The 144,179-nt window shown below is 41.4% G+C and overlaps 1 protein-coding gene across 3 annotated transcripts; it reads left to right on the forward strand.

Moving 5' to 3' along the window:
• The first annotated feature begins 10,107 nt into the window (after nucleotides 1–10,107).
• cyld (cylindromatosis (turban tumor syndrome)) lies at nucleotides 10,108–84,349 on the forward strand. 3 transcript variants are annotated; one of them, XM_068049440.1, is made up of 18 exons: nucleotides 10,108–10,267; nucleotides 14,847–14,906; nucleotides 18,389–19,059; nucleotides 23,650–23,949; nucleotides 29,157–29,259; nucleotides 33,000–33,095; nucleotides 35,700–35,825; nucleotides 40,288–40,661; nucleotides 43,163–43,328; nucleotides 50,336–50,477; nucleotides 54,767–54,889; nucleotides 55,328–55,419; nucleotides 60,256–60,322; nucleotides 63,775–63,907; nucleotides 64,761–64,869; nucleotides 70,258–70,376; nucleotides 75,230–75,446; nucleotides 79,679–84,349. In XM_068049440.1, the coding sequence occupies exons 3-18, from the start codon at nucleotides 18,556–18,558 to the stop codon at nucleotides 79,861–79,863; spliced, it is 2,856 nt and encodes a 951-aa protein (XP_067905541.1). In that variant the 5' UTR covers nucleotides 10,108–10,267; nucleotides 14,847–14,906; nucleotides 18,389–18,555; the 3' UTR covers nucleotides 79,864–84,349. The 3 variants fall into 3 exon arrangements, with proteins under 3 accessions (XP_067905541.1, XP_067905540.1, XP_067905542.1); XM_068049439.1 differs by lacking the exon at nucleotides 14,847–14,906; XM_068049441.1 differs by lacking the exons at nucleotides 10,108–10,267; nucleotides 14,847–14,906 and adding an exon at nucleotides 14,935–15,048.
• Nucleotides 84,350–144,179: the final 59,830 nt, after the last annotated feature.

Consider the following 144,179-nt stretch of genomic DNA (forward strand, 5'->3'; position numbering starts at 1 on the left):
GCCACGTGTTCAACTCCTCTCTCTCTCTATTCCTCGCTTCGCTAGCACGTGGCACGGGCAACAACCCAGAGATAACAACTCTGTTTGTTCTCGCTCTAAGCTTCCACCCTAGCTCCCTGAATTTCTGCCTTAAATCCCCATCTCTCTTCCTACCTATGTCGTTGGTGCCTATGTGGACCACGACTTGGGGCTGCTCCCCCTCCCCCTTAAGGATCCCAAAAACACGATCCGAGACATCACGAACCCTGGCACCTGGGAGGCAACACACCAACCGTGAGTCTCTCTCGTTCCCACAGAACATCCTATCTGTTCCCCTAACTATGGAGTCCCCAATGACTAATGCTCTGCTCCTCTTCCCCCTTCCCTTCTGAGCAACAGGGACAGACTCTGTGCCAGAGACCTGTACCCCATTGCTTACCCCTGGTAAGTCGTCCCCCCCAACAGTATCCAAAACGGTATACTTGTTGTTGAGGGAAACGGCCACAGGGGATCCCTGCACTGCCTGCTGGTTCCCTCTCCTTCCCCTGACGGTAACCCATCTACCTACTTCTTTTACCTGAGGTGTGACTACCTCCCTATAACTCCTCTCAATAACCCCCTCCGCCTCCCGAATGATCCGAAGTTCATCCAGCTCCAGCTCCAGTTCCCTAACGCGGTTCTCGAGGAGCTGGAGTTGGGTGCACTTCCTGCAGATGTGGTCCCTGCCGTTCACAATGGGATCAGCCAGCTCCCACATCATACAGCTACAGCACATCACCTGCCCAGCCATCTCTACTTAGTTAATTACTTTATTAATTTATATAAATTTATGAGCTAAATACTTTGATTCTTCTCTGCTGTGGTCTTTTTCAAATAACCAATTAATAGATAAGTCAAAAAAGTAAAAGAAGAAAGTAAATTTTTACCAATCACACGATACAGAAGAAATAAAATAAAAAGCTTACCTTATCAACACACCATAGTCCTTTTTTTTTTGGTTAGAGGAGGAGGGTTAGAGAGAGAAGTGGAAAAGTTTAGGGAGGGAATGCCAGAGCTTAGTACCTCGGCAGTTGAAGGCAGAGCCGCCAATAGTGGAGCGAATAAATTTGGTGATGAGGTTCTGTAACGCTAGAGTAATATCTCATTACTACAGAATCGCCATAAGAAGCTCTGATGAAGGTATTATTTTTTATGGGGTTATTTCGACTCATTAATGGTGCTTCTATCAGAATCAGGGACAAAATTCTAAAAAGGAGTTGGACGTGAGAAGTTGTTTCATTCCCTAACATTTAGAACAAATGTAATTGTGCTATTTCTGGGAAAACTATTTCTGGAGAATTATTCACAGCTTCATTATAGTTGACTGTTCAGGCTAATCGCATATTGTAACTCCTTAAAATCTCATTTCCACACTTATTTTCATTTCTGCTTGTTTTGCACAACAGCATAGGGGCCATTTCCAAGTAGAGGTGCAAATTCTTGACAAAACTAAAACTGAACAGAGTGTGGAATAGGGGTAGTGCTGAATATAGGTTCATGGGTTGAATTCTGATGTCTTATTTGATGAAAGTTCATTGATGATCTTAATAGTAGGTAAGTCTGCATTGTAATAGAATAATTGGAAATAAAACTAATTTCCATGTTAGAAACCAAAATTCTTCTAAATTCTTGCCCAAAAAAGGGGAAGAATGGGGGCAGAGAATTGAGACCAACCTAAAATTAGCCAGTCACATTTTTATTTCTTCCCCTCCGTGCCGACAATGTCATTTATATCAGCCACACACCCATTGCTCACCCACTGCATTTAAGTGAGAGTAAGTGGGTAGGGATTCAGATTCTGTCCAATATCCCTCCGTTCCTGCTTTTACATAGTCAATGGAAGAGATGGCCACAAGAATAGAAGTGATATGGGGTCTGTGGCATTGGGAGTCAGGAGGACTGGCTGCAAGTTACGATTATTGGCTACCTCGCCATCTCCCAACCCTTCCAAATGCCAGTTCTTATCTGCTGGACTCATTCAGAGGCAATTCAAAATTTAGTGCTGGCACATTAAATGCCTCCTGTCTTTTAACATACTCAACACCAATTTCAGGTGCTGCAGTGAGTGCCTCCCAGTGGCACTCCTTCACTTCCCTCTCCCTTAGTGGTAGACTCCCACTACATAATTAATTGATCCCAAACTGGAAAATGAGGTACTTGGACTGGTAGGCAGAATTCCCCACCCCGGCCCGCCTTACACTTTATAAATCTCCAGGAAATCCGATCAGAGGGAAAAAAGAGGTACAAACTAGATGTGTAGTACCTTTAATTACAAGTGTATTCCTATTAGCTAACTGTTACTTACTCTGTCTATATTGCAGTGGTTTACACACGAACAGACTTACCTATAATGAACAGTCCATTCGTTCCCATGCATGTGGTGCCCTCAGTCACCTGCTCATTTATACAGGTGTGATCTCAGCAATCTGTTCTGCCAGGAGGACTTGTGTATTAAAATAGACCATTCTCACAAGGAATACTTGCAATGTAAATCACTGAGCCACTTAACTGTTCACAGCCTTGGATGGAAAACAAACATCGCCTGACTAGAATGCTCTTCTGAAAGTTTTCTGTCTGATCTTTTATTGAAACAAACTGCAAATGGACATGATACACTGGTGTCAGGCATTGGGATCCTAACTGAGAACATCCGTTGATTGTCATGGAGTAATTCGACCGTGGATGTAGATCAAGAACTTTTTTTTAGTTTGGAAAAATAGCATTGCCAATGTTTGCTGTTGATTAAATGGAAACACATCAAAATGTGACAGGGAAAAGATTAATCCAGTCAAATGGCAGTGTTTCACAGTGAAGTGTTTTAGAAACTTATTCCTGGGCAAGTGAAATGTGTAAACTGAAGCTTATGTCATAGAAGATAGAATGGATAATGTTGAAAGTATTTCTTAATATAGTGCCTTCTCCTTTAAAACTGCCCTTGTCATCAATGGCTTTGGTTAGTGTGTCAGCCATGGCTCAGTTGGGAGCACGCTTGCCTCTGAATCGCATGGTTCTCTATTTAAGATCCACTCCAGAACTTGAGCACAAAAATCAAGCCTTACTCTCCAGTGCAGTACTGAGGGAGTGCTGCACTTTTGGAGGTGCTGTCTTTCGGATGAGACATTAAACCAAAGTCCCGTCCACCCTCTGAGGTGGATGTAAAAAATCCCATGGCATATTTTGAAGAAGAGTAGTAGAGTTATCACCGGTGTCCTGGTCAATATTTATCCCTCAGTCAACATCACAAAACAGATTATCTGGTCATTATGACATTGCTGTTTGTGGGACTTGCTGTGTGCAAATTGGCTGTTGCATTTCCTGCATTACATCAGTGACTACACTTCAAAAAAGTACTTCATTGGCTGTAAAGTACTTTGAGATGTCCAGTGGTTGTGAAAGGCACTATACAAATGCAAGTTTTTTTTTAGTGAGAATAGAAATTCTTGACAATAAACAAGTACTATTTCTGTGTTAGTAGCATGTGCTCTTCAAATTTAGCACTACTAAAAACATTGTGAACCCACCATCACATGTACACTTCTTTGTGCATATCCAGGTAGTTTCTTTTCTTCCTCACTTCCTAAAATATAGATGATAATGCACTTATTTTATACTGGAACTGAAACTTCCCAGACTGCCGCAAACAAAACCATAGGTATATTTATGGATAAGGTATACCTCATTTCCTCCAGAACATCCTCTTTCAGACATGACCACTGGGACTTTTTTTTCCACAAACTAACTTTCTTTTAGTGACCAATAGTTTGTAGTTATAATTTGTAAGTATGAATCAACTCATTTTACATAATCACATAGCTGAAGCTGTTGTGTAGGTAAGCTATTGACAACCACCAGGAACCCATCACAGAAACAGCTGTCATAACAAGAAAAGTACAAACAAAATTGTTTAATCACTTTCTGATACTGCTGAGTATGAGTGAATCTCCTGTGACATTGCTCATAAATTGGCATAAATTTCCCTCTCTTATCTGTCTTTGTCATCTTTGTCTTGTTAGCTCTGCCTTTCTATTCTGCTTTTTTCTCCCTTTTCTTTACTAGTTATTTCTGAGTTGCCTACTTATTCTTCACACGTGTGATGGTAGGTGAATGGTAGGGGATAATAAAGTCACAGAGCCATTTGTGCAATTCCTGTGCTGGGGAGTTGTAAAACATAGTAGAACCCACATCTACAGGCTTTCCACCATTTTTCAACTGCACTGCAATTTGTGACCCTCCATTTTGTTCTCTTGTTTTGCTTTTCCCAGGACATTACATGGCTGGGGGAAGGTGGTAGGGGGGTGGGGGGGGGGTGGGTGGAAAGTGTATGTAGTTATGATGTTACAGCCATCATGGTGTGCGGCAGGCTTGATGGACCAATTAGTCTTTTCCTGCCCATCAGTTTTGTATGTTCATAATCCTGCCAGGTATTCAACTAATTTGGTCCATTGATATTTGCAGAGAAGCAGCTTAAGATCTGTTCTGGTCTAATGTGGGCCTCAAAATTCAAAAATAAAATGGCAGCCAATTCTTGCATTGGAACAGTTTCTTTTGATCGTGGGAGTTCATCTGGATTAAAATTTTGGCATTTTCAAAGGTTGGGTGGATCGGCCTCTGACCCTTTCTCAGGGCAGTAGGGTGCTGATATGAGGTGATGCTGCTTTTGCAGAGTGGTGCTTACCCTTCTTATTTAAATATACCAATTATCTGGCATTTGGGACAGGATCACAGCAGGAACATGACAGCAAGTGAACATTCTGCCAAGTTTCACTTCAATTGTGTGGCGCAGTGGTTAGCACCACAGCTCCAGCGACCCGGGTTCAGTTCTGGGTACTGCCTGTGCGGAGTTTGCAAATTCTCCCTGTGACCGTGTGGGTTTCCGCCGGGTGCTCTGGTTTCCTCCCACAGCCAATGACTTGCAAGTTGATAGGTAAATTGGCCATTGTAAAATTGTCCCTAGTGTAGGTAGGTGGTAGGAGAATGGTGGGGATGTGGTAGGGAATATGGGATTAATGTAGGATTAGTATAAATGGGTGGTTGTTGGTCAGCACAGACTCAGTGGGTCGAAGGGCCTGTTTCAGTGCTGTATCTCTCTATGACTCTAATTGTGACATTTCACCAGAATTTCTAAACCAGGGTGTATTTGTTGGCATTAAACAGTTATTCATAAATCATGGCAAAATAAAATAAGATTTGTGGTCAGGAATACCATGCCATAATCAAGACTTTTAATAATATACTAGCAGAGACACATAAAACATTTGCAGTCAAATTAATATCTTTATTGCAACAGTACTTCTTTAAATATAGGATTTCTAGTCATTCTTTCACCAAAGACTTTAACGGAATTAAAATTTTTAACTTTGGAAAAAGCTACATAAAGCTGTCCATGTGTAAAAACAGGCCTAGGAATATAAATACAAATTTTAGCTAGAGTCTGGCTATGTGACTTGTTTATGGTCATAGAATATGAAAGTCTAATTGAGAACTGTTTTCTCCTGAGTTGAAAAGGCAGATTTACATCTGATGGACTCAATATTATTTGAGGAATAAACACACTATTTCCTTGAAATCTGCCTGATATAATTTCAGCATCTCTCATCGAAGAAAACAGCTTCCTAACTACCAATCTTGTTCCATGACAAAGTCCTTGTCTAGGATTCAAGTTTCATAGCAACTTTATAACAGCTCCTTCCTTGAGTCTAAGTTTGTGCCGTGGCATGCCTATTGGAGTTAGACTATGTAGAATCACTGGAGGGTATAGAGTGTTATCTTCACCTTCGTCTATAGAATCAATACTGAAGTATTCTTTTAGTTCATCCGACAGCTTTTCTAAAACATTTTCATTCAAATCTAGTGATTCTTCATTTTAGCACAAACAGTGGCTTTTGAATAATAAGTTATATCAAATAACTGTCCCTGCCATTTTGCCACATTTAACCAATTCCATCATCTCATCCACCCCACCCATGCCATTGCCATCTCGCTCTTGCCATCCACATCCCACTCTTCTCATCTCCATCCCTCCCATTAATCCCATCCCTCATGGAAACAATGGCCATGATTTTGTTGAGCTCCCGACGTCAGACTCTGGCGGAGGGTGCTGGAAGATCATACCAGCAGCAGCCCACTCTGGAGCCCGACGCTGGGATTGCCGAGCTTGATCTACACGGCAATGATGAGGCTCTGTGGAAGCCCCTCTCCCCGTTGCTTGGCGACGGGACCCAACTTTAAATATTGAAGTAAAGGACATGAATAAATTAATAGACCATTCCCCACGATCTTACTGGCTGTCCGAGATCTTTCATGCGACGGCCAGCACTCACGTGCCTTCACTTTCGCGTGCAGAAAATAAAAGCTCATGGTGTAGGGGGTAACATATTGGCATGGATAGATGATTGGCTAGCTAACAGGAAACAGAGAGTAGGCATAAATGGGTCATTTTCTGGTTGGCAAGATGTAATGAGTGGTGTGCCACAGGGATCAGTGCTGGGGTCTCAACTTTTTACAATTTATGTAAATGACTTAGGGGAAGGGACCAAAGGTATGGTTGCTAAATTTGCTGATGAGACAAAAGATAGGTAGGAAAGTAAGTTAAGAGGATATGAGGGGGCTACAAAGAGATATAGATAGGTTAAGTGAGTGGGCAAAGACCTGGCAAATGGAGTATAATGTGGGAAAGTGGGAAATTGTCCACTTTGGCAGGAAGAATAAAAAAGAAGCATATTATCTAAATGGTGAGAGATTACAGAGCTCTGAGATGCAGAGGGATCTGGGTGTCCTAGTGCATGAATCGCAAAAGGTTAGTATGCAGGTACAGCAGGTAATTAGGAAAGCTAATAGAATGTTATCATTTATTGCGAGGGGAATTGAATACAAAAGTAGGGAGGTTATGCTTCAGCTATACAGGTCATTGGTGAAACCATATCTGGAGTACTGTGTACAGTACTGGTCTCCTTATTTCAGGAAGGATGTAAATGCTTTGGAGGCAGTACAGAAAAAGGTTTACTAGACTAATACCTGGAATGGGTGGGATGTCTTACGAGGAAAGTTTGGACAGGCTAGGCTTGTATCCACTGGAATTTAGAAGAGTAAGGGGCAACTTGATTGAAACGTGTAAGATCCTGAGGGGCCTTGATAGGGTGGATGTGGAAAGGATGTATCCCCTTGTGGGGTCACTTTTTAAAAATAAAGGGTCTTGAGATGAGGAGAAATTTTTTCTCTCAGAGGGCCGTCTTTGGAATTCTCTTCCTCAAAAGGTGGCGGAAGCAGAGTCTTTGAATTTTTTTAAGGCGGAGGTAGATAGATTCTTGATAAGCACGGGGGTGAATGGTTATCGGGGGTAGGTGGAAAGGTGGAGTAATCAGTTCAGCCATGAACTTATTGAATGGCGGAGCAGGCTCGAGGGGTCGAGTGGCCTACTTCTGCTCCTAATTTGTATGTTTGTATGTTCAGGGAAAGCTGGCGCCACCGAGGTGAGGAAAGGGGGTACTTAGGATTTTTAGTGTAGTTGGGGCGGGGCGGGGCGGGGTGGGGATGGAGAGCGGAGTCAACTCTACATTTCTAGTGTGGGGGGGAGGGGTAACCTCTGCATTTTGTGCAGTTGTGGGGTGAGAGCTCAACTATTCAAGTGTTTTGGGGGTGGGGTGAACAGGGTTATCATTTATTTTCTGTGTATTGCGGGGGTGGGGAACGGGGGGGTTACACATTTATGTGCAGTGTAGTTGTTGGGGGTGGGGGTGTTTCGAGGGTTGAACTTTGTTCTCTCTGTGCAGATTTGGCAGCCCTTTAAAAATGGCATCAGCATGTGCGCAGAGGCAGCTGACGCCATTGCCGGCGTTGCAGAGCCCATCCCTGCCACATGATTGGGGGCTGGGGACCACCCTGTGTATGGAAATGAGCCGCCGCGCACTAGATCACGGCAACAGGATGGCACGAGCCACCATTTTTTTCGCCTGCCACCACTCCCAGGACGGAGAATAAAATTCAATCCAATCTCTCCAGCCAGGGTAACTTTGGGCTCCCTTTACCTTCTGCTGTTCTTGTTCTCCACATGTGCTGGGCACAACTCACCAACAGTCTTAAACTGACCAATCAAAAACTGACTATTAAAGTAACTATCAATATATTATAGCCATTTTTGTATCAAATGTTCTATATTTTTAGACATTCTACTTTGATCAAAATTATACTTTATCTGTGGCTGTGGTGGGGAAGAGATGGTTGCCGATCTCCTTCTGGAGTGTGTCTTTGCAAAGCAGGTGTGTAAAGAGATGCAGTGGTTTTTGTCGAGGTTCATCCCAAGCAGCTCTGTAACACAGGAGACTGTGCTCTACGGGCTGTTCCCAGGGACACACACCGAGATAAACATCAGCTGCTGCTGGAGGACTATCAACTCGGTGAAAGACGCCCTTTGGTCTGCCTGAAACTTGCTGGTCTTGCAGCGCAAAGAGTTGTCCATGACCGAATGTTGCAGACTGGCACATTCCAAGGTCCAGGACTACATGCTGAGGGATGCACTAAAGCTTGGGGCAGCCGCGGCAAAGGCTCAATGGGGAAAGACCACTGTGTAAGGTCCCCCCACCAAGCTGAACGGAGGGTCTGGATGCATGGAAAACCCCTCGAACTGTATCCAGAAAATATTTGTTTGCTGCAAAAAGTACATGGTATGTAAAATGAAATGGAAGGGTTGTGAGGCAACTCACTCCTGTATTGAAGGAAACTGATTCTCCTTTACACTCTTTGTATTGTCGACTTGGTGCTGTTTGGAACTGTTTTGTAATGTATTTTTACAGATTTTTACGAATAATGTATATTTTGGGAATAAAAAAACTTTATCCCTTTCGTATAGTTTTCTTTCAATTTCCGTTTATATTTTTGATCAAATGAGAAGGAAAGCAGAGAGGGAATATTTCTTGCAAAGTACTTCTCCATTTCATGCAGAAAAATAATATTCATAATCTTATTGTAAAAATTTCAGTTTTATTGGCAGGATGATGAAGCCCTTTAACAGGAAATAGTTAGGTGTTTTAGAATTCTAAAGTAAGCACATTTATAGCATTAAATCAATCGCTTTTTCTATGTTATGACATGGACAACTAATGAATTTAACATAATAAATAAAAACAAGAAATGCTGGAACCACTCAGCAGGTCTGGCAGCATCTGTGGAAAGAGAAGCAGAGTTAACGTTTCGGGTCAGTGACCCTTCTTCGGAACTGGCCCGAAATGTTATCTCTCCTCTTTCCACAGATGCTGCCAGACCTGCTGAGTGGTTCCAGCATTTCTTGTTTTTATTTCAGATTTCCAGCATCCGCAGTATTTTGCTTTTCTTTTAATGAATTTGACAGCAGTGCTTCCAAATGTAAAAACTTGGTTCACTTCAATTGTCATCTTTAAAACTTCCTCAAGAGTGGTATGAATCCTACAACCTGCCAGCAAATTGCTGTTGCAAAATATTGAAAATTACACTGGCGAAACATATTTTGAAATCTGAATTCACATCTTCAATTTTATATTCAAATTAGCGTGCTACTTTTGTCTCAAGGACACAGGCCTCTTCTACTTTACATTTATGGAATTTGTGATGCATATTTTGCATGGAAAGAATGATCCTGTGGAAATATTAGCACGAAAGAGGCGGTGTAATATTATTTTGACAATAACCTTTAAAGTTCAGATGCAGGATGAATCAAACAGAGGCTTCAATAAGATAGTCATTTAAACGGAGAATTTGGTTTCATTTCCAGACAAACATACAGCGTGCAAAATAAGTATGTGCATTATCAATTGCTGCATGAAGAGAAAAAGCTACTGCATGGTTCCGGAGCTGGCTCTGCACTAGGAAATTCCAGCAGCTCACTGCGCACGAGATACGCGCTTTCACTCAGGCTCCGCCTGGCAGCCGCAGCACACTGTGCGCATGCCCAGTCAGCGCCCACTCCACCAAACGTGAAAGAGGAAGCGGTTTGACGTCAGTGATTGACAACACCGCTGACCATTCACAAAGTTGACAGTTGTTCAGTGCCGTTTCGCATTGGACGATCTTCTGGGGCGCTGCCAATCAAGACCAGTGCCGTGCCGGGGTAGAGGCGGGTCTTGGCACTGGTGTGGATTAGGTTGTCGCGCGCGTTTATATCCGCCCGGGAATATTCCTTTATTTACAGTGGCTTTGGGCTTTCGTACGGTTTGTTTCTAAATCTGCCAGCTGGGATCCCGTCGGTTCCCGAGAGACAGACCAGAGACGCCCCGGCTCTGTGAGTGGAACCTGGGAATTAGAGTGAAAGGCGATGTGTGTGTGCGCCGGCGGGTGGGGGGAGGGGCGCCGGTTCGGTCCGGTCCGGTCCCGTCCCGTCCCCAGGGCCCCCCTCAGTCCCCCGCTCCTTATATCTGTAGTGCCAGTCAATGCAGCAGCGTACAGCCCGAGAGCTGGGGATGGTGCTCCTGCTGATGGTCAGGCAGACCCAGATTGTGTCCTGTATTGCTTGGTAGGATTGCACCTAACTTTTGGGCCGATTTCTCCTTTCCAATTCCTGTTGCTCCTCACCTGGAGGTGCTGGTTACCTTTGCGTTATGTCTAGACCGTCTACGGCTGTTGGGCATTTAACAGCTGAGGTTAACACTATCCTTATCATTAACACCAAACAGAAGTCAGGCGTGGGAAAACCTGCCTGTTCGTTTCTTATCTTCAGCCTGGTGATACTGAAGCCATTTTTGTGTATCCTTGCCCACAGCCCCTGGCTGAGTTAGGTTCGCTGCATAGACCAGACCTGGGCTTGCAGCTGCGTCCTTACTGGTTTGGATAGCAAAGCAGTGCAACACGTGGTTCGTTTACCGACTGAGCCACTTTCCAAAAAAATGGCTTTAATTTGGAGGGATTTTTTTTTTTGCAAAGTACAGCCACGACAATCCATCATACTATATTAACTTTTAATCTAAGTTGAATGTAAAGTAACGCAAAAGCATATGCTAACCACTCTATTACACGTTAAACTTTTTATGTTTGTGAACCAGCTCCATGTATCTTGACCTGCTTCAGAAATGCATGATGGATTTACAAGCTGATGTATAATGTTGCATTGCCTTTTGAACAAAGTAGAATACTGCTGATTAGTTTTGATGCTTTACAGCTGTTGTCTTTTTTCCTTTTGGAGTGAGTTATTTTCTTTACTTTGAATCATCTCAATTATGGTCCTACATTGGAAAATGGGTTGAGCAAAGAAAATTACAGCACAGGAACAGGCCCTTCGGCCCTCCAAGCCTGCGCCGATCCAGATCCTCTATCTAAACATGTCGCCTATTTTCTAAGGGTCTGTATCTCTTTGCTTCCTGCCCATTCATGTATCTGTCTAGATACATCTTAAAAGACGCTATTGTGCCCGCGTCTACCACCTCTGCTGGCAACCCGCTCCAGGCACCCACCACCCTCTGCGTAAAGAACTTTCCACACATATCCCCCCTAAACTTTTCCCCTCTCACTTTGAACTTGTGACCCCCAGTAATTGAATCCCCCACTCTGGGGAAAAAGCTTCTTGCTATCCACCCTGTCTATACCTGTCATGATTTTGTACACCTCAATCAGGTCCCCCCTCATGTCCATGTATATGACATCTACAGCCCTTCCCTCATCAATCAACTTTGTCACTTCCTCAAAGAATTCTATTAAGTTGGTAAGACATGACCTTCCCTGCACAAAACCATGTTGCCTATCACTGATAAGCCCATTTTCTTCCAAATGGGAATAGATCCTATCCCTCAGTATCTTCTCCAGCAGCTTCCCTACCACTGACGTCAGGCTCACCGGTCTATAATTACCTGGATTTTCCCTGCTACCCTTCTTAAACAAGGGGACAACATTAGCAATTCTCCAGTCCTCCGGGACCTCACCCGTATTTAAGGATGCTGCAAAGATATCTGTTAAGGCCCCAGCTATTTCCTCTCTCGCTTCCCTCAGTAACCTGGGATAGATCCCATCCGGACCTGGGGACTTGTCCACCTTAATGCCTTTTAGAATACCCAACACTTCCTCCCTCCTTATGCCGACTTGACCTAGAGTAATCAAACATCTGTCCCTAACCTCAACATCCGTCATGTCCCTCTCCTCGGTGAATACCGATGCAAAGTACTCGTTTAGAATCTCACCCATTTTCTCTGACTCCACGCATAACTTTCCTGCTTTGTCCTTGAGTGGGCCAATCCTTTCTCTAGTTACCCTCTTGCTCCTTATATATGAATAAAAGGCTTTGGGATTTTCCTTAACCCTGTTTGCTAAAGATATTTCATGACCCCTTTTAGCCCTCTTAATTCCTCGTTTCAGATTGGTCCTACATTCCCGATATTCTTTCAAAGCTTCGTCTTTCTTCAGCCTCCTAGACCTTATGTATGCTTCCTTCTTCCTCTTAGCTGGACTTACAATTTGACCTGTCATCCATGGTTCCCTAATCTTGCCATTTCTATCCCTCATTTTCACAGGAACATGTCTCTCCTGCACGCTAATCAACCTCTCTTTAAAAGCCTCCCACATATCAAATGTGGATTTACCTTCAAACAGCTGCTCCCAATCTACATTCCCCAGCTCCTGCCGAATTTTGGTATAGTTGGCCTTCCCCCAATTTAGCACTCTTCCTTTAGGACCACTCTCGTCTTTGTTCATGAGTATTCTAAAACTTACGGAATTGTGATCACTTCCCAAAGTAGTCCCCTACTGAAACTTCAACAACCTGGCCGGGCTCATTCCCCAACACCAGGTCCAGTATGGCCCCTTCCCGAGTTGGACTATTTACATACTGCTCTAGAAAACCCTCCTGGATGCTCCTTACAAATTCTGCTCCATCTATACCTCTAACACTAAGTGAATCCCAGTCAATGTTGGGAAAATTAAAATCTCCTATCACCACGACCCTGTTGCTCCTACATCTTTCCATAATCTGTTTACATATTTGTACCTCTATCTCACGCTCGCTGTTGGGAGGCCTGTAGTACAGCCCCAACATTGTTACCGCACCCTTCCTAGTTCTGAGTTCTGCCCATATTGCCTCACTGCTCGAGTCCTCCATACTGCCCTCCTTCAGCACAGCTGTGATATCCTCTTCGACCAGTAATGCAACTCCTCCACCCCTTTTACCTCCCTCTCTATCCCACCTGAAGCATCGATATCCTGGGATATTTAGTTGCCAATCATGCCCTTCCCTCAACCAAGTCTCAGTAATAGCAATAACATCATACTCCCAGGTACTGATCCAAGCCCTAAGTTCATCTGCCTTACCTACTACACTTCTTGCATTAAAACAAATGCACCTCAGACCACCAGTCTATTTGCGTTCATCATCTGCTCCCTGCCTACTCTTTCCCTTAGTCACGCTGACTTCATTATCTAGTTCCTTACAGGCTTTAGTTACTACCTCCTTACTGTCCACTGACCTCCTCATTTGGTTTCCATCCCCATGCGACATTAGTTTAAACCCTCTCCAACAGCGTTAGCAAAAGCACCCCCAAGGACATTGGTTCCAGTCCGGCCCAGGTGTAGACCGTCCAATTTGTAATAGTCCCACCTCCCCCAGAACCGGTCCCAATGTCCCAAAAATCTGAACCCCTCCCTCCTGCACCATCTCTCAAGCCACACATTCATCCTGACTATTCTTTCATTTCTACTCTGACTATCACGTGGCACTGGTAGCAATCCTGAGATTACTACCTCTGAGGTCCTACTTTTTAACTTGGCTCCTAACTCCCTAAATTCTGCTTGTAGGACCTCATCCCGTTATTTACCTATATCATTGGTGCCTATGTGCACAACGACAACTGGCTGTTCACCCTCCCCTTTCAGAATGTTCTGCAGCCGATCTGAGACATCCCTGACCCGTGCACCTGGGAGGCAACATACCATTCGGGAGTCTCGTTTTCGACCACAGAACCACATTAATGTTGAATTGAAGGACAGAGTGACTTTCATTAAGTATGCCTTGGTGGGTGATTTAAAATTTGGAAATAAGCTCTCTGACCTTGGACAGGAGTTGGACATGCCCGTGCTGTAGTATTTGTCCAACGAATCCATGTGTTTGAAAGTATATTTACGCCAGTGGATATTTTGAATAGAAAAGGGGATAATTTGAAGAAAAAAAAATAGACAGATAGAGGTTTGGTTGAACATCTCAAATGAACTTCTTTCTGAAGCTGTTGGTGTAGCTGCAGTGGGGAGAGTTCTCGCTGTCGAGTCTGCAGTGATCAGCATTTTAAACAGATGGCTATTCAGCATGATCTGGACTTGGGTAGTTGACTGACTCCAACCATAATATTGGAGTTCTGCTTCAAAGCTCTTCATCAACACACTCATACAGTCAGGCACAAACATCAGTTCTCTCGAATAATGCATAAAAACCTTATCTAACAATATTTTCAGCTCAGAATTTTTATTGAATACATGAAACTGTAGAACATTGAAAGGTCTGATATGGATAAGCAGGAGGTTAACTTTGCTCCTGAGAATTAAAATTTGAAGAATTGTTGCTAGTGAAGTGGGAATGGTTTACTTTCAGGCTCTTTAATGGCAGAGTAGAAAACAGGACTTCACTGGACAGGTTCTGTGCAGTTAGGCTGGGTTAGAACTGAACATTGTTATTTTCTGTTCCTAACATTGACAGGCTGCACCTTGCTGAGTTCAAACGTTCACAAAATGTAAACTTGACCCGGGCAGAGGCAAAATTGTCTCTATAGCTGTTACTTGGTATTATATTAATTTAATAAATCTATGTCTTGAATTTTATACATTTTGAAAACTTGAGGTGGTAAATCCTGCTTAGTTCAGTGAGGCTGACTTTTTTTTTTATTCGTTCATAGGATGTACACATAGCTCGGAAGGCCAGCATTTATTGTCCATTCCCAGTTAACCTTGAGAAGGTGGGCCACCTTCTTGAATCGATGCAGTTACTCCCACAGTGCTCTTTGGTAGGGAGTTTCAGAATTTTGATCCAGCGACTGTAAAGGAACGGCGATATATTTCCAAGTCTGGATGGTGTGTGGCTCGGAGGAGAGCTTGCAGGTGGTGTTTCCATTGCACCTGCTGCTTTTGTTACTCTAGATGGTCGAGATCATGGGTTTGGGAGGTGCTGTTGAAAGAGCCTTGTGGAATCGTTGCAGTGCACCTTGTAGATGTTGCCTACTACAGCCACAGTGTGCTGGTGGTGGAGGGAATGAATGTTCGAGGTGGTGGATGGAGTGTTAAGCAAAGCTGGCTGTTTCATTCTGGATGATGTTGAGCTGCTTCAGTGTTGGAGCTGTACTCATCCAGACAAGTGGAGAGTAGATGGTGGGAGGCTTTGAGGAGCCAGGAGGTGAGTTACTCACTGCAGAATACCCTCTTGTGGCCACATTATATCTGGCTGATTCAGTTAAGTTTCTGGTCAACGATGACCCCCCCCCCCCCCACCCCCCCTAGATGGTGATGATAATACCATTGAATGTCAAGGGGAGGGGGTTAGATTCTCTTGGAGGTGGTTGTTGCTTGGCGCTTGTGTGGTGTGAACGCTACTTGCCACTTATCAGCCCAAGCCTGAATATTGTCTAGTCTTGCTGCATGTGGGCATGAGCTTCATTGTTATCTGAGGAGTTGTGAATGGAATTGAAATTTGTGCAATCATCAGCGAACATCACCACTTCATGTTGGAGGGAAGGTCATTGATAAAGCAGCTGAAGATGGTTGGACCTAGTTCACTGTTCTAAGGAACTCCTGCAGTGATGCCCTGGAGCTGAGATGATTGGGCTCTGACAAACGTAACCATCTTCCTTTGTACCAGGTATGACTCCAACCAGTAGAGAATTTTACCCCTGATTCCCATTGACTTCAATTTTACTAGACCTTCTTGATGCCACACTTGGTCAAATGCTGCCTTGATGGCAAGGGTAGTCACTCTGAGCTCCTGTCTGGAATTCAGCTCTTTTGCCCATGTTTGGTCCAAGGCTGTAATGAGGTCTGGAGCTGGATGGTCCTGGCAGAACCCAAACTGAGCATCAGTGAGCATGTTATTGGTGAGAAAATGCTGCTTGATAGCACTTCCATGATACATTCATTCACTTTGCTGATGATCGAGAGTAGACTGATGGGTGGTAATTGGCTGGATGAGATTTGTCCAGTATTTTATGGACAGGACGTAGCTGGGCAATTTTCCACTATGTTAGGTAAATGCCAGTGTTGCTGTACTGGAACAGCTTGGCTAAGGGTGCGGCTAGTTATAAAGCACAAGTCTCGAGCACTATATTTGGGAGGCTGTTGGTGCCTGTTGCCTTTGCTGTATCCAGTGCGATCAGCCATTTCTTTATCGCATGAAGTGGATTGAATTGGTTGAAGACTGGCATTTGTGATGCTGAGGACGTCAGGAGGAAGCCTAGGTGGATCATTCACTCGGTACTTCCAAAGGAAGATGGTTATAAACGCTGCAGCCTTGCCTTTTGCACTCGTGCTCAGCTCTGCCATCAGTGAGAATGGAGTGTCCTCCTTCTGTTAGTTGTTTAATTGTCCGCCAGCATTCTTGACTTATGTGGCAGGACTGCAGAGCTTTGATCTGATCTGTTGGGTGTGGAATCGCTTAGCTGTCTATAGCATGCTGCTTCTGCTGTTTACCATGCATTTAGTCCTGTGTTTTCGCTTCACTGGGTTGGCGCCTCACTGTTGGATGCGCCTGGTGCAGACGTACTCTTTTACTCTCCTCACTGAACCAGGGTTGACCCCATGGTTTGATTGTACTGGTAGAGTGAAGGATGTGCCAGGCCATGAGGTTACAAATTGTGATGGAATCCAGTTCTGCTGCTGCTGAAGACCAACAGTGCCTTGGGGTGCTTAGTTTTGGGCTTTTCGATCTGATTAGATTAGATTAGAGATACAGCACTGAAACAGGCCCTTCGACCCACCGAGTCTGTGCCGAACATCAACCACCCATTTATACTAATCCTACACTAATCCCATATTCCTACCAAACGTCCCCACCTGTCCCTATATTTCCCTACCACCTACCTATACTAGTGACAATTTATAATAGCCAATTTACCTATCAACCTGCAAGTCTTTTGGCTTGTGGGAGGAAACCGGAGCACCCGGAGGAAACCCACGCAGACACAGGGAGAACTTGCAAACTCCACACAGGCAGTACCCGGAATCGAACCCGGGTCCCTGGAGCTGTGAGGCTGCGGTGCTAACCACTGCGCCACTGTGCCGCCCCTACTGTTCTGAATCTTTCCCATTTAACACAGTGTAAGTGTCATACAACCTGATAGAGGGTGTGAAGGTGGTACTTTGTCCCCACAAGGATGTGCTGTGATCACTCCTGCCAACACTCGGGGATAGATGCATTTTAACAGGTAAATTGGTAAGTCGGAGGTCGAGTAGGTTTTCCCTCTCATGTTGGTGCTTTTATGAGTTGTCGCAGGCCCAGTCTAGTAGCTACATCCTTCATGACCTGTTCAGTTCTACTGAGCCGCTCTTGGTGATGGGCATTGAAGTCCCCCACCCAGAGTACATTATGCGCCCTTGCTGCTTTCAGTGTTTGTTCCATTGAGGAGGGCATGAAAGGTGGTCATCAGGCGGTTTCCTTGCCCATATTTGGCCTGGTGCCATGAGACTTCATGGGGTCCACAGTCTGTGTTGGTGCTTCTGGAGACACTCCATCTCAACTGTATACCACTGTGCTGCCATCTCTGGATCTGTCTTGCTGGTGGGACATGTCATAGCCAGGGATTATGATGAGTCTAGCACGTTGGCTGAAAGGTGTGATTCTGTGAGCATGACTGTCAGACAATTTGACACAAGTTTGCAGGTGTTAGTGAGGAAGATTTTGTTTGGATGACTGGGTTGGCTGTGCCTTCGTCATTTCCAGTGCCGAGGTCAATACTTTTTTTGTAGCAGTTTGATATGAATGAGAGACCTTGCTAGGTCATTTCAGAAGACAGTTAAGAATTAATTATATTGCTGTGGGCCTGGAGTCTCCCATATGCCAGGCTGGGAAGGTTGGCACATTTCCTTCCCTAAAGGAAGGGAGTGAACTGGATGGGTTTTTATGCCAATTCAGTAGTTTCATGGTCACCAATACTGGTACAAGCTTTAATTCTAGATTTATTTAATTAACTGGATTTAAGTTCCACCAGCTGCCACAGTGGAATTTGAACGCTGTCTGGATCATTAGTCCAGGCCTCTGGATTACTAGTCCAGTAACATAACCACTTTGCTACCGTACATAAGTTTATACTCAAAACAGTTGCGACTAAATCTTTGCTGAATAATCCATGTATTTATGATGCACTCCCTCGTATTTTGTGTAGAAACAAAAGTATATGGCAGCCAATAAAATGGTTAGAATAATGTTAATGAAATACTATTTTTTTCTTTCCAGCTATCCGGTGAACCTTTGACAAATGTACTTCATTTGAAGAGTTTCTTTCTGCTGCATAATCTATTTAATATGTTCAAAATGAAGAGTGAACATCTTTCATGGCCCTTAGAATCATAACAAGTTGACTTTGAGATACAATCGACGCGCTTTTACCTAAAACTTGCATCATGATGAATTCTGCTATATGGAGCAAAGAGAAATCCAATGTGACACTTCGAGATGAACCCAAATATTACTTGGTTGCTCAAGAATTTAATGCAGTTGACAAACATACTCAACTGCCTCTAAGACTAGTAAAAGGCAGCATGCTAATGCTTCACGATCGAGGTCCTCATATGTCAAACATTCATATTAACAAGAATAAAAGAGGGTTTATTACTGTGCAATGCTTAGAACAGCCATATACTGTCATGCATGTTGAAGAAAAAGACTTGCAAGAAATTGAGGCAAGGGTAGCTGAACTGCTTTTAGCTGTTTCAACCTGTGAAGAGAGGCATGCTTTGTCCAAAAACAAGCCAAAACTGCAGAAAGCACTCCAGATTGATTATGGGTCTAAAGTTAAAGTTCAGCTGAGGTCTGGTGAAGAAAAAGTGCCTGGTATTGTACGATTCAAGGGGTCGTTGCTACAGAGCAAGTTGCTGTGTGAATTGTGTTTTGGCGTGGAATTATTGGTAAGTGATCAAATCCTTTTTCTGTTTGTTGTATGCACTAAGGTAAATTTTATAGTAGAATAAAGAGTGGGGAGGAGGAGCTGTGTGTCTTTCCTATCTAGCTTAGGTGTTGAATAATTAAAGGCTGCAATCCTTATATCAGCTCCTGTTCTGCCTTTATAATTATTCTGCATGTCTGCTCTGAAAAAGGCATCTCTTCCCCCACCACCCCCCACAGTTTGTGGAGTCCTATAGAATATACTGATGGTCATTGGTCTCTATCCATCAAAACCGTTATAACAAATGCTGAGTAGAGATAGAAAATTAAATTATTAGTGGATCTGTCATGGCTTTTCACAAGGTAAATTGAAGAATGTGGTCTCATTTATCACAGTTGCCATTGTGTTGCTGGTGCTCTCTCTGGCCCTCCTCTTCTATCGTTAGTCTTCTCTTTTAACTCTTGATTTTTGTTTTTTATCTCTGTTCTCTTGTGACTGTCCTCGTCTTATACGTTACTTCACTTTTCTTTCCTTTTGGCTGGAACATCCAGACAGCATGGTGTGGGCAAAGAACCTGGAAAAGGCTGCATTTCTAGTGGAGGCTACAGGAAAAATGCAGGAATGGGCTCCCTCCCTACCCTGCCGCCTCCTTTTCTTGCCGCCCCCCCCCCCCCCCCCCCCAAAAAAAATCATACATTTTCTATCTAACTCCCAATCCCCCTCTCTCTCACTATCCTGTCTCTTCCTTTCCACTACTTCACTCCACTGTTAGCCTTACTAACTCTCAATACCCACTAATATTTTCCCTTTGAACTACCTACTCAACCCCTGTATCTTTCCCACTCACTTTACTCTTAATCTTCCATGTACTTCCATTCACTCCTGCCCCCAAACAAGGAGACCTCCACCAACTTCCACCACCCTCCCCTTCTTATCCTTTTCTCTCAGACTTTGCTTGCTGTCAAATTTCAATATCTCCATTGGTCTCTCTGTTCATCCCCCCCCCCCCCCCGCCCCCCCTTATTCCACCCCCCTCTTTTCTTCCCTCCCCTAGGTGCTGTGGCTGCACAATCCTAATTCAGCTGATCACAGTTCTTAGAAAACTCAAGTCCAAGCCCATGCTTTTGGGAGAGTGAGGACTTCAAATAAAAACATGAACAAAGGCATAAAATGGCAGAAAAGACAATTTTAGATAAATTTAACCCAATTATTGTGAATTATGTGCTTTTTGGATTTATAAAACCTTTTTGTTTAAACCTTATTTTGGACACTAGAAAACTTGTTTTGTTGGGCGGGTGCGGGTGGGAAGCAGAGGTAATTTGCAGGTTAAAGAAATACTGCATAAGGTGGTGGTGTCACGGGAAACCATGATACATCAGTCATAAGATTAACATTGCGAATCCTATTAGCCACCTACTGACATTAAAGGAAATTAGAATGGCCAAGTGGACCTTGTAACATGTAGTGTTTCATGGGCGACGACAACATCTTATAAATATAGCAACTATAATGAAATATGAAGTGTCCAAAGGCAGCACCATATGGGCGAGGGAAAATGGAGTTGAATCCCCAGGGCTGTATTCCAGTATAAACTAAAAACAGAAAATGCATCCGTGGTGTGGTTTGCTTGAAATATTGACTGTCAGACTTTTCTCTTGGTAAATATTATTCTCAGATTCTGTCATAGCTTCAGAAAGACTGTAAGCTACTTAAAGGTAGACATGCAGTGGAAATCACATGCCAGTGAGCCAGGAAATATGGAAAAAAAATAGCGTGCAGAATTCTTAAGACATTGTGCTTGTGGCACACAATATGCCTGCTCCAGACAGTTACAATGTGGATTCTGTAGCATTCCCTCCCAGAACCCTTTGAGTTTTCAGTCAATCCCCTTCATAATTTTAAATTAAGATGTCTAACCTACTTCTGTGCTTGTGTAAAATGTACTCCAATCTGCTGGTCCTCCTTACCTATCTACTTCAAATAACCTAGCCACTTGGACCAAATCTATCCTTTCATTATTTTGAAGACCTTGTTCGAATCTCCTTGTCGTGTACACTTTTCTAGAGTAAAAAGACTAGCTTTTTAAGTCTATTTTGTTGATTATGGGTCTTTAAACTAAGTGTCAATCTAGTGGCCTTCCTCTGTGCCTCTTCTAAGGCTACAGTATTCTAAATGAGGCCTAATCAGGGTCTTTTGCAAAGACAGCATAATTTTTTGGGGGTTTTATTTAATCACCCTGGCAATACATGCTAATTATCTGCTTTTGCAATAGACTTAGTCTTTCAATGATTCATGTACGAAAACACATAAGCCTTTCTCTCACTTAGTCTTAAGCTTGCAATCTTGCTTTGTGTCTAAATGCTTGCTATTCGTGCTACCTAAATGCCTAATTCGACATTTATATTAAATTATGTTTGCCAGATGGAGGCCCATTTTCCCCATTACTTCTAGATCTGCCTGTAATCTGTTTTCATTTTCTGGTTCCTGCTGCTGTTATGACTTTTTGATGTGGTGCTAGCTGGTCTTTCAATTTTTTAAAATTTATTGTTTCCTACTTAGCTGTGCTACACAGCCTCTCTTTATCTTCTCAATGAATCATGATGCATGAGGTCTAAGTGGATTCTGTTTCTCTGCTGCATTTGTATGGTGTCAGAAGAAAATCATTTTATAAGTTTTGCAGTTTATTCCACTGTTTTTAATTGTGTTATTTTACTAACAATTTCTGTGGTCTACTGTTCTGGATAGTCTGTCATCACATCTTTTGGAAACATTGAGATGGTGTTTCAACACTACAGATCTTGATTTCCTATGTGCAATGCCACAGGAAGTCAATACTCCCAATAAACTAGATGATGACCTTGCTCACTCCCTAGTTACTGGAAAGTTTCTTTATTTGTAACATGTCCAAAACCAGCTTCCTTAGACTTTTCCTCAAAATCCTGAGACCTGCTATCCTGTCACTTTAACTTTGTACCCTTCTCAATGATATCCTTACCATGTTATGGTGACACAGTACACCATCTGGGGGCTAATCAGTGCTTAAACCTGCTTTCACCTTTCTTGATTTGTATTCTGTTCCTCTGTTACTGCAACACACCTTGTTTGTTTTCACTGAAGCTATATACTGGGCTAATGGTTTCGATAGTTTTTTTTTACACACTACTCCCAGATTCCTTTCCTAATGAGCGGGCTGCATGTGTGTATGCTTTTTACTCTGGTTACTTGCTCCCAAAATAATTATTTCACATTTACCTTAAGTTAATTTGCATTCTCTGAACCAATTTCCTGAGGGGGGATAAAAAAGCTTTAATTTCAGATAAATTATTCCTTAATTGTTTTCCTAAACTTTATTATGTTTCTTTTGAAACCCTTATCCAAGTTGCTTACATCTACATGTTTAAATGCCTGGTGTATGTAGAATCACACTTCAATCGATCACGTCAAAAAGTAATTGTCTCAAATATGCCATAATCTAAATGCAAAGTACAGTAATTGGAAGAAATCCACTGACTAAATGCAGGAATGAATAAAACAGCAAATACCACAAAACTGTTAAAAGTTTCAGGTCTTTAAATATTCTCTTTGTCACTCTGTAAGTGTTCCGAATGTCTTGTGTTCAGAAGTGTACTGTCCAATAACCCTGGCGTGAAATGCTAGGACACATGGGTGGCGCAGTGGTTAGCATCGCAGCCTCACAGCTCCAGCGACCCGGGTTCAATTCTGGGTACTGCCTGTGTGGAGTTTGCAAGTTCTCCCTGTGTCTGCGTGGGTTTTCTCCGGGTGCTCCGGTTTCCTCCCACAAGCCAAAAAGACTTGCAGGTTGGTAGGTAAATTGGCCATTATAAATTGCCACTAGTATAGGTAGGTGGTAGGGACAGGTGGGGATGTGGTAGGAATATGGGATTAGTGTAGGATTAGTATAAATGGGTGGTTGATGGTCGGCACAGACTCGGTGGGCCTGTTTCAGTGCTGTATCTCTCTAAACTCTAAACTAAACATGATTGATCTGAACCAGATATTGTCACTCTCCTGTCAACTTTTCTCTATTCCTTTTAAAGGTGACCGAAGAAACATTTGGTATGCCTTCTCTCCATTCATAGAATTCACCAGTAAATCTGACAATAAAATTGGTTACCTCCTCCCTCTTGGGGTTTGGGTATAAAGAGAGCATCTCTTCATCTCAAAATGAATGGGAGCCATCCTGGCATGAAACAGTTGACTGTCGTTGCATCAGAATTAGACTAAGCTATCACACTCCCCCAAACTAGCTCAATTGGCTTTAATACACATCATCAACGTCTGGAGTCTATTGACTATTTTTTTTAACCCTGTGGGCAATCACTTTGGTTTCAAATGCAGCATTTAAACATATTCCTAAATCCTATTTAAAAAAAAAAATCACATCCCATAATGTGACGCTGATGAATCAAACAACTTTGTTTTCTCACTACAGTCCTTTTCATTGTAGGCCATTGTGTAACCTATGAAAATAGTGATCGTTGTGGTTTGTATATAGATAACCAAGTGTTTCTTCTGTATAATATCTTTGTTTCTCATTTCATTCATTATTGAAGCCTATTTTGTTAATGTGTTAATGTCTCTGATTTAACAGGAAGAAGGCAGGGGTCAAGGCTATACAGATGGCTCATACAAAGGAAAACAACTCTTTGGGTGTGATGATGATTGTGGCGTTTTTGTTCCGTTTGACAAATTGGAGCTTGTTGAAGAGGAAGATGACACTGACCTCAAATCTGGAATCACTGAAATGTTCCAGTATAGTGAGAAGTCTGCCATAGAGATTAACTCGAGGGTGTCTACGTACATTGAAGATGAACTAGTGTTTGGAACTGTTGTATTCTGTAGTCTGCTGCCAGGAAAAGAAGACTATGGCTATTTTCTAGGTGTTGACATGGTGAGAAGATTTCTTTTGTCAGTGTTTTCTGATTTTATTTCTCTGATGTGGAACATCTTTTGCTGTATATTTTCAACCAGTTGTAGCCTATCCGAGGGTGAGCATAAAGCTAATTTGTGTCTTTTCAGGAAATTCTGAGCCTAATATACCAGTGAATATAGCTTTATCATGAGGCAATCAAAGCACCCTTAGAGAAACAAAGAACTTGCATTTGTTAAATATTTTTGCTAACTCAGGTTCTTTACAGCCAATTAAGTACTTCTTGAAATGTAGTCATTATTTTATTGCAGGAATTTGTGTTTAGTTTGTGTACAGCAAGATCCCACAAACAGCAGAGAGATAAATGGCAAAATCTGCTTTTTAAAAAAAAAAATGATGTTGATGAAAAGCTAAATGTTGAACAGGAGACTGGGAATGTTCCCTTCTCCTGTTTGATTAGGGTCATGGGATTTTTACATCCACCTGGGAAGGAAGTTTAATATCTCACCCAAACGAAAGCACCTCCTCGTACTGCTCGAAAGTGTCACCATAAATTATGTACTCAAGTATTTGGAACAAGCCTCCAATCCGCAATCTTCTGACCTGAGGTGAGAGTGCCATCCCTTGAGCCACTACTCACTGTTTTGTGTAAAAGTATTCAAAGGTGAGTAGATGTTAACCAAAGCAAAAGATTATTAAATTTTCTCCATTTTTACAATTTCTTTCTCTTTTCCCATCCACTGCACCCACATGCCCCTCCCCCTTCCCACCCCCAGCATTTTGAATGATGCTAATGAGGGTAGTCTTGTTGAATTTTGCCATTTATATTAACCAAAGTCTCTATCTAAAGACACCAGTTTGGATGGGAAGATAAATTGAAGGAATATTCTACAGGAAAGGGGAGGGCATGTGGGGATGAAGAGAGAATCCACCACATTGTCCATTATGTAGATGAGTGGCAACATGTATTCTTCCTCTCTTCCTCCTTTCCCCTCTGATTCTTTGCTAAAACCTTCCTAATTTTTTATTCATTCATGGGATGTGGGCGTCGCTGGCTATGCCAGCATTTATTGCCCATCCCTAATTCTTGCAAGCAAGAAGATATAATGACCCATGATTGGTGTAAACCAATTGATCATGCTGACCATGTTACAAAGAAGCAGAAGTGCTGTTATAGTTTGTCTGATCACTAGTGGATAAATGTGCTGTGATCTGATACCAAGTCTTACAGATAGGGAAGGTCCTCAGTCCTGTCCCTGTTCTGTGCTTTGAGTAGATCTCGGCTAGTATTGTTACAGAGCAATATAAGTGGCTTCAGTGTCCTATTAGCAATGAAGGGGGAAAAAAAAATCCAGGTTTCTTGCTCCTGATTGGTAGACTCTTGTTAGAAGACTTGGATGTGTAGACATCAGTCAAGGATAGGATCAGTTTTTTTTTTTGGTGATGCCCTCCACTGTTCAGCTTGAAAAACCTGCCAGCATTTATTGGGGAAGTTCATATATAAGTACTTGGGTGAGGGGCTAGAGGTCTGTTGGCACCAATGAATTGTACCTCAGAATAAGCCTTCGAAGTAAAGGTAATGTCTGACAGTTTGACAACTGTGTTCAAGCTTCTGCAGAGATGACATGTATACTAAAGAATGCATTCACGTAATGTCCCTTTTTTTAAAAAAAAAAAGTCTAATTGAATAAGCACTTGTGCTAAAGTTCTCCTTTAATGAGCATACCTTTCTTCTCACATTGACCCCCTGGGCAAATGGATGCCGACTTCCAATAAGCTTTTCACAAAATCACAGAATCGTGACAGCACAGATGGAGACTATTCGGCCCATCATATCTGCACCGGCTCTCTGAAAGAGCAACTCCCTCAGTTCCATTCCCCTGCCTTCTCTCCATAACGCTGCACATTCTTCCTTTTTCATATAACTGTCTAATTCTCTTTTGAATGCTTCAATTGAACCTGCCTCCACCACCTTCTCAGGCAACGCATTCCAGATCTTAACCACTCGCTGCATGAGAGAGTTTTTCCTCGTGTCACTTTTGCTTCTCTTACCAAGTACTTTAAATCTGTGCTCTCTTGTTCTCGACCCTTTCACAAGTGGGAACAGTTTCTCTCCATCTACTCTGTTCAGACCCCTCGTGATTTTGAATAGCTCCATCAAATCACCTCTCAGTCTTCTCTTCTCAAAGAAAACAGTCCTAACTTCTCCAATCTATCTTCATAACTGAAATTCCTCATCCCTGGAACCATTCTCGTGAATCTTTTCTGTACTGTCTCCAATGCACTCCCGTCTTTCCTCAAGAATTGGACACAGTACTCCAGTTGAGGCCAAACTGGTGTCTTATGTTGAACTTGTATAACTTCCTTACTGTTATACTGTGTGCCTCTATTAATAAAGCCCAGGATACTGTTTGATATATTAATCGCTCTCTCAACCAGTCCTGCCACCTTCAGTGACTTATGCACATAGACACCTAGGTCCCTCTGCTATTGCATCCCCTTTAGAATTGTACCTTTTATTTTATATTGACTCTCCATGTTCTTCCTACCAAAATGAATCCCTTCACATTTCTCTGCATTGAACTTCCTCTGTCACCTGTCTGCCCATTCCACCAACTTGTCTACGACCTTTTTGAAGTTCTACACTATCCTCCTCGTAGTTCACAATGTTTCCAAGTTTTGAATCATCTGCAAACTTTGAAATTGTGCCCTGTACACCAAGGTCAAGGTCATTAATATATATCAGGAAAAGCAAGGGTCGCAACACTGATCCCTGGGAAACTCCACTACAAACCTTCCTTCAGCCTGAAAAACATCCATTAACCACTATTTGTTTCCTGTCACTCAGACAATTTTTGTACCCATGTTGCTACCGTCCCTTTTATTCCATGAGCTACAGGTTTGCTCACAAGTCTGTTGTGTGACACTGTGTCAAACACCTTTTCAAATTGCATGTACACCACATCAAACAGCATTGACCTCATCAATCCTCTCTGTTACCTCCTCAAAAAAAACTCCAGCAAGTTAGTCAAACATGATTTTTCCCTTAGGAAATCCATGCTGGCTTTCCTTAATGAACTCACATTTATCCATGTGACTATTGATTTTGTCCCAAATTATTTTTTCTAGAAGTTTTCCCACCACCGAAGTTAAACTGACTTGCCTGCAGTTGCTGGGCTTATCTTTACACCCTTTCTTGAATAAGGGTGCTACTTTTGCAATCCTCCAGTCCTCTGGCACCACCCTCGAGTCTAAGGAAGACTGAAAAATTATGGCCAGTGCCTCTGCGATTTCCACCCTCATTTCCCTCAGTATCCTTGGATGCATCTCATCTGGCCCTGGTGTTTTATCCACTTTTAGTATAGACCGCCTATCTAATACTACTTTTTCAATTTTAAACCCCTCTAGTGTCTGACTTATCTCCTCTTGCAACATTGCCTGGGTTGCATCTTCTTCCTTGGTAAAGACAGATGCATTGTATTCATTTAACACTTCAGCTATGCTCTCTGCCTCCATGCGTAAATCCCCTTTCTGGTCCCTAATCGGCCCCACTCCTCCTCTTATCACCCTTTTACAATTTATATGCTTCTAGAAAACTTTGGGATTTCCTTTAATGCTAGCTGCCAGTCTCATCTCATGCTCTCTCTTTGCTTGTCTTAACTTGCCTTGCCCAGAGGTATATAGGTGATCCAGCGTGTATAGCGTGCAATGTCTTCCAACCCTGCTTCTCTCCCACTGGGGCAGCATTTAGTCCTCCTACTAAATCTTTCCCACAGTGTAGGCAAGTTTGGAAATTTGTCAGTGTAGAGAATGTTGCATGTAAACCCAAGCCCTACCATCTTGTGAAAAAATGAATTGGTGTCATCTACTTTCATTTTCCTCTTGGCATCGCATATTGGATATAAATTGTTACAATGCTGTAATTTTAAGTTTTAAGATGCTTAGTGGAACTCTTTAATTGGTTTGCTGCTATTTTCTTCTAATATTTTGATGATCGATTTGTGAGATCATGTATTTGAGTATTAGATTTTCCAAACTGCCTTCCAGTAGACTTGTAAGTTTTTTTTTTAAGTACCATGTGATCCATTCAGAAAGATCTGCAAGTCCCCCTATTGTTGCATCAGATTATTTATTAAATGATACTAGGGTTTTTGCCTCCACTGCTCTACCTGGAAGTCTATTACATCTATTACAATTACAAGATTCTCTGCTTGTTTGAAGAATTTTCTGATCCTAAAATTAACGTTTTCTAGTTTGAATCCGTGCTTCCTTGCTCTACTACCTCAGTTTAACATAGTTGTACAGGTTTACTTTTTCCCATATTTCAACAATGTTATGCCTCCTACAAGACCGACTCAGATGCCTCCTTTCTACACTGAAAAGCCTTGTTCTCTCCAGTGCTTCCTGATAATTCAGACCTCTGACACCAGGAATAAGCCTTGTGACTGTGTACTGCCTCTGGTGCTTGAAGGGTTTCTTGGTGATCAGAATTAGATGAAGCATTCAAGATGTGGTCTGAGCAATGCACTACAATTTTATCACTACCTCCTGGGACTTGTATTCTACTGTTTTAGTAGTGTAGTTTAACATTCTATTGGATTTTCTGCTCTCATTGGTTGGACTTATTCACTGACTAATCTACTAAGACTCCTAGGTCTCTTGACCTCCTCCTTTTGCCATATCAGCACCATTCATAGTGCACGCCGCACGTTTTTTCTTCCTATGCATTTGCGTGCATTAAATTTTATCGACCATTGTTCTGCCTACTTTGTCCAACTTATTCTCTAATTTGAGTGGCCTCTTCCAATTCCATGTCCCTCCCGGTTTAGTGTCTTAAGTAAATTTGACTACTTTGCATTGAGTTCCTGAATCTGAATTTATGTAAATTGGAAACAGTACTGGATCCAATACTGAGCCATGAGGCACTCAGTCAGTACTTCTCTTTCTCCTCCTCACGCCAGCCCCTCACCGCTACCACCATTTGAATGGGAGGAATGAACTGCTGCAGTGAAAAGTTGGGAGAACTGAGACAAAAATTAGTGGCAGAGATCAAAGAGAGAACAAGTGGAGGAGGAAAGAGCCATGGCTGAAAAATAGCTACATGTCTATATTATTAATCATTAAAAATTTGCACTCTGGGCACTGCTTTCATCCCTTGAACAGTACAAGGATGCTGCTTAATACAACGTAAATGTTGGCAATTAAAATACAAAAACTTCTGATTTCAGGACAACGTCTTGGGTGACTGGGATGGCACATGGGAAGGACAAGTACTGTATGACACTTCGGAAGGAAATGTTACCCTTCTGTGGATAGAAGACGTAATGCTAGGTATGTACCTTATGCACTTCTCAAAATTTATTAATTCTCCTGTGGCATTTTCGTGCATTTAATTTACATGCAGTGTTTTTAATTAATGAGGTATGTAGAGAAAATTGACTAAGGCATGAGTTTTAGTTACCTCGCTAAGAGGTGTATCTACTCTTTTAATAAAAGATATCTCACATTTAGATGCACATTTGCTATGCTTTCCTTTTTCTTTAACTTTATACCAACTTATCCCATCTTTTCCGATTATTTTCATTTCTCCAAAATAGCTTTAAATTTTTACTTGCCTGATTTTCTTTGATCATTTTGCAGGTGGGAGAAGTTTTTATATTGAGCTGTAAATTGGGTAAAACTTATTTGGCTGGTTAATTGTCTTTTAAAGCCAATTGAAATTAGAGCCTGTGTGTAGGTTTCTCATGATTGCATTGCGAACTAGATAGTGATCATAACTATTTCAATGTTGATGTTAATTTAGGGTGCACAACTTCATTTTTTAAAATTTGTATGAGATTAAGCCAGTCTGTTCGCAACCTTCACATTTGACCTCAAGGTGAGCTTCTGACTTCGTTCACCTATTTCCACCTTCTGTAACATTGATTGACTTCGCCCCTGTCTCAGCTCATCTGCTGCTAAAATCATCATTCATAGCCTAAGTTACTTCTAGACTTGACTATTCCAACACACTCCTGGCTGGTCTCCCACCTTCTACCCACTGCAAAATTGAGCTCCTCCAAAACTCTGCTTTCCCTGTCTTAACTTGCACCAAGTTCTGTTCACCTGTCAACATTGTGCTTGCTGACCAACATTGGCTCCTGGTCAAGCAACGTCTTGATTTTAAATTTCTCATCCTTGTTTTCAAATCCCTCCATGGCCTCATCCCTCCCTATCTTTGTAATCTTCTCCAGCCCCACAACCCTTCCAGATATCTGCGCTCCTCTAATTCTAACCTCTTGAGCATCCCTGATTTTAATTACTCCCCCATTGGTGGCTGCATCTTTAGTTTCCTAGGCCCTAAACTCTGGAACGCCCTCACTGCACCTCTCCACCTCGCATTTCACCTTGAAGACACACTCCTGAAAACCTGCCTTTTTGACCAAGCTTTTGGTCATCTGACCAAATATCTCCTCCTTATGTGGCTCGGTGTCATTTTTCTTTTATAATGCTGTTGTGAAGTGCCTTGAGCCGTTTTATTATACTTGTATAGTGCCTTTAACATAAGTTGTAATTTAAAAATCTGCTTATTGGTAGATAAGAATTCAAATTAGGTGAAGCTTATGCCTGAGACTGTCTGGACATGAGAGAATCCCTGTATTCAGTCAATCTTGGGAAATGGACTAGTTACAAGTGCTGCATGATCGTCCCATTGCACTATTCAGTCCAGCAGCACCTACAACATGCTGCTACTTGCTGAATTTTTCTAGGAAGATTAACTCAAAATAACAAGGTGACTGGGAGCATGATAGCTGACTGACATGCAGATGATGTAGAGTGTTGGCAAAATTTTAGTCTAAAAATTTCAAAGGAAACAGCTTTAGGGATAATTTTCTGTATTAACCCATATCAAGGGTAAGACTTCTTTCACTGGGTTCTAATCTAAATTTGGTGGCTAACTACAAAGTAAACATTCTAATATGTATAAACCAGCTTGAATATTTCATTTTTGCTTTGCACATATTTGAGGACCTTTTGTCAGTAGCAATGTTTCCATGCAGTTGGTTCACACAATGAGTTATGGTTGCTTGTAGATATCATTGTTTAAAATTACAGTTGCTGCAGCATTAGTATATGTTCTTTGTGATGTCACAGAGCTCTATCATTTCTAAACCTCCATGTATGTCAGTACAATACTTACAGCCAATCTGTTTAGTTGATGATGAAATGATATTTGAAGACGGGGGAACCTTCATGTATGTATTGTCAGATTTTGGCTAAAACATTTTCCCAAAGAAAGTGGAATAAAATGATCATTTATCTAAACAGAAAAAGTCTAATTAAAATAGAATGTTGATGTTAATGCCCTTGTAAACCATTCTTTCTCTTAGAATTGAGATTAAGGGGTGATATAGTTAAGTTGTTTAAGGCGATTAAAGGATTTGGTAGAGGATAGAGAGAAACAATTTCATCTGGTGGGAGAGTTGAGAACAAGGGGACACAACCTTAAATCAGATCTAGGCCATTCAAAGTCAAGGAGCACTTCTTCACACACAAAGGGTAGTAGAAATCTGGAATACTCTCGCCCAAAAGGCTTTTGAGGCGAGGTCAACTGAAAATGTCAAAACAGCGATTGATAGATTTTTGTTAGGCAAGGGTATTAAGGGAGATGGAACTAATGTGGGTATTGGAATGAAGATACAGATCAGCCATGATCTAATTGAATAGTGGAACAGGCTTCAAGGGCTGAATGGCCTACTGCTGTTCCTATGAACGTGGATCTGCTTAAACTGTTTTCTCAATATGTAACCTTGTATGTAGTGAATGTCTGATAGTATGATCGTAGAAATAAAACATCACAAATAGAATTTAAAAATCTCATGACTAGTATTTGAGGCTATAGTATGTGAAGCTATAAATATATTCTCTATCTCGTATCCTGTCTAAACTATTCAGGAAAATAGACTTTTCAATGTCTGTTTAGTGATGTGTGTGACCTACAATATCCTCTTCAATAAATTTCTGTGTAATTAAATGTCCTGCATTTACCAGGTTTGTCCATTATGGCAAATTTCATGATTGTGGCAAATAAGCACCATCTGTTAATTTAACTATACTGATAGTCAGCAGGGTATTTGAGACAAAATTTGGAAGTAATTAAAAACAGTTCCATTCTATAGCTAAGTAGGAAGGCTTCCAATCAGGAATGAACAAATTTCACAAAACCACCTGTTAAAATTATTTTTTCAATTTAGAGCATGTAACTACAGCAAAATAAACCAATCAAATTATTGAAATTTCAGTACACTATTTTCACTAGGATCAGTATAGAGCCTAAAAATTACATGACAAAGTTTAAAAAGTTGCACTGCTCTGGGAAGAAAAATCTCTAAACTTAACCATGAAAATTTGTAGAATGTTAAGACTCTTGTTTCTAGTCATCTTTGTGCTGATGTGGTGTCTGCTGTGGGAAATGGGTAAATAATGTCACGCTGGTATAGTAGAGCATGCTCTGGGTTTAGGAGTGAGACACATTATTGGAGCAAAGCAGAGAGAGCAGGATGTACACTGAAATTGTGTGCCTGAAAGAGTTCCATTTCCCAGTATTAACAATTCCTCAAATTGATACTGAACAAAAATGTTAAAATAAATAACTGTTTTACAAAATATTTGCAGGAACCACCCCTTCTGCCCCTCAACCCACCCTGATAAAGACATGCCTTGTTATTTGGAGTTTGAGTTGGAAGTTTCACCTGAGTCTTTGTTAAAGTTTTCCCAGTTCCTGTGGAATAGTGTTTAGTTCCATATGACAGCCAGTCAGAAAATAACTGGGTGTAAACATTAAAAATATGTCCTTTTTTTTTTCTTCCCAGTGTTTTTATGTAGCTTGAAACAAAAATTTTGAGCTAATGGGGTTTGCTAATGCTCAGATTTTGTCATGGCCTGGGCACACTGCCGACACAGGGTCATGTTCTGGGAGGGGAAAATAGAAGTGTACCTGTAGGTATGAGAGATGTTACTTATGAATGAAAAATGGGAGCATGTGTTAAAGATGCTTATTGTGCTAATTGGGTACTGTGCGAATATTGCAGACACCCCAGAATCACGGCCGTCGAAACAAAGCTTTGCATCGAGAGGTATTAATGAAAAGACCTCTTCAAATGTGAGCAACAGATCCAAGAGTAAAGGTAGGGAACTGTTCTTCTACTCCACATCATGAAGGATCCTTATTCACCAAATATTGGCCTGTGAAGCCAAGATTTATGTCTTCTAAATTGATTTGCTATAATTTATTTGGAACACTACCTCTGTGTAGGTTTTTGGAAGCTGTTGATACAATATTACTACATTCTAGAATAGAACCTGGTCTATCTGAGATGCACACATGCAGTACCAAATAGAGTGGCTGGGTAGAACTCAGGAGCAGGAAATCTGGCTTTTTTTAAAAACCTCTTTTTAATCCATTGGCACTGAGACCAATTGCAGTGACCCAGTTCTGATCCACCAGCTTAGCACAAACTGAGTATCGAACTTAGGACTTTCATGGTCTTTGTGGTCTTAACCATCTAACTTGAACTGATTTGAAGTCCAATCATAGAATTTATTTTATAATCGTTATTTGCATAAATCTTTGGAGTTTGGTACAAGAAATAATTGGATACTGTAATGGGTAACTTTATGCTGTTTTTGGCCTTCGCTTATTGTAATTATCTTGCGATCCTGCATAAGATTTGCATATAGCTGACTAGATATCCAAATATTTCTTTAAAAAAAAAACTGCTGTTACATTATATGAAATCTATACGGAAGTGATTTGTGATTCTAGTAAAGACTGGAGGATAGCTAATGTTGTGCCTTTATTTAAGAAGGGCTGCAGGGATAAGCCAGGGAACTACAGGGCCGGTGAGCCTTGCATCAGTGGTGGGAAAGTTATTGGAAGGGATTCTGAGAGACAGGATTTCTATGCATTTGGAAAGGCAAGGTCTGATTAGGGATAGTCAGCATGGCTTTGTACATGGGAAATTATGTCTCACGAATTTGATTGAGTTTTTTGAGGCGGCGACCAAGAGGATTGACAAGGGCAGGGCGGTGGACGTTGTCTGCATGGACTTTAGCAAGGCCTTTGACAAGGTCCCGCATGGTAGACTGGTCCGGGAGGTTCGAACACATGGGATCCAGGGTGAGCTAGCCAATTGGATAGAAAATTGGCTTGGTGATAGGAGGCAGAGAGTGGTAGTTGAGGGTTGTTTTTCAGATTGGAGGCTGGTGAGCAGTGCTGTGTCGCAGGGATCGGTGCTGGGCCCTCTGTTTGTCATATATATTAATGACTTGGATGTGATTGTAAGGGGCATGATTAGTAAGTTTGCAGATGACACCAAAATTGATGGTATAGTGGAGAGTGAAGAAGGTTGTCCAAGGTTACAACAGGATATAAATAAACTGGGAAAGTGGGCAAGGGATTGGCAAATGGAATTTAACGCAGACAAGTGTGAAGTGATGCATTTTGGGAAGTTAAACCAGGGCAGGACATATACAGTGAATTGCAGGGCCCTGGGGAGTGTTGTTGAGCAGAGAGACCTTGGGGTGCAAGTACATAGTTCCCTGAAAGTGGCAACACAGGTAGACAGGATGGTGAAGAAGGCGTATGGCATGCTTGCCTTCATCGGCCGAGGCATTGAGTACAAGAGTTGGGAGTCATGTTACAGTTGTACGTCACGTTGGTTAGGCCGCATTTGGAGTACTGTGTGCAGTTATGGTCGCCGCACTACAGGAAAGGTGTGATTAAGCTAGAGAGGGTGCAGAAAAGATTCACAAGGATGTTGCCTGATTTGGAGGGCTTGAGTTATAAAGAGAGATTGGATAGGCTGGGTCTGTTTTCTCTGGAGCGAAGGAGGCTGAGAGGGGACATGATAGTGGTATATAAAATTATGAGAGGTATAGATAGGGTAGATAGCCAGTGTCTGTTTCCCATGGTAGGGGTGACTAAAACTAGAGGGCATAGATTTAAGGTGAGAGGGAGGAGGTTTAAAGGGGATCAAAGGGGTAAATTTTTCACACAAAGAATAGTGGGTATCTGGAATGAGCTGCCAGAGGAGGTGGTGGAGGCAGGAACAGTAGCAACATTTAAGAGACATCTGGGCAGGTACTTGAATGAGCAAGGCATAGAGGCATATAGAATTAATGCAGGCAGGTGGGATTAGTATAGATAGGCATTATGGTCGGCATGGACGCGGTGGGCCGAAGGGCCTGTTTCAATGCTGTACGACTCTGTGACTCTGGCTATTTAAAAAAAAAATCAAATCTTTAGAATTTTTATATTCTAGAAACCATATTGAACTAGTATATCAAAATGGGTAATATTTGTTGATGCGGTCATCTGACATCAGTATCTGATTGCAGTTGTGTAAGGTGTTTCTTTAATGTGGACTCTTCTGTAAATTCAGAAATTTTTCTTCAATCCATAATTTCCTCAATAGGAATTGATGTCTGATGGTCAGCAACTCAGAATCCTTACATTTTCTTTACATTTAACACTTTTTTTTCTAAATTTAGCAATACTATAAAATGATCAAAGTATTTTAGTTCTGTTTTATTGCGCAGTAATTTGCTTTAATATGTTTAATATTTAGCGCTCAATGTTGCTTTTACCCAGTTGCACTATCTGATTCTTTCTAAAATCAGGTGGAATGATAATTAAAATCAATAGTAAATTTGCTAATCATTCCACATGGTACTCTGAATAAGGCTGTCCTTTAATCTTTTAATAGAGTGTTGGATTTTCTAATCAACAGGACTGGTTTCACAATCTGGAAAATCTCCAGGGCATAATAGGAGCCGATCTGAATTACGTTGTACATTAAATGGCACATCTATTGATCCACAAACGAAATCAAAAAGTACATGGTATATTGACGAAGGTAATGAACATGGGCTCATCAGATGATATCTACATTCTGAAATAATGCAACTCACCCTATTAGTATTGTTCTATTTTGTGACTTGCAATTTCCTATACCACTGGTATTACCTTCACAATGGCGCAACTTTGTTACAGCAGTCATTTGTCAAGCAGTGTACACTATATAGTATATAGTGGTGTACTATTGTGCATCTTTATTTCAGAGTTTGACATTTTAAAATTGATTTTAGCTTTGCAATTTTGCACCAGCATTTTTAGGGGAAGTATTCTGTCAATGAAGATCACAATGTAGCTAAAATCTTTTAGCATTGTACTATATTGTTGTTTATAATGGCAAGTTCAATTTATCTTTTATTTCTGAATCACTGCAGTTGAATGTACACTTCTGAGGTTGAAGTTCACTGAATTGTACAGTATGAAACAAGAAGTGTCACCATTTCAATTGGAAAAATGTTGAATATTTAAGCAAATTTGGTCAGATACGTTTGGTTTAAATAATAAATGGGTAAGCAGAATTTTAAGATTGAATTGCTGACCATCAGTTATCAGTTCCTACTGAGGAAATTATGGATTGAAGAAAAAGTTCTGAATTCACAGAAGAATCACATTAAAAAGCAAGAGTATCATTCTTAAATTCTTAACGACCAAAAAAGTTTGAAATGTAAAAATGACTTCTCTTAAACCACACAGCAATGACAATCTGATAGTATATATTTTAATGGCTGTTGTGAATCTGGGCAGATTCTTTGTGAGTTAGAAATTTCTATCTAGCTAAATGACAACATTAAAACCTCAGATTTGTGTCACCAATTTCAGCGTAACATTTGTTAGCATGCATTTTTATACTCTAGCTTCAATTACACCAAAATAATAATCACAGTCAATAGTTTAAAATTAAAATTTTCATGCATTTTTACACTCTTCATTTGTGCTTCTGATACATTTTAGGCAATTATTTCTACTACCATTTCATTTTCTGTCTCTTTTTTTAAAAAAAACTGTAATTTCACCAAGTAAATTTCATCTTGGGTTATAAAAACAAAGTGCTGGAAATATTCAGCAGCATCGTTTCCGTTAACTCTTGTTTCTCTCCACGGATGCTCCCAGACCTGCTGAGTATTTTTGGCACTTTCTGTTTTTATTTCAGATTTCCAGCATCAGCAGTATTTTGTTTTTGACATAAGTTACTCCATTTCAAAGTAATTAACTGTATCTATCTGAAGTGCTTTGATACATTTGAGTATGATGAAGTGATATATAAATCTATGCACTTTGTTCAATATGTTTATATACTCTCAACAGCTGCTTTTCATCATATTGTGCCATCTTGCTACTTCCCATAGGTATTTTACAATGCTGACCACGTGTACTTTTCAAGATTAAAGCTTGTAAAGTTGCACTGATTTGATTGACAAGGACGCTTGTTTTCATTACTTGGTTTTAACCTTTTGATATTGCTCAAGTTAATGAATGTTAGTCAACTAAGTATCGATGTTAATTTTGAGATTGTTTTTATATTATTTTACATAGCTTCTGAATAAACATGGGTCATAAACCATTCCATTCGATTGCCACTTGTGAGCTACAAAGTCACCTTTTATTATCCAAAAATTTGGATAAACATATAATTGGTCCAAGCATTAAATAACCAGCTGGCCCTTTCACAGTAATTTTCCTTTTGCCTTATCTCGATTGCTGCTTTTGCTGTCAATTGATTTTTTTTTTAAAAAGTGAATAATTAATCTGTACAGCCACACAGTAGACAGACATATGTGCAACATTTGGTTCAATTTCAGCCCTCCTGTCTGGAGAGCCACGAGGTATAAAATGAAAATAAGATACATCCACAAGGAAAAAGGGGAAAGACACCTCACATTGCTCCCAGGTTCAGAAGGGCATTTATTTGCTAGTTTCTCCTGCAGTGACAGTTGTCTGCCTGTCTTTCAGGTTGGAAATGTATGCCACAGGGCGATGCAAAATTCAAAACCGAATTCCTAAAAGTGGATTTTACTTTTAAGGAGCCTTGAGCAAATGGCAAATTGTTCCTTCAGAGGATGATCACGGACTCCTACTTTGAGATGTATTGCATTAGTTTTTGTTATTTTTGATAAAGTATGATACCAAGCGATTATTATAGAAAAGATATAGGAGGAAGCCATGCAGCCCATTGTACCTGTGCCAGCCCTTTGATATGGTAGAATTATCCAATTAGTTCCTCTCCCCTGCTCATTCCCTGTAGCCCTTTCAATGTTTTCCCTTTTAAGTATTCATTTTCCTTTTGAAAGTTACTATTAAATCTGCTTCTACCATCCTTTCAGGCAGTGCTTTCTGGATTACAACAACTCACTGTGTAAATTATTTATTTTTTTGCTCATATAGCCTCTGGTTTCTTTGCCTATCACCTTTTTAAATATCATTCTCTGCCACTGGAAATAGTTTGTTCTTCTTTACTCAATACGGTTATTGATTTTGGACAGCTCTATCAGATCTCCTCAACATTTTTTTTGCTCTAAGTAGAACAACCCTAGTTCCTGCAGTCTTTTTCCATATAACTGAAGTCCCTTATCCTTGACACCATTCTAGTAAATCTCTTCTGCACCCTCTTTAGGGCCTTGACATCCTTCCTAAAATGTGATGCCCAGAATTAAACAGAGTACTCCAGCTGAGGCCTAAATGTTTGTCTTGGGGGTGGTGGCCGGAAGGTGGAGGAGAGGACGTTAGAAAAACTATTTTCTTCACTTCAAAAAAAAACTTTCCTGTTACTGCGAGAAAAGGTCATTGGATTTGATGGAACTTTTGAATCTGATATATCTGATAGTTATTTACGGCACAGGAGGCCCTTCAGCCTATCTAGTCCAGTCAGTCCCAGTCCCCGGCTCGATGCCTGTGTTTTATTTACTTCAAGTGGCCATCCAATTTCCTTTTTGAAGTCGATGGTTGTCTCCACTTCCACCACATTTGTGGGCAGCGGGTTCCAGGTCATTACCACCCACTGCACAAAAAAAGTTCTTCCTCGTATTCCTTCTGCATCTCTTGCCCAAAACCTTCGATCTATGTTCCCTAGTCCTTGTACCATTAGTTAATGGAACAGTTTTTTTTCTTGTCTAACTTATCTAAGCCTTTCATTATTGTGTATACTATCAAATCTCCCCTCAATCTCCTTTGTTCAAAGGAGGCTTTTCCAACCTAACCTTGTAACTAAAAACCTCCATCCCTAGAACTGTCCTGGTAAATCTCTGCACCCTGTAAAGGACCATCACATCCTTTCTAAAGTGTGGTTACCAGAACTGAATGCAATACTCCAGCTGATCTCACAAAAAGTAGTCATATTTAGCAGATTATCTCCAAAAGTTGCTAATGAGTAGAAATTTTGCTTTACCAGGACTGGCTGCAAAAACGGGAACTTGCAGTCACCACCTTTAATAGCTTCACATATAGTCATTTTTATTTCAAAATCAAACCTTGTTTAAAATAAGATTTCTTCAGTCTGTCCTACACCATAGGCAAAGGGCTGGAAGGGGTGGTAGAGCGAAAGGTTGCACAGGATGCTGTCTATGTAGCAGATGAAGGGGCCATGTTTTTAAGTGTGCTAGATTGAAGCTCACCCACTTGTTAAAGAGTCAGTTAGCATATAGTCTCCTGAGTGGGTTAATGCTTCAAACTCTTTAGGTGAATCTCTGCTAACTTGGGGCAATGCATTTCCTTAATTTATATGTTCCAGAATGATGATGGATTGACTAAAATTGGCATGCAAATCAAATTCTTTTACAATACTAAACCGGTTCTTACGCTTGCACTATAGAGCTGTGTTGGAGATGGCAATGCACTGTTTAGAGTTTCTTACTCCTGTTGATGAAACTGTTCAATACGTTTAGGGATTTTTATTAACAATAGGGAGGGTGGGGGGAAAGTATAGCCCCTTATGCTCCTGCCAACTGTTGGTGATTTTTGTGCTTGCTTCTCTTTGCTATTGGTCTGAAGACAGTTGTTCAAGTCAGTTTGTTAAACATCTAAGGACACTCATTCTTTGTGAATGAAAATAAATGTGTTCAGGAAATTGGAGGAGTTATTACATTTGTATGGGAATATAATTCGACTATTCACACAATGAAAGGAGGAAAAACTTTATGCAGTGAGTGGTTAGGATCTGGAATGCATGAGTATGGTGGTGGTAGATTCAATTGTTGCTTTCAAAAGGGAATTGCATAATCACCTGAAGAGAAAAGATTTGCAGGGCATCGGGGAAAAGGTTGGGGAGTGGGACTAGCTGAGTTGCTCTTGCACAGAGCTGGCATGGTAGAGATGGGCCAAATGGCTGCCTTCTGTGCTGTAACCATTTTATGATCCTATAACTTGTATCTTTTCTATTGATTCACATTAAAAAAAACAATTTCAGTGTTGCTGCCATTATTTACATAATTATTTTCTATTGAAAATAATTAACTATTCTGTATTTGCAGGAAGTGAAGATACAGCAAAATCTCTAGTCGATATGCACGCTAAATTGAGTCAGTCACCACCCACAACGTCATCACTTCAAGCTTCCCTTTCAAATGAAAACAAATTCCATTCGTTGCCCTTCAGCCTCACCAAGAAACCCAATGTTAATGGAAGCATTGGTCATACCCTTTCCTTGTCTGTCCAATCAGTCATGATGGATGTGAATACCAATGCAAACCAGGATGCTGAAGTAGTTGGAGTGTCAGCGAAAGAACAACCCAGTTTGGAAGTGGGATCATTGGTACAAGTGAAGGAAAATCCTCCCCTTTATGGAGTAATTCGGTGGATTGGTCAACCTCTTGGGGTTAATGAACAAATAGCTGGACTTGAACTTGTAAGTAGAATGGATACAAAATTAAATGCAAAATGTATTTTTTCCTTAAGCACATTCTAAACGTCAGTTGGCTTGCCTTACCATAGAAAAGTAACACATTTAATCAGGAGAGACCTGGGGGTGAATTATACCCAAAAAACCAGTTAGGTTGGGATTGGGTCAGATGTTAAAGGTTTTAAAAATCTGAAACCTGACCCCAGCACGGCCACTTCCATGTTTAGCAGATGAGGGATAAGCAACCAACTTGATCCCAGGAGGTGGGGGTTTGACAATTCAAATATTTTTGAATATGAATATGAGGCTGGTAGCCTTTGATTTAATTTTGCTTTGCAGGTTCAACAGTGGCTAGCTAGATTTCCCAGCATCGGGAAACCTGGCAATTGAAGGTAGGCAAAGACAGCTTTCAGGAAATGCGTTTACAGGACTGTCAGCCATGACTCGGGCGCTAGCACTCTTCCCTCTGAATCACAAGGCGCACTCCAGGGTTTGAATACAAAAATCAATGCTGACACTCCACTCCAGTGCAGTACTTGGGGAGTGCTGCACTGTCGTAAGTGCCATCTTTCGGATGAGGGGTTTAAACCGTGGCCTCATCTGTCTGCTCAAGTGGATGAAAAAGATCCCATGGCACTATTTTTCAGGAAGAGCAGGGAGTTAACCCCAGTGTCCTGGCCGGTATTTATCCTTCAATCAACATGACAAAAATATTTTTCTGGTCATTTATCACTTTGCTGTTTGTGGGAGTTTACTGTGTACAAATTGGCTGCTGCGTTTCCTATATTACAACAGTGACTACACTTCAGAAGTACTTCATTGGCTGCAAAGCACTTGAGATGTCCAGTGGTTGTGCCAGTCATGGCAGAAGTGCTTTTCCCCGGGCTCTCCCAACCCCCCCCAACCTATTACAAAATAAACATTTATACATCAGTTTCAATTTCAGCCAGCTGCTGGTAAAATACAAGCGGCAGTGGGGAGGAGTTTCCTTAAGTGGCAGTTAATTGGCCACCTAAGGGCCTTAATTGGCCTTAGGCAGGCAAGCCATTTCTTGCTGCTGCTGCCGCCGCACTCTTTTTTTTTTTTTTTTTTTTTTCCCCCCCCCCCCCCCCCCACCTTGTAAAATTGCAGCGGGGGCAGTAAGGTGACAGGAACGACACCTCCAGCTTCCCATTCAATTTTACAACCACCCCTCCTCCAGCCCACTCCTGTCGGGGGTGGGGGGGGGGGTGCGGTAAAGTTCTGGCCATAATTTCCCTTGTCAGTGAGCTGTGGAAAAGTGAGTTTGGTAAAGTCACAAACTAGTCAATGACCTTAAACAGATACAGGCAACACATTGCAAATGGGGCTGAAATTGGAGAACAAGACATTGGCTTTCCTCCAGAGCCAGTAATTAAATGTTGTGATTCTTGGTTTTGGGCAATACAGTGTCATGCAGCTCACCTGAAATACTATTCAGACTTTATTTTAGAAGAGCTCAAGCTGACACAAAAACGCAGGTTTTAACAGACATTGTAACCCTTCTAAACAATGCTCAGCTAAATGAGGAGGTTCAGTTTGTTGCCAAGAATGCCATGGGACTGCTGGGTTTAATCACTTGTTTTGAATCTCGACACGTCACAATCCACAAAGCTTACACTAAAGTAATGGATGTACTGTTCTGGGCTGAAGCACAAGCAACACTCTGACACTGGATTAAATGCCCGTGCTCAACAGGTGTTTTCTTTCATGGCAAAGAAGGTCAAACAATATTATTGCTACAGGGAAGAGTCTAGCGGTGAAGAAAAAGTGACTTCGAGGTTTCAACAGCCTTCTGTAGTGTTCCTGAAAATTGTGTGCATCTTTGACCCTGCACAAATGCACCTGTTGATGGTGGATTTAAACTCATTTGATGCGATTTCCTGGCTTTGACAAGAACTGTAGGCTGGAGATTCCTGCTTATAAAAGCATTGCAAAATAAGCCGATTGTCCTTTGCCTGTGCTGCAGTTTTGGAACTCTGTGGAATGCAGAATCCCCCACCCCCAAGGCTAACATGGCGCATTTTGACAATTCCAGCAAACTGGACAAGGAGATAGTTGTGTCTAAATACAAACAGGTGTTCACAATGCAGAGACAGGGAATGAAGAAAGACGATTGCAGGTTGCTCCATGCTCACATTCAAACACTGACTTCAGTGAGTAAAGGATGTGATCTGTTTGTAGTCAGCTTTTTGCTATAGTTTTGCAGTATACAATAATTGCCATTTGAAACCAGAAACCTCCCTTGTTTTTTTTTTTGTTTTAAAGAAATCATTTTCATGGTTTGTTGCGATACCATGAAATCTACGATTTAAATATGTGAAATCGTGAAATTCACGATTCTTAAAATGCGGTCACCATGCAATTTGTAAAATTTGACTGTGAATTTGGTGGGGCCCCACTCATGGTTTTAAGAATATAGAGCTTGTTGCCTTTTTAAAAAAAAAAAAATTTCAAAATGATAGTTCCAGATTTTTCTCTTCATTCAGGAAGAAGAAAGTGCAGGCTGTACAGATGGCACTTTTAAGGGAGTGCGTTACTTTATATGTGCATCGAAGAAGGCTTTATTTGTAAAGCTTAAAAGCTGCCGGCCCGATTCAAGATTTGTGTCATTGCCTCATCACTCCAATCAAATTGAAAGATGCAATTCAATTGGTAATTTCATATACATTTCTGCTTTGCTACTGTACTGGTTTTACTATTGGTGTAGTTTATGACATATCTAGTAGAGGTTTCTTTTTTAAATATGCTTTCTATAATGTCATCGAGTCCATTGCCCCCTCAGTTGCTGCTTCAGGTCAATATTCTGGATTACTACTTTTTTGACACAGCTGCTTGCCATGTGGATCAGTTGATGTATAGATTATATTTTTAACTGAGATATACAAAAAATAAATGTTTCTTTCTCCCCTCACTATACCAGTTTAGTGGGAAATTGATGAAACGTGCCACAGATTAACAACCAGTTGTTAATGAATTGCTGATTACTGAAAGTAATGACTGTTAATTGTGGGGAAATAAACTAGTTGTTCGGATTAGGAGAATAATGAAGAACAGGTATGTCTTTTAAGGCATAAGCTAGGCCGAAATATTGCAGCGAATCAAGAAATGACAAATGTGTTTAAATCTTTCAAATCAGTTTTTGAATGAAAACTTTGAAAAAAAATTACAGATTACGTTAAACTGGACCAGAAATCTATAATTTACATGGAGGTCAGTAAAACATGTGTTATGAAGAAACTTAGAAGAGTTAGGAGTATTTCCTCCCCAAGTTAAAGATAAATCATTACAAGTCATTGGCAGAAATCTGTGCACACAGAAGGACATTCCGATCAATGTCTACCTGAGGGTTGTTGATCCTTTGGAATTATATCCCACCATGAGATGGTGACTCAAGAGAGGAGTGTTTTTTCCTGATGGTTTGACACGTACAATTTTGAGGTGATAATTTACTTGTGTTTGGCTTGTGTGTATTTTTGCTTCATTGTAGAAGAACTGAGTTAATTGTAGGCACATGCCACCGGAGCCAATTATTGACAGCACATATAAATGATGGAAGAATGGTTTAATTTCTGCAGCATTTTTGATAAATTCATGGTTTGTAAAAGCAGTGAACATCTTCAAGATATAATTCTTGTACCTCTCCAGAATGACATTTGTCGTGTGTATGTAACCTTTTCAGTTTTGGGTCTACCCGATCTTCTAAAATGTTTACAGACGAATGAAGAGATCACGTGAACTGTTAACAGATGTGCATATAGCAGCTGCTAGACGAACATTCAAGCATAGTTTTAGATGGAAACACAGCATTTTTAAAATAATATCCTTTCCCTCCTTTTTTGTTTTAAGGTAAAATTGATTTTTCTTGACTGTTCCCTCCAGATTATTAGGAGACAAATTGGATAGTCCCCGAGAACTGGTAGAACTGGTGCAGGGATTGTGATGTGCGGTAAACCCCTGTCTGATGATTGCAATACAGGTAGCACACCACCTTTGTGTTGCCTGCTCATTTGATTAACTGATGCATCCAGCCAGCAGTAACCACGCTGTTCATTGGCTGGACACATCAGCAGCGGGTCAATATTTTGAGTGGCTAGCATCACTTAAAGCTAGTCTGAACCTCTTAAAGTGGAAATGCATTTGGCTGTAGCTGGTGCTGGGAGTCATGATTGAAGAGAGCCTGACCTGGAAAAGGGTGAAGAATGACGCCATAGGGAAGAGAGCAGGTTCCAAGGTTTCCGGACACTGCATTGGAGGTGGAAAGGAGGAGGGATGTTGTGTAACCATGGTGTAGCATCTGGTGGACGTTGTCGCAGCTTCCCTTGCAGCGCAAATAGCAGCCACCCAACATCCGAGTGCTGCACTGGAAGCTCAGACTTCTATCTCCTATCATGGCTGTGGATTACAATGTGTAAAGGGGCTTTCAGGGTGTCACAGTAGACCAGCACTTTGTCCTCCAACAGATTACTAGAAGTGCTGAGGTGCTGCTTCAGCCAATTGGCAGTAGCTCCATGGAGCATGACCTGTCCTATCCCAGGAAGACACCACTCATCCTCGCCAGTCTTCCCACCCCCGTGTGCTCCCACTATGTCAGTGCTTTTGCTGTTGCCTTTTAGTCAGCCATCCCAGACTGCTGCCGCTTAGGCTGAGATGGTGCAATAAGCAGCTGAGCCTTCTAGGCCCATAGCCGCTTGAGATAGTCCTCCAAGGCCATCTGCAGTCTCCTCAGCAGCCTTTCGCCAGCCATATTGCAACCACTGGGGTAGCACTGCAGGAGCACTGGGATAAGTAAAGGTATGTGAAAGACCCGACACAAAGGGAATGCAAAGGGTGATTGCATACAAAAGTCAACTAATATGGCAGGATTTCATTTATAAATTTAGTTAGGAATGTAGATTTTGTGGTGGGTTTTATTTTTGCATTATGGCCAAGTGGATGTGGTGGCGGTCAGTGACATCGTGAAGGTAAAGTTGTTGACTGGGGAATTGGTTTGTGGTTACTGATATTGCACTCAGATGGGTTCTTGGTTGATAGCCTCTGCCTCCCTTCCTCTCCCTCCAACCTTCCCTGCTCCAGCAGCTTGCCCTCTGCATGACCTCTGTTCATTCTCCAAGCGGTATTTGAAGAGGAATACCTACTGGTGCAGCCTTGTCTGGGAGCAACAGGTTTGTGCAGAAGCCTTGAAGTCACCAAAAAGTCCTTCAGCCAGAAGAGGTTAACCAGCAATTAACCTGCTAGTAGTTGATTCCTTTAAATAGAGCTGGTAGTGGATCCTTCTTGCTGCTGAACACACGTTCAGCTATGTGAGGTTAAGAGAGGGTGTTGAGCTCCAGAATAGCACAATGCTCTGCTCTTTGCATTTTTGTCAGATCATCACTGCATGCGCTAACACCTACACCAAAATGCCATCCAGCGCGATTCACCCCGTAGGCGTGTGGGTGCAATGTGGTCACCATTCTGGAACTCCAAGGGCACTTGTACCCAAAAAATCGGGCACTACTGAGGCCAATTTCTTGCCCTTAGTGTTTCATTTATCAGGTAGTTTTTGTCATGCGATTTGAAACCATTTATATCTTAGCACTGATTTCGAAACACTCCAGCTCACATCAAAATCTACTTGCATACAGGGTTCTATCAAAGTATTGAAGATACAGGAGTCAAGATAGATAAATACGTATTTTATAAAATTACCTCCTGGAAACTACTGATGGCTTTTCACCTTTTGTGTAACTTAGTAATTAAACTACTGTCTATCATGTCTCCTTCTCCAGTTCATTCTTGAGTGGCATTGGAAGGAATGTCTTTGGATTGTTTTGAAAGAATTATGGTGCTCTTTGCATTAGGTGATGTTTTTTGGGCTCCTATGAGGGCTCTAGTGTGCTGAACTCGCTGTCCTGGACAACCAGGTTATGGTGATGGATGCCCCTGAGAGTGATACCATGGCACAGCTGAAGAGGGGATTGCAAATTTTTTGGAGATTCAAATTCCGATTATTGATTCGTATCAGTACCTGAGAGTCTTAGTAGATGTTGGCTGGTGCCTGAGTACAATCTTTTGTGACTGGATTGAGAGAGGTTGAAAGGAAATTTGGCTTTTCTTATGAAGTTCAATATGAAGTGAAAAGTACCAATCAAGGTTATATTTGTGTACAACAGTTTTTCAGACATTATTCAGAACTCCTAGGCAACATAAGGATCTGCTTTGGTCCATGTGTATGATTTAGTGTGGAACTCTGATTTTTTGGTAAAAAGGATTTCAGAGGGAAGTGGGCTGGACTGCCATTGACCTGACACTGATGTGCAACAGTGGGAAGCTGTCTTGTCGCGGTCATGCTTTCATGCCAAAGCCCTTTATTTGAAGATTTGAATTAAACAGTTGGTCACCAGTAAACCTGCTATATGTCATTAGGCTTAGATTTCTAGAACATTGTGATCAATAGGCACACTTGCAAGCTACCATGTTTGTTCTTCCACTGTACTGAAGACAGATATTCATTATACAGCAGATAAGAAAACTTTTGAGACTTGAAGTACAACCACTGAAACTCTTTGCCTGGAGGTCACCTATGAGAACATGTGCTCATGCTTGGTGCCTACCACAGTTGGGTTGCAAAAAGGGAACCAGTTGCTTTCGAAACTTAAAACTTGCAGCTTGGGTGAAACCACTGTTCAGTCGAATATGGTAAGTCCCTATGTTGTGGTTAGGAGGATAACTCAAGTCTTATGGTGAGTTGTAGGTGCTCCCTATGCCATTTGTGAGAGCTGATGATAATTGCTTGACACCAGGAAGAGCCTGTCACTCTAGAATTGGCCTTTATAGCCACTCCAGGCGCTGCTTCACAAACCACTGACCACCTCCAGGCGCTTATCTATTGTCTCTCGAGATAAGGAGGCCAAAGAAGATAGTGAGGGCTTAAACCAGTATTTGTCAGCTGTCTGATTTCCAACTAAATAAATACCCTTTCTGGAGTGGGGATTTTTTTTTTCAGATTGAGGTAGCTTTGAGATGACTTAGCTGCTGATGGAAATTCAGAACCAAGTCAACCCACTTCTATTCTGATACTTAAGCTGAGAAAGTGTGTGGTATTTTGGAACACTATTGGTTGTACAGCCAGCTTATTGACAAATAAATCTTGGAGGAATAAGCCTGTCATTGGAGTTTGGAATTCATGCCACTCTGAGTTCAGATAACCATACAAGCAAATGCCTTCAAGAGTAAGGTGGTACTGGCGAGACAAATAGGTAGCTTACTAGTGTTCTATGCTGGCAAACTTTGCAGTGTAGTCAGATTTAAACTCCAGCAGTGTATCTGAACACACTTGGGGTCCATGATCTTTGGTTCTTGCTGATCTGCAGTTAAGCTGTCTGAATTTGGATAAGTCAAGTTTGCCGTTGAGGAGGATGTGCATTTAGTATCAGACGAGTAGAAACTCCACCTGTGTGGATCTTTCAGTAACTTGGTTTGAAGAATTTAATAGGGTGACGTCCTTCTGTATGTGCCACAACCCAGCTGACTACAAAAATAAAATCACTGCCTTGTTTCCTACCAACTCTCCTTTGCCAAGGTCTCCAAAATGGTGAAATGTCATATCTCTTTCAGCCTTCCCTTCTTGCTAGTCTTCAGACCTTTTAAAGTATAAACCTGCTTCTGATTTATCTTCTCTCCTACAATTTATGCCACACTGTGTCCTTGTTACCAAAAATATTAATTTAAAGGAAAAGGGACCTATTATATATGAGGTTTGGTCTTGATACACCAATAATTTTTAGTCCTAATGAGAACAAATACCATTTCTTTTTACATATATAGGCCATATTATATTCGGTTTGAATTTTTGAATGGATATTACTCATTGTTACCTGATTACAGACATACACTTTATGGTATGATCACCATTATTTAATGGTTTGGATTTTACAGTCGGCAGCAAAGTGCGACACTCCCCGTTGTCCTCAAAGAAAGCTGCTCACAAAGATTTAGTGTTATGATCCTGTTAGAGACCAGTGACTTTTTAAAAGAAATTTGAACTCAGTTATTAAAATAATTACGCCACAAGATTTCACGTTTTAAACAAAAAAAACTTGACAAGAGTTAAGCAAAGCAAGCACTACTAACAACACTACAATTTGTAATAATTTATATTTTGAAGCCAAAATCTCAGCCAAATATAGAGTCTTTTACTTTAAACTTAAAATCTCAACAGAACACTCCCCATTTGACTTTTACTTCCACCCCACGAATTCCCCTATACAGGATCTTGGAGGTCCATTCACTTCACTTCTCCTGGGACCCATCCAAAACATATCCCTGCTCTTAGGAATTCACTTTGATTTTGCAACGTTTCACAGCTGTCTTCCGGGGTGAGATTTCTTGGGGATTCTCTCTCCTAGCGCTCAGCAAGGTGGACCCTCTATTTCTCTTTCAACAACTTACAAATTTGGATTTCCCCAGCCTGATCATGTGCCTCACAAATCAGAAACACTCCTGGTTCCTGATAGCCTTTCAGCTCCTTTCTGGATTCTGGCAGATTATCTCTTCGCCTGGTTCAAGCTGCTTCCAAACACTGACTGACTTTTTCTGTCAGAGAGCACAGAGAATAAAACACCTGACAGACAGGCATCACCCTGCATCATATATCTCCATAGAAATGTTGTTGCATAATTTATATTGCCAACAAAAACAGGACAATTCTCTTCAGATTTACTGACTTCAGTTTCCCAACTAAACGAGCCCACCTTCTGTTTTTTGGCTCTTCTCTCTCTAACTCTGAGTCTTTAAGTAATGTGGAAAGATCCTTTTAAGTGTAAATATCTTGGGCGGGGGTGGGGTCTTGCAACTTTTTGAATTCCAGAATTTCAATTATCTTACATCGGCCAATTTAATTTCCCCAAAACTAAAAGTGACCTCTAAAAATATTAATATAAACCAATGAACTAGACGATTGTAACACGAACAATCTTTATGATGTGGATTTCCCCTTTCTCGACGTTAACTTCATTCTAGCGTTAGTGCCAGCATCCAGCAATAGGGATGTCATAAGGCAGGCTAAACAGCCAATCCTCACAGAAAGCAAACAAACAAGTTTTATCGTGCACTTTTTATAATTTTACAGAAAGTGAAATATAGATTGGGCATACACATGGGATTACAGGTAGAAGCTGAAGTATCATAAACTTTAAAAATTTGATATTCACAAATGTACAATTAGTTTTTATGGGTCAGAGAGGTTGCTCAGCACTAATTGTGACTTGGTACAACAGTTTTTAAAACTGTTGCAGCTCATTCAGCAAAACTTAGCTTTTTTTTCAAGTGTTTTTACAACAAGAATAGAGTGCTAAATGTGAAAGTCCATGTCACTTCAGTGATTTCTAAAGATTTCCACCTGCAAGGACTTCATCGCACCCTGTGGAGGAGTGGGAAATGACTGACAGCAGCTTCTGGAGTTCAGTGTTTAATTGTGCATATGCAGAAGGCGTGAAGTTGCTATCAGTTTTACAGAGTTATGACGGCAAGCAGTTTTGCCGTCATAACTGCAAAATTCGGGCCATTGTGAGTAAACATTTACTAAGATGTGTTTTTCGAAAACAGTAGCTCCATGCTTTGTATTTCTTAGTTAATAGATCGAGCAGAGAGAAAGTGCTAATAGTTTGTTTTTGTTGTAGCATTTGGAGGATATCGAAGCGAAGTAGTTAAAGAAAACACACCTCCCAAGATGGAGAAAGAAGGCCTAGCTATAATGGTTGGGAAGAAAAAGGGCATCCAAGGGCATTACAATTCCTGTTACTTAGACTCCACTTTGTTCTGGTAAGTATCTGTGTACAGCAATTTTACTGTTGTATAATGGTTGGGAGCTTGATCTATTTTTTTATTTCACAGGATGTGGGCATCGGTGGCAAGGCCAGCATTTATTACCTCTAATTGCCCTTGTGGGGGTGGCTGGTGGTGGTGGTGAGCTGTCTTCTTGAATATAACTGGCTTGCTAGGCCATTTCAGAAGGCAGTTAAGAATCAACCGCATTGTTAGCCTCCCCTAATTTCTGATTCTGACACTGTATGGTCAAACATGAGATTTTAGCACTTTACCATGCTGTCAACACGCTGTCTTCCAATATTTCTGCCCCAATCTCAGTACTGAAAGGATAACTTTAGTGAGGATCATGTGGGGGGGTGGGGAAGTAGGAAAAGGCACTGACTGTTGTATATTACATGGTTGATGTGAGAATAGATGAATCCTAGCTAATCTTTTCACTTCCAGAGTTGAAAAAAAGACCCATTCTATATAAGGGTGACATAACATGAGAAATAGGAGCAGGAATAGGCCATTTGGTCTTTCGAGCCTAATCTACCATTCAATGCAATCATGCTGATCTACCTCAACTCTACCTTTCTGTACTATTCCTTTATGCCTTAATTCCTAAAATCCTATCGGTCTGTATCTTGAATATACTCAATGGATGAGCATCCACAACCCTTTGAAGAAATTTCTCCTCATTTCTGTCCTAAATGGCTGATCCCTTATTCCGAGACTGTGCACCCTAGTTCTCGACTCGCTAACCAGGGAAAACCTCCATCCGGTGCATCTACCTTATTGAGCTGCTTAGGAATTTTATAAATTTTGATGAAATCATGTCTCATTCTTCTAAATTCTGAGAATATAGGCCAAGTCTATTCAATCTTTCGTTATAGGGCAATCCCCTTATCTCCGGAATCAGTCTGGTGAAATTTCATTGCACTCCCTCCAAGGCCAGTATATCTTTGCTTGGGCAAGAAGTCCAACAATATAGGCCCTTTACAATTGCAGTAACTCTCTTCACTCTTGTACTCCAATCCCTTTGTAATAAAGGTCAACATACTATTTGCTTTCCTAATTGCTGGCTGTACCTACATATTAACTTTCTGTGATTCATGTACAAGGACACGAAGGCCCCTCTACCAATATTTCTCAGTGTCTCAACATTTAAAAAAAATTCTGTTTTGCAATTTTTCCTTCCAAAAATGGATACCTTCACACTTTCCCATGTTATATTCCATCTGCTCTTGCCCATTCACTTAACCTGCCTATATACCTTTGTAGCCTCTTTGTGACCACCTCACAGCTTACTTTTCCACTGGGCTCTGTATGATGAGCAAACTTGGAGACATTATACTCCGTCTCCTCATCTAAGTCATTGACGTAGATTGTAGATATCTGAGGGCTGAGCACTGATGCTTGCGGTATCCTGCTAGTTACTGCCTGCCAACCTGAAAATGACCATTTATTCTTGCGCTCTGTTTTCTGTCTGTTAACCAATCCTCAATCCATGCTAATATATTACCCAAAATCCCATGAGCCCTAATTTTGTGTAACAACTCTTGAGTTGCACCTTATTGAATGCTTTTTGAAAATCCAAATACACTACATCCACTAGTTCCCCTTTGTCCACCCTACTAGTTTTTTTGAAATTCTTTCATGGGATGTGGGCGTCGCTGGCAAGGCCAGCATTTATTGCCCATCCCTAATTGCCCTTGAGAAGGTGGTGGTGAGTTGCCTTCTTGAACCACTGCAGTCCATGTGGGGTAGGTACACCCACAATGCTGTTAGGAGGGGAGTTCCAGGATTTTGACCCAGCGACAGTGAAGGAATGGCGATATAGTTCCAAGTCAGGATGGTGCGTGATTTGGAGGGGAACTTGCAGTTGGTAGTGTTCCCATGCATTTGCTGCCCTTGTCCTTCTAGTTGGTAGAGGTCGTGGGTTTGGAAGAGGCTGTCTAAGGAGCTTTGGTGCGTTGCTGCAGAGCAACTTGTAGATGGTACTCGCTGCTGCCACTGTGCATCGGTGGTGAAGGGAGCAAATGTTTGTAGATGGGGTGCCAATCAAGCGAGTTGCTATTCAAGCTGGTTGCTTTGTCCTGGATGGTGTTGAGCTTCTTGAGTGTTGTTGGAGCTGCACCCATCCAGGCAAGTGGAGAGTATTCCATCACACTCCTGACTTATGCCTTGTAGATGGTGGACAGGCTTTGGGGAGTCAGGAGGTGAGTTACTCGCCGCAGGGTTCCTAGCCTCTGACCTGCTTTTGTAGCTATGGTATTTATATGGCTACTCCAGTTCAGTTTCTGGTCAATGGTAGCCCCTAGGATGTTGATAGTGGGGGTTTGAATGATGGTAATGCCATTGAATGTCATGGGGAGATGGTTAGATTCTCTCTCGTTGTAGATGGTCATTGCCTGGCACTTGTGTGGTGCGAATGTTACTTGCCACTTATCAGCCCAAGCCTGGATATTGTCCAAGTTTTGCTGCATTTCTACAATGACTGCTTCAGTACTTGAGGAGTCGCGAATGGTGCTGAACATTGTGCAATCATCAGCGAACATCCCCACTTCTGACCTTATGATTGAAGGAAGATCATTGATGAAGCAGCTGAAGATGGTTGGGCCTAGGACACTACCCTGAGGAGCTCCTGCAGTGATGTTCTGGAGCTCAGATGAATGACCTCCAACAACCACAACCCTCTTCCTTTGCGCTAGGTATGACTCCAGCCAGCGGAGGGTTTTCCCCCTGATTCCCATTGACGCCAGCTTTGTTAAGGGCTCCTTGGTGTCAAGGGCAGTCACTCTCACCTCACCTGTTGAGTTCAGCTCTTTTGTCCATGTTGGAACCAAGGCTGTAATGAGGTCAGGAGCTGAGTGGCCTTGGCGGAACCCAAACTAAGCGTCACTGAGCAGGTTATTGCTAAGCAAGTAGCCGCTTGATGGCACTTTTGATGACACCTTCCATCGCTTTACTGATGATTTTGAGAGTAGACTGGGGCGGTTATTGGCCGGGTTGGACTTGTCCTGCTTTTTGTGTACAGGACGTACCTGGGCGATTTTCCACATTGCCGGGTAGATACCGGTGTTGAAGCTGTACTGGAACAGCTTGGCTAAGGGCGTGGCAAGTTCTGAAGCACAGTTCTTCAGTACTGTTGCCGGAATTGTCCATGTGCATATCCTGCAAAAACTCGTAATAGATGTCAAACACTATTTCGCTTTCATAAATCTGTGTCGACCCTGCCTAATCACAATGTGATTTTACAAGTTTCCTGTTACCACATCTCTAATTATTAGATTTTAGCAATTTCCCTGCGACTGATGTTTGGCTAGCAAGCCTGTAGTTCCCTGTTTTCTCTCCCTTTTTTTTGAATAATGGGGTTATGCTTGCTGCCTCCCAATTCATGACAACTGTTTTCTAGAATCTAGCGAATTCTGGAAATCAAGACCATTGCATCAACTATCTCTGTTTTAACCTATTTTAAAACCCATCAGGTTCAGGGGATTTGTCGACTTTAAGTCCCATTAATTTCTCCAGTACTATTTCTTTAATATCTCTAAATTCCTCATTTTCACAAGATTCTTGGTTCCCCACTATTTCCAGAATGTTTTTTGTGTCTTCTACTGTGAAGACCGGTACAAAGTATTTGTTTAAGGTCTCTATTTTCTTATTTCTCCTGACTCTGCCTGCAAGGGACTCGCATTTACTTTTGCTAATTTTTTTTTTAACGTACCTGTAGAAGCTTTTTTAGACTCTGGTTTTTAATGTCTTTGGCTAATTTGCTCTCATTCGCTTTTCTCTTGCTTTATCAGTTTCTTGGTCCTCCTTTGCTGTATTCTAATATCATTCCAACTCTCAGGCTTACTACTTTTTGGCAACATTATAGCTCTCTCCTTCAATCTTATACTATTTTTAATTTCTCTGGTTAGCCACGGTTGGACCACTTTTCCCTTAGGGAGTTTTATTTTTTTAAGGGAATGTATATTTGTTGCAAATTATGAAAGAATTCTTTAAATATTTGCCATTACTTATCTACAGTTATATATTTTAATCTAGTTTCTCAAACTACCTTGCCCAACTCCCCCCCTCATACCTACATAATTTGCATTATTCAGATTTAAGACCCTAGTTTCTGACTTGACTAAATCGCTTTCAATCTCAGGTTATTCGTTAACCCTTTCTCACTGCACAATACTAGGTTGAAAATAGACTGTTTCCTAGTTGGTTCCTCAACATACAAATATTTATATTTCTATCTAATAATTCCAAGAATTGTATATTTTAATAGTTTAACATTTTCTCCACAGTATGTTTGCTTTTAGTTCTGTATTGGACACCGTCTTGCTTAGGCCTAAAGAAAAGGATGATGTTGAATTTTATACTGAAACTCAAGACTTGTTGAGAACAGAAATAGTCAATCCTTTGAGAAAGTAAGTATAGTGCATTTTCATATAGTTCATGATTTAAGCCCATTTTTATGACTTCAAAATTTATACTTCAGAAATAATGGAGGGTTAAAACAGACATGGCTGCTGGGAAAAAAAAAATTTGAATTGATTTGGAATCAAATGCAAATTTTTAGAGGTTATCAACTTTGGAATGTTTTATATGACCAGGTGTACTTTGAGTGTTTGAGCGAAATTTTAATGCACTCAAACCCATTCCCTTACACAGTTAAAATTGGGCCCTGGTTGCTAACCAGGAGTGCTGTGCTCCATTTCTGAAAATTATCTAGTTACATTTGCGTATTTTAGGTTAATTGAACAAAACTACTTTATTTATGTTTCTTTTGAGGCTGTGATTTATTTGTTGTGATGTGCTGCTCTCTTTAATCGCTGTCGAAAAATTATTCCTTTCTCCCCTTTTAGTCATGGATATGTATGTGCTACTAAAATAATGAAACTTCGAAGAATTCTTGAAAAGGTTGAGGCAGCTTCAGGGTTTACTTCAGAAGAGAAAGGTGTGTCAGCTTTTGCATTTTGGTGTTCATAGGTTGTGTTTGTTTCTATATGGGTTTTCGTGAACATTCACTTAATATAAACATATATTGCATAATGCTTAATGCATTTTTTCTGAAATTCCTCTTTCTACTCTTAGTAGAGGTGTTAATCCTGTTCAAATAAATTAGCACTTTAACTTTTAATTGTGGAAACATTCATAAAATCACATTCATAAAATTTTATTCCTTGACCATGTAATTTAAGGGCCATTTGCATTCTAAGTTCTCTTGACCAAGATCTCAAACTTCACTCTAGATAGACCTTCAATGTTGAGTTGATAAATGCAGGGTGCTGGACCACTTATCTTTGTTGGTTGATCCTTGGTTTACATTTTTGATACTTTCAAACTTTTCAGACCAGGAGGCTACTTTTGGGCATTTGGTGCTTTTGATGACATTTGCTGACAAGTTCTCGATGAACCAGCACACACAAAGACTACGTGTAGGCTGTCATTAACTCTTCAACTTGCTGACTATTCTGAGAAGCAGCAACTAATATTCCTGTAGCTGGTACCAACTCACTGTCCAGATGGACGGAATTGTGAGACGCAGTCAGTATATATAAAAAATTATAACTGACCCAACAGTAGAGGTCTTGGCCTCATGGACTGTGCTGAGCCAAGTTTGCACAGGGCTTGGATGATGTGACCACCTGCTCCGTAAATGGAAGATTATGGACGATCCAAAGTGTGATTGTGGCCATGAGTCCCAGACCATGGAACACATCACATCAAATTACCCATTAAAATCTGTTGCGGGAGGCACCTCATTTCTTCACTTGGCATCTTGGGAAGTCATTGAATGGATCATCAAACTATAAGCTTTTCCTGTTGCATGAAAGTTTTTTAATATGTGATGGATTTAATGGGTCAAATGGGCTGTTTCTGTGCTATAGACTTCTTGGATTCTATAGATCTTCCTATTAGACACCATGCTTCACACAGATAAACTCAATGCCTTAGATAGTTGGTTAAAGAAACCATTATGTAACAGATCAGATCATGATTCTGCAATTTATTGTCCTATTTAAGAAGGAGGGAGAGAGAAACAGGGAATTACAGAACTGTTAGCCTTGCATCACTCGTTGGGAAAATGCTAGAATCTATTCTAAAGGATGTGATAAACAGACACTTGAATGATAATCTGATTGGGCATAGTCAACATGGATTTATGAATGGGAAATGATGTTTGATGAGCCTGTTGCAGTTTTTTGAGGATGTTACTAACAGAATTGATAACGGGGAGTTGGTGGACATTTTCATGGTCCTGTGGGTTTTTTTTTCGGGGAATATGCGGTTTGCTTTTAAGGCTGGCAAAGGATCAGTACTGCTTTAAGAACCAGCAAGTCTCGAGTTAGAGAAGGTGCATTTTCATTTCCTTTGAAACAGCCATTCGGAGACTGCGATTCAGAGGGTGCATTCTCGTTCCTATGAATGCAGCCACTTGGAGTATCATGTGATACATTTGTTACAATTCAATTTTGAACTGGCTTTTTAGTTGAAGACCATTTGTTCCAACAGAACACAGACAAACAGAGAGTTGGTGTTAGCACCTGAAAAAAGAGCTCTCAACCATTTAAACTGAAGGAAGAGAATTTTAGTCTGTTTAATTATTATCTCTCAAAATTCTTTTTAAAAAAAAAAGTCAAGCCAAAACAGAGATCTCTGATAATTTAAACTGAAGGAAGGGAAGTTAGACTGTGACAATATTTTATCCCTCAAACGCTAAAATTAGATTGATTCAACTGAAAGTGTTTGCAAGTTGTTACTTCTTGAAATTCACTGGGGAAGGAAAGCATCACTTACTGCTGGTATTAGACTATGGACTGTTCTACTGTGGAAGAATCTTATTTTCCCCATCGGATTGCTGTGAGGACTTCAAGCAACATTGGACTACAAATTTGCAAGGACTCCACAATTTTTTTCTACTTTAAATGTTGTTTATATCGTCATAGTGTTTAAGAATTTAGTTTTTCTAATTAAACAGTTAATTTGTTGATTTAAAGACACCTGGTTTGGTTAGCCTCATTTGGGGGTTAACAGATGGTACAACTTGGCTGGGTCTTTCTTTAATTTGGAAAGTTTTAAATATGTTAGGCGATCTGTGGAGTGATGGGATTGAATTAACAGTGCGTTTCTCCCACCACATTCAGAATCCTATATTTTGATTGAGGGTTTTGACTGGAGCAGTCGGTCATAACAATATGACAAAATTTAATATGCCCCATTCTTGGCAGATGGGGGTCTGCATGACGGTATGCTAAGTTATATGTGGTATACTTGGATTTTTAAAAGGCCTTTGATAAAGTCCCCCACAGGAGGTTGGTTAGCGAAATTAAAGCACGTGGGGTAGGAGGTAATATACTGGCATGGATTAAGGATTGGTTAACTGGCAGAAGGCAGAGAGTAGGAATAAACGGATCATTCTCACATTGGCAGGCTGTGACTATTGGGGTACCACAGGGATCAGTGCTTGGGGCCCCAGCTATTCACAATCTATATCAATGATTTGGATGTGGGGAGCAAATGTAATATTTCCAAGTTCGCGGATGACACAAAACTAGGTGGGAATGTGTTATGAGGAAGATGCAAAGCAGCTTCAAGGGGATTTTGAAAGACTTAGTGAGTAGGCAAGAACGTGGCAGATGGAGTATAATGTGGAAAATGGGTAGGAGAACCAGATGTGCAGATTATTTATTAAATGGTAAGAGGTTAGAAAGTGTAGATGTACAAAGGGACCTGGGTGTCCTTGTCAATAAGTCACTGAAAGCTAGCATGCAGGTGCAGCAAGCAATTAAGAAGGCTAATGGTATGTTAGCCTTTATCGCAAGAGGATTTGAGTACAAGAGTAGTGAAGTCTTGCTTCAGTTGTATAGAACCTTGATTAGACCGCACCTGGAGTACTGTGTGCATTTTTGGTCTCCTTACCTTGGGGAGGATATTATTGCCATAGAGGGAGTGCAACGAAGGTTCACCAGACTTGTTCCTGGGATGGCGACACTGTCCTATGAAGAGAGATTAGAGAAACTGGGCCTGTATTCTCTCGAGTTTCAAGAATGAGAGGTGATCTCATTGAAAGCTACAAAATATTTAAAGGGATAGACAGGGTGGATGTAGTTAAGATGTTTCTCCTGGTTGCGGATTCTAGAACCAGGGACACAATTTCAAAATAAGGGGGAAGCCACTTAGGACAGAGATGAGAAATTTCTTTACTCAGAGGGTTTTGAATCATTTGAATTCTCTACCCCAGAGGGCTGTGAAAGCTCAGTCATTGAGTATGTTTAAAGCAGAGATTGACAGATTTCTAAATACAAATGACAAGGGGTTATGAGGATAGTGTGGGGAAAAAGGCATTGAAGTGGATGATTAGCCATGATCGTATTGAATGGCGGAGCAGTCTTGATGGGCTGAATGGACTACTCCTGCTCCTATGTTCCTATTATCTTTGAAAAGACTTCCTGTATGTGTTACTCATTCACAACTATTTTTGAACTAACTTCTAATTATTTAAACTGAGTGATTGTCAGATTAATGTTTCAGGAAAGTGTTTTGCACCAGTTTCATTGATCAGCTCACTCCACTCATTATGACCAATGTACAGTAAAACTCCTATGGTTTATCCTCAACATTTCAGGTCACTGAAAGTGGCAACACAGGTGGATAAGGTAGTCAAGAAGGCATACGGCATGCTTGCTTTCATCGGTCGGGGCATAGAGTATAAAAGTTGGCCAGTCATGTTGCAGCTGTACAGAACCTTAGTTAGGCCACACTTCGAATATTGCGTGCAATTCTGGTCGCCACACTACCAGAAGGATGTGGAGGCTTTGGAGAGGGTACAGAAGAGGTTTGCCAGGATGTTGCCTGGTCTGGAGGGCATTAGCTATGAGGAGACGTTGGAAAAACTCGGATTGTTTTCACTGGAACAACGGAGGTGGAGGGGCGACATGATAGAGGTTTACAAAGTTATGAGCAGCATGGACAGAGTGGATAGTCAGAAGCTTTTTCCCAGGGTGGAAGAGTCAGTTACTAGGGGACATAGGTTTAAGGTGCGAGGGGCAACGTTTAGAGGGGATGTGCGAGGCAAGTTCTTTACACAGAGGGTGGTGAGTGCCTGGAACCTGCTGCCAGGGGAGGTGGTGGAAGCAGATACGATAGCGACATTCAAGAGACATCTTGACAAATACATGAATAGGAAGGGAATAGAGGGATATGGGCCCCGGAAGTACAGAAGGTGTTAGTTTAGGCAGGCATCAAGATCGGCGCAGGCTTGGAGGGCCGAATGGCCTGTTCCTGTGCTGTACTGTTCTTTGTTCTTTTGTGTTTTAACCTCAATACCAGAATATTTCCTTTTACACCATTGTAAATTTTCAGTTTTGTGCTGTGGACTTGGTCACTAGGAGTTGGTTCAGACATTTGAAATTTAAATCATTTCCATCTGAGTCTAGATTTAGATTTGAAACAAAAGCCCTCGAGGTCTACAGGCTTACCCCATCCAGCCCATGAGTGATTAATTTTAATTTATGCCTGAGATGGTGGTGTCATGAGTTTTCAAGAACATTTTAAGTGGTGATCATTTTGAAGTGCCAGATTTAAATAGAACTAGATAAACACTGAAGGGGATCTACTGAATTTCTGTTTATTTATATCTCAAGTAGATAGTAGGGAACATCTTTCATTCAAAATTGAAATTTACAAAACATTTGATAAATGTAGAGACTGTTGTTCTATAATGCCAATTAAAACACTAGTTTTTGGACATTTATATTTGTTTGACTAACCAAAATTTCTATTTTTATAGATCCAGAAGAATTTCTCAACATACTGTTTTATCATATATTAAAGGTAGAACCTTTGTTGAAAATCAGGTAAGCAAACCTTTATCAGCACTAACTGAAGGCTTGCATTACAAATGCTCTTCAAGGCCAGTATTTGTTGCTTCTGCACTCATTCACCTACAATTTAAAGTGTTTGGAATTTAAAAAAATATCTTGGGCTGATGAACATAGAAGTGGAAAACCCCAGTCAAAGATTTAATCATTTACATGTGGTCAAGATAGTAGTTTTATGAGTGAAAACTTCCTGTCCAGTTTTGTCATACAGATGTAGTCATAAAAAGAAAAAAACCTTGCCTTTATATAATGTTTTCATTTCCTCAAAATTTCCAAATGTGGCTAATGAAGCAGAGTCACTGTTATGTAGGCAATTGTGGCAGCCAATTTGTGCATGGCTAATAACTATCTGCTTTGGTGATATTGGTTCAGAGATAAGTGTTGGCCAGAATTCCCAGTTCTTTAGAAAGTGCCGTGTGATCTTTTATTTTCACCTGTACAGGCAGACATTACTTCATTTCACATGTCGTCAAAAAGCATGCACCTTGACTGGGTGTTGCACTGACATGTCAACCTTGATTATATGCCAAAATCCTGTAGTGGGCCTTATACCCATAACCTTCTGATTCAGAAGCAAGAGTGCTACCTTTAAGCCAAACTGCCACTTAGGGTGCAAAATTGGATTCGGCAATGGATGCAGGTTGAGGACTGAAATGGCATCTGATCCTAGCACGCTTCTGCTAAGAATTGCGCTGTATGCCATAATTGGTGAAGGCATTAGCGCGTGCCCAGCTAATAGCTGCCGGAAGTATACAGAGCACGCACATGATGTCACATGCTGATTTGATGCCGGCGCTGCTGTTTCAAGCTCCAAGCTCCAGATAATGCCATGTTTTGTCCCTGATGAGGCTGAACGCACGTTAAGCGGTAGGAAAGACCCATCAGCAGTGGTATTGAAAGGGATCATCAACTATGTACAGCTTAGTTACTGGTTGATTTCTGCTGGCTGTTGGTACAATTGTGCAAGTGTTTGGTGCTTCCATCGTTGTTTCAAGTTGCAAAAGTGTAGGGAGTGGTGTGGCAAGTGCTGAAGGACTTTTTCCTGACTTAAAGATTTCTGTATAAACCACTTGCTGCCAGACATGGGTGCATTAGTAGACCCTTCCCCTTGGAATAGAGCATGGTTAAGATAATGAGCAGAGGCCACACAGAGCAGGACGGAGGAGGAAGAGGAGAGGAAGAATTACTTTGAGTGAGATACCAGTAACTGCAGCCCCAATTCCTCGTTCGTTAACAGTTCCCCACTCACTGTCCCTGTGTCACTGACCATCACATCAACTTATTGGTGACTATGCAAAAATAAAAGCCACCACAAAATAAACATTCCAAACCAAATTTATAAATGAAATCATGCCATATTGCACACAAACATAAACTGATCATTTTTGTGCATTCCTTATTCCCCGTCTGCTGTGCCTTTGCCTGTCTTAGAGCACCTATGCAGTGCTACTTCAGTGGCTGTAGCATGGTGGTTGGAAGGCTGAAGAATTTCATTGCAGGAGATTGCAAACTCGGAGGATGACCTTGAACAGCTCTTGGCCTTGAAGGCCAGACTGAAGACTGAAACATCTAGGCAAGGGCGGCAGCAGCCTGGGCTGGCTAGTTGACAGACAGCAGCAAGGGCACTGGTGGAGTGGCAGGCGCAGGAGCAAGGATGCTGTCATCCATGGAGCCACTTCCTGGGGTGGCAGCTCAGCAATCCTTGTAATCTGCTGGAGGACAAATCACTGGACTGCTGTAACACCCTGCAAGCCCCTTTGAACACTGCTATCCACAGCCATGTTGACAGCCATCTGATCTTGCATGACTTTATTGAGAGCTTCCACAGCAGCACCCAGACTTGCAGCGGAAGCTGTTTGTGCTGCAGTGGAAGCTGAGACATTGGTTGTCGGGTGGTGCATCCTGTTTGGGAACAGAAGTGGCTGATGGTGTTAGCCACAGCTTCCATGCTGGAAAGGATGGACTCCAAGCTTTTGAAAGCGCCAAGTTGGTGGCGGCGACCTTCATGCTCCTTGACATCGAACTGACAAGCTTCCTAATGCAGTAAGCATTTAGTTGTGCTTACCCATCAACCTCCTTGTGTAATAAAAACAGAAAATGCTGGAAATACTCAGCAGGTCAGGCATCATCTGTGGAGAGAGAAACAGAGTTAAAGTTTCAGGTCGATGTCCTTTCATCAGAACATTGTAGATTTACTAGAATGATACCTGGACTCCAGGCGTTAAACTATGGGGAGAGATTAAACAAACTAGGGTTCTATTCTCTGGAATTTAGAAGGTTAAGGGGAGATTTGATCAAAATTTCAAGATATTAAAGGGGACAGATGGTTTCTTCCAATTTGCTCTTTTTCATCTAGTTGATGAGTCTAGAATTAGAGGGCATAGTCAAAATGTTTGACCCAGGCCTTTCAGGAGTGAAATTAAAAACATGGAGCTCTCTTCTGTAAATGACGTAATGCTAGTTCAATTGTAAATTTTAAAACTGATAGATTTTTGTTAGCCAAGGGTATTCAGGGATATGGGGCAAAAGCAAATTATATGGAGTTAGGTCGTAGATCAGCCATTGGCACCAGAACAGATTCTTGTTTCTACGTCCAAGATCATCACCTCTATGTTGCACATCATCCTGATGTGGACATATATCACTATTTCTTTATCATTGCTGTGTTAGAATCCTGGAATTCCATACTTAATAATATAGTGGGTGCCCCATCAGTAGAAGGACTGCAGCAATTCAGAAGTACCCAATTCCACCGTCTCTGGTTAACTCGGAATGGGCAAAAAATTAGATTTTTGCCAGGGATTCCCACATCCTGAGAAATTTAAAAAATACACAAGTTTATGATGAGGCAATGCGCCTGAACCAATGCATGTCATGATATCATGATTTATTGGCCTTTTTTTTAGACCTACACACCCATCAAGGTCCCACCTGTTCTGCCTTTTTGATTAACACATTATCTTGCTAAAAACTTTGTTTTAAAATTATTCTTATAGTATGAAAATGTTTGGATTTCTGCACCACCTTTTGTCTTGTCTTGTAGTGGTGACTCGACCTACAGGCAGGGGTGGGGGGGCGTGGGAGGATTGCGTGGTGGGGGGAAGCCTGTGCAGTAAATGTTAGATAGTTTAACTGTGCAGATTATTATAATAACATTAGATTGTGTTTTCAGTTGAAGGCCATATGAATATTTTGAGCTGGATCAAGAATCTCCGGCTGTCCACACGGTACAGGGATACTAATATATTTGTGTGCTACTGTCGCACTGAGGTTTGCTAACTAAACAGGCACTGGGGATTGGACCTACAATCATCTTGGTTTGTATTTCTCAGGGGTGCTATATTTACTGACTAAACCACTGGGTGGACAAAAGTGGTTCATATTTGTAGGATTCATTGCATTAAAAAAAAAAATTTGTTTCTATGCAGATCAGCTGGACAAAAAGTTCAAGACTGTTTCTTTTACCAAATATTCATGGATAAAAATGAAAATGTTGGCGTCCCAACAATTCAGCAGTTACTTGAATGGTCCTTCATTACCAGTGACCTTAAATTTGCTGAGGTACGGAACATTTCAATGAACATCTCAAAGCTGCACAACTACAAACTTTCATTTGTAATTAGTGATGCACAGAAGTTAATAAAATATTCATCCTCTGAGTAAACTGGAAAGCTTTGTTTAGTTTTGATAATATGATTGGATTTCCTTATTTAGAAGATCAGGTATTTTTTGATCTATTTGATCTCATCTGTCTTTTTATCAAACGTAGAACTTTACATTGATGCACTACAGCTCTTGAGCTGTGTTTAAACTATACAAAACCCTCGTCAGCAACATAGGCACTGACGCAAGGGTGTGACTCAAGCAACTACAATCTGAAGTTAAACCCAGCGGATTCAACATTGCCAGTAACTGTGAATACTATAAGGAATTGACATTGCCATCAAGGATCTTGCGTAGTGCAGAAGCAGTCTTAAATAAGGAGCTGCTCATCTTGGTGGACAAAAAGTTTATTTATATTGAGGTTAAATAGACAGGAGTTGCCTTCCTTTGAAAGTATTAATCAAGCATCCTGTGTGTTAGCAATACAATATTTAACCGGGAGAAACGCATTCAGCATTTGCCCTTTTGAATTGGAGAAGACACCGTATCGTTGCTTTAATTTACATTTTGTTTGCAAACTAAAACAAGTTTTAATTTTGATGACGATAAATCTGAGTGTAGTTTAATGGATATTGAATTGAGAAAATAGAAGTATTAAGAGAATCTGACTATACAGTTCCTTTGCATATGATCATCTTGGATAAGTTCTCAGTTAAACAGTATTGTCATAAACTATATGAAATGTTGGAAGTTCATTTGAGCCTGTAGCCAATAATCAAAATCCCTATGATTGTCCAATTGTTCTTTTTAGGCGCCTTCATGTCTCATTGTTCAGATGCCTCGATTTGGAAAAGACTTCAAGTTGTTCAATAAGATATTTCCATCTTTGGAATTGGATATCACAGATTTATTAGAAGACAGTAAGTGACATTTAGTGTACTTCTAAATGCTTTTAGAACACATTGCTTCTTTCAGTGTTACTTTAAAAACCTGCGAAGAGAAGTCTATGTGGCCCATTCAGCTTTTTTTTTGGTGCCTGTCCACCTTGCTCTACAATGATTTAGGTTCCTTCTTTGGGAGTTTTTCCACAAAAGACATGAGTGACTGAATATGTCACATGAATGTAATTTACTCAAATTTACAACTCTTCTAGAGTTGTAAGCTATGAATAGGCATAACTATTAAAGCACTTTAACTGAAGGAGTTATCATGCTTAACCTTAGCATTTTTCAGGTTATGATAGGTTGGTGCTTGGAATTGCCATTCCAAAAAGAAGACTAATGTAGTTCTGACCTTTTTTGTTTCTTGGTTATGTGGTTTTCTCCTCGTTGAGTACTCTTTTTAGCATGAACCCATGTGTACTATCTTGAACAGCTAGAGTGCCATTTGTCACTTCCTTATCCAAATGCTAAGTCTGTAAATCTCTTTTTGAATGATATCTGATCCCACATAATTTACTGTCCTGAACAAACTTTCATATTGCACAAGGCCTTTTGTGTCCATTTTATAAAGATATCCAGCACCAGTCTTAAACAATTCCCACTCAGCAGCTCCACCACACTACAGTAAATATTGTACAGTTTTTTTTGTGCTGTCTCTGCTGCTTGTCTCACCTAAATTACTGGGACCAGGACAATCAAACCTAAGTGTCTGCTGCCTACATTTTCATTCAGGGTAATGAAAATTTTCTATAATTACTATCAAACTTTACATTTCACGTAAGTTACCCCCTTCCCTAAGCGATACTCAGACTTGCTAATCTACAACAGTTCCCTGCTACAGAATTGTTACCATGCAGGAGGAGGCCATTCGGCCCATCGTGTCCACACTAGCTCTCTGAAAGAGCATTTCACCTAGTGCCATTCCCTTGCCTTCTCATAACCCTGCACATTCTTCCTTCTCATATAACAGTCTAATTCCCTTTTGAATGCTTCAATTGAACCTGCCTCTACCATGTTCTCAGGCAGTGCATTCCAGACTTTAACCACTCGCTGCATGAAAAAGTTTTTCCTCGTGTCGCTTTTGCTTCTCTTACCCATTACTTTAATTCTGCACCCTCTCGTTTCCACTCGTGAAAGGGAGAAACTGTTCTCGAACCTATCTACTCTGTTCAGACTCCTTTTTATGATTTTGAGTACCTCGATCGAATCACCTCTCAGCCTTCTCTTCAAGGAAAACTGCCTTAACCTCTTCAGTCTATCTTCATAACTGAAGTTTCTCATCCCTGGAACCATTCTCGTGAATCTTTTCTGTACTCTCTCCAATGCACTTGCGTCTTTCCTGAAGTGCAGCGCCCAGAACTGGACGCAGTGCTCCAGCTGAGGCCAAACTAGTGTCGTATAGAAGTTCAATATAACCTCCTTGCTCTTGTACACTATTCTCCTATTAATAAAGCCCAGGATACTGTATACGTTATTAACCACTCTCTCAGCCTGTTCTACCGTCAATGACTTATGCACATATGCACCTAGGTCCCTCTACTCCTGCACTCCCTTTAGAATTGTACCGTTTATTTTATATTGTCTCTCTATGTTCTTCCTACCGAAATGAATCACTTCACATTTCTCTGCATTGAACTTCATCTGCCACCTATCTGCCCATTCCACCAACTTGTCTATGTTCTTTTGCAGTTCTATACTATCCTCTCAGTTCACAATGCATCCAAGTTTTGTATCATCTGCAAACTTTGAAATTGTGCCCTGTACACCAAGGTTTAGGTCATTAATATATATCCGGAAAAGCAAGGGTCCCAACACTGACCCCTGGGGCACTCCACTACAAACCTTCCTCCAGCCTGAAAAACATCCATCAACCACTACTTCATTTCCTGTCACTCAATCAGTTCTGTATCCATGTTGCTCCCGTCCCTTTTATTCCATGAGCTATAACTTTGCTCACAAGTCTGTTGTGTGGCACTGTATCAAACGCCTTTTTGAAAGTCTGTGTACACCACATCAGCAGCATTGCCCTCATCAATCCTCTGTTACTTCCTCAAAAACACTCCAAGTTAGTTAAACATGATTTTGCCTTAAGAAATCCATCTTGGCTTTCTTTAATTAACCTGCATGTGTCCATGTGCCTATTAATTTTGTCCCGAATTATCATTGTTTGTTTTTTTCCACTTGGGTCTGGCTGCGGATGGGTTGACACTTGATGTTTGTGGTCTGACAGGTTTTGAGATCTTATTGATAAAAATTGGAACATAGACCCTGCTTCTCGGCAAGCAAATTGCTTCACAATCAAATTTTCAGCTGTAATATAGCTAGCAGCCACTTGAGGGAGTACCACTTTGCAAAAAGCCCAATTACAGTTCAGTTCAGATTCCTTTTTAAAATGGGATGTTTATCAGCAAATGAAAATTCCTGAAGTTCGGAATTGTTTCTGATTACTCAGGTTTCAGATTTTTCTAACTTGAGATCCCAATTTTCCCACTTCAATTCGGCACAGTGGTTAGCACCGCAGCCTCACAGTTCCAGCGACCCGGGTTCAGTTCTGGGTACTGCCTGTGCGGAGTTTGCAAGTTCTCCCTGTGACCGCGTGGGTTTCCGCCAGGTGCTCCGGTTTCCTCCCACAGCCAAAGACTTGCAGGTTGATAGGTAAATTGGCCATTGTAAATTGCCCCTAGTGTAGGTAGGTGGTAGGAGAATGATGGGGATGTGGTAGGGAATATGGGATTAATTGGTCGGCACAGACTCGGTGGGACAAAGGGCCTGTTTCAGTGCTGTATCTCATAAATAAATAATAAATAAAATAATTTAAATAACCCGATGGTAAATATCTACTTGTAGCTACTTTCATCATATTCTGCTGTCGTCAGAAATTGATTCCTTAAGAAAGCAAATCCATTGTTCTAATCTATTGGTTGTTTAAGAATTCTGTACTTTTCAATAGTACAAATATACAATAGTATATTTTATGTTTTGGCATTTAAGTTTTTTTTTTAAAGATGCTGCTCCAATGTCCTAGTCAACATTTGTGTCTCATTGCAGTAATAAAAGCAAAATACTTGTTATGACCAGGTGGGGATGGGGTCTAGGGCTCCCCTCTCAGCCTTTTCTTGGGCCGTAACAGGGTTTAATTTTTAAAACGCCGTGTTTTCAACTTCCCCTCAGTGTGTCCTTGCTCACTGCTCTCATTGTGATTGCAAAGAAATCAACCAACCACGTTTCCTCATTTTATACAAGAAAGGTGTAAGTTTATTAACCGTAAAACTCTAATTCAGTTAAAACTACTAAAAATACGCAAAGCGACCATGCTCGCATGCATACGCGATTAACACCCACGCAAATAGAGACAGAGGAGGAGAAAGAAGGGGAAAGGTTTGAAGTAATAGCTGGCTTTGGATTAGTTGTAAAGTCTTTGATGTGAACTCTTGCAGTTCTCGTTGGAGCCCAGTGCACACTTGCAGACCTGTTTCGCTGGTCTTCTGTCTTGAGGCTTAAGTTACTTTTGTGGGTCTGTGCAACTTTGTGTGTGAGACAGAGAGAGGGGTGCTCTCTTCTTGAAGTTGACTTGTAGTCTCTTCCAAAAACTGTTCTGAGAGCACAATTCAATTAACTCCAGGTTGGCTAGCAGGTTAGTCATGTGACTAGCTCCTTGTTTAGAGCAGCCTCGCCTGTGAGATTTGTGGATTCCTTCAAGCTCACCAGACACTCAGTAGTGGGGGTGGAATGCTGGCTCTTACACATTCAATGTCTCTTGATCACCACTATTGACAAAAATCCATCTGGCTAATTGTATCAGGGAATACTCCCATTGTCTTGATGCAACTGTCTTTTAGAATGCAAATGTGCAGCCATGTTTTCAGCCACTCCTGTCTTTTTAAACAAATTATTTCGGTCCAGTAACAGTTCAAAAATAATCTTCCATATGAAGAAATTAATGTCTCATTTTGGCAGCTGTAGTTTCCGTCACATACTGCAGATGCTGAAAATCTAAAATACAAACAGTAAGTGCTGGAAATACTTAGCAGATCAGGCAGCATCTGTGGAGAGAGAAGCAGAGTTAATGTTGCAGGTCTGTGACCCTTCATCGCAGATGCTACCTGACCTGCTAAGTATTTCCAGCACTTAATGTTTTTATTTCAGATTTCCAGCATCTGCAATATTTTGCTTTTAGCCAAGTTTATTTGTTTGTCATTGGTTTACTTAAAAAAAAAATAATGGCATATCTGCAACTATGCTGTTGAACTGAGAGAAATGTCTTCTACTCAGTTTTTTTTTACAATGAACTAATACTACAATATCCTTTTTCCTTTTGGTATTTGCAACAAATTAAGTGAAGCAGAAGTACCCTACTTAACTTTTTTCCTCTTCAGAAGGCGGTGCTGACAGCCGCTTGGTACGTCTTTTAACTGTAAGCCTACAAGATTTTTGGCAGGCTCTTCCACAAAAACAGCTAGCACTTTTAGCACACTCCTCAGGTAATAAAGTCTCAAAGCACTTACCACGCTACGATTAAAGGGTTTTAGTTACCTTTTCCTTCTATCGTGAAAAGCTTATGAAACAAAGTAGTTTTAGGAGAAAGCTCCAAAGTAGCTGCAAGATGTTGTTTCACTGGTGAAGTAGAAGCCACAGGGCAAATAGTCTAGGGTCAGATGAATGAAAGTTACATGCAAGCGGGGGCATAAAGCTGGAGAAGATCGCTCAAATAGAATGCGTATCTTGCTTACCACTGGATTTAGCTGGAGAGGTTAATGGAATTTGAGTTCAGAGGTGTGTAGATACTTGTAAAAGGCAGAGGATGGATTTTCTTCTGCGTTGCGCTGCAAGAAATTGTGGCTCCTTCACCATTTGTGATCGAGCCGAGTTTCCCTTGGTGATTTTTATTTTTTCTGCCTCCTTAGCCCAGGTGCATTGAAGGAAGTTCTAATGCTTTCATCATCAATCCAGCTGAAATTAGATACTCAGCAAATAACAAATGTGGATCTTGAAAGCTGGTCTGCATCATGCAGTAATATGTCTCTCGGATACTTATTGACTGAGATTTTGGAGAGGCTAGTGCTATAACGTAACACCCCCACCCCCCCCAACCCTGGAATGACCGAAGTTGTTCGTGTAGTGTGCAGAATCATAGGAGAGGCTAGTCAATTACTGACTCAAAAACTTGGAAGATGATGTTGCAGGCTCATAATTCCTCAATCAAATTCCCTGTTGCTCACCAGCAATGAACGTGTGGATATAAAACTTTGTGAATCATTTTGATGAGTACTGAAACATTCACGCTCTCATAAGTAAATGTAATTTATATTGAAACAGTTTAAACGATATTGTACAACTAGCTGATATTTTTGTCTTTTTTAATCTTAGCACCCAGGGACTGTCGTATCTGTGGAGGTCTTGCACTTTATGAATGCAAAGAATGTTATGAGGACATTGATATAACTGCTGGAAAGATCAAGCAGTTCTGCAAAGCTTGTACTACCCAAGTAGGTATATTTCTTAGTGGATTTTAGAAGTCACATAAGATGTGAGACTATATACCAACTAGACAAAAACATCTGTTATAAATTAAAATCCTCACTTGCCCCTTGAAGAACTGACGATGACTATGTTTACATACTTGCCATATGTTGGGCTGAATTTTATAAGCCCCCTGACGTCGGGGGTCATGGTGGAGGGGACCTGGAAAATCCTTCCGGGAGAGGCCTGCCACGGGTCTAGATGTCAGGAAGGCTCGGGGTGGGGGTAACGGGGAGAACTACTCCTATTGGTTGTGGGGATGATGGAAAGGGGTTGAGGGTCAAAGGTGCTGAAGTTAGGGGGATAAAGGTCAGAATATCAAAAGGTGTTTTTTTGTGGGGGTGGGATATGTCAGTTTATTAAATGAGGACTCTGGGGGCGTGGGAGAGGGGATTCAAAGTTAAATTATAATATTTCTGTAGTCTTTATTAAAATGGGACCTTTAAAAATGTAAATGAAACTGAAGGGCCTGAAGCCCTTTAAAAATGGCGCTGCACCTGTGCAGTGTCACCGGATGCCGTTGCTGGGGACGGAGCACCTGCCCCTTGACGTCATCGGGGCGGACGCTCTGCCCCTCCATGTCAGTGAGCTGCCGCGCATGTCTCGTGCGTGCGCCGCGCATTGTTTCATGCTCGCTGCCAGAAAATTCAGCCCATCGTGTCTGAAATTCCCCATAAATTGTATTGCAAAATGTTATTTTCGGAAAGAAATCTAATTTACGTTTGAATGTATTATTGCTAACTGCTTCCACCATCTCCTTAGGGAGCCTGTTCCAGAGGTTGATCACTTGCTCAATGAAATATTGTTTCCACAGTTTATTTCTGATTTCACCCTCCTTCAAATGCAGGCCGTGCCTTTTTGTTCTACTGTTCTGGACAAGGTGAAATAGCTTGTCAGGTCTGCATTAACTAGACTTTTTACAGTCCTAGAAACAGCAATCAAATCACCTCAACCGTTTGTAGTGAAACTATGCCCAATTTATATAATCACTCCTCATAATCCAAACCCTGTATCCCCTTAATCATTCTGGTTGCTCTCCTCAGCATCCTTTCAGTAACTGCAGTATCCTTTTTGTACTGTGACAACCAGATCTTAACACTGTATTCTGAGCTCAGTGGCACCAATGATTTATGAAGTGGCAGAATTACATCACTATTTTGGCTCAACATTTACCTTTTGATACATTCCAGCATCTGATTTGCTTTGCTCACTACCAGCGAGCATTGTTGTTGGGGCTTCAATCTGGATTCCCAGATCTCTCTCATTTTCCATTTTTAATTTTAATTTTTATTATTGTCTTTGGAGAAAAGAGGACTCCGACATGGTAATATTGTTTAACTCTTCATGTATTAAGGACCAATAGTATGTTCTTTGAACTTCTTTCATTTGGCAAGAGAGTTGTGGTGAAGAGATTTTTTTGACTGGAGCAAAGTATGCAATGGAATTTCCCAGTGGTCTGTATTGAGACCATTGCTTTTCTTGTTGTATGTAAGTGACCTGGGTATAGGGAGTGCAATTTCAAATTATACAAAACTTGGCAACGTAGTAAATGGTAAGCAGTATAGTACCAGACTTCAGGAGGACATATAGACTGCTGAAATTGGCAGGCAGATTGCAAATGCAATTTTATGCAGACAAGTGTGAAGTGATGCAGTTCAGGAGAAACAATGTGGAAAGGCAATGTAATCTAAATGGTACTATTTTGAGTGGGTTGCAATGGCAGACTGATCCGGGGTGCATATTCTCAAGCGATTGAAGCTTGTGTTTATTTTTTTAAATATACCCATATGCATTAAAATGTATATTCCAGCTTATTTTATTTGTAGGTAATAGGTAATTTATTACAAATTGGGTAAGTTATGGCAGTTAAGAAAACATTGGATACCTGGCTTTGCAAATCGGGGCATTGAATACAAAAGCAAGGAAGTCATTTGAAATCTGGTTCATCCTTAGTTGAGGTATTGTGTACAGTTCTGCATACTACACTTTAAGAAAGATGTCAAGATCTTGGAGAGGCTATAGAGGAGGGGTTCCCAGGATCATACCTGAAACGAGGGATTCGAGTTATGTGGAGAGATTGTTGATTTGTTCTCCTTTCAGCAGAGAAGACTAAGGGGAGACCTAATAGAAGTATCTAGAGCTATGTGGTGCTTTTATGGAACAAATAGGGAGAAACAGTTCCTTCTGGCAAGTGGGTTGGTAACCAGAGGTCATCATAAATTTAAAGTAATTGGCAAAACTACTAGAGGGGAAATCAGGAAAAAATTCATCACACTGAGGTTTGTTAAGATCTGGAATGCACTACCTGAAAGGGTGGTGCAATCAGATTCCATAGGAACTTGCATAAGACAGTTGGACATACACTTGAAGAGGACTAATTTGCAGGGTTATAGGGAAAAAACTGGGGCATGGGACCAAATTGAACAGATCTTTCAAAGAGCTGGCACAGCCACAATGGACCAAATGACCACCTACTGTGCTGTAAGATTCAATGATGCCAACTGATTTTCTGCAGACTGTTTATAAAGTAACAGTGGAGTCATAGGAAATAGGAGCAGGAGTAGGTCATTCAGCCCATCGAGCCTGCTCTGCTATTCAAACAGATCATGGCTGATCATCTACCTCTGCCATTTCTCCCCACTATCCCCATATCCCTTGATGTCATTGGTATTCAGAAATCTATCAATTTCTGTCTTGAACATGCTCAATGATTTCAGCTTCCACAGCTCTCTGGGATAGAGAATTGAACAGATTCGCCACCCTCCTGAGTAAAGAAATTCCTCCTCATCTCAGTCTCAGATTAAGGGGCAGACCGTTTAAGACTGTCCTCTTGTTCTAGACTTGCTAGCCAGAGGAAACATCCTATCCACATCTGCCATGTCATGCCCTGTAAGAATTTTAAGTTTCAATGAGATCACCTCTCATTCTTCGAAACTCTGAGAAACACAAACCCAGTTTCTGCAATCTCTCCTCATCAGACAATCCCACTATCCCAGGGATTAGTCTGGTGAACCTCCATTGCTCTCCCTGTATGCAAGTACATCCTTCCATAGATAAGGATACCAAAATTGTACACAATACTCCAGGTGCGGTCTAACCAAGGCTTTATACAATTGAAGCAATACATCTTTACTCCTGTACTCAAATCCCCATGCAATGAAGGCCAACATACCATTTACCTTCTTTAATTGCTTGCTGCACCTGCATACTAGCTTTGTGACTCATGAACAAGGACACCAAGGTCTCTTTGGACATCAACACTTCCCAATTTCTCACCATTTAAGAAATACTCTGCCTTTCTGTTTTTTTTCTAGCAAAATGGATCACTTCACACTTCACATTATATTCCATCCATCTGTCATGTTCTTGCCTATTCACTTCGCATGTCCAAATCCCCTTGATGCCTCCTTGCATCCTCCTTACAACTTACATGACCTCCTTTACTGTGATTTAACATGGACACATTTTAAACTTACTCTTTTTGGTTTTAAAATAATTTGAATTTGAATTAATACCATTAATTAATGAACATTTCACCTGTCGGGTTGAGTATCAGGACAGGTGGAAAAGATGTTTATTATAGATAACTGGACGCTGTTTACAAATCCAGAATAATTGCATTTAACTAGGCAAATCTATTGGCCCCCATTAATGTTCAGTGACTGTAATCAGGATGATATTGCTCTAGACTTGAGTGAACATGTCGCTGCCTTCAACTCTGCATATCGCCCTTGCTAGCCCTGTAAACTCTATCTAATCTTTTAAATTGTTAGAGATCTCAGTATTGTTTGGTTTGTCATGTAACCTTGCTTGTTGACTATCTGATGATAAAAGTTCCAACAAAAGCATTACAGAAAAATTTTCATGAAGTATGTTTACAATCCTTGCCTGAGAGCCTTTTTATATGCTATTTGTTCTTCGGTGAAGGGGCAGTGCAGATGATCTACTTTTGGATCTCAGATTGTGTCACTGAGACATGAAAGAATACACAGCATCTCAGAATTGTTACAGTGCAGAAGGAGGCCACTTAGCCCATCGTGTCTGCACTGGTTTTCCGAATGAGCAATTCACTTTGTGCCATTCCCCCGCCTTTTCCACATTGGCCACGGTGATCGGATTGATTTATTTGATTTAGAGATACAGCAATGAAAACAAGCCCTTCGGCCCACCGAGTCTGTGCTGACCATTAACCACCCATTTATACTAATCCCATATTCCTACCACATCCTCACCTGTCCATATATTCCCCTACCACCTACCTATACTCGGGGCAATTTATAATGGCCAATTTACCTATCAACCTGCAAGTCTTTTGGCTGTGGGAGGAAACCCACGCAGACACAGGGAGAGCTTGCAAACTCCACACAGGCAGTACCCAGAATTGAACCCGGGTCGCTGGAGCTGTGAGACTGTGGTGCTAACCACTGCGCCACTGTGCTTTTTAATTCCTTCCTTCTCCATGTAAAGACACTTAAAACTACCAGTCTAAAATGAGCTTAAAGTCAAATTGTTCTCAAATCCCAACTGATTCATTAATGTCCTTGGGGAAGGAAACTGGCCTTCTTGCCCTGTTTGGCCTATATGCAATTCTGCTCTCTCACCAATTTGATTGACTGTAAACTGCCCTCTGAAGTAGCCTGGCAAATCATTCAGTTGTCTTTATTTTTTTTTAAATCATTAAATGCCATCCTTATTAGCAATGCTCAAATGAATTGAGGAAAAACTGAGTATTTGAACTGTTGGTTGCTCACATTTTTCTGTAATGTGCAGAGTTTAATAGTGTCTTGAATTTGCACTGATGCACTTTTCTTTTTTCCAGGTACATCTTCATCCTAAGAGACAAGGACATAAACAAAGAAAAGTGACTCTACCAGAACAAATGGCTGACTATGCCTGGAGGCAGTGTTGTGTGCCTAGACAGAAGATGAAACTGTTTGCTGTGCTCTGTATAGAGACTAGCCACTATGTGGCTTTTGTCAAATATGGCCCAGATGACTCAGCCTGGTTGTTTTTTGACAGCATGGCTGATCGTGATGGTACAGTGAAATTTTTATGACCTGTACTACTTTTGTGCCTTTACTCTTGCATGCTGTTTGTGTGTTTTCTTTATTGTGCTGGAAACCAGAATTTGTGCCCAGTGTAGCAAATTTATAATAGGCAGCTTAACACTAAGTTTTACTTGAGTTAAATGGAATCTACAAATGAGTTTCATTCTACTATTATTGTATCATTTGTTTAGTTGTATTTTATATTTTAAGGGCAATTTAAAGACAATGAGTGCTAACTGCTAAGATCAGCTAGTCACACAGCAATTTGTTGCTTCAATCTGCTACGTTAATCAATCTTCAATCAGCATCAAGTGCCATAACTTGCAAGGCTACGGACCAAATGCTGGAAGGTAGGATTAGACTGTGTACCTTATGTTTTGGCCAGTGCAGACACAATGGGCCAAGTGCCCTCTTTTTCTGTGCCATAAACTTTCTATGATTCTAGGTAACTGAAGTTTCAAGGATAGCATTGTGAACAATTTGAATATGAATAATCGCTTGGTAGTACAGAACTTGAGTATTGCTGAAAAGAGACATGCTGTCGAAGATTTTCGTCTTGCGCTCAGCAGGACAGACGCAAGAATGCCAAATTTCAAAGGCAGCAACAATTTATACTGCATGAGAAAAGGGGTGCTGATTGGTTGGCAAGTCGACTCTGGTTGAGGCGTTGCCATGGAGAATGCACCAGGGAACTATTTCCCTCCAAGCTTTGTTTAAGTCAAAAATGGTGCGGGGCCTGGACGTGTTCCTTTTTGCCTGCAGAGGACCGGTCCCAGTGTATGAATACACGCAGCTTCTAGCGAGCATAAATGCAAGCCGCTCTGATGATCTTAAATTGGTTGTTAGTGTCATTCTTATTCGCGATTATTCAGTGAGTGCAGTCCAATTGTGGAATCGCATCTAAGGTTAGACATTGTGTTCTGAGTTTTGCAAGGACTGGTTTAGTATGGTCAGTAGTCTGCCTCTTGCGAACAGGCGAAGGGACATGCTGTTTGATATGATCCACTAGTCATTGGGACATACGGCCGACGTACCTGGCATCGCACCAGCACTGGAATTCATATACCACATTACTCATTTTGCGTGGTAGGCAAAACATCTTTTTTGGCTTGACGGCAGCATCCATTTAGTGGAAAATAACACTTGTGTTGCTACTGCATAGTAGTAGTGTGAAGTGGTTGTGTTGCTAGTTGCTCAAATTTTTGAGATACCTTACCCTTCCAGAGGGGTTTGAGGTAGACTGGGCACTTTTCAGGTCCAAAAGTGCTGGCCTTAGGCCCATTCCTGAGTATGCGTGATACACAATGAGTCATTTGAATATGCTGAATTTCATTATAAAAATGCATTGGGTAACAGATAATGGTGTTTAGCATGGCAGTAACTTATCTCTAAGACAATACTGTAAATGCAAAAAAAGCTTGCACTTAATCACAGCAACCGAAACCCAGGATGTTGCTGCCTTGAAATGTTCCTGAACCTGTTCTTTACATAAATCCTGAGGGAGCAGATTGAAGCAGCAAATTTCTGTGTGACTCAAATTATAGTTGCAAGAACTTTTATTTCAGTGAATGATGCAAGGAATTCAAATGCCTTTAATATATTGCAGAGCATTTGTTATATGATCTTGCGTATGCATGTATGCAAAGCAGAATGCTTTGGAAAATGATGAGTTTGATTACTGGCTTAAGAATTACATTTTTACATAAAATTACATTTCGTTCTTCCTTTACCACTATGAAGGAGAGCGTACCTTATATTGCATCTTTCAGATCTTCAGGATGTTTCCAAGCTTCACAGTCAAAGAAGTAGTTCTGAAATGTTATCACTGTTATAATGCAGGAAAATGTGACATAATTTGTGTGCAGATCCCACAAACAGCAATGATAAATGACTCTCATCTTGTAGTACTGGTTGAGGGATAAATGTTGGCAGAATTCCAGGAGAAAGCCAGGACTGTTCTTCAAATAGTGTCATGGGATCTTTTACATCCACCTGAGAGCGCAGATGGGGCCTTAGTTTAATGTGTCGTCCGAAAGATGGTACTTGGTGTATTTTACTGAAGGAGTGTTGCACTGTTGTAATGTCAGCCTACATTGTGTTCCAGTCTATGTCCACTAATTTATTTGATAGCTCATTAATTTAGCAAGAAATGTTAAGTGACTTTTTATTATCAGACTGGAGGCTTCTGCTAATTTCATGCCTTCTTCAATCATGCATGCCCGGGCCTTGCGCGGCATAAATCAGAGTGGTGCTGACCATGGACATCAAGTGCAAGAAACACACTTGGCTTTTAAATTGAATTTCAGCAATTTGTTTTTAAGGTTTTGACCAATTTCAAGCTGGCCATGAGGGACTGTGTGGGATTAACTGCATAGCAACCTTGAAAATGCTGCAAAAACAGTTTAAATAAATACATTTTTAATTAAAAACCTAATTTTTTAAAAAAAGAACATCCAAAGTGGTTTGCAAAATATGAAAGCATAGCTGCGTTAACTGTTCTCTTGAGGGAAGGAGAATTATTGCATTGATTTATATCAAATGTAGGAAGCAGGCTAGCAGAATGGGCAGACAAGTGGCAAATGGAGTTTAATAGAGAGAAGTGTGAGGTGATGTGTTTTGGCAGAAGGGATAGGGAGAGGCAATTTATGCTTAATGGCACAGTTCTAAAGAGTGTGCAGGGACAGCAGGACCTGTGGGGATTCATGTGCATAGATTTTTGAAGATGACAGGACATATTGAGAGAGTAGTTAGCAAAGCACATGGAATCTTGGACTTCATAAATAGTGGTATGGAGTACAAAAGCAGGGAAGTTATGCTGAACCTTTACAAAGCTCTGGTTAGGCCATCCAGTTTTGGTCAGCACCACTTTAGGAAGGATGTGAGGGTCCTGGAGAGGCTGCAGAGGAGATGTACCAGAATGATTCCAGGGATGAGAGATTTTAGCTACAAGGTTAGGTTGGAGAAGTTGGGGTGGTTGTTCATGGAGCAAAGGAGATTGAGGGGATATTTGTTAGAAGGGCACAAGATTGTGACAAGTTTAGATAAGGTAGACCAAGAAAAGCTGTTCCCATCAGCTGTTGGTACAAGAATTAGGGACACATTTAAGATTTTGGGAAAGAGATGCAGGGAGGATGTGAAGAAGAACTTTTTTAATGCAGTTATTGGTAATAATCTGGAACTCGCTACCTCTCGGGGTGGTGTAAGTGGAGGTGATCAATGATTTCAAGTGGAAATTGGATGAATACTTGAGGGAAATGGGGATCGAGCAGGTGTAAGGGACTGACTGGATTGCTCTGGTGAGCTGGTGTGGACTTGATGAGCTGAATGTTGGCCTCCTGTGCTGTTGTGTGTCCATCTGAAAACATCCAAACCTGGTCATAAAGTACATCCTTTCATGAACCTCTGGGTTCTTTGTTTATTTAATGGTCTCCTTTTGTGACTGGAATACTTGTGCTATTTTACTAGAAATTTGATCAAAGGCCCACTGCAAAATCTAAAAATAAGTCAAGCATGTGGGCTTGTATTGTAAAATGATTGTTTTTGCCATTAAAGTATCATCATTAGGGGCTTCCTGTCATAAATGTCCTTTTAAAACTGCATGAGCTGGAAACCACATGTACATCACTGTACAAATGTACTCAAATGGGGGCACATCACCTCAATAACAGCATTTTTTATCTTTTCACCTGACTTTATAAATCAACGTCCTCTCAGTCGGTTCAGGGTTTGCTTTGTAGGTACTTTGGGAATTGATATTCTGTGAATATCTTGCCAAAATAAAAATAAATGCATTTTAGCAAGCAACCTCAAATTCTATCACTCCTCCTTGCCTCCCCCCAACCCCCCCCCCCCCACCCCCGCAATTCACAGTTAGACAGCAATGCTGCTTTAATCATGCTAATATGAAAGTGGAATTATTGACTGAGGGTATAAATAACCTAACTGGTTTCAAATCTTTCCGAACTGTAGACCTGTTCCGAAACACGCAGTCATTTAGATGTGCTTTTTTTTTTAAATTAGCGAGTAAATGGCATGGTTGCTGATTGGGATTCAAGCTGAACTGATTTAAATTGTTCATATTTTTAGAAATTCCAGGTCTAAGATTGTTTTTGAAAAGTGTTAAGTTCCACTCTTCATAATCTCTACATTTATGCAGTATGATTTATAGGAAACGCATTAGAATTAAAACCATTTGATTAATTTTGGTTTTCTTTTTGTAGGTGGGCAGAATGGCTACAACATCCCTCAAGTGACTCAGTGTCCTGAAATAGGAGAATATTTAAAAATGTCACCAGAGGAACTACATGGGTTAGATCCTAAAAGTATCCAAGGCTTTGCACGAAGGCTGCTGTGTGATGCATACATGTGCATGTACCAGAGTCCGACTATGAGTTTGTACAAATAGACTGTGAACCCTATAGTGTTTAAAGAGGCAACCCTGATGACTAATTTATTACACTTAAAAGAATGTCCAAGTTACATAAAATAAAGTGGAAGTATTGCCGTAACATTGTTTTGCACTGTAGAATATGTCTAGTATTTCTTAAGCATTCGCTAATTGACTGTAAACGTAGGGCAACCTTTAAAAAGGAGTCCTAAAATGAATTAATGTATAAATGAATTTTACTTTGTTTAACTTTGAAAATGTGTATAGGTACTGATTTGTGAATGAATCCTCTATACCTTTATAGCTTTAACAGATTTATCATTGCAAACTCTTTTATCATCCTATACATCATTGGAATAGTGTCAACTAATTGCAGCATGCAAATGCCTAGGTTCCTGTTATCTGTTTGGTACATGTTGCTCAGTGGTGATCCTGCATTCTGACAGACTGAGTTTTTTTTTTTTGTTGTCAGTCCCCATCTGTTGGCACTATTTTCCAAGAATCCTAGTTCTTTTCAGTAGATCACCATTACTTTATTTCTTGATACATTCATAATACAGTGGAAAATATGAATCATTTTAAATTTTTGTGCACCTATAAATGTTGCAATTTTCTGGTAATTTCCAGACATCTTGGCTACACTGGAATAGTGCTTTGTTTTGTTTGAAAGTTCATATCATAGTTTTGAGCCTTGAAGGAGAGCCATTTATCAATGAGAAGCAGGGACATAGCAGCACTGATCTAAGTATGTTTTAATTATTTGTTTCTTTTTGTGTATTGCTATTCAGCTGTGATAAAGCCTAACCAGTCAGATCCTTACATTGGGTAATGCAGTAAAATGTAGTGATCAGGGGACTGTTCTGGACCTTTAAGTATGATCATTGCAAAATACGTACTGTATAGGAAGCAATACTCCCCTTTTATCATTCTTGCGCAATGAAATCTGCATCTGAAGGAGACATTAATCAAATGGAAACTACTTCTGTAAATTAGTAAGGAAAAATTTAGGCTGAGTGAACCTACGCAACCTTTTCATGCACCCAGTTAACGAATTGCATTAGTGCATAGGCTCTCACAGGATGGTGTGTAGCATAGTGTGGACTTGAAGCAAAGAATAGGTATTATATACATATGTGTATATGTGAACAGGTTTATCCTGATTGATTTTCAAAGCTGATGCATCACAGCACAATTTACATTCAGTCTCAACATCTGAAAATGTTATAGGCATGGGCTCATTAACATTCTAAAAGGTATTCTGTTTGGTTATGGATGAGCATGCTTAACTGTATTTCTATCAGCATACTGTGTATTGATATAGTACTTGAAAACAAATAACGATTCAGTGAAGTACCTTTAGGATTGGTGTTTTTAAAGTCATGCCATGGGTTCACACCCTTAGTCTTCATAATTGAAGTATCAATAATTCTTGGTTTAGCTATTAAGTGAATTGCTATGCACAGTCAGTACATTGGGAAAGATGATGATGGAAACTATTGGTTTCTCCAAAGAGAATGGGCACTGGGCATTTCTTTGGTTCAGTGTTTTCCCACCAAGACAGTGGCAATCTTTGATTAGGTTGGTGTTCTAATTCAGCATTGCCTTTTCTGTGTTGAGCTGTATGGAGTACAGCCATGCAGATGAATATAACAGCTCCGGAGAAATGAGAACATGAGTAGGCTTAAGACCAGGGATGGGGTAGGATTTTCCTGTGGGCTTAAACTGTCAGGCTCAAATGGGGATCCAAAGCCCTCACTCTGGGCAATAGTCAATCATCAGTGAATTTCCCCAAATTGGCCAATTAATGGTCAGAGGGCAGGTTTGCTGTCCGATTTAAGGATGGTGGGCAGGCTCTCAAAGCGGGAGGGCCAATAGGAGACTTTCCACCTTGAATACAGCCACAGGATGCCATGACAGGCAGGAGAGAGAGTGAGTGCCTGCTCTCAACTTTTTTGAATTTGTAGTTTAAAAAAAAAAAAAAAGTCTTTGTAGCTGGGCTACCACAGTGGGAGGAGAATCCCCTCCACAGAGTGGCCTGCGGTTGCAGCTGAACCCAGGCAGGCAGGGAGGGCCTCCAAGACTGCCTGGAGTGCTCAACCCCCACTGCCCCCACCCCCAGTCTATCTCTGGGAGGCCCCTGCCAAGCAGCTAAACTGCTGCCTGCAGGGACCTGGCATGTTCCAGTCGACTTCTAACGATAAACCTCAAAAGGTCTTTAATTAGTTCAGTTGGCTACCTCCCCACTGCGGGCTGATAGCCCTGCAGCCCCGATCCTCCATACTGTCTCCAGGAAAATGACCAAGGGGCTGGGGAACTGGCACGCCGGCTGACAGTGCTATTTTTAACGTCTGCCCGCCTCCGTTCCTGGCCCAGTGTCTCCTACTGTTCCACTTACTGCATTGAACCAGTTTGTGCAGTGGAGGCAATGGAAAAGGAGGACGAAAACCACCTTAATTGTGATATGCTTGTCAATCCATAAATATTTGACTTCCTCCCCGTGACCCAAGCTCTCCCCAATATTTTTTTTTACTTTTTTGTGTGTTTTCTGGGGAGGGATTTGACTAAGTGTGAACATTTTTTTTTACATTTTTTAGTCAATTGATTTAATGAGCCATTTTGAACCAATACAGAAGAGCCATTGACCATGTGAAGGTTTACAATCTTATCAATGGAATATAATCTCAAACTAAAAATTCTCATGACTAGTTCCAAAATGGAATGCAAAAGTATTTAACTTGTGCAGCTGGGAAATAGTTTGTTTTAATTCAATTTCCTCCTCTTGAAAGTTTCCCTCTTTCTCCCCACAGCACAGACAGGGTGTCATACAGTTTCTCTCAAGTTTTGATTGTTTTATGCAGCAATTTCCCTCCCTGTGACAGAATTTGTTTATTCACCATCCTTCGAGAATCCTTAGCACTTCTGTCTTTTGCTTTTTGTGTCTGGATTGAAATTCATTTCAGGAGCTTGGAATAATGAGCAATTAAGGCCAGTGTCACTGCATACTGCACAGTATACTGAGTGGGGATTTTTTAATTTCAAGCCATGTTGGGGGCAGACAAAAATCTGAGGTAGTTACTTTTTTTTTCACTACTGGGATGTGAAAAGGTGAGCACTACTGTAGAGTTCAGAAATCTTGTTCAAACTGGTCACACCTTCCAGACAGGTCATGGCAAATTAACAGGAGCTGAAAAATGCTGACACTGTAGAGGTGCAAATGTATCCTGTACCCAGAGTCAGCTTAGCTTCCCAGCAGACTCATTTCTTATAAAGGCAAAATACTGCGGTGTTGGAAATTGGCAGAAACAGAAAAATACTGGAAATACTCAGCAGCTCTGGCAGCATCAGTGGAGAGGGAAACAGAGTTGCCAGATCTGTTGACTCATTTTATGCCCCTGATTATGAAGTTTCGGCAGCTCCTACCTGCGCTGCTATTTTGCATTGATTTATAAATTAAGTTTGCTGTTTGAACCGGTCAGGTTTTTTCTGTAATTTTGCACTTTCTGCATGTCAGCTTTCAAGTCAGCTCTTGTGGAAATTGGGTATGTGGCAGTTAGCACATAGTCCTTTTACACTAGGATCTCCTTTGCCTGTTGTCTGAATAGTCTTGGTCTGATCAGTCCTATGTGAAATAATTCAGCTCCGTTTAGTGTAGACAAAGGTCCACAACACAAAACTACTCTCACATTCACGAGGCATATGTTAAGTGGGTGGGTGGTAGTTGTGGGGTGGGGTGCGGGGGGCAAATGGAATCCTACTGGTACAGTAATGGGTGGCTTCTTGCACTGTTTGAGATGAAGTAAAAAAAATTCCAGTTTGCACTGGGCCATGCTTTATCTGACCAGAAGGTGCCCATTATTGAGAGGGAGACGAGCGGATAAAATGTTCCATTCCTCAGTACTAATTTGCTTCACCTAGAGTACAAATAAAAACAAGGTAAACTTCAAAAACAGAACTTTAAAAAAAAACTTGATAGAAACACAAAGCCACTTGGGGTACAGTTTAGTTCTATATCATTGTGGAGTAATCTTTGCAGTAACACAGAAGTGACAGCCTAATTGGAACCAGTTCCCAGTTCATCTGAGAACCCTTGGAGAGACTTTCTCACATTACTTGGTCTTGACACCATGTGGTGTGTAATTCCAGTGTGGTGCCAGTCTGCATTGTTTTAAAAAAAAAGTGATCTCTTAGGCACTTCATAAATAGGTTTTTTTTTTGAGAACATGTGCATGGTTCTGTGCTCAAGAACGTTTCCAGTCAGTCAGTATAAATGAGGTGTTCCTGCCTGTGAATTGATTTTGTAGCTTCCAATCTTGAAATGGTAACACAAAGTAGTTGGCCTCAGAGTCCATTCAGACCTTGCATTTCTTTTTAAATAGCCACATTCAGAATGATGGCGCAGGTCTGCTGTACTATTGGAAAATGTGAAGCTGCATTTTTGTTTAATTATGTTAACTATTTGGTTGTATTTTATATACAACCTAAAGAAATAAAAATAATTTGTTTATATTGTACCTCATTTCATCTTGTGCTAAACCTTCTCATGTAATTTACTTAGTGTATTTGGTATGCTTTTGTGAATTTGTACCCCAGTATGGTGAATATAACATATGTAACAACTGCACAAATACATATAACATGCATGCTGTCATTTTTTCCAATCTTACTGATGCATCAGTTTATTTTTTGAGTTCCCTTTGTAATGTATAGCTTTTAAGTTCTCAATTGGTGCACTCCTCAAACATTGCGACTTGTTAACCTGTTTTAGTCATGGCTAGTTTATTTTTCTAACAAGGATCAGTAATAGCATGCACCTTTTTGTTTGAGCATTGCATTAGGCTATTGATGGTGATTTGCTTCTTCCATCAAATAACTAAGAACCAGGAATTAAGGCAAGATATTTTTGAAGTAAACAAGATCCTGATCCTGGTTAATTTCTATTTTAAATGGGTTTCAATTACTTTGAGCACTCGAGCTTTCATGAAATATTTTTGATAGGCTGAATAGCTTTTGGTGATGATATGCTGATGCAAAACAGTATATTTGAGGGCAATGGAGAAGAAAGATAGTGTTCCAGATTTGACAATAGATAATGTAAATGTTTGTCTGTCACTTTGCAGCCATATTACAGGAGCACGGAATTGTAAAGTTGAACAAATTTAAATGGCATTTGTTCCAACAGATTTATGTTCACATTCATGGAATATGATTTGTAAAGTCTATTTGGAACAAAGTGGAATTTTTCATCATTTTGCTTGTGTGATTGCCTTCTGTAACAAATGATCAGATTAAAAATTAAAATGTTTGAATTACCAAGAAATGGCATGTGTAATTTTGGCACTTTTATACTGGAGTTTTTTTTTTACTCGTACTAAGTTGGTTCTTTCTTGGTTTCAGTTAGAAATGCAGTGGCCTACTTTGAAACTGTTTTAATAATTTAATGTATTGGATACTATATTCAAATCCAAAGAGGATGAACTAAGCAAATTGTGCAATAATTTCCCAAAACATTACTTGTCTAAAAAGTTGTAATTAAGCTTTACCTGAACAAAAACGAAAGAGCGAATTGATTCCTTTATGAAATAGTGTACTTCAAAATTGGCCCTGTCAAATTTGTATATTTTTCTTTTAGTAATGATTTGAATTATGGCTCCACCTTCAGGATATTATTTGAATTGCATTTTCTTGTTTCGAGAATTAGCTTTGATTAGGTTTAGTTATAAGCTTCCTTTTGATTTGAGACGTACATTTTTAATAATGTCGGATGTTTGAAGGTCTGAACTCTTTGATTGTTGACAGAGTTCATCAAAGGCACCAGACAATTGTTTAACCCTTCCCGCATAATTCCTCATTAAGCTATCACCTGAAGTTTACCACTCACTTTATGCTAGTTAATGATGCCTAATTTTGGCTTGACGAATTGTCTTATCAATTAGTTCAAATTACATCAGCATTTGCAATACTAAACTCCCGTTAGGATCTGCACAAGCTACTGAGTTGACTTTTTTGACAATTAGTAAAGTCAGACAATGAGCAATTATTTATTAATCTTGGAATTATGGTAGCACTTACTAATTAATTAAATACTGAATGTTTTAAGTTGGTTAATAAAACAAATGGTTACAAAGGCAGTTCAGGTATGCCATAATTCAGTATTAACTGATGAGTTTACAGTTGTGGGCAATGTCTGAGTTTGGTATGAAAATTGTGAAATTAATTTAGGATTAAACTCCTTGGATAATTGACAAGTTATTGGCAGTATTAGATAGCCAGTCTTTTGAATAGATTAAAGTCTAGCGGTGCAAAATTCAGTTACCCCAGATTTTTGAGTGCAGGAGCTGCAATTTGCAGCATGCCCACATCTGTTGGAAATGAAGTGAGGACACAAAATTGGTTTACCCACTTCATTTCCATGATTTGTAGCATGTCCATGAGAGACTTTCATGTAGCCCTGGACTCAGTTTCTGTGCAGGTGTCCTCTGCACACCCCAGGGGCCAAGCATTTTGATGAACCATGTGCTCCAGGCAGCCTTCCCTTTTTAAAGGTGCAGTCCCTATAAAAGGGGAAGTTACAGCAATGCGCAGCAGACTGCTGGGTAATCATTTTTTTTTGCCACTCGGGGACAAGCCATGACACAGCAGGGGAAGGAGTTGTCTTCCTGATTTTAGTGATGCCACCCTGAAAGCACTTTTTAAAATTCATTCTTGGGACGTGAGTGTCACTAGCAAGGCTGGCATTTATTGCCCATCCCTAATTGCCCTTGAGAAAGTGGTGGTGAGCTACCTTCTTGAACTGCTGCAGTCCATGTGGTGTAGGTACGCTACAGTATTGTTACGGAGGGAGTTTCAAGTTTTTGATCCAGCAGCGATTATAGTTCCAAGTCAGCATGCTGTATATCAAGAAGCTGAGGCCAAGAAGAAGGTCATGTTTCTGGCCAGCTGCAGGAAACCCTTGAGAGTGACCCTCCAAAGGGAACGGGCCAAGGTGACGAGGGTGGTCAATGCCCAGAGCATGATTCCACAAACCTGGCTGGTGGTCAAGATGAATGGTTCCAGGCGTGAGACACATCAGTTACGCAGATAGATTGGCAAAGCTGGGACTGTTCTCCTTTCGAGAAGAGAAGGTTGAGATTTGATAGAGATGCTCAAAATCATAAGGGCTGCGGACCGAGCATGTAGGGAGAAACTGTTCCCATTGGCGGATGGTTCGAGAACCAGAGGACACTGATTTTAAGGTGATTGTCAAAACAAATACAGGTGACATGAAAAACCTCTTTATGTAGCGAATGGTTAGAATCTGGAATGCATTGCCTGAGTGTGTGGTGGTGGCAGATTCAATCATGGCTTTCAAAAGAGAATTGAAAAATTTTCTGAAGAGAAAAGATTTACAGGGCAATCGGGAAACGGAGGAGTGGGATGAGCTGAGTTGCTGTTAGAGAACTGACAGACCTGACGGACTGAATGGCCTCCTTCTGTATAGTAATCATTCTATGGTTCTTGCAGGGGAAGGTCAGCTTCAGCAGGCGGAACTTGCTGGTTAGGGATCACCAAGAATCCATCCCTTCAGTAGATGATCCTCAGGATTATGAGCACCAGTGCCACAGTGCCATGGAACCTGCACTGCGCGGGCCATCCTGAATGACAGTAAGTTGCTGCCTTACACACTCTCTCACTCCTCAATCATCCTGAAAGGTGCCATGAAATTGTAACTGCAGATGGAGTGACCATGGACCTTCTGCTTTCTTCCCCACCTCCTTCCCTCACTTCAACCCTCCCCAATGCTTTTGTCTTTCTCAGATAGTCGAGAACTGCTGGCTGCTCAGCCCCTGCAGCGTTGGGCAGAATGGCAAGAGGAGGAAGAAAGCTCTGAGGAAGAAGCACCATTTCTTAACCTAACACTTGCAATAACCAGCTCAGATATTGGCACTGCATGAACGTTAAAGACTAATTTAGAGTCAAGATCTACACATGATGAATCATTGGGCTGCAGTCAGGCCAGCAGGATTGGTCAGGTCATGTATGAACTCCTTGGAGGGTGAAGTTGCACACCAGTCTGCTGCAAGGTATTCAAGTGAGGACCTTGTTGGGATGGACTAAAAGAAAACACCAATGAACAGGCACACCAAGATGCTTGGTGCATTGACAGAACTGCCAGATAGTTTAAAGTCACTGGCTAGGACGTTGGAGCAGTCCAGAGTTTGACATAGAGTTTGGAGCCTGTCCTTTCTACCATGAAAGTGGTGGGCACCTCCATGCTGACTCAAGAGGGAGTGTCTGCTGTTTCAGCATTCACTACAGCACAAGTGGTGGCCTTCCAATGTAGTAGTGCTGCAGCGGAAGCTCAGATGGAGGCCATGAGATCCCTGGCAGCTTCCATCATGGATGTGGACAGCAGTGCTCAACGGGACATGCAAGCTCTCGCAGCAGTCCAGCAATCTGTGCTGCAGCAGATTACAAGCATTGCTGAGGTTCTACCCTGTGGAAGTAGCAGTGGCACCATGGAGCACAAATCTGCTGTCCTCTCAGGATGACAGCATTCATGCTCCCACCACTGCCAGTGCCCTTGCTGTTTCCTGGCAGCCATGTAGCCCAGGCTGCTGCCACTCATGCGGAGGTGGTACATTCCAAAGCTGGGACCTCACAGCCCAGAGCTGCTGAAAAGTGTTCTCAAGGCCATTTGCTACTGAAAGTCAGTAGTCTTCCACCAGCCATTGGAGAAGCAGCGCATAGGAGCACTAGGCCAGGTAAAGGTACTTGCAAAACAAGCACTAGGGGGATTCACAAAGGTGATTAATTCTGGGTGCTTTTGTATTATTGATGTGATAAAGTTGTGTGAAGGTTGTTGCTGTTGGCCTTTATTGATGATGTAATCAAGCCAATGGGATTTTGTCATGGGGAGACCAAAATGGATGTGCTGTAAGGAAATGGTGGATCCATATTGAGGGTTGGGAAGTTTCTTTTAATTGAAGTGAAGCCTCACTATGCCGTCCCTCTTGCTCTGTCCAGTTGCACAGCAGGCATATGGTCATCTCTTGCTCCTAGTCATCGTCCTCCTAATCCTGATTCCAGGAGGTAGTGTCTGTGCCCTTGAGGTTGTAGGACACAGCACCCACCACAAACATGGAGACCCTCTCAGGTGTATTGCAGAAATCCCCTCCTAGTGATCTCAGCAGCAACACGTGTAGTGTCTCCCACCCACCCTCCTCCTCTAACCAAAAAAAAAGGACTCTGGTGTGTTGATAAGTAGATTTGTTGGGAATTTGGAATAGTGGGAATGGAGGTTAAGGCAGTTGTATGTTCCTCCTGCAGAATGTGGGAGGTAAGGGTCGCCAAGAGTGTCCCTGCTGACTGCATCTGTGGGAAGTGCACCCAACTCCAGCTCCTTGAGAACCGCGTTAGGGAACTGGAGCTGGATGAACTTCGGATCATTCGGGAGGCGGAGGAGGTTATTGAGAGGAGTTATGGGGAGGTAGTCACACCTCAGGTAAAAGAAGTAGGTAGATGGGTTACCGTCAGGGGAAGGAGAGGGAACCAGCAGGCAGTGCAGGGATCCCCTGTGGCCGTTTCCCTCAACAACAGGTATACCGTTTTGGATACTGTTGCGGGGGACGACTTACCAGGGGTAAGCAATGGGGTACAGATATCTGGCACAGAGTCTGTCCCTGTTGCTCAGAAGGGAAGGGGGAAGAGGAGCAGAACATTAGTCATTGGGGACTCCATAGTTAGGGGAACAGATAGGAGGTTCTGTGGGAACGAGAGAGACTCACGGTTGGTATGTTGCCTCCCAGGTGCCAGGGTTCGTGATGTCTCGGATCGTGTTTTTGGGATCCTTAATGGGGAGGGGGAGCAGCCCCAAGTCGTGGTCCACATAGGCACCAACGACATAGGTAGGAAGAGAGATGGGGATTTAAGACAGAAATTTAGGGAGCTAGGGTGGAAGCTTAGAGCGAGAACAAACAGAGTTGTTATCTCTGGGTTGTTGCCCGTGCCACGTGATAGCGAAGCGAGGAATAGGGAGAGAGAGGAGTTGAACACGTGGCTGCAGGGATGGTGCAGGAGGGAGGGTTTTGGTTTCCTGGATAATTGGGGCTCTTTCTGGGGTAGGTGGGACCTCTACAAACAGGATGGTCTTCACCTGAACCAGAGGGGTACCAATATCCTGGGGGGGAGGTTTGCTAGTGCTCTTCGGGGGGGGTTTAAACTAATTCAGCAGGGGAATGGGAACCTAAATTGTAGTGCCAGTGTACAGGATGTTGAGAGTAGTGAGCTCAGGGATATGGTTACAAGGACGCAAGAGGGCACTGGCAAGCAAGAACCTGGTTTAAAGTGTGTCTATTTCAACGCCAGGAGCATCCGGAATAAGGTGGGTGAGCTTGCAGCATGGGTTGGTACCTGGGATCTCGATGTAGTGGCCATTTCGGAGACATGGGTAGAGCAGGGGCAGGAATGGATGTTGCAGATTCCGGGATTTAGATGTTTCAGTAAGAACAGAGAAGATGGTAAAAGAGGGGGGGGGGTGGCATTGTTAATCAAGGAGAGTATTACAGCGACAGAAAGGACGTTTGAGGACTCGTCTACTGAGGTAGTATGGGCTGAGGTTAGAAACAGGAGAGGTGAGGTTACCCTGTTGGGAGTCTTTTATAGACCTCCGAACAGTTCCAGAGATGTAGAGGAAAGGATAGCGAAGATGATTCTCGACAGGGGTGAGAGTAACAGGGTAGTTGTTATGGGGGACTTTAACTTTCCAAATATCGACTGGAAATACTATAGTTCGAGTACTATAGATGGGTCAGTTTTTGTCCAGTGTGTGCAGGAGGGTTTTCTGACACAGTATGTAGACAGGCCAACCAGGGGCGATGCCACATTGGATTTGGTACTGGGAAATGAACCCGGCCAGGTGTTAGATTTAGATGTAGGTGAGCACTTTGGTGATAGTGATCACAATTCGGTTAGGTTTACCTTAGCGATGGGCAGGGACAGGTATATACCGCAGGGCAAGAATTATAACTGGGGGAAAGGAAATTATGATGCGATTAGGCAAGATTTAGGATGCGTAGGATGGGGAAGGAAACTGCAGGGGATGGGAACAATCGAAATGTGGAGCTTATTCAAGGAGCAGCTACTGCGTGTCCTTGATAAGTATGTACCTGTGAGGCAGGGAGGAAGTTGTCGTGCGAGGGAGCCGTGGTTTACTAAAGAAGTTGAAGCGCTTGTCAAGAGGAAGAAGAAGGCTTATGTTAGGATGAGACGTGAAGGCTCAGTTAGGGCGCTTGAGAGCTACAAGCTAGCCAGGAAGGATCTAAAGGGAGAGCTAAGAAGAGCAAGGAGAGGACACGAGAAGTCATTGGTGGATCGGATCAGGGAAAACCCTAAGGCTTTCTATAGGTATATCAGGAATAAAAGAATGACTAGAGTTAGATTAGGGCCAATCAAGGATAGTAGTGGGAAGTTGTGTGTGGAATCAGAGGAGATAGGGGAAGTGTTAAATGAATATTTTGCGTCAGTATTTACAGTAGAGAAAGAAAATGTTGAGAATACTGAGATTCAGGCTACGAGGCTAGATGGGATTGAGGTTCACAAGGAGGAGGTGTTAGCAATTTTGGAAGGTTTGAAAATAGATAAGTCCCCTGGGCCAGATGGGATTTATCCTAGGATTCTCTGGGAAGCTAGGGAGGAGATTGCAGAGCCTTTGTCCTTGATCTTTATGTCGTCATTGTCGACAGGAATAGTGCCGGAGGACTGGAGGATTGCAAATGTTGTCCCCTTGTTCAAGAAGGGGAGTAGAGACAGCCCTGGTAATTATAGACCTGTGAGCCTTACTTCGGTTGTGGGTAAAATGTTGGAAAAGGTTATAAGAGACAGGATTTATAATCATCTTGAAAAGAATAAGTACATTAGAGATAGTCAGCACGGTTTTGTGACGGGTAGGTCGTGCCTCACAAACCTTATTGAGTTTTTCGAGAAGGTGACCAAACAGGTGGATGAGGGTAAAGCAGTGGATGTGGTGTATATGGATTTCAGTAAGGCGTTTGATCAGGTTCCCCACGGTAGGCTATTGCAGAAAATACGGAAGTATGGGGTTGAAGGCGATTTAGAGCTTTGAATCAGAAATTGGCTAGCTGAAAGAAGACAGAGGGTGGTGGTTGATGGCAAATGTTCATCCTGGAGTTTAGTTACTAGTGGTGTACCGCAAGGATCTGTTTTGGGGCCACTGCTGTTTGTCATTTTTATAAATGACCTGGAAGAGGGTGTAGAAGGGTGGGTTAGTAAATTTGCAGATGACACTAAGGTCGGTGGAGTTGTGGATAGTGCCGAAGGATGTTGTAGGGTACAGAGAGACATAGATAGGCTGCAGAGCTGGGCTGAGAGATGGCAAATGGAGTTTAATGCGGAAAAGTGTGAGGTGATTCACTTTGGAAGGAGTAACAGGAATGCAGAGTACTGGGCTAATGGGAAGATTCTTGGTAGTGTAGATGAACAGAGAGATCTTGGTGTCCAGGTGCATAAATCCCTGAAGGTTGCTAACCAGGTTAATAGGGCTGTTAAGAAGGCATATGGTGTGTTAGCTTTTATTAGTAGGGGGGTCGAGTTTCGGAGCCACAAGGTCATGCTGCAGCTGTACAAAACTCTGGTGAGACCGCACCTGGAGTATTGCGTGCAGTTCTGGTCACCGCATTATAGGAAGGATGTGGAAGCTATGGAAAGGGTGCAGAGGAGATTTACTAGGATGTTGCCTGGTATGGAGGGAAGGTCTTACGAGGAAAGGCTGAGGGACTTGAGGTTGTTTTCGTTGGAGAGAAGGAGGAGGAGAGGTGACTTAATAGAGACATATAAGATAATCAGAGGGTTAGATAGGGTGGATAGTGAGCGTCTTTTTCCTCGGATGGTGATGGCAAACACGAGGGGACATAGCTTCAAGTTGAGGGGTGATAGATATAGGACAGATGTGAGAGGTAGTTTCTTTACTCAGAGAGTAGTAAGGGCGTGGAACGCCCTGCCTGCAGCAGTAGTAGATTCGCCAACTTTAAGGGCATTTAAGTGGACATTGGATAGACACATGGATGAAAATGGAATAGTGTAGGTCAGATGGTTTCACAGGTCGGCGCAACATCGAGGGCCGAAGGGCCTGTACTGCGCTGTAATGTTCTAATAATCTCTGCTTTAGGAGCCCAATGGTTTGCTCCATGGTGTTGCAGGTGTGGCTTTCATTTGAAGTCCCTCTGACCTCAGGTGGTGTGATGGCAGAAGGGGTCACGTGTGTGGAGGGGATATAACTTATCGCCAAGCAACCATCTTGTCTGTCTTGGAGACACAAAGTTGGTGGGAATTGCTGACTGTCGCAAGATAAAAGCATTGTGGGTGCTGCCAGGATAGCGGGCATTCACCAAGATAAATTTCTTGGTGTGGTTGCACACCAACTGCACGATGACTGAGTGGCTTGTGTGGTTCTGGTATATCTCCCTATTGATGTGGGGCCTGCAGAGCCACATGTATGCAGTTAATGGTGCCCTGCACCATTGGGAAGCCTGCTCTCCTGGCACACCCACATGCCCTTTCATTCTGGCCTTCCTTCCTCAGGGAGAAGAGGCTGATGTCCCCTCTCCTCCTCTAGCATGCTTCTGTCACCACCTGGATGGTTAGTTGTGACATGTTGCTCATGTGGTGGCTGCCACCTGGAAGGAACCAGTTGTGAAGAAAGGGCGGCAGTGGCCTTCATGGTCATTGGGAGGGCCATCTTTACCCTTGTTTGAGGCTCCAAATCTTCATGAAGGAGGTGACACAACTCTGTCACTACCTCCTTAGCAAAGCAACATCTGAGGCACTACTCCTGACTCATTGTTACGTAGGACTGGTGCTCTCAGAAGACCATCTCAGTCTTCTAAGGAGAGCCTTCTGTCTCCTTCCTTCTTGCAGACATTCCCCTCTCTGCCTCCTCCTCTGCATACCTATTTTCTGTATTTCTGTGGTCAGCAGGAACTCACCACAGTGCTTCAGCCAACTTTGCCTGAGTCACAAGCAACTCAGCTGCAACTTGTTTAGTGGCCCTTTAAATATTTAAGCCCCAGAATAGGGCCCATCTTGTTTCTGAACGTTCGTTGTGCCAGAAGTGTGTTAACCAATTTTGGTGTTCCTGTGATGCATCAGCCCATTGACATCAGTGATGTCATGATCGCACATATACAGCGACTTCAGGCGCTGCAGGGGATGCACCCACTTGTGCCAATCCTGTTGATTGACACCAAGCAGGCTGCATGTGAATTGGTCAGCAGCACCTCCCATGCTGCATGTCTGCAGGTAGGCCTGCGTAGTGCCCCTTCCAGCTTAACTACTTGTATCTAGGGTGTGAAATTAATTCACTTATAGCAACACTACGCAAATGAATTTCGCATCTTAGGTACATGTGGTTAGCGATGTTTACAGAACTTTAGAACCTCCTCCTTGTGAGCTGGCATGGATGAACTGGTTGCTGTGATTTCCTCTGGGAGGATGGTGTTTGCCTTATGAGACTTCAAAGTGCTGAGTGATGAACCAGAGAAGTGTGAGGTAATGCATTTGGGGAGGACAAACTAAGCGAGGGAATCCACAATAAACAGGAGGATATTGAGAGGAGTAGAAGATGTGAGAGACCTTGGCATGTACGTCCACAGGTCCCTGAAGGTGGCAGGACAGGTGGATAGCAGTGAAGAAGGCATATGGAATGTTTTCCTTTATTGGCTGAGGTATGGAATACAAAAGCAGGGATGTAATACTGGAGCTGGTTCGGCCACAGCTAGAGTATTGCATCTATTCTGGTCACCGCATTACAGGAAGGACATAATTGCTCTGGAGAGAGTACAGAGGAAATTTACAAGAATGTTGCTAGGGCTTGAAAGTTGCAGCTATGAGGAAAGATTAGATCGGCTAGAGTTGTTTTCCTTAGAAGATGCTGAGGGGTGACTTAATTGAGGTATAAAAAAATTATGAGGGGCCTAGATAGAGTGGTCAGGAAGGAACTGTTTCCCCTAGCGGAGAGGTCAGTTACCAGGGGGCACAGATTTAAGGTGATTGGTAGAAGGATTAGAGGTGACATGAGGAAAAACTTTTTCACCCAGAGGGAATTCACTGCCAGGAATGATGGTGGAAGCAGAAACCCTCAACTCATTTAAAAGGTATCTTGACATGCACCTGAAGTGCTGTAACCTGCAAGGCTATGGACCAGCTACTGGGAGGTGGGATTAGATAGGGCGGTTAGAGTTTTCAGCCGGTGCAGACATGACTGGCTGAATGGCCTCCTTCTGTGCTGTAACCTTTCTATGGTTTAACCTCAGTCAGTAGGGTAATTATCTTTCCTTCTGGAGCCTTCACTCCTGGCTAAATTCACATTCCATGGGGTAGGTGTATCTGGGCTAGCGATCTTAAATCTCACCTCCCTTGATACTAAACTTAATCATCTGAACTTATATCTGCCTATATTTGGCTCACCTGCTGAATTTTGATCAGTGTAGTCCAGAATCCTGAGTGTGGAATTCCAGAACACTGCCAGATACACTTGAGGCTGGTAATTATTCATAATATTTGATACATGGTGAGAACTTTTTTTTTGCTTTAAAAAGCATTTTCTGGGCTGTTACACTCTCTGCTCGGAGGGGGTGCAGGAGATAAGATGGTGGCCTTTCACCTCTGGGTATATGAGTTCAAATTCAATCAGATTGATTGTAAATCTTTCAACTGATGCCTGTAGAGATCCTATGTGAAACTCAACCTAGCTTGTAATTAGCAAACTGCTTCTCATTCAGCACTAATTGGGTGAATGGAGTTGGAAGAATATTTTCTGAAGTTGACACAAATCGCGATAGAGCTGAGCGACTTTACACATAGTCACGATTTACCTGCCTTTGAGAAATTGTTGCATTTCACAACTCTAATATCTTTTTCTAAGGGCAAAATATAAGAAAAGTCCATAGTCCATTATCCCATTTTATGGTGTTTTAACTATATAGTCTCTAAGACGGAGGCTATGTGGACATGTGATTTTGATTCCTAATGTTCCATGCTGCAAAAGGTTGGGGGACGAGGGGGTTATGATTGCATTGCTTTCTCTTTGCCCTGTGCTTTAACTTTTATTGTATTTGGTGATGGCAAATTCAAATTCAGTCTAGTTAGAGTAGTTGGGAATGGTGGGGAGCAAAGGATCTGGCTATAAGGTGGATTCTGGATTCCCTAACCTGACACTACTTACTAGAGCGCAGAAACGCCGATCATGAAACCACTGGCTCACCAGATCTTTGACTTTCTTTCCATTTTAAGTTCATTTCCCGTTTTTATTTCCGATTTCGGGCAGCTTCTTTTGCGTCTGAAATAAAGAGCAGGAAATGCATGGCTCATACATCACTGTCTGAAAGAGAAAGAATGATTATTGCTTTGCTTGTGACCCAATTACGTTTTGCAGCTACTATCGACTTGCTCGGCAGTTTCGACGTTTTCCGTTTTACTTTTAATCCTTTAAATAGACCGTTTACACTGTCCCCATTCTTGGCGTCACAAATGTTTTGCACTACGCTCGAATCTCTTCAATACAAATATTGCACTCTAGGGCTCTTTAGTTCATCGTAAACATAAAAAGTATTTCTCTTTAAATGACTATACCAGTCTTAAAGCTGCTCATCTTGAGTGTTTAAAATATTGTGAGAGAAATGCACGTATATATGTGCCTTGGATCAGACATGATTTTGAAACATCACTGTTAATTTATTTAGAATCGAGATTGTTATTAAAATGCATCCTTGGCTTAATTGGAGTAAATATTCCATTGTATCGTTTCATTTTCTACAGTCATTTCTCATGTTAAATCTATAAACCAAGAAACAGCCTATCATCTAATTTATTTTAACTATCTTGCTTAATTAACATTCAGCAGAATCAAACCTCTGTTAGTCAAAGATTTAATTGCTCTTCTATGGTGCTTCAGACTCAGTGCAAACACTGTGTGAGGGTAGTATGATGTAATTCAGTGACCAGTCACTCCAACTGTTACAGTTCAGAAGCACTATTATAACATGACTATTGGGGAAGCTGAGGAGACGGGAATGCTTTTAGTGCTATCCATAGAGAAAGTAAAAATAATTTGCATATTAAAAAGGTGATTGGATAATCGTGCTTTTATCGAATGCCAGTAAACAGTCTTCAACTTCTAAAAAGGGCTTCAATGTTCCTTTTTTGATTCTGAACATTGCTGCACAGAATGAATGAATGCCAGGCTTAGTTTAAGAATAAAGTGAAGAATTTAAACAAGTAAAATGCAGTTTCCGTTTGCCATCCTTTACTGTCAACATTTTTTGTTCCAGATTTCATATTGCTGCAAAGCCATTTTCTCCAAACTTTTTTACCCTATTATCTCAAATTCTTATGAAGAAATAACTATCTGTGTTAAACCCATTTTATTCTGCTTGGCCTGAAGAGAAGGGTGTTGATAGTTGTTTTAGCAAAGTATCAACATTCTGAATTTCCTATCTGCACGTGAATCTTAAGCTTTCAATAGCTATCTGGTTACTGTACCATTCCATAACGGCTGCAGGAAGTAAACTGCAATTATGCTGCAAGTTTAGCATTTGCGCAAAGCGGATTTGGTTTTGCACATGCACTACATTTCTATGGTATAAATTCAGTATTGAGGTCTGAATTGGATTTATACCACAGAGCAGTGAGAGAGTCTTGTGTAGTTTTCTTGGGGTGTTCAGTTTTGCTCTTGACACCAGATTCTGGCTGTATGTAGAGTGTGCAGTGATATTGCCCTACACTGATTATGCTGGTGCTGCAAATGCACCATAAATTACTGTCCCTGTACAGTCAAAGTGTCAATCATTAACTGTGTCTTGTTGCGTGAACCTTCTGAAAATCATTTAATTTTATATTAAAATAGTGTTTTCTTTATTGGGATGTGGGTGTCACTGGCAAGGCCAGCATTTGTTGCCCACCCCTAATTGCCCTTAAGGTGTTGGTGAGCCACCTTCTTGAACTGCTGTAGTCCATGTGGTGTAGGTACATGTTTAGGAAGGGAGTTCCAGGATTTTGACCCGGCGACAGTGAAGGAACGGCAATATAGTTTCAAGTCAGGATGGTGTGTGGCTTGGAGGGGAATTTGCAGGTGGTGGTGTTCCCATGCATCTGCTGGCCTTGTCCTTCTAGGTGATAAAGATCACAAGTTTGGAAGGTGCTGTGGAAGGAACCTTGGTGAGATGCTGCTGTGCATCTTGTATATAGTACACGCACTTCTGCCACTGTGCATTGGTGGTAGAGAGAATGAATGTTGAAGATCGTGAATGGGATGCCAATCAAGTGGGCTGCTTTGGCCTGAATGGTGTCGAGCTTCTTGAGTGCTGTTGGAGTCACAGGCAAGTGGAGAGCATTCCATTACATTCCTGATGCATGCCTTGCATATAGGGACAGGCTTGGGGAGAAGGGAGGTGAGGGGTGAGGTACTCGCTGCAGAATTCCCAGCCTCTGACCTCTTGTAGCTGCAATATTTATATGGCTGGTCCACATAAGTTTCTGGTCAATGGTAACCCCAGATGTTGATAGTGGGGGATTCAGCGATGGTAATGCCCATGAATGTCAAGGGGAGGTGGCTAGATTCTCTCTTGTTGGCGAAAGTCATTACCTGGCCCTTGTGTGGCGTGAATATTACTTACCACTTATCAGCCCGAGCCTGAATGTTGTCCTGGTCTTGCTGCTGAATAACGCAGCGGCTCCGCGACATGCGGTCCACACAAGCGGACTACCATCGTTTACGTCTGCTGCCGATTTCTTCAGAGAAGGTGTGAAATTCAGCCCACAGAGTTAACTTCTCAGGCCAGTGACCTTTCATTAGACCTTTCTCTCTCCACCGCAGCTGCCTGGCATGTTGAGTGTTTCCAGCACTGTTTCAGATTTCCAGCATCTGCAGTATTTTTGCTTTTGTACCAGTTAACATTTGTGAATTGCTTCTATCACCTGACTGGGTGGGGAATATGAATGGATATTTCTGTTGTGCTTTAACATGTGAAGTTTCCCCAATGATTAATGTAGCGCATCCTCAATTTTAATTACCTGATCATTGATGATCATGCTTTCAGCTACCTAGACCCTAAGCTTTGGAATTCCTTCCCTAAACTTTTCCACCTCTCTAGCTCTCCCTCCTCCTTTAAGACACTTCTTAAAACTTACTTCTTTGACCAAGTGTTTTCTCATCTGCCCTGATATCTCCTTATCTGGCTCAGTATCAAATTTTGTTAATTGCTCCTGTGAAGTGCCTTGGGAGGTTTTACGACGTTTGTGGTGCTATATAAATGCACGTTGTTGTTGCATTTGGCCAAAGAGAGACACTATCTCTGAATGCTGCTGCCGTAGCTTATGTTTGAAAATTTTAGAGCCCCAGCAGGTGCATCCAAATATGTACAATATGGAAATTTTTGTAGCTTGACATCAAATTTCATTGTCACAATCAGTATGACATATGACATCCAATGACATGACCAGAGCCCTGAGTAGCATTTTCACATCTTTCTCATTTCATTTTCATTGGTAGGGACTATGAAGATAACACCAATATATGAATAATGACTTAAAATGTATGATAGTCATTTTTTTGAAATCCATTAAAATTGTCCAAGTTATAACATCTGTCAAGTGGATCACATCCCAGGCTTTTCCTTGTAGAGTTGTAACATTTGTGAGAATGACTGACTGTTCTCAGCTATCCACATCACAAGCCTAGGATACTCTACAATTTTCATTGTGTTTGTGTCAGTCAAAGCTTTCTGTGTTTTATCAATGATTTTTGTAAGTGCACTAGACAAACTAACATGAAGAGATGCTGCTTTCCAAACAAAATATCATCTAATGCATTTTTAAACTACCAATAGTACCTATCTCAAAACCCATCTGCTGGATGCTGAGGTGCAGAAATAGCATTGAATACAAGTAGATTTGGGAATTTTGTTTCATTACTGTTGTAATTTGAGCAATACTGAAAGGAAGTTGAATTCCATTTTATATCAGAGATAGAAAAGCTCATTAAACGTGCATCACTTGCACTTTCCGAATTGTGCCTTTTAGGAAAGAGATGGAGGAGTTATTAGCACACTAATGAAACTTGCAACAGGTAATATACCAAAAACAAGTGTGAAGATTTAAAAAGCTTGAGTTAACGTCAATCCAACAGTTTGCACATTCTCACCTTGATAGAAGCAAAGTCGAGCCAATCACAAGTTTTAAGTGCAAGTAAAGTGCTTTTAAAGGATACTATTATCTGATAAAAGTGACTTTTGATTCTTTACTAAGTTCAAAAACAGAACTGTTTGCAGCGAAGACTAAAAATTGCACCATTGTACTTACCCTAGTAACACTTTTAAAAGAAAAGTAGGGAACTTACAAGTTATTCTCATCAAATGATCAGTTTATATCTCCAGCCTCTCTCATGTTATTGTCAATGTACTGTTCCAAATGTTTTTGTACTATTCATGAAATCCAGCAAGTAGACCATGGCACTGGATGTGATATGACTTATTATGTTTAAACATATTCAATTGTTACTCGGTAACTTAAGTTGAGTTACTCAGGGAAGATAAAACAAATTTCCTTTCTGTGGCTCACTTTCTATGTGATGGGTATACAAGCAATTTATCTGATTAAGGAACACAATAGTGGTAGATGTTTGGGGAGATAGTTTATTCACACTCTACTAATGCAGAGCACAGATTTCTGGATTAAGAAAGGAAGATTGGGGATGTAAATAATTCATCAGGAGCATCATGTGTGTCTGTGTTTGAGTAAATGTTTTTACAATCTGCTAATCCTTCCAATTCTGTGAGGTTGGGTAGTATTTTCTTAAATTGTTCAAACTGCATAGGATTAAACATTGTTTTATTTTAAAGAATACAATGACAGGAAAAATTAAATTTTATTAGCTATTCTTTGGGATAAGAACGCGTGGTATCAAAATGGCAGCTGAACTTTTGAGGCTATTTTGTATATTTACTTTTGCATTTTGGAATGAAACTAAGTTCTCAAATCTACTTGTATTTAATGCCATTTCTGCACCAGGGTTTTGAGACAGGTACTATCTGTAGTTTTAAAATGCATTAGATGATATTTTGTTTGGAAAGCAGTATTTCTTTGTTAGTTCGTCTAGTGCACTTACAAAAATCATTGAAAAAACACAGAAAGCTTTGACTGACACAAACACAATAGACAGAATCCAGCCATGTATTTATTTTGAATCCAAGTAGATGCGCAACCCATGAAAACTACTTTTCTTTTCTGAATTGGGAACCACATTTTATCAAAAAGATGGTTAGAGTAGAGCCCCTAGCCAGAATGAAACCTTATCTGTACAGTACATTACATAGAAGAGTAGGCCATGCAGCCCCTTCCAGCCTGTTCTGCCATTCAATGGCTGTAAAGGAAATTAGTGAATCAAATTGAGTTTTTACAGCAATCTGACCGCATCATAGTCACTTGTCAGCTTTTTATTTCCAGGTTTTTTTTTCAATCTGCCACGGCAGGATTTGAACTCATGTCCTCTGGATTAATATACCATTAACATAACCGTTACACTAACTGACATTAATTGTCTTTACTGCTGGACCCAATAAAGAGATGGAGTGGGGCTCATACAGAAACAAAAATAGCCTAAAGACTGAAAATAGGAATGAGAATGAAATCTATCCCAGCAGTGTTAAAATATAAATCCTTCAAGTTTAGGGAAAAAAAGTACAGCTGACCTGATTTTTTTCTTAAAAATACAAGACAGTGACAAGTTAAAACAAGTGTTTAAAAAAAAACATCAGGGCATAAGGGCCAGACAGGGTCTATTGACAAATTACAAGTTCTATATACAAAAACATGTGGTATAAGAAATAAAACAAGTGTATTAGAAGTGCAGAGAGATCTGGCTGCAAGCTGGGCATGGTTGGGAAATAAATATTCCAGGTTACAAGGTCTTTAGAAAGGACAAGGAAATTGGAAAAGCAGAAGGAGTAGCAATATTGATAAAGGACACTGTTAGAGTGTTGGAAAGAGGAGATATCAGTGAAGGTGAGTAAGCAGTAGAAACACTATAGGTAGAATTGAGGAATGGAAAAGGAGGCAAGACTTCAGTGGGAGTTGTTTATAGACTTCCAGATGGCAGTGATAAAGTAGTGGGACACAAACATACAGATTAGAGAAATTTTTGCAAAAACAGAGTAGATATAATGGGAGACTTTAATTTTCATATAGACTGGGAGAAGCAGAACAGTTTGAGTCTTAAAAGCGGCAAATTTCTTGTGTATTCAGGAACAGTTTTCCGGAACAAGATGTTCTTGAACCAAAAGAACAACAGGCTATCTTAGATTCAGTAAAGAGTAATAAGCCTGAATTTGTCAATAAAATAACAGTAAGGGAGCCTCTAGATAACAGTGACCATAACATGATGGAATCTGATACTGATATGAGAGGGAGAAGTGTGTGTCATGAACCAAGGTTTTAAATTTAGGTAAGGTTGACTTTGGAAGCACAAATTATCTACAATAGACTGGGCAAAAGTACAAACTGATAAAACTTAGGATTAACAGTAGGAGGTGTTCAAAAAAACATATTTGGTAGAATGCAAGAACTGTGGATGAGGGGGTCCAAGTACAGAAATCACAAAGCTAGTGGACAGGTACAAAAAATAATTTAAAAGGCTAATGAAATGTTGCTTTTTTATCTCGAGTGCTGGAATACAAAGGGGTGGAGGTTATATTGTAGCTGTTACGAATTTTAGTTAAGGCACCCATCTGGACCACTGCGTTCCATTCTAGGCACCAAAGATAGATTGGCCTTGGAGTGGGTGTAGCATAAATTCACTCAAATGATTTTGGTGCTAAAAAGGTTAAATTATGAGGACAGGTTGCAGAGATTAGGTTTATATTCCCTTGAATATAGAAGATTAAGTGGTGATCTAGTTGAGTTGTTTAAGATGATTGAAAGATTTGATAGGATAGAAACTTTTTCCTCTGGATACAGAATCCAGAACAATGGGGCATAATCTTAAAATTAGAACTAGGCCATTCAGGGGTGATGTTGGAAAGTACTTTTTCATACAAAAGCTCATAAAATCTTGAACTCTGTCTCCCAAAAACATGTGAAGCTAGGCCAATCGAAAGTTTCAAACTGAGATCGATAGTAGGGCAAGGGTATAAAAACATAAGAACATGCAGCAGGCCATTTGGTCCCTCAAGCTTGCTCCGCCATTCAATAAGATCATGGCTGATCTGATTGTGGCCTTAACTCCACTTTCCTGCCTGCACCACCACCCCCCCCCACCCCCAATAACCCTTGACTCCCTTACCAATCAAAATTCTGTCTAACTCTGCCTTGAATATATTTAATGTCTCAGCCTCCACTGCTCGCTGGGGAGGAGAATTCCAAATATAAAAACTCTCTCTTGAGAGAAAAAATTCCTCCTCATCTCCATCTTAAAATTTAAAGAGACCTTTTCATTAAAAAAAATTATATAACTTGACCCTGACCCTCTTTTCCCCCCTCTTCACCACCCCCCCCAATAACCATAGAATTAAGTACCTGCCCCCTTTTCTCCCCCCCCACCCCACCAAAACACTTACCTGATACACCTGATCTTCCCCCCCACCCCCCCCCCCACCCCGCCCGTTCATAAACTTTAAACTTTACCCCTTCCTGTCATTCCCTAGACCAATTAAATTACTCTGCCAATGCTCCCTGCACCCCCCAGCCCCACACTGAGAGACTTACCTACTCCCCCTCCCCACCAGTGTTCCACCTCAGATCTCCGGTTAGAGATTCGACGACGCGGGAGTGCCGGACACTTACACAAATATCGGAGCGGGATGGACAGTGGGAGTGGGTAAATAATTATTTCATATATTTGCATTTTTAAAATATGCAGATTTTTGTCTCGTCACCAGCAGCAATATTGCGCCGGGCCCCTCCAGAGGAATTTTTCGGTCCCCCCCTGCCATGACCCCCGACGTCGGGGGGTGGGGGCGGGGCTGTAAAATTCAGCCCATTGTATTCTCCTCACAACTTGTTTTTCCTACCAATCTTTGTATCGTCTGCAAAGTTGGCTTCAATACAGTTGGTCCCTTCATCCAAATCATTAATATAGATTGTAAATAGTTGAGGGTCTAGCACTGATCCCTGTGGCACTCCATCAGCTTGCCATCCTGAAAATGACCCATTGATCCCGATTCTCTGTTTCCTGTTAGTTAGCCGTCCTCTATCCATGTTAATATATCAACCCCAATACCATGAACTCTTGTCTTGTACAGTAACCTTTTATGTGGCACCTTAACAAATGCATTTTGGAAATCCAAATACACTACATCTATTGGTTCCTCTTTATCCACACTGCTTGTTACATCCTCAAAGAACTCTAATAAATTTGTCAAACACAATTTCCCTTTCACAAAACCATGTTGACTCCGCCTGATTTGTATTGTGATTTTCTACTGCTACTACCTCTTTAATAACGGATACTAGCATTTTCCCAAAAACAGATGTTGGGCTAACTGGCCTAGAGTTTCCTGCTTTCTGTCTCCTCCTTTCTTGAACAGAGGTGTTATATTTGCAATTTTCCAATCTGCTAGGACCTTTCCAGAATCTAGGGAATTTTGGAAGATTACAACCAATGTATCCACTATCTCTGCAGCCACTTCCTTTACAACCCACTGATGCAGGCCATCAGGTCCCAGGGACTTGTCGGCCTATAGTTCCATTAGAATTCCCATTACTTTTTCTTTTGTGATAGTAATTTTTTTTTTAAGTTCCTCCCTCCCTTTTTCCTCTTCATTTTCTACTATTCTTGTAATGCTTTTTGTAACTTCTACTGTGAAGACAAATACCAAATACTGTTCAAAGCCTCTGCAATTTCCTCGTTTCCCATTATTAATTCCCCAGCCTCACCCTCTAAGAGACTAACGCTTACTTTTGCTACTCTTTTCCTCAAGAGCTATGGAACTAAGGTGGGTCGATGGCGATTAAGATACAGATATTATCTAATTGAATGGTTTGAGGGGTTAAATGGCTTACTTCTGTCCCTATGTTTCCATTTTCCTATATATTACATGCAGTATGTAGGGCATGTGATTAACTTAAAACTCATTCTAACTACCTGCTACTATTGTAGGTGGTACTGTATTTTCAATATTAAAGCTGTCATGCTTTGTGATGCACACTAGTTGCTATTTTATATTTGGAATGCCGAGGTTGTGCAATTTGATCACTGGATTCCCATAAATCACCCAAAATGCTTTCTGATTAAACCTTCAGCCACCATCTTTTCTTAACTGAAATTTCTAATATTCAAAAGTTTAAATTTTATTTTATTATAACTTGAATAAATTTATTATATTGCCTTTTGTTTCTATAATAAAGTTTTTGCTTGAAGGCCTCTGCCTCTCTCAAAAGCCTGGGCTTCAAGGTTTTCTGAGGGTGTGCAGTTTGCAGAGTTTCCCAACCTGCAGTCTGTGCATCAGTAGGATTTGTTGGGTAGAAAGGTGTGCCCCTTCATCCTGTGAGGATTGGAAAGTGCCTTTGAAAAAAGCAAAGAAAATGAAAACAAATTGAGGACTGATTTCTATGCCTTATGGCTAGAAAGGCCAAATGTCATTTTGGAGCCCTTTCTCATCATACCCCCTCCTCCACAAGGATATTGGATCCTGTTCCACCAAGCCATCAGTGTCCATCTTTAAATTGAACTTCAACCCCAGTGCCATCATTGGGGCACAACTGTAATATTAATCTGATACCTGACCCAAAGTGAACACCGCTTGCTGTGCATTCTTCTATTTATTTTGAAACACTTTTCAGCTGCTGCCTAATTTATATGGTATCTTCCAGCTTTCCTAGTTGTTTGTCCTTTTCAGAAGCAAATACTCTTATTTGCTTGCTATAAACAGACGTTAATGGCAGCCAATTTTGGCAGGCTGCAAAGAAACTGAAGCAGACACTTGATCACGACATAATTTTTCTAACTCCAGTTAATGAGTTGTATCTCACTAGTAAAACCACCGCTTATTTTGCTAGGACAAGCCTGTTGGGAAGTGGATCCAGGTCCAGGGGTGGCCCAGATAGCTAAATTTTGAATTTTTTTTTTTAGTGTTTCCTTGTGGGCAAGGAGAAGCAAAAGCACGATGCGCACTGGCAGCCTCCTGCCACCAAAATTTAACAGCTGTGCAATTGCTTCCTGCTGACTTCTGGGCTGTTTTGGTTGTGACTTGGGCCAGGGGCATGTTCGTAAGGCCTGGCCGTTCAAATTGGTTGGGCAGAGAGGAGCGGAGCCCGAGGAGTAGCAGGATCCGGAGGTATAAAAAGCGTGCCAAAAACCTGTGTGGGAGAGAGGCAGAGAGGAGCCAGAGAAGCCGGGGGAAAAAAATCGAAGAGTGACGTCACATTGAACAGTGAGAGCAGGGAAACTGAGAGCAACTGGGGTCAGTATTTAGGTAAGTATTTAATTTAATTGAACCAACATAGATTAAGACATGATTTTATAAGTATATAAACTAAAGACTAAAGCGGTTTTAAAAAAAAACTAAAGACCAGTTGGAAATTTAAATCTAATTATATAAAATAGAGATGCAGGGCCAGGTGATGTGTTGTACCTGCATGATGTGGGAGCTGGTGGATCCCATGTGGTTCCTGGTGAACACATCTGTAGCAAGTGTTGGCTGCTCGAGGAACTCCGGCTCAGAGTAGATGAGCTGGAGTCTGAGCTTCGGACACTGCAACACATCAGGGAGGGGGGAAGAGTTACCTGGACGCTGTTTCAGGAGGCAGTCACACCCCTTAGATAAACTACTTTGAATTCAGCCAGTGGTCAGGGACAGGAGGGTGTGACTGAGTGAGGCAGGTAGAGGGATCCAGGAGGTAGTGCTGCAGGAGCCTCAGCCATTGTTCTTGTCCAACAGGTTCGAGATTCTTGCTCCCTGTGTGGACGAGAGCAGGGACAGTAGGGAGGATGAGCAAACTGACCATAGCACCGTGGTACAGGGAGCCATTCAAGTAGGGGGAGAAAAGAGAAATGTAGTTGTAATCGGGGATAGTATATTTAGGGACATAGACTGTTATCTGTGGCCAGGATCGAGAGTCCCGAAGACTCTGTTGCCTACCAGGTGCCAGGGTTCGGGATATCTCATCTGGGCTGCAGAGGAACTTGGAGTGGAAGGGGAAAGATCCAGTTGTCGTGGTCCACGTAGGTACCAACGATATAGGTAGAACGAGGTTAGAGGTTCTGCTGAGGGAATATGAGCAGCTAGGGGCTAAATTAAAAAGCAGAACCAAAAAGGTAATAATCTCTGGATTACTACCTGAGCCACGAGCAAAGTGGCAAAGAGTCAATAAGATTAAAGAGGTAAATGCGTGGCTCAAAGATTTGAGGGAGAAATGGGTTCAAATTCGTACGACATAGGCACCAGTACTGGGGAAGGAGGGAGCTGTTCTGATGGGGCGGGCTCCGCCTGAATCATGCTGGGACCAGAGTCCTGGCGAATTGTATAACTAGGGCTGTAGATGGGGCTTTAAACTAAATAGTGGGGGGGAGGGTTCAGTTACATGGAAAAACAGGAAGTTAAAGGAGAAGGTAGGAGTGCAGGTTAGTGGTGAGGCTGATTGTTACCAAACTGCAAGAAGTATACTGGTTAAACCAGAAGAGAGAAACAATAAACAGGCGAATAAAGCACCAGTGCTGAGGGACAGGTTAGGGGGTATAGCCCAAATAAGAGTTCTATATACAAATGCACGGAGTGTAAGGAATAAACTAGATGAGCTGCAGGCGCAAATTCAAATGGAAGATTATGATGTGGTGGCCATTGCAGAGACGTGGCTGCAGGATTGTCAGGACTGGAAACTAAATATACCTGGTTATAAAGTTTACAGGAGGGACAGGGAAAATGGCAGAGGGGGTGGAGTAGCTTTACTGATTAGAAATAATATCACCTCATTGGTGAGGGAGGATATAATGAGGGGAAAGCATCCAGTGGAGACCCTATGGGTGGAATTGAGGAACAGAAAAGGAACTAAAACTGTAATAGGTGTTGTGTATAGACCCCCTGGTAGCAGTTCTGAGGTGTTCGATTGTATAAATGCACAAATTAGGCAAGTGTGTAACAAAGGCAGAGTAGTATTAATAGGGGATTTTAACTTGCACATAGATTGGGAGAGGCAGACCAGCACCCGTTAGAAAGGTAGTGAATTTCTGGAATGTGTCCGGGATAGTTTCCGACAGCAATATATCCTAGATGTAACAAGGACAGGCAATATTAGATTTAGTTATGAGTAATGGGCCGAATTTAATTAGTAGCCTAACTGTGCATGAACATTTATCAAATAGTGATCACAACATGATCGAATTCAAGGTAGTGTTTGAAAGTGAAAAGCACGAATCAGCTACTAGAATTTTAGACTTGGGTAAGGCTGACTTTACCGGGATGAGACAGAGACTGTCCATGGTAAACTGGGTAGATCTGTTAATGGGTCAAACGACTGAAGAACAGTGGAGAATATTTAAAGAAACGTTTAACGAAATAGAGAGCGAGTATATACCCCTGAGGGGAAAAAGCTCCACCTGACAGAAAAAAACAGCTATGGACAACTAAAGAGATTAGGGATGGCATAAAACAAAAAGAAAGGGCTTACAAAAATGCAAAACACAGCACAGATCCAGCTGAATGCGATTGGTACAAAGACCAGCAATGGGTCACAAAGCAGCTTATAAGAGCTACTAAAAGAGATTATGAAAGGAAACTTGCAAGGGACATCAAAATGAATAAGAAGAAATTTTATAATTACATAAAGGGAAAGTGGTTGGTCAAGAGCAATGTAGGCCCACTAAAAGCTGAAAATGGAGATATTGTCATTGATAATGGAGAAATGGCAGACATGTTGAACAATTACTTTGCCTCAGTATTTACAGTTGAAAAGGAGGATAACCGATAGGGTACCGGGACTTAATACAATTTAACGCAAGTAAAACATCAGTAACAAGGAAATTAATAAACAACAAAGAACAAAGATAATTACAGCACAGGAACAGCCCCTTCGGCCCTCCAAGCCTGCGCCGATCCAGATCCTCTCTCTAAACATGTCGCCTATTTTCTAAGGTTCTGTATCTCTTTTCTTCCTGCCCATTCATGTATCTGTCTAGATACATCTTAAAAGACTCCATCGTGCCCGCGTCTACCACCTCCGCTGGCAACGCGTTCCAGGTGCCCACCACCCTCTGCGTAAAGAACTTTCCACGCATATCCCCCCTAAACATTTCCCCTTTCACTTTGAACTCGTGTCCTCTCGTAATTGAAACCCCCACTCTGGGAAAAAGCCTCTTGCTGTCCACCCTGTCTATACCTCTCATGATTTTGTACACCTCAATCAGGTCCCCCCTCAACCTCCGTCTTTCTAATGAAAATAATCCTAATCTACTCAACCTCTCTTCATAGCTAGCACCCTCCATACCAGGCAACATCCTGGTGAACCTCCTCTGCACCCTCTCCAAAGCATCCACATCCTTTTGATAATGTGGCGACCAGAACTGTACACAGTATTCCAAATGTGGCCGAACCAAAGTCCTGTACAACTGTAACATGACCTGCCAACTCTTGTACTCAATGCCCCGTCCGATGAAGGAAAGCATGCCGTATGCCTTCTTGACCACTCTATTTACCTGTGTTGCCACCTTCAGGGAACAGTGGACCTGAACACCCAAATCTCTCTGGATATCAATTTTCCCCAGGACTTTTCCATTTACTGTATAGTTCACTCTTGAATTGGATCTTCCAAAATGCATCACCTCGCATTTGCCCTGATTGAACTCCATCTGCCATTTCTCTGCCCAACTCTCCAATCTATCTATATTCTGCTGTATTCTCTGACAGTCCCCTTCACTATCTGCTACTCCACCAATCTTAGTGTCGTCTGCAAACTTGCTAATCAGTCCACCTATACTTTCCTCCAAATCATTAATGTATATCACAAACAACAGTGGTCCCAGCACGGATCCCTGTGGAACACCACTGGTCACACGTCTCCATTTTGAGAAACTCCCCTCTACTGCTACTCTCTGTCTCCTGTTGCCCAGCCAGTTCTTTATCCATCTAGCTAGTACACCTTGGACCCCAAGCGCCTTCACTTTCTCCATCAGCCTGCCATGGGGAACCTTATCAAACGCCTTACTGAAGTTCATGTATATGACATCGACAGCCCTTCCCTCATCAATCAACTTTGTCACTTCCTCAAAGAATTCTATTAAGTTGGTAAGACATGACCTTCCCTGCACAAAACCATGTTGCCTATCACTGATAAGCCCATTTTCTTCCAGATGGGAATAGATCCTACCCCTCAGTATCTTCTCCAGCAGCTTCCCTACCACTGACGTCAGGCTCACCGGTCTATAATTACCTGGATTATCCCTGCTACCCTTCTTAAACAAGGGGACAACATTAGCAATTCTCCAGTCCTCCGGGACCTCACCCGTGTTTAAGGATGCTGCAAAGATATCTGTTAAGGCCCCAGCTATTTCCTCTCTCGCTTCCCTCAGTAACCTGGGATAGATCCCATCCGGACCTGAGGACTTGTCCACCTTAATGCCCTTTAGAATACCCAACACTTCCTCCCTCCTTATGCCGACTTGACCTAGAGTAATCAAACATCTGTTCCTAACCTCAACATCCGTCATGTCCCTCTCCTCGGTGAATACCGATGCAAAGTACTCGTTTAGAATCTCACCCATTTTCTCTGAGTCCAAGCATAACATTCCTCCTTTGCCCTTTAGTGGGCCAATCCTTTCTCTAGTTACCCTCTTTCTCCTTATATATGAATAAAAGGCTTTGGGATTTTCCTTAACCCTGTTTGCTAAAGATATTTCATGACCCCTTTTAGCCCTCTTAATTCCTCGTTTCAGATTGGTCCTACATTCCCGATATTCTTTCAAAGCTTCGTCTTTCATCAGCCGCCTACACCTTATGTATGCTTCCTTTTTCCTCTTAGCTAGTCTCACAATTTCACCTGTCATCCATGGTTCCCTAATCTTGCCATTTCTATCCCTCATTTTCACAGGAACATGTCTCTCCTGAACGCTAATCAACCTCTCTTTAAAAGCCTCCCACATATCACATGTGGATTTACCCTCAAACAGCTGCTCCCAATCTACATTTCCCAGCTCCTGCCGAATTTTGGTATAGTTGGCCTTCCCCCAATTTAGCACTCTTCCTTTAGGACCACTCTCGTCTTTGTCCATGAGTATTTTAAAGCTTACGGAATTGTGATCACTATTCCCAAAGTAGTCCCCTACTGAAACTTCAACAACCTGGCCGGGCTCATTCCCCAACACCAGGTCCAGTATGGCCCCTTCCCGAGTTGGACTATTTACATACTGCTCTAGAAAACCTTCCTGGATGCTCCTTACAAATTCTGCTCCATCTGGACCTCTAACACTAAGCGAATCCCAGTCAATGTTGGGAAAATTAAAATCTCCCATCACCACCACCCTGTTGCTCCTACATCTTTCCATAATCTGTTTACATATTTGTACCTCTATCTCACGCTCGCTGTTGGGAGGCCTGTAGTACAGTCCCAACATTGTTACCGCACCCTTCCTATTTCTGAGTTCTGTCCATATTGCCTCACTGCTCGAGTCCTCCATAGTGCCCTCCTTCAGCACAGCTGTGATATCCCCTTTGACCAGTAATGCAACTCCTCCACCCCTTTTACCTCCCTCGCTATCCCGCCTGAAGCATAGATATCCTGGGATATTTAGTTGCCAATCATGCCCTTCCCTCAACCAAGTCTCAGTAATAGCAATAACATCATACTCCCAGGTACTAATCCAAGCCCTAAGTTCATCTGCCTTACCTACTACACTTCTTGCATTAAAACAAATGCACCTCAGACCACCAGTCCCTTTATATTCATCATCTGCTCCCTGCCTGTTCTTCCCCTTAGTCACACTGACTTCATTATCTAGTTCCTTACAGGCTTTTGTTACTACCTCCTTACTGTCAACTGACCTCAATTTGTTCCCATTCCCCCTGCCACATTAGTTTAAACCCTCCCCAACAGCGTTAGCAAAAGCACCTCCAAGGACATTGGTTCCAGTCCGGCCCAGGTGTAGACCGTCCAATTTGTAATAGTCCCACCTCCCCCAGAACCGGTCCCAATGTCCCAAAAATCTGAACCCCTCCTTCCTGCACCATCTCTCAAGCCACGCATTCATCCTGACTATTCTTTCATTTTTACTCTGACTATCACGTGGCACTGGTAGTAATCCTGAGATTACTACCTCTGAGGTCCTACTTTTTAACTTGGCTCCTAACTCCCTAAACTCTGCTTGTAGGACCTCATCCCGTTTACCTATATCATTAGTGCCTATGTGCACAATGACAACTGGCTGTTCACCCTTCCCCCTTTAGAATGTTCTGCAGCCGATCTGAGACGTCCCTGACCCGTGCACCTGGGAGGCAACATACCATTCGGGAGCCTCGTTTTCGACCACAGAACCGCCTATCTACTCCCCTTACAATCGAATCCCCTACGACTATAGCCCTTCCACTCTTTTTCCCGCCCTTCTGAACAGCAGAGCCAGCCACGGTGCCATGGACCTGGCTACTGCTGCCTTCCCCTGGTGAGCCATCTCCCCCAACAGTATCCAAAACGGTATACTTGTTTTGGAGGGAGATGACCGCAGGGGACTCCTGCGCTGCCTTCCTGCTCTTTCTCTGCCTTTTGGTCACCCATTCCCTTTCTCCCTCAGCAATCCTAATCTGCGGTGTGACCAATTCACTAAACGTGCTATCCACGACCTCCTCAGCATCGCGCATGCTCCAAAGTGAGTCCATCCGCAGCTCGAGAGCCGTCATGCGGTCTAACAAGAGCTGCAGTTGGACACACTTCCTGCACGTGAAGGAGTCAGGGACATCAGCCGTGTCCCTGAGCTCCCACATTGAGCAAGAGGAGCATGACACGGGTCTGAGATCTCCTGCCATTTTTAATCTTAAGCTTAACTTAGTTAAATGAAAAAGGAACGAAAAGTTTTTACCAATCACAATAAAACCAGAGAAATCGAAAAAGCCTTACCTTATAAACACCCCACCAAGTCCTTTTTTTTTTTGGTTAGAGGAGGAGGGCAGGTGGGAGACACGACAAGTGTGGTGTCTCGGGTTCAGAAACCGCCCAAATATATAGTGTTTTACTTACCCAGCAGCCCCCGGCCTCCACCGAAAAACAAAAGGAAATTAAATTTACTTTCAAACTGACCTTCCCAGCTGCTCACTCACTGCTCCCGAAAAAGCTGCTGCAATGAAAGGAAAGTTATTTTAAACCGCCCAAATATATAGTGTTTTACTTACCCAGCAGCCCCCTGGCCTCCACCGAAAAACAAAAGGAAATTAAATTTACTTTCAAACTGACCTTCCCAGCTGCTCACTCACTGCTCCCGAAAAAGCTGCTGCAATGAAAGGAAAGTTATTTTAAACCGCCCAAATATATAGTGTTTTACTTACCCAGCAGCCCCCTGGCCTCCACCGAAAAACAAAAGGAAATTAAATTTACTTTCAAACTGACCTTCCCAGCTGCTCACTCACTGCTCCCGAAAAAGCTGCTGCAATGAAAGGAAAGTTATTTTAAACCGCCCAAATATATAGTGTTTTACTTACCCAGCAGCCCCCTGGCCTCCACCGAAAAACAAAAGGAAATTAAATTTACTTTCAAACTGACCTTCCCAGCTGCTCACTCACTGCTCCCGAAAAAGCTGCTGCAATGAAAGGAAAGTTATTTTAAACCGCCCAAATATATAGTGTTTTACTTACCCAGCAGCCCCCTGGCCTCCACCGAAAAACAAAAGGAAATTAAATTTACTTTCAAACTGACCTTCCCAGCTGCTCACTCACTGCTCCCGAAAAAGCTGCTGCAATGAAAGGAAAGTTATTTTAAACCGCCCAAATATATAGTGTTTTACTTACCCAGCAGCCCCCTGGCCTCCACCGAAAAACAAAAGGAAATTAAATTTACTTTCAAACTGACCTTCCCAGCTGCTCACTCACTGCTCCCGAAAAAGCTGCTGCAATGAAAGGAAAGTTATTTTAAACCGCCCAAATATATAGTGTTTTACTTACCCAGCAGCCCCCTGGCCTCCACCGAAAAACAAAAGGAAATTAAATTTACTTTCAAACTGACCTTCCCAGCTGCTCACTCACTGCTCCCGAAAAAGCTGCTGCAATGAAAGGAAAGTTATTTTAAACCGCCCAAATATATAGTGTTTTACTTACCCAGCAGCCCCCTGGCCTCCACCGAAAAACAAAAGGAAATTAAATTTACTTTCAAACTGACCTTCCCAGCTGCTCACTCACTGCTCCCGAAAAAGCTGCTGCAATGAAAGGAAAGTTATTTTAAACCGCCCAAATATATAGTGTTTTACTTACCCAGCAGCCCCCTGGCCTCCACCGAAAAACAAAAGGAAATTAAATTTACTTTCAAACTGACCTTCCCAGCTGCTCACTCACTGCTCCCGAAAAAGCTGCTGCAATGAAAGGAAAGTTATTTTAAACCGCCCAAATATATAGTGTTTTACTTACCCAGCAGCCCCCTGGCCTCCACCGAAAAACAAAAGGAAATTAAATTTACTTTCAAACTGACCTTCCCAGCTGCTCACTCACTGCTCCCGAAAAAGCTGCTGCAATGAAAGGAAAGTTATTTTAAACCGCCCAAATATATAGTGTTTTACTTACCCAGCAGCCCCCTGGCCTCCACCGAAAAACAAAAGGAAATTAAATTTACTTTCAAACTGACCTTCCCAGCTGCTCACTCACTGCTCCCGAAAAAGCTGCTGCAATGAAAGGAAAGTTATTTTAAACCGCCCAAATATATAGTGTTTTACTTACCCAGCAGCCCCCTGGCCTCCACCGAAAAACAAAAGGAAATTAAATTTACTTTCAAACTGACCTTCCCAGCTGCTCACTCACTGCTCCCGAAAAAGCTGCTGCAATGAAAGGAAAGTTATTTTAAACCGCCCAAATATATAGTGTTTTACTTACCCAGCAGCCCCCTGGCCTCCACCGAAAAACAAAAGGAAATTAAATTTACTTTCAAACTGACCTTCCCAGCTGCTCACTCGCTCACTCACTGCTCCCGAAAAAGCTGCTGCAATGAAAGGAAAGTTATTTTAAACCGCCCAAATATATAGTGTTTTACTTACCCAGCAGCCCCCTGGCCTCCACCGAAAAACAAAAGGAAATTAAATTTACTTTCAAACTGACCTTCCCAGCTGCTCACTCGCTCACTCACTGCTCCCGAAAAAGCTGCTGCAATGAAAGGAAAGTTATTTTAAACCGCCCAAATATATAGTGTTTTACTTACCCAGCAGCCCCCTGGCCTCCACCGAAAAACAAAAGGAAATTAAATTTACTTTCAAACTGACCTTCCCAGCTGCTCACTCACTGCTCCCGAAAAAGCTGCTGCAATGAAAGGCATTAAAGAAAGGAACTAAAGAGTGAGAAATCCCCAGGACCTGACAGTTTCCATCCGAGGATGTTAAAGGAAGTAGGGGAGCACATTGTAGATGCTCTAATTATAGTCTTTCAGAGTTCCCTAGATTCAGGAGTGGTCCGTCTGGATTGGAAAGTTGCACATGTCACTCCACTTTTTAAGAAGCGTGAAAGGGGGAACCAAGGAAATTACAGACCAGTTAGCCTGACATCTATGGTGGGCAAGTTGCTGGAGTCTATAATCAAGGATAGGGTGACTGAACACCTCGAAAAATTTCAGTTAATCAGGGACAACCAGCATGGATTCATGACGGGAAGGTCATGCCTGACAAATCTCATTGAAATCTTTGAAGAGGTGACTAAGGTAGTGGACAGGGGAATGTCTATGGATGTTGTTTATATGGACTTCCAGAAGGCATTTGATAAAGTCCCACATAAGAGACTGTTAACTAAGGTAGAAGCCCATGGAGTTGAGGGCAAATTATTGACATGGTTAGGAAGTTGGTTGAGTGGTAGGTGACAGAGAGTGGGGATAATGGATAATTACTCCGATTGGCAGGATGTGACTAGTGGTGTACCACAGGGATCTGTGTTGGGACCTCAATTATTCACATTCATTAACGACTTGAATGATGGCATAGTAAATCATATATCCAAAGTTGCTGATGCTACAAAGTTAGGCGGCATTGTAGACAGTCTAGATGATAGCATAAAATTGCAAAGAGATATTGACAGACTAGGTGAGTGGGCAAAGCTGTGGCAGATGGATTTCAACGCGGGCAAGTGTGAGATGATCCATTTTGGACCAAAAAAGGATAGAGCAGGGTACTTTCTAAATGGGAAGAGGTTAAGTACAGTGGATGTTCAAAGAGACTTGGGGGTTCAGGTGCATAGATCTTTAAAATGCCACGAACAAGTGCAGAAAATAATCAAAAAGGCTAATGGAATGCTAGCCTTTATATCTAGAGAATTGGAGCATAAAGACACAGAGGTTATGCTGCAACTGTACAAAACCCTGGTTAGAGCCCCACTTGGAGTACTGTGAACAGTTCTGGGCACCACACCTTAGGAAGGATATATTCGCCTTGGAGGGAGTGCAACGTAGGTTTACAAGAATGGTATCTGGCCTACAGGGGTTAAGTTACGAGGAGAGATTACACAAATTAGGCCTGTGTTTGCTAGAATTTAGAAGGTTAAGGGATGATCTGATTGAAGTCTTCAAGATATTAACAGGAAAAGACAGGCTAGATAAAGATAAACTATTTCCACTGGTTGGAGATTCTAAAACTAGGGGGCATAGTCTAAAAATTAGGACCAGACCATTCAGGAGAGATGTTAGGAAGCACTTCTTCATGCAAAGGATGGTAGAGGTTTGGAACTCTCTCCCACAAACAGCAGTTGAAGCTAGAACAGTTGTTAATTTTAAATCTGATGTAGATTTTTGTTAAGCAAAGATATTAAGGGATATGGACCAAAGGCAGGTATATGGAGTTAGGCCACAGATCAGCCATGATCTCATTGAATGGCGGGACAGGCTCGAGGGGCTGAATGGCCTACTCCTGTTCCTATGTTCCTCCCTGACCACCACCCCGGCTAGGTTGACTGCTTGCTAGGCTGCCTTCCCATCCAAGGACTTAAATTCCACCCCCATAACATGTTTGCAGTTATTGTTGTAGTTTCAAACTTCATACTAAGTGAATAGTTTAAACTGTGATACAACACAGTGCATTTGCAAAATGAGTCTTATAACGATACCATAAATAAGTAATGTTTGCCAAAATGAAAGCTGTTTCCGTGCATGCTTAAATTTATTTTAAAACACTTTTCAGCTGCCACCTAATTTATGTGGTATCTCCATATCCTCCAGCATTTTTAATTTTGTTGTTTTGTAACATTAAAAATACTCATTTGCTTGCTATCTAACAGAAGTCAATGCAAGCTAATTTTGCTAGACTCCAGTGAAACTGCAGCAGACACTTGATCACAACATAATCGTTCTAGTTCCAGCTAATGAGTTGTATCTCAGTAGCAAACCACTGCTTATTTTAATGCAGATTTCAACACATCCAACGTACCTGTCACTTAAAAGTAATCTTGCTAACTAAAAGCATGATTTCACTACTCTGCACAAAATGTGTGTAATATCAGACTTGAATGCAAAAGCCATTGAGAACTGACGGTGTCTGTAAGATCTACAACTAGCTTCTGTTTGCTGTGCATGTGATTAAAAATCCAACAGCATCACTTTAAGAGCCAGAAGTAATGTGTGTTGCAAGTGTAATGTTTTGTGACTTGCCAGATCTCTTGATACCGGAGACGATATTTTTCAAGGGGTCATGTTACCATGCATGTCATTCGATAGAAAGGTGTTGCAGTTTATTAAAACTGTAGAGAGAGGTGCTTGCTGCAAACATAAATGAGACTGTAATGGTCCATATGCTTTGATTTTTATTGGGTGATCCCTCAAGGGTTTAAAGCTCGAGTGCAAATAACAATGCTTCAGCCCATCTGCTGGTGCATTATCAGCCCTGGTTAAATTCTCACATGCTCTGAGTAGCTGGCATATGTTGTGGCATAAAGATGTTAAAAAAAGTGTTATCAGCCAGCTGCTGTGTCAACAAATACTTTTCAGCTAGTCATTAACTTTCTCACACTGATCAGGGAATACTTTACCGAAAATGATTTTCTCTTGATAATGGAGTGAGTTTGAGGAGGTCGGGTGGGGGGAAGGAAGATGAACTTTTGATACCATTCAGTGTCTGGTCTCCCTCTCACATGAGAAATTTCTTGAAAATTTTCACAGGAAATGTCTTCAGTTGTGTTCTGTTCTCAGCTCTGTTCTCCTTCAGGGAGTGTCTTCACATGCACTCATTGGGAACAGAATGCTGAAACAGTTCCAATGTCATTATCGGGCTGCAGCAAGCCTGAGAACAGATCACAACACTTTTTAATCTGACAGCAACATTTACAATTCTCTTCCATTTCAATGCATTGCTAAGAACTGAAGCACTTCTTGCATGGAGCAAAGGGTAAAAATTCAAAGAAGGTAACAGTGAATAAACGAGAAGTAATCATCTAAAGGTTACTTCAGATACTGAAAAGATGTGCTATACTCGCCTGCATTTTTATAATATGGTTACAGAAGCAGTGAACAAAGTGCAAATGGTTGAGGTGTAATTTCTTCAGTTTTGGCTCATTATTCCTGCCTAGTACTTAAGATGTATGTGAATGATTTACAGGATTGCCTACATAACAACAGTCGCTGCATTCCAAAAAAGAAATCCAGTGCCTGAAATACTTTTGACTTGTACCGAGGTCAAAAGGCTCTATATAGATGCAAAACAAATTATTCTTGATTTATTTTATCTATCACAGCTAATGGTGTGGAAAAACGAACTCAGATGTTCTGATGTTGTTATAAACCCCAGTGTGCGATAATAGACCTTGTGAACCATTGGGATTAAGTCGCAGATTCCTTGGTGACATTTTTCTTGTGTAAGAAAAAACAATGTGAATAGTTTTGGAGCGTGTTGTCTTGCTATTTGCAGGGGTTCCATTATGTCTGAGTAGTGCTGTATATCATTGCCTAATGGATTACTGAAGCATTACAAATACCTTTATTGTCCTTCTTGAAATGTGTCAATGGTTTTACCTTAATTTTTCTACATTTATTATGCACAGTGCTGTTAGTGAAACAAGAAACTTTGGCTGTTATTTTCACATGTCTCTGTTCTATGTCACTGAGCCAATAACATGGAATGAACCTACATTAGAGAAAGAAAGGTTAGTCTTTATTTGAGATCTTTGATGTATTGTCTTGTAACATTGGGATCCAATGAAAATTAGTTCAAGTACCTAATTAGGTAATCTCACTGATCTGTGTACTCTGCAAAAATTAATTTGATAACTTTTAATTCAACAAATGTTTTTAAGCTATTTCATAATTATACAACATATGAGGAGCAAATCTAGTGTATAAGCTAAACATTCAGACTTTTTTCAGACGTGCACATATAGACAAATGACTTGAAGGCCAGATTCACTTTGATATACTGACGTGAATGAACACAAGAAGTGTGAGGAGACAGTATTATCAAAGATATAGGCCTGGTTCTTGTAGAGTGGAACACAAAGCTCACTGACCCAAGTACCACCTGTAGCTCTTCCATTACTTTTGTCCAGGGGTAATACATATCTGCACATGCAAGTTTGTTTTGCAAATGGTAAAAACTTGCTTGAAACTTGCATAGAGCTCAACTCACTAGATTCTGACTATTGGTTAGATTTCAATGTTAAGAGGGAGATGACTTGGATAATGATGCTCTGTTAACACTAGAAACATTAAATATTAAGTACAAAAAGTTTCCAGATCTTCTGAAACTGTAGCATTGTGAGAGTATGTGCAGAAAGTGGTCTTCCATTCTTGCCATAGTGTAGCCTACAGCCAGATCCCTCACCCAACTTCCTAACTCTTTTACCCAAAACTGCATTACATTGGCCCAAAGCTGGCAGTATAACTGACCTGTTGGGTCACTTAAAACTTTCACTTCTTTGACCCAGCAGCATGTTTTTACATGCTTACTAGGTTCTTTGTGAGTAACAGGGCAATATATTTGTGAAAAATATAGTGAATTAAATACATAGATTAAATACATTTGAATTACAAAGATACCATGATATGATGTATACATACAGAGATACACATATAGAGAGCTACACTTATACATTAAATTTTGTAAGCATGTTCTTCAAATCACATTCATGCACATGTTGAATAACCAGGTGTAAGGTTACAAGTCTGGGGAAGTGCTAGTGATAATCTGGAAAGTATTATTGACACTGCTCTTGGAATATTGCATCCAATTCTTGATTTCAGATCAATAGCACCAAATCATAGTACTTGAAAGAGAAATAAAGATGGCATCAGGAATCACTCTTTGAACTGTTGGCAAGATTTGGAGACCTTCAATTCACATTATGAGAAAGAATGAAATGGCAGTAGGCATGGTGATGGGACTGAATGCTCAAGCACTGGATTTAGGTTTGCTGCGTTCTGTTGATGTGATCTGTGCTGAGGTGGCAGCATATATCGCAGAATTTCTTTGCAGGAGCAAGGGATTTTGTTGCATCTGGGTAGTCTTATATGCTTCCTGAAGACTAGGAACAAAGAGTTAAAGGCCATAGAGGGGCAGATTGTCTGCCCATCCTCTCGGTAGCAGAAATATCAAGACAAGTGAGACTGAAGATCAAGTATCCTTTAGCAGATGGGTGGGTCAGCAGCAGGAAAGTGATGATGGAGATATGATTCAGAGGTTCACAAGTGAGGAACTGTAAAGTTTAATGCTGAAATATTTTTTGTGAGGAAATAGGTCATAATTATAAACTTGTTAAATCACATTAGTTGTGACACAAGGGGAAACTTCCCTCACACTTAACATAAACTTATGGAACAAACTGCCACCAAGCATTTTGAATGTGGAATGTGTTCAGTCGTTCAGGAAGAAAACCGGCATCAGTAAGCCAATTCTGAAGCAGCATGTACTGTTACTATTATCCTAAACCATTTTTACTATTGCAGCAGCAAAACATTTGTAAAGCAACCAATGAAAAAGTATCCAGATGCATCCTTCTTTTAAAATAAATGTTTGCAAACTGTATGAGCAAGATGCATGTTTAAAAGTACTTGTCTCATGTAGGACTTACTGCCTTGATATTTTTGCAATATGTAGCTTTGTGTGCAATGGTACGTTTCTTAGGCTGGGAATTTTCTTTTTAGGTAACTCTTAATTTGGCTCAAACAAGTTAAATCCACAACTGGTGGTAAAATTATTAGTGCACCCAGCAGGTAACAATTTACTGGACTATTGAGTCCCATGCACTTCACAACATTCTTTGGAGTGAGAATATTACAGTTAATAAGTGGATTCATTTACATCTGACTTCTGCATTAAAGGATAAATTGCATTAAATTGTAAGCAACCCAATATGACCATGATTGTGAAAACTGCTGGTTAAATAAATAACACAATAAATGATCAGTTTTAAATAGAAGAAAGATTCACACTACAATATTTGCAGTATATTAAAACATGTTACCCAATTTGACACTCTTTGCATTAGAAATGAATGCATGAAGTATCTCATTGCCAGGTTGTAGATTGTGCCTTATTTTAGTATATTCTGTTTTATGAGAATTATGTACAATTGTTTAAGGCATTAGAAATGACTGCTTTAAAATGATTTGTACCAAGTCATAATATATTGATGTTTTTAACACGATAAAGTGGTCTACCATATATTTGAGATATCTCTAAGTTTGCATTAAGATGTACACTATGTTCTCCGATTTAGCTTGGACAGACAAATGTGTATTTATTTTAATTTATATCAATATAACTTGAACCTTTGATTTTGTTAAAGGTCAAATTTCAAATCTATCAAAAATACAAATTAATCTCAGGATTCCGGGGATACATTTGATCTGATTTTTTTTTTTGAATTTCCTTAAGGATCCACTCATCAAAATTACACACCAATGTACAGCAATGGGTATCCCCTTTTCTAACACATGGGCACTAATGGATTAGTTACTGTAGGTACTTATGCGAACTGGTGATACTACTGATGAACTCCCTTCAGTTTAATTTGTAATATACACATTGTAGTTCAGCTGTGAATACCCATATTTACTTCTGCTGAGATAAAACATTGACAATTATTTTACTATTTTAAAGAATTTTTTATAGAATAAGATTGACTAGCTCAGGCAGATGGCCACTTGCAATTTGGAGATCTTTAATGATCATTAAAAAGATGGAAAGGATGAAAATTCAATCTGAATGCACCACAGATTTTAAGAACCATAAAATAATTTGTTGATTGGTGAAAGGTAATGTGCAGTTTTATTTTGAAAAGCATCCTACCCAAAGTGGAGTCTGCAAAGGGATATAGATAGGTTAAGAGAGTGGGCAAAGATTTGGAGATGGAGTGTAATGTGGGAAAGTGTGAACTTGTCCACTTTGGCTGGAAAAATAGAAAAGCAGCATATTATTTAAATGGAGACAAATTTCAGAACTCTAAGATGCAGAGGGATCTGGGTGTCCTAGTGCACGAAACACAAAAAGTTAGTATGCAGGTACAGCAAGTGATTTAAGAAGGCAAATGCAATGTTGCTGTTTTATTGCAAGAGGAATGGAATATAAAAGTAGAGATGTTTTGCTACAGTTGTACAAGGTATTGGTGAGACCACCTCTAGCGTATTGTGTACGGTTTTGGTCTCCTTACTTAAAGGATATAATTGCATTGGAAGCAGTTCAGAGAAGGTTCACTCAACTGATTCCTGGGATGAGAGGGTTATCTTATGAGGAAAGGTTGGGCAGGTTGGGTTTGTATTCATTGGAGTTTAGAAGGATGAGAGGTGGTCTTATTGAAAAGATGGTTCCCTTTTTGAGAGAGACTAAAACTAGGGGGCACAGTTTAAAAATAAAGGGTCTCCCATTTAAGACTGTAATAAGAAGAATTTTTTTCTCAGAGTTGAGAGTCTGTGGAATTCTCTTCCCCTGGACAGCAGTTAAGGGAGGATCATTGAATGTTTTTAAGGCAGAGGTAGACAGATTCTTGACAATCAAGGGAGCCAAAGGGTATTGGGGGTAGGCAGGAAAGTGGAGTTGAGTCCACAAACTGATCAGCCATGATTTTATATAAGAGCAGGCTTGAGAGCTGAATAACCTACTCCTGCTCCTAGCTCATATGTTCATATGTAAAGTGGACAAAGTTGTTGCTTTATGTGAGTATGTTGTAGAATTGGCTTCAGTTTGCATTATGCCAGCAAGCAAATGATTATTCCACACAGTAACGAGAGTGCAGTATAGATGTTCACTCACTTCCCCTTTTAAATGCATATTGTTTCCATAGGTTGCAAAATGATCTGCTATTAAAAGAATACAGTTGCTAAGGGTGCATGGAAAATGAGCCTTCCGTTACCTGACAATGATCAGGATATTTAAAGTTTGATGAGCTTTGTAACCTTTCCTCCATTAAGGCATTTTAATTTAAAGCTCCCACTACTGTCTTCATTTTGTGTACCATGTGACTGGCATGAAGTTAAAACTCTATTTTTAAAATAACATTGATTTCAAATAAGCTGACAGAAGGTTTATGTCCTAATTAACGTAATGCAGGTGGTGGCTAGAATTAGCATTAACATTGGCTATTGCTTAAATCAAGCTTTATTGGTAATTTGGTTAACTGTTTGTGGGGATTCTAAACCTAGAAATTACTGTTGGCAATACTAGCAGGTGCGTACTTAACATCTTTGCATGGAATTTCTGTGTTCATGTGAATACTTTAATCCATTTAAAGTAAATTAGTTAATGCTTAAGTCAAAATAGTGAATGAGAGAATGTCATATTAGACAGAGTATTTCTCTGCTAATCCTAGCAATAGTGATTCTTATAATTTAGATAGTTAATGAATATTTTGTGTAGAAATTCGAGGACTCAATAGCTAGAAAAATACAGTATCTGTCATCTGTGACATAAATATTTCACATGTATTCCAGAGGGAAATGAAATCTCTATTTAATAGTTTCATATTCTAGCCATAAAAAAAGAGGCACCTCAATTAGGTCAAAGAGGTTAAAAGTGGAGTTCCTCCATGTAGCAGGATGGCCCTGCATACCAGCTGTTAAGTCACTCTGCTACATTATCAGCCATAAGCTAACATATGAATTGTTAATTAGAGCTGCCTTTTGAACCTGTGGATTGTCATGAATAATAGGACAAGGGGGGTTGACAGAATGTTGATTTTAATTATAACTGGTTCATTTAATTCAAGGATTCATTAGCATTCATGTTTGGCACCATTGATTATGATATTACATACCAAACAGATGACCCTGCTCCTGCAATACAAAGACAAAGATATGTATGCAGGCAGGAGTTCCAGAGAGTTATGAATAAATTGTTTCTCTTGTAAAAGGCTATTAATTACACAAATTAGTGAATACCGGGTAATCAGGTTGAGCATGTATAATTTATAATAATTGATTACATTTTGACTGACCAACAGTAGCCCTGCAAAAATTGCCCTCAGAAGAAAAATGGTCCCATTAGGAAAAGTTTAATCCTAATCATAGTTAATGAATCTTATTGCTTTAAGGTCATATTTGAAGCTTTGTTAATTGTCAGAACCATTTTAAATTGATTAGTGTTAAATTAAATCAATGTAATGTTTAGAAAAACAATATTTCTAATGGATGAGGCTGAAGCAACTCTGAATAAACATATTTATCAACTGATTATAGCAAATGAGAAGACTAGTAGCTGCATGAGTAATTCATCATTGTCTGCAGCAATATCAAATACCACTGAGTAATTATTTTTACTTAATATGCCTGCTTACCATATGATAAAATAACCTTGCTGAACAAAGTATTTTAAATAAGTCATAGATTTTATGGCTGGTAACAAGAGATTGCACCACAACAATTGGCTTAAACTTTGTTAGGAAATTGTTCATTAGCTTTTCTAATAGTTGAGGAAGGGATGATTCTGCTGATCTACATTCATCAGAAAAAACCTTACTGCATTAATTTTCCATGTGTAAAGATACAATGGTGTGTAATAGCTGCAGTTTGGATGCAAGAAAGATTTTAGCTTTTGCTTTTAATAATATTGACCATGAATAGAAAGAAAAAAATCACATTCGTTGACATGGTTCAAAATACAAGGGGAATAAGTCAAAAGTTCAAGATTCCGGCTGTCTGTCACTAGAGGAGAATATTTATGAGTCTTTAGCCAGGCCCATGAATGGAGTGTCAAGTGGAAACAAGGAGATCCATTTTGAGGAAATGCAACATTTTCCATCTGAGCCAAATTAATGCTGAGTTCCTGAAGGGTGCCAGTAAAGCTGAGAAAATGACAGTTCAGATCAGTTCCTTTTAACGGTTGGAGAGAGGTCAATGATCTGAATCATCCCATGTTCTATGGATTAGGAAAATTAATCTTGAAATGTACCTTTGGCTCATACTCACATTCAGGGTTCTCTCACGTGTGTTGCTGATCATAGCTAGACCACTACCCGCCATTGAAATAGAGAAAAATCAAGATCCCTTTGGGTTATTCAAGAGCACTTCCTTTCATCTGACCAATATGGCATGTGGTGAATCCATGGAGATCTCTCTAATTCCATGCTTATCCTTTTATCTGAACTCCAGGGGTGGTTTATCCCATGTGGTGGGCTGGTGGAATGCACTGGCTGGATGACTGTTAGTCCTGTTGGGATCTAGTCAATTTTGAGGACCACACCTCATTTGCTATGGAACGAAGGACTGTGTCTAGAAACTCTGGTTTGGTACAATATTGGGTGGACCAGATGAAAGTAGATGCAGGGTGGGGTAGGGGGAGGGGCAGACACCCAGGCTGGTTGTGTTGGGTGTGGTAGTTCAGTATTCCCACCACCACCCCCGCCTCAACAATTCCCTCCCTAACTCCCTACCACCCCATTAATATAGAGGAAATCATCTCTTGGGCTGTCTGTGGCTGGTTGGTCACCTGAATCTGGTAGGAGTGTGCATGGTGCACATGCCAGCCAGATTGAGTCCAAATTGTCAATCGAATCCTATTGACATCGTAGGACGTCAGTTTCCTTTTCAAATGGGCCTACCACCTGACGTGGGGTGGGGTGGGGTGGGGGGGGTCCACCGGCCATTCAGCAGTAGGAGTAGGAGGCCCACCAGTAACGGCAGCAACTGATTGGGCGGTTATTATCCACTATTTTTGGGGTACTACCCACTCCCTTACCCTGTTTAGGGCAAATGGTAGGGCTGAAAATTAAGCTGCAGGTGTAAAACCAAAAAAGCTGAAAATGAGATTAAAAATATTAAATTAGAGTGTACTTGTTTTTAGTATATTAATCAACAATATTTAAATTGTGATGGGTAATCAGTTCATAGATTATTTTTTTCACGACCATCATCAGACCTTAGTAGATGCAATGCTTAACGTGTCCAAGCAATGCAGAGCAGCAATCAACAATGGCAATAGGAAACTGAACTACATACCCAAACAGCAGAACATACAGCAGAGGAGGTAGTGATCAAACTGGTACAGTACTCTGGTTAAGCTCCACCTTGAGTGCTGATGCCTGTTTTGGTTGCTGAGAAACAAAGACGACATTCAAATGCTGTGAAGACCCACAAGGCTTGACCTTTGTATCAGGGGCTTGAGTTCTGAAGAGAGAATCACAGAAATGGCACAGTGCAGAAGGAGGCCATTTGGCCCATCATGTCCACACCGGCTCTCGGAAAGAGCAACTCCCTCATTTCCATTCCCCTGCCTTCTCCCCGTAACCTTGCATATTCTTCCTTTTCATCTAACTGTCCAATTCCCTTTTGAATGCTTCGATTGAACCTGCCTCCACCATGTTCTCAAGCAGCACATTCCAGACCTTAACCACTCACTGTGAAAATTTTTTTCCTCATGTCACTTGCTTCTCTTACCAAATGCTTTAAATCTGTGCCCTCTCGTTCTTGATCCTTTCACGAGTGGGAACAGTTTCTCTCTATCTATTCTGTCCAGCCCTCTCATGATTTTGAATACCTCTAGCAAATCACCTCTCAGCCTTCTCTTCTCCAAGGAAAACAGTCCTAACTTCTCCAATCTGAAGTTATGAAGATATGTTATGATGTTATGAAGTTCCCCCAGAACCTCTGTATTTATACCTTTTGTGCTGAAACTGCAGCAACCAGATATGACTGGCCAGCTACTTAACTGATCAGCTACTCTGCAGTAGAGCCTGTTAATCCCTGCCTAAGACTGTAAGAAACGTATTTTACTTTATTAACCCTACTTTACTTTCTTAACCCTACTTTATCTAGAGGGTAAATCCCAGTTAAATGCTAACTGCAGACCAAACTTTTATAAGGATAACAACACTTAAAATCTACACTCACCAAACTCGAATCTCCACACTCCGCTTGCAATCCGCACACCGTTTTTCATTGATGAGGTTGGAAAATCTTAGGCTGTGCAACCTGGAATGGAAGCATCTGAGAATGCTGCTTAGTTTAAACTAAATTCTGAAGGTTGAGCAAAAGGATATAGGTTCAAATTAATAAGCAAAAAATAGGATTAGAATCTTGTTCCTCACATACAGTGGTCAATATAAGGAATGGACATCCAGGTAGCAGTGATGAAAATCATTCAATCATTTAGGAAACAATTTAAAGCTGTAATTGGAGGACTTTAGGGCCTTTGGATGAATTAAGATTGGTCAAAAGGCCTGTTTTAACCATAATTATGTTATGATCTTGTGATCTTCCTAAAAATGAAATTGGTGGTACTCCCGACTAGAAGTTCACACTCATCCACTGACACTGGGGGCTAAATCTAGATGAGCTGGTGGGGGTCCCGATGATGGGCCAAAAAGGGCAGGGGAACCTCGCCTTGGCCCTTCAGAGCCCCCACTGGCACAATTCAGTGGTGCTTGGGCACGTAACTGCCTGTTGCCAAGGTCCCCGTCCCTTTAAGTACAGGGACCCTTCCTCCAAGAGGTGCTGGCCAATCAGAGGACCAGCAACTCAGTATCGGCAGCGCCACTGGGAGTGGTGGCCAATATTGGTACTACACCAGGCTGGGGACCAGGCGCATTCATGGAGCCCCAGACCCGAGCCCACAGGGAGGCCACCTTGTTTTACTGGATGATCCCGTGTGGCACAGGCCCCTCTACCGCTGTTTAATTCCAGTGAGCAATTGGCCAGTTAAGGGCCTCAATTGACCTCTGGGTGGGAAGGCCATCTTCGGCCTTTCCCACCCCCGACTTAATTGCAGAGCAACGGGTAGGTGGTGGGTCCTCCGACCCCGCCTTCTGTTGCTATTTAATGGGCCCCGCCTCCCATCCTGTGTCCTGGGAGCCCATAAAATTCTGCCCTGGAAGTCCTTCATTCGATGTGCAGCATTACATCGCGAGGAACAGAAGCACCTCAGTTCAAAACTGGTGTCCGTGGAATAATTCACAGTCCAATTCTTCTGACTGAACCAATAAGTTATAGTGACAGGAGGTGGCAGCAGCACCAGTGGGGGAAAAAAACTGGTGAAAAATATCAATTAAAAGGTGTTTTGTTATAATAAAGCATTTGGATTGTTAAACCAAAAGGAGCCTTGGAGGAAAAGGAGTCCTTTACATTGACGTGACTTTGGGTTCTTGTCTATACAGCAAGGATTGACATCTCCTAGGAATACAACTCAAAAGCATGAATAATATAACAATTGTACTATGTACTATGCTGCTGTCACTAATATTTGTGAATCAGATTTGGATTGTTTTATGTAATTTTTAACAAGACTATGGGCCGAAATCTACACTCCCGTCGCCAAACAATGGCGGTCCGCCTCTGCGGGCCGCATGTCGTGGAGCCGCTGCGATATTAAGCACGGCGACTCATTTAAATAGCCGGAGCGGACCAACCCCCCCCACACACTGCCCCACGGCGTGGAGAGGGGCGGGCCGTCCATCCCAGGCAATGGCGTCAGCTGCCTACATGCAGGCAATGGCGTCAGCTGCCTACATGCAGGAGCTGACACCATTTTTAAAGGGCTTCAAGCTCTGCCATTCAATTTAAATAAATAAAGATTTTAAAAAATTAAATTTACCTTGCACCTCTCCCACCCCCACAATAACCATAGAATTAATTACACGCCCTCTTCCCCCCCCCACCCAACAAAACACTTATCTTGTCCACCTGACTCTCTTTTCCCCCCCCCACCCCAAAGTGCATAAATTTTACACTATAACCCTTCCCACCATCCCACCAATGAAATGACTTTGACCCCGCTCCCCCTTTCCCCCTGCACCCCCTTTCCCCCCGCACCCACCACGCCACCTGCCCTGAGAAACTTACCTGCTCCTTCCTCCCCAATAGTGTTCCGTCTCTGTTCCCCGTACGGGGATCAGAAGGTGCAGGAGTGGCAGCCACTGGCATACAATTCGCACCAGGACAGATGGCAGGACTGTTACGGTAATTAATTCATTAATTTAAATTTATTTAAATATGTTAATAGGTAGGACTCCCATGACTGAGTGGGTGGGGGTGGGGGTGGGGGTGGTGGTTGGCCGCCATCATGCCTCACCACGATGCCTCACCACCACCGGCAATATCAGGCTGGGCCTTTCCCGGCGTTGAGGTTCGTGGTGGCCTTCTCCCGGAGGCATTTTCCGCCCCCTCCCCACCGCCCGCCACGGCCCCCGACGTCAGGGGGTCTGTAAAATTTGGCCCATATATAGGATGAACAACTCGGGTGAAATATTCAAACTGAAGGTGAGAAGACATCAACTATCTCTCATTATCATTAAGACAATTGGTGTCAAAATCTGAGATCCCATGGAGAAGGGAAATGTGGAGAACAAAAGTCAAAAAGCTTCCTATTTTAATGTAACTGTTGTCCGTGTCCTAACTCATACCATTCACCCATCACTGCTGTTGTCAGTTTAACATTTTCAATTTTAACATTTTCATCCTTGTTTTCAAATCCCGCCATGGCCTTGCCCTCTCCATATCTTTGTAACTTTCCCCAGTCTTACAACTCTCTCAGATCTCTGTACTCCTCCAATTCTGGCCTCTTGTTCAGCTCTGATTTTCATTGGTCCACCATTGACAGTTGTGTCTTCAGCTGTCTAGGCCCTAAGTTCTGGAATTTCCTCTCTGGAATTCTCTCTGCCTGCTCTCTTACTTTAAGATGCTCCTTAAAAACTGCCCCTTTGACCCAGCTTTTGGTCACCTGTCCAAAGTTTTGCTACCTCTGAATTGTAGCATACGAGTTTGATTCTTCAATTCTACGTAGCATGAGTTCTTGTGCTCAGTTAGTCTTTTCAGAGAGAAATCCAGAAAACAAATAGTTTCTATGGATTGTTGAGTGGGCAATTCAGGACTAGCATTTACTGAGGCCTGGAATAAAGGCTGCTTGCCTGGTTGATCTTGAGCACGGGAGATAAAAGCTAAATATATTAGAACACCTGCATATAGACCCTGCCATTTTTTAAATGCCCATTGAACTGAAAAAGCTCACATTTTTCTAACCAGCTCTAATTTACCATAAACCCATCAAAAGAACACTACATCAGAATCTACTATTCTCACCAAATCACTTCAATAACTGCACGATCTGCTGACTCACAATGAGTAATGTCACTGAAGAGCCACTAGTATTTTTTTAAGAAAGCTCAGTTCCATTGTCTCAAAAGAAATGTTTTTGGGGGTAATTTTTTTGCCAGTAAAATTCTAAACTATTTTTCTTCCATCAACTGGGAGAGGGCTCAAACCTTCAGCCATTATTGACTGTGAAATGAAATGTCTTTTTTGTGCAAAAGATGTTATATTTATTATTACCATCTGTGTTATTCGATGAACAAATAAATCCTACTTGGAACACCACTGCATTGTCTGAAAATTGCTGGTGTGAAAAACAGCTGGCAGTTATATTCTCTCATTGCTGCTGCTCGCTTGTCATTTATTATATGTTGCACTGCTATCTGTCAAATGTTGTGCAAGAGTAAATTGATTTGTGTCTGCTCTTAAGCAAAGGTCACTTTGATCAACACAATACAAAGCCAGCAAATTAAAGGTCTTCCTGACAGCATGCTGCTTGAAATGAAGAAACAAAAATGGCGTGTGAAAAATTCATTTTACATTAACTTACAATATAGCCATAATTAACGAAAAAAAAATGTTATATCGATTTACAAAAAAATGACCAGATTTCTCTGTTGAGACACCTCAGAATAGTTGGTGTTTGTGATGTCACTAGAAGAGTGGTATTATTGAAGAATTTAAGGTCAGACAAGATGGATTACTGATTGCTTCAGCCAATGTAATTACAAAGTTGACCCACTGCAAAAAAAAAACTCTCAAAATGTGCAACTTTTAACACTAAATCACTGGGTTTTTTTAATTTATGAGTGATATTTTGGAGAATAATTTTTGTTGCTGTGTCTACTATAACTTTTGAGTTTACTGAAGTTTTTAAAAGTATTAGTGTTGGATAAAATATAAATTTAGATACTGTTTTTAAGTCTCTATGAAATATTCCTACTTTTTTCCCAGTTGATAGGTCTCCTCCCTTTCTTCTCTGTTCCATTTCTTCAGGTCCCATTACCAGTGACTGAGATGGTAAGCATATAGGTTTCAGTGCATCAGTTTGCACAATTCAATGGGGCCATCACGTTATAATATAAATGCTATTCCCTAGATACTGACTCCATCATTCTCCCTGGCAATTGTTTGAGGCTAAACCTAGACTGTTGGCAATCTTGGTGACATAATTGACCCGTAGCTTCCAACTACGTATCTATGCCATCACTAAGATAACCTATTTCCACCTCCGTAGCATTGCCCAACGCTGCCTCTGCCTCAGCTCATCTGCTGCTGAAATCCTCATTCATGCCTTTGTTATCTCTAGATTTAACTGTTCCAATGCAATCCTAGCCAATCTGCCATGGTCTAACTTCCATAAACATGAGATCATCCAAAATTCTGCCGCCTGTGTCCTAACTTGCAGCATTCCATTCACCCATCACCCCTGTGCTTGCTGACTTACACTGGCTCCCAGTTAACATATCGATTTAAAAATTCTCATTCTTGTTTTCAAATCCCTCCATGGAAATTCCTCCTCATCTCAGTCTTAAATGGCCTGTCCCTTATTCTGAGACGGTGTCCCCTGGTTCTAGACTCACCAGCCAGAGAAAACATCCTATCCACATCTACCCTGTCACGCCTTGTAAGAATTTTGTAAGTTTCAATAAGATCACCTCTCATTCTTCGCAAGTTCAGGGAATACAGGCCCAGTTTCTGCAATCTCTCCTTATAAGACAATCTCGCTATCCCAGGTATGAGTCTGGTGAACCTCCACTGTACTCCCTCTATGGCAAGTATATCTTTCCTTGCATAAGGAGACCAAAATTGTACACAATACTCCAGGTCTGTGGTCTCATCAAAGCTTTATACAATTACAGCAAGACATCTTTTCTTGTGATGATGTACAGGAGTAGTGATGCAAGTTAAAGAGACACAGTAGTTGGGGCAGTGTTAGTCAACAGGGTAGCATGTGTATTGAAGAACTCTCCTAGAATCCTGTTATTTTTCATTAGAGAACCCTTCATTTAGTTTACCAATCATTGTTATACTATTTGGTATGTTAGTGCTAAGGGCCAATAACACAATATGGTGGCAGCAATGCAGATGTGCAGTGTTAGCAAAAGTGTTTGACATGGTAACAGTGATCACAAGTGGACAACGGAAGAAGCCATAAAAGCCTGGGACAATGCTGAAAATAGCTAGAAGGATCAGCGGCAGCGAGATTTAGGACCAGATTAGAAAGTTGCCCTCCAGGATCGGTTCTGAGAGTGAGTAATCGCAAGGGGAATTTTGTCAGATTGGTAGTCCACCAGAAAGGCAGCATTCTGGCAGAATCGAGCTTTTAAAATTAAAAAAAAAAGTCAATCCGAATTGGGTTTGTGAGACTGCACCGCCATTAAGTGCCGTGAGTTTTCACGACGAAAAGAGTTCTATGGATGGAGGCTCACCGTGCAGAGGCTGAAAGCCTGTGTTTCAGCCACAGAGCTCAGGGCATGGCAGAGGTCCAGTACTGCAGGCACAGTAAACCTGCATTGTTTTTCCTTGAAGAAAAGCCAATAAATGCAAAGTAGTTTAAGAGGAAAGCCCTGGCAAAAAGAATTCTTGTGAAGCAAACACTTTTGATGCCATGACAATGAAATATCCAGCTTTGAAGTGGGAGGTATGGACATCCTTGATGAATTTCAACTATTTTGACAGCGTATTAAGTTATTTTTTTAGACCTTTACAGTTGCAGAACCCAACAAGAAAGCAATATAAATAAAGATAGTGATTGACAGTGAAGATCTCCATCACATCAACACTTTTCTGGACTGTCGGAAGCAGACAAGAGAGACCCACCTAAACTCTGGACAATCCTGGAAGATCAGTTAAGAGTCAAAGTCAACTTCAGAATCAAACTGATCGATTCCAACTGATGGCTTATAGACAACAGCCCAAAGAAACTATTGACCTGTTCGTCGGCAGATGTCAAAACAAAGGCAAAGATTGCGATTTCTCAGATGCACAACTCTCTGAGAGAATAATGGAGCTGGTAATCACACCAACTCCAATAGAAGCATTGCAAAAGGATCTGCTTGATGAGAAACAAGGATACAACATCTATAGTCTACTCAACAATGGTAGAAGGTACGAAGCCATAGCTGTGAGCAGGCAATATATACAAGGGCTTGGAACAGCAACAAGCACAGATGAGGTAGCCAAGACACCTTGACAGGGCAAGGCATGCAACAAGTGCGATCTAATGCATCAACCCTGCAACTGTCCTGCATTCAGAGATACCTACAAGACATGTGGGCTAAAGAGTAACTGGGCAAGACTGTGTAGAAAATCTGACAGTGAAGAAGCAATCAGAAGCCACAGCTCAACAAAAAGACAGGTGCCACCTAATGGCAAGAATAAAACAAGAGTTTACCAAGTATCATTTCAAGCGCAGGGATGTCCACGAGGTACGCAAAGACCTGGACAACAAAGAAAGCATTGAAAGAGGCAAACTCAAGCTAAAAAGTGAACAAGCTTTCCATACAGTGACAGTCACACATCACATGATTGCAATCACACAACTGAAAGCCATCACCCCAGTTGAAATTATATATCCTAACAAAAGTGGCAAGCACCAACATTTTACCACTGCAGATACTCAAAGACATGTACCTAGTGAAGTGGGAATCTACGTTACAGCTAACAAGAGCTAGACTTACTACATATACTGGTTCACCAATTTACTGCATGGGAGCATTGATGTTGAAGTGCTGCATGGTCGCCGTGAGTCTTCTATGTTGTTGACACCAATGGTCCAGCAGTAGCAGGACTACCAGCATACAGTGAACTCCAGATCATGATGATTCACGAGATCAATAGCCAATGCTAGAGTCAAGGCAATTGTGACCCTATAAAGCCTATTTTAGATTTGACACCGTGGGCAGTATTATAGGAGATGCCATTCTTCACCTGAAAGATGACGCAGTTCCCTCCATAGATTCACCATGGAAGTGCAGTGTCCACATAAAGGACAGGATAAAGGCAGAGCTGACACAATGGCACGGCAAGGGATTATGCGCTGTGTTCAGCAACACACTGATTAGTGTAGCTCTACAACCACTGTAATTAAGAAAGATGATACCATTTGGATCCCAGAAGATTAAGTCAAGCACTCAAAAGATACCTACTTTAGAGGAGTTCAACCCATGTTTGCTAGAGCCAAGTTCTTCTCAAAGTTGGATGCAAAACATGGATATTGGTCAGTGTACCTTTCTGAAGATTAACTGCAGGAACTAACAACATTCAGAACACCATTTGGGAGATTTGCTTTCTACTGTTGCCATTTGGTCTGTCAGTGAGTCGAGCTGTGTTCCAGCAGCATATGGATTGCATTACTGAGCGTGCTCCTGGCTGTGTTTGCATTGCGGATGACATGGGAAGTACCAGAGCATAGCAATAATCTTTATAGTCGAATGGAGATGGCTAGAAGAGAAGATCTTGTGTTTAATAGCAAAAAATGTGCTATCAATGTAGGCCATATTAATTTCTTCAATCTATTCTGACACTGGAATATGACCAGATCCCAGTAAAGTTGAGGATGCACAATCAATGCCTACTGCTCAAGATAAAGAAGATTTACGGAGGTGTTTGGGCCAGTTTAGCTTCTTAGCACCATATATCTTGACTTTCTCTGAGAAAGCATCATCACTGCATGAACTTCTCAAGAATGATATACCATTCTTGCAGCATGAAGATCATCAGCACGAATTCGATTCATTAAAACAGTCACTTTCTGCTGAAGCATGCTTACAATACTATGACCCAAGGAAAGAAATGATTGTAGAAGTAGATGCTTCACAAACGGGTCTCGGAGGTAGACCAATTGCGTTCAGTTTTAAAAGTTTATCACCTGCTTAGGTGAACTATTTGAACACAGAACGAGAAACATTGGCATTAGTGTTCGGTATCACCAGATTCCATATGTACCTATTTGGCAAACACTTTGTTGTCAAGACTGATGACAAGCCATTAGCAATGATTTGGCAAAACTCCGTCACCAGTGCGCAACCTCGACTCCAACGACTGCTGATCAAAATACAGGGGTACAATTGTGAGATAGGATACACACGTGGAAACCTCATGGTTACTTCTGACACATTGAGTGGGCGACCCAACCCGAACGACATAGAACAAGCAGTGAAGATGTGCGATGCATGTCAAGAGTATCAGCCGAGTCAGCACAGACAGCCATTCCATTCTCATGCTGTTTCATCATATCCAAGTGGATGAAGTAGATGTGGAAGTAGAAGATGTGTACAACATTGACCTGATACGATTTGGACAGAACAAACATGAAGAGCTCCAAAGAGAGACTTCCAGAGATCCTGTCCTAAGGACATTTTGGCATCTCATCAGTACAATGCAAGAGGTTCCCTTAGACCTCAGAACCTTTTGGCATATCTTGACGAATTAGGGATATCAAGTGAAGTCATTTTCAAAGGCAGACAAGTATTGATACCAAATGTGCTTCATTAAGATATCCTTACCCAATTACATCAAGGTCACATGGGCATTGAAAGATCAAGATGACTTGCACTTGAGACAGTTTATTGGCCGGGGATCAATAATGACATAGAACAAGCAGTGAAGATATGCGATGCATGTCAAGAGTATCAGCTGAGTCAGCACAGAGAGCCATTCCATTCTCATGATGTTCTATCACATCCATGGTCAAGAATAGCTACTGACTTCTTTACCATCAGAGGTGATGACTTCTTACTTATTACTGGCTACTTTTCCAAATTTCCTATCATTTGCTAACAGAGAGATACATCAAGTGCATTGGTAAAAAACACTATGAGTGCAGTTTTCAGTCTTTTCGATCCCCCGGAAGAGAACATGTCAACAGTCTACAGTACACCAGTAAGCCATTTCAAGCTATATGCAAAAAGTGGGCTAGAAAAAAATGTTATGTCATCTTCACACTATCCAAGGTCAAATGTACTAGCTGAAAGGATGGTGCGGACAATAAAATCACTAATCCTGAAAAATGAGCAGACTAATCAGGATATTCAAATAGCAATATTGGACCTATGAGCAACACCACTAGATATAGATTGCCATCCCCAGCAGGGATCATGTTCGGAAGGCAAGTCAGGACAACTCTTCCAAGTCATCATCTGATCTGATCGTCGTCAGTCCAAGATAAAATTATTGATAAGACAAGAGAAAATGAAAATCATTCATGACAAACTTGGAGGTATGGAGTTACCTCCTCTATAGGTTGGACAAAAGGTCAGAGTGATCCATCCAAAAGAAAAGACATGGTCTCCTGCAGAATTGTCAAAGATCTGTAATGAGCCTCGTCATACGAGGTAACCATCCCTGAATGGAATGATGTTGAGGAGGAATAGATGTCAGCCAAGAGAGTTATCCAACAGCATTATACCTAACACTTCTGTAGCATCAAGAACATGTTCACATTCAAGTTCTGAGAGCGGAATTAAGGAAGATGACATGTACAACACTTAAGTACATACGAACATACGTATGAACATATGAATTAGGAGCAGAAGTAGGCCATTTGGCTCCTCTAGCCTGCTCCACCATTCAATAAGATCATGGCTGATCTCTTTGTGTCTCGAATTCCACACTCCCATCTACCTCCGATAACCTTTGATTCCCTTGCCTAATAAGATTCTATCTACTTTCACCTTAAAAATATTCAATGACCTCTCCTCCACCACCACCTAAGGCAGAGTGTTCCAAAGTTGCACAACCCTCTGAGAAAAAAATTCTCCTCATCTCTGTCCTAAAAGGGCAACCCCTAATTTTAAAACAGTGCCCCCTAGTTTTGGACTCCCCCACAAGAGGAAACATCCTTTCCACACCCACCTTGTCAAGACCGTTCAGGATCTTATATACGTCAATCAAGGCTCCCCTCACTCTTCTAAACTCCAGTGAAAGCAAGCCCACTCTGTCCAACCTTTCCACATAAGACAACCCGCTCATTCCAGGTTTCAATCTAGTAAACCTCCTCTGAACCGCCTCCAACGTATTTATAGCCTTCCTTAAATAAGGAGACCAAAACTGCACGCAGTATTCGAGATGTGGTCTCACCCATGCCCTGTATAACTGAAGCATAACACTCTTACTTTTATTTTCAATTCCTCTCATAATAAAGGATAGCATTCCATTAGCCTTCTTTATTACTTGCTGTACATGCATACTAACTTTTTGTGACTCATACACTAGAACACATAGATTTATCTGCACCTTGGAGTTCTTCAGTCGTTCTCCATTTAAGTAATACTCTGCTTTTTTATTCTTCCTGGTAAAGTGAACAACTTCATATTTTCCCACATTATATTCCATCTGCAAGATTTTTGCCCACTCACTCAACCTATCCATATCGGTCTGCAAGCTCTTTATGTCCTCTTCACAACATACTTTCCTACCTAACTTTGTGTCATCTGCAAATTTAGCTACCATGCCATCGCTCCCCTCATCTAAGTCATTGATATAAATTGTAAAAAGTTGAGGCCCCAGAACAGACCCTTGTGGAACTCTACTCGTCACATCCTGCCAATCAGAAAAGGACCCATTTATGTATACTCTCTGTTTTCGGCCAGCCAACTAATCTTCTATCCATGCTAATATGTTACCTACTACACCATGAGCTCCTACTTTGCGCAATAACCATTTATGAGAAAATCGTCAGTCTGGACCTATGAGTCAAGAGAAATGAATTGACAATTCCAGATCTCAACAAAGTTTCACTGTTACCGGATCAGATCAAGTCAGCAGATCACCTGTACGTTTTAGAGACAATTAATATGAGTACACATACATGTCTAAATACTGTTCACAATTATCCTATTTCATTATGTACATAACTTATGTTATGCAATTTTTCTATTTAAGATATACGATATATATATAATGCTTTAACTGCTTGAATACTAGTTAACATACTGCTGAATATGTAAATCATTTAGTATACATCATTGCAAGAAGTGATGCAAGTTGACGTGATACAGTAATTGGAGCAGTGTTTCTCATCAGGTAGCACATGTATTGAAGACCTCACCTGGAATCCTGTTATTCTTTAGTAAAGAACCCTTTGTTTAGTTTATCAATCATTGTTATAGTGTTTGGTATGTTTGTGTTATGAGCCAATAACACAACAGGGGAATGTGGGGGGAGAGCGATACAAGGAAGTGGTCAGAAATAGCCTTATCTGTGATTGATATGGGACTAGCAAGATCACGTGAGATGGCAAGGTCAGGGGGTGGCCGTAAATAATGGTTGGGTAGTTTACATGGAGGGAGAGATTTGTGGAGGATAAGAGGGCAATAGAGGGTAATGTGAACAACTGGTGCTGTGGTGGGGGGGGTGGCGGTGGGTGGGGCGTCATCTTCAACCTTCGCCTCCACCTCTGCTTCATTGAATGCATCCATTTACGATGTGTGCTCAGCACCTTGGTCCTCCTGCAGGTTCAAACCTCTCTGCTGTGCAATGTTGTGCAAAACACAACACATCACGACCGTTCTGGAGACCCTGGCTGGTTTGTACTGAAAGGCACCTAAAATGCATCTTTAGCATCCCGATCGCTTGCCCAATGACATATCTGATGTCCCATACCTGTCGTGTATTACTCTTGGGCTTCATTGCTAGGATTCATGTCATCGGCCAAGTTTTAAGGGGGTATGCTATGACTCCAAGCAGCCAACCCTTGAGTCCGCTTGCAGGACTTGCAGGATGAAAGCATGATGGCAGCTTCCTGCGCAAAACTTTTCTTCTGGTTGCACACCAACTGAACATTGATCAAATAGAACCCCTGCAGTTTACGAACACTCCTGGTTGATTTGGGGGGATGCCCAGATTTCCATGTGCGTGCAGTTGATAACACCCTACACCTGTGGGAAGCCAGCCAGACATACAAACCTGAACGTCCACTCATTCTGACTAGTGTCATCACAGAAAAGTCTGGCTCTTGCAAACAATCCATCAGTGCTCTATCTTATGCATTTGTGTGCAGCTGACTGGGAAATGTTCCATGTGTCTCCGGCAGCAGCCTGGAAGGATAAAATGTGAGGGTGGTGGTAACTTTTACAGCCATTGGAAATGTGTGGTCACTAGGTCCAGCAGGGAGCATGTCTTCTAGGAGGCTGCTGAAGTCTGCCACCACCTAATGCAACAACCGCAGCCTCTGAAGCACTACTCTTCTGAGAGGTCGACGAAGCCGAGCCTCTTCCTGTATATCCTGTTACATGGGTAGTTTTGTCTGCGAACTGCATCCTCTACTGCTCCCCTCTCTGCTGACCATTTGGACTTTTTTCCACAGCAGGACTGCTGCTGCTGGTCAATTTGCTCCTCATTTAAGGTCAAGTCTAAGGCACCCATCCAGATCTTGAGTCTCACTGGACTAGAACTTAGACCGTGTAGTGCTGCCTTGAGTGGCGCTAAGGAGGCCTACTGCCACTTCCCAGGAGTACGGTGCACTGCGGGATGCTATCTATGTGACCCGCACAGTGTGACAGCAGGTGAAAGGCGCACATAGATATGTCCCCAAAGTGCCACAGAAGCCTTTGAATTGGCTCTATCCTGATGTCATAATGCCCAACCGGCTGATGTAATGCCAGGATACTTAATGCCATAAACAGTCTTCAAAGATCCAGCTTGAGGCTGCAAGATTGGCCCTGCACTTGCATTCCTTAAAGGGCCATGCACGCAAATTGGAGGTAATGTAATTTTCAACAATGTTTTCGATTGAAAATTGTCTGCAAGTCTTCTGGAGTGTTTTTCGAGGGTTTTAGTGTTGAACTCCCTGATTTGCTGCAGTGTGTTGCTGCATTCTCAAAGGGACGACAAAGGAGTAGGTGCTGTTGCAACAGGTATGGGGGCAGCAGTGGCAATGCCTCTGGGTCTGGAGGATGACAGGGAGATGGAGCAGAGGCTCGGTAGAGGCTGCAGAGAGGGCAAGCTCTATGCCATGCCCTCTGCGAATTTGGAGCTGGACTCGATGCTGGGGCATCAACTATTTAAAACCTATATCGATGACTTGCATGAAAGAACCAAACGTATGGTTGCTAAATTTGCTGATGACACAAAAATAGGAGAGTAAGTTGTGAAGAGGACATAAGGAGTCTGAAAGGGGACATAGACAGGTTAAGCAAAAATTTGGCAAATGGAGTTTAATGTGGGAAAATGTGAACTTGTCCACTTTGCCAGGAAGAATAGAAAAGCAGCATATTATTTAAATGGAGAGAGAATGCAGAACTCTACAGTACAGAGGGATCTGGGTGTCCTGGTACATGAATCACCAGATGTTACTATGCAGGTACAACAAGCGATTAAAAAAGCAAATGGAATGTTGTCATTTATTGCAAGGGGAATAGAGTATAAAAGTAAGGAAGTTTTGCTGCAGTTGTACAGGGCATTAGTGAGACCACATCTGGAGAACTTCACACAGTTTTAGTCTCCTTACTTACGTAAGGATATAATTGCATTAGAAGCAGTTCAGAGAAGGTTCACTCGACTGATTCCTGGGATGAAGGGGTTACCTTATGAGGAAAGGCTGGATAGGTTAGGCCTGTGTCCATGGGAGTTTAGAATAATGAGAAGTCGTCTGACTGAAACATACAAGATCCTGAGGGGACTTGACAGGGTGGATGCTGAAAGGATGTTTCCCCTTGTGGGAGAGACTAGAACTAGAGGACACAGTTTAAAAGTAAGGGGTCTCCCATTTAAGATGGAGATGAGAATTTTTTTTACTCAGACGGTTGTTAGTCTGTGGAACTCTCTTCCCCAGAGAGCAGTGTAGGCAGGGTCATTGAATATTTTTAAGGCTGAGTGAGATAGATTCTTAATTGACAAGAGAGTCAAAGGGTATATGGGGTAGACAGCAAAGTAGAGTTGAGACCACAATCAGATCAGCCATGATCTTATCAAATGTTGGAGCATGCTTAAGGGGCCGAATGGCCTACTCTTGCACCTAGTTTTTATGTTCCTATGCCCAGAAAATGGGGCTAACCAATTTCTAGCCCACTGCCTCAAAAATGTAGAAATTAACCTCAAAACAAGTCCTGTCAACAAACCTTTTCCCAGTGGGAGGTAAGAAAACAGCTGAGTGAACATTGAGTACTTATTAATGTCTGTATGCCTGACCTTTAATGAGCCCCATGAATTGCTGTTCAGTCTTCTCACCTTTGTTTCAATAGCAAGTTTCAGGATGCCCGGGAAACCCATATATGTGAAACTAAACTTAAGTGCTGGTCAAAATCCTGTTAAAAATGGCTTATTTAAATATTACAAGCAGTAATCCACCTTTCCAGTTGGGCTTACACACATGCAACAAAGTGCACCTGATTAAACCAGAAGTCAGCTCGATGGATCTGACTTCAGCACCTGCTGACATTTTCGCCGATTTTAACAACACTCCCTATCACAAATCCATGATCTCTTTAATATTAAAATGTATAATTGTATTTTATAATTGTTATTGCTGGACATTTATGCAAATCAGTTTGGGAGACTGTAGCTGAAAAATTATGGGTATGGCTGAGGACTGAAAGGATCTTTCACTGAAGTATTGGCAGGATCAGTATTGCCTAACAATGATTTCATTCAGCAACCATAACCCTATTATTGTGGGCTCAATTTGAATCCATATATTGAATTCAGTTCTGACAGAAGGTCATGAACTAAATCTTTAACTTGTCTTTTGTCTTTCAGATACTGTCAGACCTACACTATGTTCTTAACGTTTTCTGTCTTTGTTTAAGATTTACAGCAATTGCAGCTGTTTTATTTTCTTGAAAATGTTTTCTTTTACATTTTTGAAATCTGCCTGCAGCTTCCTGTATAATGGGCCATAAAAAAGCAAATCCATTTGATTTGATCTAAAACTGTTGCTCCTCAGCTGCAAGTATACTCTTCCTCCTTCCTGCATTCTACCTCTGTTGAAATTCAGACATCCCACAATTGGTGATTCATGTTCCTCTTTCCGACTGAGAAAACTGATGCAATGATGACCAGCTTCTGCTCACTTGTGTCAGCATTTTTCTTTATAGGGCGTTATCAGAGAGAGAGGTTTAAGTGTGACTTGTACATCTGAGCTAGCTTATCAATCAGACTGGCACTATTCTAGGTCTGCCACTGAAAACAGAAGTGGCTGTAATTTAGCACTGTGGAGTGCTTTCTTCATTAAGCGTTTATGCTGTAGGCTTGTAGAGCAGCCAGGTACCATTTGCATCTTAATTTTAAGGCAAATGTAAGATATTATATTGGATCAAATTGATTTTGTCCACTTGGGATGGTCAAATGACAAATGGTGTACCTTGAACCATCCCCTGTGTGACTGATAGCTGAAACACACACCTTTGTTTTTTTTTAAAAAAATTTGGTTTTCATTGAGATGTGACTTTTCAATCATTGGCAGCTCAGACCATGCTGTTCATTACAAAGGGTTTTGGCCTTTGTCAATTTTCTTTGATGGTTGATTTAACGGATCACTTTATCATCATTTGTCTGTGATGCAGACTGTTTTTATTCTGTCTCTGATCCCTCTTGGGTTACAGCTGTCATAACTCATTCAGTTTAATAGCATTGAAACTTGTTACAGAGCTCCTCGCATGGCTTTAACACAGATATAGTGCATACTGCGAGAAATTAGAGATCAGTATTATTAGCAACATGTTATCAAAGAGAAAAGGATGAGCTGCAACTGATTGAGAATGTTGCAATATTTTCAGCCTATAAGGGTTAATATAAGGAGCAACATTTTAAAGCTGCAATATGTCTGTGCAGTGCAATTTCAAAACAGTCAAAAATATGTCATACTTGAGTGCAACAAACTTGGCTTCCATTTAATGATCCAGGCACTTTTCTTGTCACTTCACACTTGGTAGGTGACAGTAGCATCTTAACAGCTGCAATATACTGCAACACATTCACACTACTGTAGATTGTAAGTAACGTCAACTGTGGATATCACCACAGTTGTGAAGTGTCAGGACTCTAGGTTATACCGTGACTGCAGGATTGAGCTGCACTTAGGATCTGACTCCAGGCAGAGCTATGCTATTCTTTTGGAAAAGCACCCACCCAATTTTAACTCCGGGCCAGTTCGCAACAGGTGAGTAGCAGTGTGAGTTAAGGATTCACCTGCTGCTCCAGAAATAAGGTCAGGGATATTTCAATTCCCAGGCCTCATCTAAATATCAAAAATCAAAATACTGCAGATACTGGAAATCTGAAACAAAAACAGAAAATGCTGCAGATACTCAGCAGGTCAGGCAGCATCTGAGGAGAGAAGAACAAAATTAATGTTTTGGGTCTGTGTGACCTTTCATAAGAACTGGGAAAAGTTAGAAATGTAACAGGCTTTGAGCAAGTGAAAGGGGGGGGGGGGAAGAAGAACAAAAGGGAAGGTCTGTGATAGGGTGGTGGGCAGGAGAGATTAAATGACAAATGTTTTCATGGTACAAAGCCAAAGGGAGTGGTAATGGGACAAATAAAGAAACAAAGGATGTGACTGGATGAGGTGTAAATGGCAGGATAGCAGCCGTCTGGACACAAAGTAAAAGGATAAAGAAAGAAACAAGGGGGTAAAAAATGAACCGGCGAAAAAAAACACGAGAAAAATGGAGGCAGAGGTAGTGATCTAAAATTATTGAACTCAATGTTTAGTCTGGAAGGCTGTAAAGTGCCCTGTCCAAAGATGAGGTGCTGTTCCTTGA

This window comes from Heterodontus francisci, chromosome 17, assembly GCF_036365525.1.
Source record: "Heterodontus francisci isolate sHetFra1 chromosome 17, sHetFra1.hap1, whole genome shotgun sequence".
NCBI lineage: Eukaryota > Metazoa > Chordata > Chondrichthyes > Heterodontiformes > Heterodontidae > Heterodontus > Heterodontus francisci.

Bases quoted from the DNA above. Each gene is read 5' to 3' on its own strand.
- cyld (XM_068049440.1), top strand. From the start codon at position 18,556: ATGATGAATTCTGCTATATGGAGCAAAGAGAAATCCAATGTGACACTT. The intron at 33,096-35,699 runs GTAGGGAACTGT...TCTAATCAACAG, and splicing joins CAACAGATCCAAGAGTAAAG to GACTGGTTTCACAATCTGGA. The intron at 75,447-79,678 runs GTACAGTGAAAT...TTCTTTTTGTAG, and splicing joins CAGCATGGCTGATCGTGATG to GTGGGCAGAATGGCTACAAC.